The following is a 141767-nucleotide window of genomic DNA, read 5'->3' as shown; positions in this document are numbered from 1 at the left end:
ACATGGATGAGAAAATGCTCTCGTATGAAATAAAGGAAGGAGAAAAGAGCCGGCAACGACCCCTCTCTTCCCGGCTCCACCTTTCCGTGGCACATTTAACAGCTTTGTAAATGGTTTACTGGACCCCATGAGGACTTTTTACAACTCGCAGCCCACCCAGACACACACACACAGGAGCACCCACTGAAAGCATGCCGTGGAACAGATGCTGTTTGTACAGAGATAGGGGACAGTTGTCAGGCAGCTGTGGGGTGCAGAGAGGACGTCCTCCGCTCATTTTCAGGTTCACCGTTTAGTTGCTTAGCTGATTGGGTGATTGACAGAAAATTAATTGGAACGTATTTTGATATAAATTCTTGGAATCCCAACTTTTCTAATGGCAGGATTTGCTGGTTGCATCATTAATTCCTACCCCTAAATTATTTCATTTTGTGAAATTAGATACATGACATTTTATGGATTAAGTCATATATCAATTCTTGGTTGACTAATTACCAAAAAAACCTATGATGGAATCAATGCATTTTGTCCTTGCAGTCTCTCAGCCAGCATCGTTTAAAGTGAACTGTTGCTCTGTACATCTTCAGTTGCCTCGTGTGTTGAGGGAATGTTTATTGTTTGAATTAGGATCACCAACTAAACGCAAGCATGTTAACCATCTCTATTTTGAGTCACCAAAGCTTTTGTCTGTTTGATTTAGACCAAATTGTAACGCTTGTAGCAGATGCTTTGTGATGACCGAGGTTTCTTGAACGCGCCACGAGTCCGTTCTACATCAGGACCCCAGCGGAACGGCTCTTGATAGGATCGAGCCATTCGATTTGTGAACCTGGAGCCTCTGGTTTTCATCTCTGCTTGGAGCAGCTGCTCTGTGAAGTATTGACGGACACACACCGTACATAAGCTGCTGCTGCACTATTGAAGTGATAAACTGACACACACACACATGAAGGAGGCGTGCCAAGACCACTCTTCTGTGCGCCAGTGTGTGTTCTGATGGTGCCAAGTGCATCTTGCAGGCTCTTGTGTGGAGTGGAATTAATTTACTCTCACCAATGCCTGCACAAATCTCTCAGAAGAGCGGAGCAGGAGAGAGAGCGAGAGAGGAGGCGGAGGACGAGATGAGGAAACGAGCGTTATAGAAAGGTGAAGTTGTGATGAGAAGAAAGAGTAGCAGAGGAATGGCTCGGTGGAAAGAAAAGTAAAGCCTGAGGCCGACGATGGAAAGAGATCAGTGGAAAAGATGAATGAAAATGAATTACCGGTAGGTAGTTAGTAAAGAAACAGACACAGAATCCAGTCAGGGATGTTTCAAAGTTAAGTGCACGTATAAATACATTAAAACCCGTAGTTCCCAACCTTGGGTTGTGTCGCCCTGCAGGGTGTCGCACAAGCTGTGTTAGCCTTGATGACGAGATGTTTTACAAGCTGAGGGAAATAAAAGATATATGAGAAGTACAAAGGGTTAGCATGGTGGCGCAGTGGTAGTGCTGCTGCCTCACAACAAAAGGTTCTGGGCCTTTCTGTGAGGAGTTTGCATGTTCTTCCCGTGTCTGTGTAGGTTCTCCGGGTTCTCCACCAACAACAACAGCATGCAACTCAATGATTGTCTGCCTGTGTGTGGCCCTGCAATGAACTGGCGGCTTGTCCAGGGTGTACCCCGCCTCTCACCTGTAGACTGCTGGGATAGGCTCCAGCACGACCCGGTAACGGACAAAGCAGTTCAGATGAAGGAATGTGGGAAAAAATGGCTCTTAGACATAGAGGTCCCCAATGCAAAATAACAACGCATACATGGATGAAGGAAAGCGTCATCTTGGTGATTTCTCTTTGTGGATCAACACATTTTAGTGGAGTCCTTCCAAAATTAAGAAGAAATTAGGGAAGTTATGCAGAAAATTTAATCCTTGGAACGGTGTTCCATTGGTTGGTTATTCCTCATTAACATAATCTGTCGTAAATCCTCTAAGATTATCGACTGCATGTGTAGTTGTATGGTTATTCGCTTGAACAGCAGCACCACCTGCTGGTGTAACCTAGTAATGACCGCTTGTAACCATACTGACGTGATTGTGTTCGTGTTTTTGCTGCTGCTGATCTGAGGATCCACTCTTGATGCTGCTGTTTTTGTGGTGGGTTTTTTGTATCCACATTTAGCATTTTTATTATCTGTCGTAATTTATATTTCATCCTGAACGATTGCACCGAGAGGAAAAAAATCCTAGTTTGCGAATCTTTTCACTGACGATGGCGAATAAATCGATTCTGATTCTCTTCCAGCCCTGACCTCTGTCCTCTGACCTCACAGTGAAAACCACAAAATCAAACGTCTCAGCAGAAAGGCCATGAAAAAAGCATCTCATATCTTTTTCATTTCCTGACACAGGCCCAAAAGAATGAGAGGGAGTCGATCAGGCAGAAGTTGGCCCTGGGCAGTTTCTTCGACGATGGGCCCGGCATCTACACCAGCTGCAGTAAGAGCGGCAAACCCAGCCTGTCCTCACGGTGAGATCTCTGACCTCCATCACGCTTCTTCGTCTTTAAACTTCTGTTCTTCTATTAATCCAAGGGCTGGCACAGTTTTTTTTTATCAATAAATGTGAAAGGCTAAGTCCTTGCATTTCTTCATTCATGGATTGTTGGGACATTATTCTGACGGCTGCTGTCTCGTGAGGGATCACCACAGCAAATCAACGTTCTCCACTTCTCGCTCTCCTTTGTTATTCTGACTAGTTGCTGGAGAAGTCCGTTTGTAGTTCCAGTGAAGTAGAGGTCGAGAGGGTCGTGGCAGGGGCTCGCTTGATGCTGCTAAAAAAAAAAACATTGATTTCTCAGTTTCTGTTTTAGTCGTGACTGATTTGATCTGCGCCACGTGGCCAATCAGCTCTCTGAACCGAGCAGGTTATTGATCCACGCTGGAGTGGTTTTGAGCTTCATGATGCTCTGCTCATCCGTGGCACAACCCCCCCCCGCCCCCCCCACCAGTCAGGGGCAGATTGGATCAGCCCTTCCAGAGGCATCCTGGATCAATCCTTGTAGAAGATCAGAGGGGAGGATGATTAGAATTTCAGGCCCTCATTAATTCTGCTTTATTTTTCTTTTTTTTCTTTTGATATTTCTTGCACTTTTTGAGTCAATAAAACACATGGAGTAATTCAGCCAGTACACTGTGTGTACTCGCAGTACTCTAGAAACTTTATCGAGCACAAGTACTTGTGTTGGCAGCAGTGCCGTTGACGTTCTTGCTCTGAGACGGGACCTCCAGCCAACCTGATCCATTCTTGACTCGTCTCCTTCTCTGCTTCTTCCTGCAGGCTGCAGAGCGGGATGAACCTTCAGATATGTTTTGTTAACGACAGCGGCAGCGACAAGGACAGCGACGCAGATGACAGCAAGACAGAAACCAGCCTGGACACGCCCGTGTCCCCCATGGTACTCGCCCATGCCCCCATTCTAAACCCATCTTATCTCCTGCTTCTTTCAAACGTCATGAAAGCCCTGACGCGAAACCGCGGAGGGCTGATTGTGTCAAAGCGAGACTGAGACAGAATATGAGTGACAGCTGTGAAACACGGGAGGTTTTAATTATAAGCCAGAGAGGGCTGATATTTTAGTCGCTCCGTGAATGTGTTTATGGACCTTTTCTCATGCAGCAAACGATAGCTGAATTGGAATATGCTCGCCACGGCCACGGATGACTGGTCACATTAACCTGTCAGTCTGAGACGCACTGAACAGAAGAAGAGGGGATAAGAGAGAATCATCTCCTCTTTGCATGTTCATCCTTGCTCTCTGCACATCCCATTACGTGCACAATGACATTCCTGTCAGCGTGGAAAATCTACGCAGCAAAATACCAGGAACGCTATGCATCCTTCGCCCCACTATTCTGCTCACTGCCTGCTTCCTCCTTCCTGCAGTCCAAGCAAAGCTCATCCTACTCGGACAGGGACACCACAGAGGATGACTCTGAGTCTCTGGAGGACATGGACTTCCTGAGCCGACAGAAGAAGCTGCAGGCAGAGGCGAAGATGGCCTTGGCGATGGCCAAGCCCATGGCCAAGATGCAGGTGGAGGTGGAGAAACAGAACCGCAAGAAGTCGCCAGTGGCTGATCTGGTCAGTAATGAACAGTGTCACAAAGTTTTATCTGTCATTATCATTTAGAGGAAAGGACCCTGTCCAGGACTTGTGTAGGTGTGTGCAGGTGAGGGTAGCTAGGTCCGAGACTGAAGAGCATCTTGATGCCGCCGTGTGTGGGGGGGGGGGGGGGCTTATGGGCTGAGGTGGTCGAGGCGGGGAGGGGTTAAATTCAAACACGGGTGTAATACAAATACGTTTATCTGAATAATTCCTTGTGACAAATAAAGGCTCTTGGCGTTGGCCTCTGTGACTGTAACTGAAATAGTCGCTATTGTCTAGCAGCAACAAGGAAGAAAAGCTCCACGGCTTGTAATGAAGACAAACCATAATGTGACTTTTCTCCTTGTCATCCTTCAAATAAATGTCCCCTATCAGCTCCATTAGTCAAAGAAGTAGAGGACAAATAGCAGGGTTGTGTTTCAGTAATATATGAATGTCATTTGGAGACAGACTGGGTTATTTATATTATTTTATTTGGCCTTTATTTAACCCTTTAAAGCCCGCACCATGAAGTCATTGTCGGAACACTCTAATTTTTGTAAAAGTAGAAGTCTTAAAATCCTGAAAGGCCATAATAATAAAGGGTTAACTGGGTTTGGCACAGTGCTGTCAATGAGCTCTTTTAGAAGGGAGGCCAAGAAGAGCAACAACTTTGACATTAACTTCGCTAAACTTTGACATTCTAGATCAATCTAAACATTGTTCAAAGTAGTCGGTGCAAAAAGGTTAAAGGTCGTCGTACCCAGAGCCCTGAAACTTTAAAAGTCCTCAGAACGGATTGTAAAAACCTTTGACGACCGCTTTCTCAGACAGTCTCGTGATATCGTGAAAACCGTACGTTTAGTTTTGTCTGAACTGAGCGGGCCGATGTATCATGAAAGTCTTGGGAAGCGTCTCCCCCCATCCCACCCGCCCCTGTTCTGTCTCTTCTTCTGCCCCCATTCAGAGGAAGGAAGGTGATGACGACCCTGCTTATAATTATTTCATCCGTTTGCTTCTGCCTCGCTGCCTCTTCAGGAACGCACGCAAGAACGTGCACACGTAGCCCCAGTATTTTTCCACCAGGGCTTGCGGGCACAGTTGCTTTACTTATTCAGAGAAGAGGAGGGCGGCTTGGCCTGCCTTCATCTATCATTCATATTCCGGAAAGCATTGACTTCAGCGTTTAGGGATGTAGCGGTGCACACCAGTCTGAAGCCATCACTGTCATGTTCGCACCAAACACGGTGAATAATATAATGAGTTAAAGTTAAGAGCTTCCGGCCAACTCCTCGGCAGCAGAGCTGCTAAACGCTAGGCTAGAACAGGGATTAGTAGCCAGGGAGAATGACTCGGGTACACGGAAGGATTGTGGATGGATGGATTATCTAGTAAAATAGAAATGAATAAAGGGTTGGATTAAAATGACCAATAAACTGCTAAAATATTAAATATTAGGAGTAATGGATAAGTATTAAATAATGGAAATATTTACCAAAACTTGAATGAAGAGGCGAGGGTGAAACCTCCTTGGAAAATAAAGTAATTATGGGTAAACAGAAAATTTAGAACAGATATATATTGTTACAGTGAGGTTAAAATATTAGTCATATTTTTGGATGGAAATGAAATTTATACTCACAATTTCATTGTAGAGCAAAATGTTTCTAACAATATAATTTGTGGTGTATTTCTTAAAATCCAAGTTACAAGGAATTAAAAATGTTTTTTATTTTTTTATTTCGATAAACAAACGGGTTGTTTCAGTGACGGTTTGCTTGAGACCAAAACGACTGAGTGAAACTCAACTGCGAGTACACGGGATTGTCTGGCTTGTCAAGGATGACTAATAATCAATCAGCCAGCAGATCAAGCCTCTGTCCAAACGTCTGTCTGTGTAAGGGAAGTGTGTGTGGGGTCGTCCCTAAATCGGTCCAAGGAAGAGTCAGTGAGAGGGAAAAAAAGGGGGGGGGGGGGGTTGAGAGACTCTAGTGAAAACACTCATCTCTCTCTCGAAGAAGAAGAACGAGGGTTGCAGTTCCTCTATCTGATAGCAAGTCAGTCACCAGTTTGTCCCTTGGCCATCTGACCAGCGCCCCACAGAGACTCGCACCACGGTCACTCGCTTTGTGTTTCTCTCTCTGTCACCCTGAACTCACCGCCTCGAGTGCACCGAGTCACTCGCCACTGAAACCAACACGTGGAAGTACCGTTGTGAAAGTGAAAGAGGGGGCAAGAAGCAAACAGGAACAGCTGGACAGATGCAAAAAGAAGCACCTGTAGCATCTCGCCTTTTCATGTGAAAGAGGTCGAAAATTAACGTTCTTGGTATTTGATTTTGAAATGATTCAAAACAGAATCAAAGTTGTCTTTGATTGTATATTCCGACCGTTTAACATTTCAACAGCCCCCCCCCCCCCCCCCCCCCCCCCCCCAGGTGGATCAAGCAAAAAGTCTGATGCACTTTTCTGTGTCTGTGCTTTTTCAGCTGCCTCATATGCCTCACATCAATGAGTGTCTAATGAAGAGAAGCCTAAAGCCCACCGACCTAAGAGACATGACGCTGGGACAGCTCCAGGTTATAGTCAATGACCTGCACTCCCAGATTGAAAGTGAGTTCAGCACACACACACACACGAACCTTTGTCACAGTGGGTGGGTGTGTGTGTGTGTCTCATATTGTCATGCAACAACATCAGACACGCATTATTCCAGCACAATCGGTGTAGTGTGTTACACTATGAGCACCTGTCAAACACAATATATTATCATTTAGAATTCATCATAATGAAATGTGCTGTTGGTCATTATGACATGAATAAATTGATGCTTTAGCTGTAGTCGTTCTAACCTTACGTTATGCACTCTTCTTCTTATCTCCCTCTCCAGGCCTGAATGAGGAGCTTGTACAGTTGCTGCTGATTCGGGATGAGCTACACATGGAGCAAGACGCCATGCTGGTTGACATAGAGGACCTCACCAGGTGACGGAGCGCTTAGTCAGCACCTTCTTTGCTGCCTTCACCGTCATATTTTAATTCACTTTGTGTTTTAAAGAAGAAAGCATGGTAAAGTCTCGGAAAATAAGGAAGCGCTAAACGAGAGGGCATCTTCCATTTTTTTCCTCTTCATTTTCTAGACATGAACAAGGGAATAGACGCGGTTCAGATACGCAGACGCTTGTTCTTACGGTCAATTTATTGTTGGTTTAGTCTTTTCCTGTGATTTGTTCCCAGATTTGTCATTCACATTTGTCTTCTTCTCTCTGTGTAGGCATGCTGAGAGCCAGCAAAAACACTTGGCTGAGAAGACCCTATCAAAATAAAATGCCCACCCTACTCCTCCTGTCTCCCCTCTACCACGCAAATCCTTCTCCCCTTTGTCTCAAGTACTTTGCTCCTCACTGCTCCCTTCGTCTAACTTCCTGTCCGACCCACTGAGCGGTAGCAGCCCACACAGAAGGAGACCACCCTCTCACATTTGCTTCTGTGGTTTTCTCCCAGCACTGAGGATGGACGAGCAATTCCTGCTTCCTGATAGAAGAGGAAATTGTATGTTGTCATGGATTCTGTCCCCCAGCTTCCTGTGCAGTGATCGGCCTTGCTTTGCAATTGTTTCTTTTTAAGCTTTCTACATCTGCCACTAAATTATAACTGTCAAATGCAAAAGAAATTGTGGGATTTAAAAAAACATTCTAGTGAAAAGTTCAGTAGAAAGTAAGTCACAAGAAGAAAAAAAAATGAAACAACATTGTATAAAAAGAAAAAACGGATGGATACTAACTTCAGACCATTTTAAGTTGGACAGTAATTTAAAGTATTTCAAAGTCAACCTTTTTTAATTCTGCACAAATGGTAGTTTTCAACTGAGAAATGTTTATTTGAAGGTGCTAAAAGAGTGTAAAGGAAACATGCCTGCCTTGTAGTGGAGTCGTAGCTTTTTGGTAATTCGTTCACTCTAATTGCTCTTCAACATTTTGTGAATGTTGATTTTCCTGACACGAGTCATTTTAAATGAGTAATTGTGTTAATATTGTTTTCATCTTACTGTAATGAAAAACTTTATTTGACAGAAGAAATGTTTATGTACAGATCTGTAAAGAAAAAAAAATCAAGAATAAACTTTGTTTCATATATGCGGGTCTGTCGCGCCTCATATTTCGGCTTTGTTGCGGTGCGGTCAGCTCAATGAACCTGATGCTCTTTGACATGAGGAAGTGGAGCAGTTGTGATCTCTGGTGGCGACCGCAGCTCACACACAGTGACTCAATCCCTCGGTCTCGGTCTGACGTCATTGCTGCACCGCTCTCATGCCGGGCGTTGATGCTCTGCTCTGGAGGGAAGTTTCAATTAGAAAATCACCACTGGAGACAAAATTATGAAAAGGGAATGGCTTCAGGTGATTCAGGCATAAACATGCAGAAATCAATATTGGGGAAAAAAAAACACCTTTAAGATAAGATGTCTTTTAATATGACACATGAATAACTGAGAGTCTCATACCCTGATCACTGGGTGGAGGTGGTGGGTAAGTTTCACTATTTTTACTGTTCTGCAGTGAAGCCCCTGAAAGGCCAGGAAACTCCTGTCCACTTCCCAAGTTTCACTGAGTGTTAAGCGTAATCAATAGATCGTAGCTTTAGACTGAAAGGTTTCTGGGGCAGATGAAGACCTGCTCTCATGCAGTGTTATTTTCATTATGAGCCTTGTGCTCTTCACCAGCTACTAATTCATTTTAAACATACAGGCCTATGTTTACTAACTTACTAACCCTAACCCAAAAGAAGGAAACAATTACAAGGCCCCTTAGAAGCAACTTTATTCACTGGAAAGGAGTACTTTGCTGTATCAGGACATCAGTCCACTGTTGTTGTTGTTTTAATGTATTCCTGAAAGTAGACGAACTGAACTGCTAATTAATATCTCTCTGAACCAGGTCAAGCACTTGTAGATTTAGATCCATAGTGTTTGAATATCGATTATTAATTCGCTCGGCTTGTAGAGGTGGAATCTCTTCCGCTGCTGTTTGTCGTGTGTAGTGCTATTGTTTGTTGTGTTCTGCAGATGTTGTCTTTAGAGTCCAGATTGAATAGAGGCTACAGCTCCCTTTACAATGCAGCAGCATGCAAAAGGCTGCTCGATGCAGGTGAGAGAGACTACGCAGTTGCTTTTCATTGTTTTTCACCCCTGATCTTGGTTTTGGATTTTTTTTTTTATGTCCTTATGCAAACTCATACCTAAAGTTATTATTCGCCCGTGTGGGCTTTGGAGGCATTATGAGGAAAGGCATCCCAGCCTACACACAGAAACAAGAAAAACTTCCCGTTTTTCATTCCAACAAGGACATTGTATTCTTCTCCGCACCTGCAGGCTGCGTGAGGGAATCCCCAAGAAAGAGCCTGCATATAAATCCATGCGACTCAGTGCTAATGATCATTAACGACTCGGTCTGTCGGATCAGAAAGATGGCGATCCGGAATCTCTGTAAGTCAGAACCCCGACACTCTCCTGTCCATGCGGTTCTCCTGCGTGGGGAATTTGTGGGATTAAGTAGATCCTTAAACAACACGTGTTGTTGTTTTTTATCATCTTGCTGTGCAGACTTCACCAGTTGCGCGCTGCTGCTCCTTGCGCTGCTGCTGACCTTGAGTTTGCGAGCATCCACAGGATCCCCGGTGCGCACTTTGCGCGCAGAGAAGCGCCAGAGCTGCTCGTTGCTCTTCCCAAGTCTCCTGCTGAATGTGAAAGAGCTTCTGAAAAATGTGAGTACGGTTCACTGAGACATGCTGATGTCTTGTTACTGTGTGTGATATTTTCGTATCTCATTCTCCTCCTAAGTTTGTTAAACATGAATCCACGTTGTGTGTGTGGGGGGTGTTTTTACAGGATGTTTTCTGTTTTGGCATCACCTCCTCTAACGCGGTGCTGAGGAGTAAAGCTGAGACTGCGCTGACCTGCGCGCCCTCTCTGACTCAGGTCAATTTAGCACCAACATTAATAAGAATCATTCACATTTTATTCATGGTAAAGATCAGTTCTACTTTTGTGCTTAATTGTACATTTTCCAACGTGTTTTTGGATGGAAACAGCCTCTCACACCGGTGCTAACCGTGCTATTATATTTTTGCAGTAAATATTGACTTCAGTCATTGCCTAAAGATGCCAGTTAGAAACTTATGTGACAAGTAAAAAAAAAATTCAAATATTTTCTTCACCACAGGAATCGGGTTGCACGGCGCAAAGAAACTCTTCCTTCAGTGAAGTATGATTCAGTTACTGTTTACTTACTTACTTCAGCATTACCTACATGCTGCGTTTTACCTGCAATTATGCATCCTCAAATTTACTTCAACAATCTTATTTCTCATAATGCAGACTGATGACTGATGGGTAATTTTTCTCTGTATCGCAGACAGAATGTCTGAGAAACATCATGGAGGACTTGGCCCACTATGCTGCTGCTTTCCAAGCCTACCTCAGCTCCCCACTCAGAAGTCCTGTGGAGGAAGTTGCACTTCTAAACCCAACTCTGGGAATAATCCAGCGCCTAAGGGAGGTGAGTTTGTTATGCATGTGTGGGATAGGTGAAGAAGCGTGAGGGAAAATCTCCTGGGAAATAACGTTTGAAACCTGCCTAACCAAACCTTCCTTGGGTTATTTCAGAACTGCTTTCTGGTGCAGAATGGAGAGGAGGATTCTTCAGAGGTATTTTTCTTTTGTTTGTTCCCCATTTACTCCTCCTTCAGTCCGTTGGGTGAAAACAACCGATACAAAACACATCAAGGTATTTTTTTATTATTAGTCATGCTCTTTCCTCTTTGTGCTGTCTTCCAGGAGGATGTCACCAAGATGTGGAAGGAGGACACTTTCAGTAACAGGCAGGAGATGTGTAAGATGATGAGAGGCTTCTACCCCCGAAGCATCACCATCAACCGGGCCATGGCCTACATCTCCTCAGGAGACCACAGGAAGTAAACCATCGTCACCATCATTCCAAACCGACACCATGTCTTTGCCTGCTGACCAAGTAGGGCTTTCCACTGCACACGCTAGTTCATAAGCTAACAGCCCGGCGGCAGCCTCTGCACTCACCCAACTGTTGCTGAGGTTTGCAGTGGAGTCCATGGTGGCTCATGTAAAGTTACTTTAATGCAACCAAGTATTTATAGGAATTTATTTATTTATTTGGTACCTATTATATATTTTTGTTTATTTGATGCCTCGAGATGCTATTTATTGTTTTTATATTAAACTATTTTTGGTAAGTGCTAATGTGGAAGTTATTTTTAACTAATATGGGGGGAATTGACAACAATTGAGACACATTCTGGAGACGTTTCCTCAGTTTATTTACTATATGCATGATAGACGAGTGCAGAAAGTACAGATCTGATAAATCTGAGTACACTGTTTGTAGCTCAGTGGGTTGAGATTTGGGTTGGTATACATATATAAAATAAAGAGTTTCTTTAATAAACATGACTGCAAAATATAATCAGACCTTAAAAGGCACCACTTCTGCAGCTTTCTGAAATAGTGTTGAAGTCTGGAGACAGTTTAGTTTGAGAACAGATACCAAGCTGTGTAGGGGTAACTATCGGTAGAATTTTACATTTAACTGTAAAATAATTCCACATGCAGTTTACAGTTTATTTACAAAGTGTTCTAAACTCTACAGCCATGACATAATCTGTAAAAACATGATACAGAAAGATTAATGTGGCTCTGCTGTAGCTGCACAGGTACTGAGTTTTATCCCTGAATCCAAATATTAGTGATTTACCTTTTCTCCCCACAGCCTATGCATAAGTACAACACAGAAATACATTTACAAACAAACAAACATGTGTGTTTCAGCCACAGGAGAAAATGTACATATTTAAAAAAACAAAATAAACTATTATTCTGCTCAATTCAGTTTGTTTAGAGATGACCGTTTAAAAAAGAAATAGTTCAAGTTTCAAAGTTTGGAAAAAATCAGATATTTACAATGTGTACAAATATAAAAACATAATTCAGTCTAATGTTTTGGACAATCGCATGCATATGCGTGTTATGTCCGACTTAATTCTTTTATAAAAACAAACAAAAAAATCCCGAAAAGATAACATTAAAAAATGAAACACGATATCAAGGTTGGACTTGTCCATTTTTGCAGTTTCAACACTGCAGCACCTCCATTCGCTACCAGCTACATAATTAGCTACTAAAAATCTACATGACTTCTAATAGTCATTTTTTAAAACTGATACTGTTGAGCATTACATTCTGGCTACAAAAGGTACAGTTTATCTATTCTGTATTCATTACAAAATGGAATTACTATAGTGAAGTTAGAGGGAAAATGCTATTGAAAATGTGAATTTTCAAAAAATTTGAAATCTAAGGAGTTAGATTATAAACAGTTTGTGTCCACAAACTATTGAAAGGAAGATGCAAAGATCTTTTCCTCGTCGACTCTCCGTCATGACGTTCCTGAGGTTGATTTTTCTCTCATGATGGATGCAACAGTCAACTGAAATTAAAGCTCTTCTGTTTAGCTGCTCAACTGTCCATCATGTCTGAAAAAAAGACACCAAAACAAAACAACTTAGATTAGTTTTGTCGTAGCTATGATGAGCATAACCTGTTTTGTTTTGATCTGCAAAAAAATAATTTGTTATAAAGACACAAACATATTAAAAAGTGACACAAGTGACGACATCAAGGTATCGGAGAGCCTTGATCCTGGACAGGACACTAAGTGAGCATTGCAGCCCCATATCTGCTGAACTTGAAGCACTCTGCTGCAGGGCGGCGGCAAAATGTTACCCAGCACCATCTTTAATTCTACTTGGTTGACATGATCTTATATGGATCCCGTGAGATTCCATTTGAGCAGTATTCTGATGTGCAACATGCAGAATACTATTTACACCTGGACATAATACATTTTGAGAGCGATCCGGATACCCATTTGGATACAAAAAAATAAAATCCTGATTTTCCCATTTATTTTTAATGGAGGCTTTTTCAATCGTGTAAAATATGCATTCAATTCAATCACCAAAAATCACAGTCATAAAGGGGTCCGATGCAAAATGTCTTCTAGATCTGATCCAGAATGAGATCAGGAATAAATATTACATTTTACCATTGAAAACTCCATTTATGGATTCAGTATTCCTTTACACACTGGTGTCTTGTTTTGACCGAACCTGCAAACGGCTTTCTGATCGCGCTCTTAATGTCTTCCAACTTGGTTTCTGCCATGATATATTTTGCGCTGGTGTTTTTCTACATTGAAATCTATTATGTTTCGTGAATATGCACAGTAACTTGATTACCTCGTAGAGTCTGATATACTTCATGAGGCAAGTCATCCAGATCCTCCACACTTTTCAAAAGGTGGTGCGCTGTGGCCTCCCCCGGCCGCCTTCTGCTCTTCCACTCCACCAGCATCTTCAGCTTCTGAATGGCCACGTCTTTCTCCGTCGCCTGGATTTCATCCAGCTCCCGGGAGTTCAAGTCGAGATAGATGGCCACCTGCTTCCACTCCTTCCCAAGCCGCTTGGCCACCTGCAGTAGCTGCTTCTCCGACATGTCCCGTCCCCGAGCGTTCCCAGGTTTCCTTCCATCTGGAAGACACACACCTTTCATTGTGTTTCTAGACAGACTGATGGATCTGGAAATAAATCAGCTGTGGACTGGTTTCTGTTTGGGTTGGGAAAATCAGAGCAGTTAGTGGGTGTGAAAAGTCACCAAACTCGTCCTGAATCCGGGGCCTTTTGCAGGTCGTTTCGTCCTCTGAGGGGCTGCGGCTGCTCTGCGTGCCTGCGAGACAGGGAGCTACGTTGCAGATCATTTGTCGAAGCTGAGATCATGTGATGGACGAAAGCAGAAAGATCAAGAAACTCACAATAGGTCCTTTTCTTCGGCTTCTTTTCTGTGTTATCCACACAGTCACCTAAAAACAAAAAGAGTCAAACCCTCGTGCATAAAGCAAACAAAAACAACAACAACCTCCAGAGCAGTTCAGATTTTCTTTTGTAAATTGAACAAAATCAAGAGAGACTCATCTTAGCGTCAGCACCTCAACATTTTATTTCATGCTCAGCGGGACAAAAGACACCGGTACCTTCTCTTATGGTAGCCGACCACACCGTCTCCTCCGTTTTCCTGTCCATCAGAGACAATTTAAAGGGAGGCGGCTGCTCGAAAAAAACCTCAAAGTAGCCTTTCATTTTAGTCACTGACAAAGTAAATTCCAAATCCTGCAGAGGCACACACAAAGATCATTTTCAATATGCGTATTGTGCAGCCAGTGCTTTACAGACAATGAAGGATTTCACACGTGCAAAGAGGACACACCTGAGGTTTGATCTCGCCCTCCGGCTCGCTCCTGAGATGATAACTCCCCTCATCCAGTTTACACGTGGGGGGCTTCTCTATCCTGATGTGGCGATTCTTGTAGCTGCGCACCTGTTTAGCAATGTCCTGGTTGATAAAGGGACAGCAGGAAGACAAGATGAGGCAGGACATGACATGTATTCTAAAGTCGGGAGTGGAAACAGTCCTCCAGACTACGATTGGTTGACTGAGCAGGAAAACACAAATTCATAATAATAAGACTTGAATCGATGCCTGTTGACAACTGGAACATTTACAGATTCAGTGATCTCATGATCTGCTACATGATTTTGCAACATGTTGATATTTTGGATGATCAGATCAGAACAAAACAGGCAGCGAGAGGGACATCCCGGAACACATGTCTAGTCAGGATAAATGCTCAACGTCACCAGCATGCAGCCGTTCACCACTGTGCACAGACTCGTTTCACTTTCTGTTTTGGTTTAACTACAGGGGAGGTTTTGCATCCAATCATCAAGCTGCTGCAGGGACTGATAAATAAGTGCTGGATGAATAAATACATGTATTTGGTACGGGGTTTTTCTTACAGCTAATCTCTGCTTATAATTTGTCTTTTCAATAGCATGACAGCATATTGTGCTATGTTGGCATTAGGATAAACTGTATGATCGGAGCTCAACGCCACATTAAGAGATTTTGTGGTGATAAAGTTTGCCGGAACTTCCGGTTAGATCGTTCCCACAAGACTTGGATTTTTTTTCTAAAGGTCTCACAACAAAGACACTTTCAAAACTCAACTAAAAACGAAAGTCCCCCTGCAACTATCGCTTTTCACAGGCAGTTCATTCAGAAATTCCTTTGGAATTTTTCTTGGGTTTCCAACACAAAGGCCATTACAAGGAAAAGTAGGGAGGCTGAGATCATGGCAATCTCATGAATGGAAGATTTCTTCTTGCTCCACACAGAGGGATCCCCCCCCCCCCATCAAATAAAAAAACACAAAATGCACTTTGAAGAGAAAAGTTAAAAAGAAAAGTGGTTAGGACATCGTTGAAACACAGACATTATAAGGAATGAAAATGCTGATGGGTTGTTTCATGCAGCTGCGTAATCAAAGAGGACAGTCCAGCTCCCTGCTGCAGTTCAGCAAACCTTTGGCCTGATCCGCTGTCTATGCAGCAGAAAAGCACCAATTCTTACCTTAATGTCAGACGAACTGTTAGTGGCCAGGTAGACGTGGAAGCTGTAGCTATTGCCGCTGTCATTGGCCAGCTGCCGGTAGACCAGGACTACCCCGTGGTGCTCTACGGATTGGCTTGTTTGAATGATGGGGCCCACGGGGGACAGGGACGTCACGTTCCACTTGACGTGGCTGCCCGAGTGGTCCGCTGTCGGCTCAATGAGCGGTCGGCTGTCCTTTATGTGCAGGACGCCGAACGCCATCTCATTTTCTGGCTCTGGATCATCAGCAAAAAAAGAAGGTTGTCTGTTCATCTAGAGCAACTTCAAGCGATAACTACAGATTTATGGCGTCAGCTGAAATGAACAAATTCATGTAAAAGCCCCAAAATGGGCCTTAATCTGAATTCATGATTAATAGTTAATAAAGTGGATGCAATTACAACTCATACAGTATTTTATAAATAGAATGAGACAGCACTGATGTCTATTCTCACCTGCAAGGCAGATGGAGTGAGGGAATTGGATGGACTTGAGGACGGAAGCGTCCTTATGGACCGTTTCTACATTAAAGATGGGTCCTGCAAATTTCCAGGAGTCCCGGAGAAATGAGCCAAATTTGGACCAGGACAGGACCGAGTATCGGACCAGCACTCGCTCCGATGCTTCAAACACCAGGCCGGTTACCGAGCACTCGTATGTGCCTTCTCCTTCAAGCTGCACCCTAGAACACAGGCGCAGTCGGTGATGCTGCACAAGCAGAGTCCACAGAAATGTGCACAGACGGCGACACTCACTGCAGCCTTCCCTTAGTGATGCGTCTGGGGGCAACAAGCTCATTACCATGGCTCTGTCGACAAACAGAAGCGTAAAACATTATCCTTCATTCGGTGTAACTTCATTCAGGAGGGGACGATGGGGACATTTAGGCAGACGAGACAAAAAATAAATCTCCACATTTTGAAACATCTGGGGTTTCATTTATGCCACAGACACGATGACAACAGAACATGAGGTGAAGTGGGACATACGGGGAGTTTTGGAATTTAAGTAAGATTGTTTAAACATTTCGTTTCACGTCATACAAATGTCAATAATAGATCGAACAGCAGCGGTATTTTTTATTTCATTTTTTTTACTGGTGCTTGTTTATATATTTAAACAAACTCAAATCTGAAATCAGTCATCGCAGCATATTCCCTCCCCTCCGAGCTGAAGAGGCGGTCAGACTCCACAGAGATTGATGAAATTATCAGCATCCATTCAGGTAAATCAAAATAGCATCAAATAGCATTGGAGAATTGCAGAGCAGAGCTCACGCTCCGTAAATATCGTCAGGTATGATTCTACTCCCAGAGAGTTTTCATGCGTTAAATCGCAGCAGTTTTCTAGATGAGTTTTTTTTTTCCTGCTTTTTTTTCCACACTCAGACTTTTAGTATGGATCCTTATAATGTTTGATAATGGACACCCATGGATGGGTTTAATGCTCACCTGTTGGATGGCTTTGCATTTTTCACAGCATATTTTGAAGTGACTGTTATCTGTCAGGGTATAAAAAAAAAACACATTAGCTACAAGACACAATGTCCACAACATGTCTTTCCATTAATCTCGTGCCTACCTTTCCCGTTTGAATCTTCCCCTCCAGGTACAGGGATGCAATCTAGAGGGCAAAACATTCTGGTATAATTACAAAGACAAATCACAAGAAGAATCCAGTGTTAAACCTTTGATATGAACCCTATAGAGACTGTGAAGTTTTTAGGGTTGGGGTTTTGGTGGTGTTGGAGAAGCTCCATTACATGTCACATTCTGTGATTTAAAAAAAAACAGCAGACGTCGTCAGTTTGTGGTTACATAGGTATGTAGCTCAAAGATGTGGTTGTGGTGGAAACCAAAAGGAAGCCGTGGACATTTTGACAAGCTGAGATGCTACTCTGGATGGAAACAAGTGTGTAAAAAGCAAACCAGTCCGGTTAAGTGTCGCACCATTTTTAGACTCCTGTGCATTAGCCTCTTCATTGCCTGCAAGGAAAATGGAGGAGGAAAATGTTTTGGTTAAAACATTGGTCCCTTTTTATTTGTCACAAATGTGAATTACAAAGATCTTCTAGGACTGACAACAATTACCTTCGTCGCCATCCTTCCCAGCGGCGACCCCTGATGAAAGTCACGATATGAGACAGAAGGAATTTTAATTTCTTGCAGCATTGGCGTAGACCAGCAGCTAGTTAGCTTAGCATAAAGTCTAGAATCACTGGCTGCAGCTTCATACGATATTCATCTTCTACTATAAATGTGTGAACTGTGCTCCAACAGAACAAAACTGTCTCTCACCAAAATCCTCTTCCTCCTCCTGCTCCTCCTGCTCCTCCTCCTCCTCCGAGCTGTCCTCTGTGGATGCTCCTGTATTCTCTGTTGCAAAATGGTGAGTGAGAAGGGTAAAAACTTTATGCTGAATTTCCAAAGAATGGCAAACAAGCAAAAAAGAAACCACCCCCAATGAAAGGATTCTGTGCAGATGTAGATGCTTTCCATGATAGAAGCGGGGGATGGGCTTCTTACCAGCACCACTGCCGTCACTTTCTGTCAGAGTACCTGAAACAAATCCGGCATTGTGTTAGCGGGTGACCTTTGGAATACTCCTTCAATATTGGTAACACCAAAGTAAATGTTTGTGTATATTTCCATTTAATTATTATTATAATAATTTGAACCTATATGAAATGAAAATTGCACGCATTTGGGGGGGGGGGCATCTTTGAGTGCAATTTGGTGCAGATCAAAGATTTAAAAAGGTTTCCATAGAGGTCCTCTTTATTTATTTAGATACAGTTATTGGGCCGTGGGCTTGATTTTGGATGAAGCGTGATTCAGTTCCAGTAACCCTGTTATCACACGAACAGACAAACAGACAAACGCTGGAGCCGTGTTCTCCGCCGTCTCCACCTGCACCGTTTCAAGCGTTCCTTGATGAAGGAACGGATGAAGCATGTCATTTAGCCTTCTGTCACTTAAAACCTTCCCTTCCCAATGAAAGAAATCCACTTTTACTTCACTTCCTTTGTGCCCCCGAGTTTTATTAATCATTAAAAAGCCTTGCACTTGTCCGACTTGTGCTGCCAGCTTTTACACATCCACCGTTCCCCCAGCAGGCGGGCTGGGCCACCCTGTGAGGAAGCCTGTGATAACTGCCACGCATTGACATTCTGGCACATTTACACACATGGGTCCCGAGGAGCTGCTCCTCCCCTCTGCCGCCGGGCGACGTGCCGGGCCATCTAATGGATGGAGCCCATCCACAGAGTTTCATTTGAGACCAACAAGCAGATGCTGCCATTGCCACCTCCCTCACCCATCGCTCTCATCCACTCAGCTCGATCTGTCTGCACTTCCTTTTTCTCCCCCCTTGTCCTCGTATGCCTCCCGTGTTCAGTCTCTATTTTATTTTTGCTGCTGCTGCTGGTTCATGTGAGCCAGCAGGCGTCCCTCTTCCACCTGCCATGGCTGCTTTCACTCATCAGACTGACAAACAAGGTGAAGAGCAAAGACCCACACTCAAACACGCACTCGTTCACAGCTTAAACGATTCGGGTAGTGTCGCCTGCCATCTGCTGGCGCAGCAACACCAAGGGCATAAAAAAAGGTTGGATGCAGGTCTACTTATTACTGCCCGGTCAAATACACAACGCGTTTTTGCCATTCATTTTGAATATTTAGCAAGACTGAAAAAAAAAAAATCAACTGGGACAGAAATGAGCCGTTTACCTTTGTTTTCAGGCGCAGGGACATCTCCGTCTCTGTGGAGCAGAGGAGACAGCATTCAGAAAGATTTTAACTCTCACATTTTACCAAGAGTCACGTCGGAGGCCTTTGTTATTCACGGAAGGAGTTAGCGGTCGGAAGTAAGGGCTCGGTTAATCGTGCCACCGCGGGCTCTCTTCGCTGCATCGCTTCTGCTCTCAAAAGGGAAGAGCTGCGATGGAGTGAATCAGAGAAACAGGAAGTGCGTGCATCGCACTGGCTCACACCTTTGACACCAACCCATCCTGTCAAATGATTACCGGTACCTCCCCAGTCAGCGCAGGAAACCCGCCATGGGAGGATGGATGCTGGTGAGACTTCTAATAGTATAATATTGATGTGATAAAACTTATATGGTGTTATTATTTTTTACTAAACTCTCTCTATTGATCCCACACACGCTGTCAATAGATGCAACATCAAAGCGTGGAATACACTCCGTGTGCACGGCAGGCGCCCGTCTGTATTTGGAGCGATGCATCCAAATCGCCCAGCCCTGTAAAACAAGCATCACTATTAGTTCTGTCTATTTATCTTTCTCGCCCGACTGCTCGTCTAACCAGAACCGTATTTAATTAAAGAGGCAAAACAAAGAGTCGAGTCACAGAGTAATAACAGATCAGCGTTGCGTCTGACTGGAGCAACCTGTCTGCGTTTCAACAAGCGGCGACACGCTTTGAGATCAGCCGAGAGCAACACCGTCAGGTATGAAGGAGGAGGTCACATCCCTCGACCTGCACGTTCCCAGAAGGTTGCATCAAATCGTACAACCTAATCCAGGATAGGCCTCCTGAGGAGGAGGCGTTTCCCTTTCTCTCAAGTATCAGCCCAGGAAACACTTTCCTTCTCCTCAAGGTCAGAATTTCCCGCTTCACACCACGACAACACGGAGCCTCGCTATCTGGTAGCACGCAGCCTCGCTCACCTACCGGTACTCTGCCTGGCATGGAGACAAACTCCCCAGTGCGGGCGTTGGCCCGTATCTGGCTGAGAGATAAAGAACACAGCATTTGCATGCTTCCTGCAACATTTCCATAAACACATCGGAGAGGGAGGACGTGTGTGCGTGCGTGTGTGTGTGTGTGTGTGTGCGTGTGGATCAGCAACTGACAATCAGCCTGCACTGAATACACGGGAAACTAAACTGCTCATGTTATTCATTGTTACTGCGTTCACTGTTTAGAGTCAATTAGGTATATTTTGCTAAATGTACTCTCAGCTGTTTGTCAGAAAACAAAGAGAAAACATTTTACGGAGCTCAGTGTGACCGGTGGACTTCTGCGTTGTGTAATTTCGTGCAGCGTGTGATGCAGGAAGGAGCCACGGGATACATCGGGAACTTTTGGAGGCACTCTCCGTTTAATCTGGTTGACATATAAAATAAAAGAACATCGATATGCGTCGCTAGCACACAGTCCGGCCCAAACTAAAGGGGGAGAAGACATGCAACAGTTAGCATCTCCCCACACTTACTTCACACACACAAAGTATTGGGGATGACTGACCTCTTCCGCGATCAGATACGAAAAGGGAAGAGGCAGCGGGAGAACTCAGTATTTATAACAGACGCACAGACACACGAAGTAATAAAACCATAGAAGAAGTAGTTGGAGGACCTGAAGTCTGCACAGCGTATGACACACCAGGTATAAACGAAACAGAACACACGGACAATTTTGTGTAATTATATTAACACTTATTAATGAACCGGTTACATGAGTCACATTCGTTCGGACTAAAGTTCACATTTACTGCTCCGGCCCCTCGTCACCAGGTGAAGGATGCCCTGGAAACAATACACCTGTGTCTGAAGAGGATCACCTCACCTGATCATATGGGATTACTGTTAAAGCGACATTTTTATATCGTCCCTCAATAAAAGATATATAAATGAATTGGGGGGGAAATACACGATTCATTCACAAATACAACAAGCAGGGAGCACTATGAGGAGGAATAGAATTACACATGAAGTTTGATTTTATTTTGCATTTTTATACCGACTTTTGTGTAAAGTCTACAGATATTACACGTTTTTATCAATAACTTTTTTTAAATAAACCACGTGGACCTTCATGTCACCGAAGCACCGCGCTTTACTTAAACAACACAGAACCGGATTATTCCCCGTTTCTCGCTTCTCTTTGTTTGTATCTCCGTTGCGTCTATTTCCGGACAGGAAGCACCGGCTGCAGATGCGCGTCGTTTCAATCGGACGCGCGAGGAGAACAAAAGGCAACGCTTCCCGTGTTTGCGCCAAACGACAGGCGAGCCCGAAAAACACCCCAGACATGATACCTCTTTACCCCCAAAACATTCTTACCCATCCTCCAGGCGACAAGCCGCACGGCAGCTCGCCATCGCCACCACCATCCTCCCTCTGGGAGCGAGTCACGTCACGATGTGTGTTGGAGCTGCGCGTAAAAGCACCTGGAGACGATCCAATCATCGGCTGTTTGGTTGAAGCATTCATCCAAAACATCGGGAAAACAAATCCACGCGTCGCTTCCAAAACAAAAGCCGAAACGCACGCACTCTGCAGCTCATGCGCAGACGTGTTGTTTCCTCTTGTGATGCATTGTCTTCGTGCGCGCGTAACAAACGCAAACCGATCTTCACATTGTGTTGCAAAAATGTTGCGCCGCTCTGGAATCAAAAGAGACTTTTGGGTGTCCGCTCCGCTGCGCAAATCGTGAACGCGCAACACTAAGCAGCATGTGGGCGGGGTTTAGCATCCCGCCATCAGGGGGGGGGGGGCTTTGAACACGGAAGTAGATAATTTACAACCCCAAATTAACAACGAGGAGACGAGCCGGAGACGCTGGCTGCGCCCGAAAAGGATAGAAATCTGCTGCGTATCTGGCGCTGCCGTTTGCGCATTAACGCAGGCGAATACATTTACACTTTAAAGCTCTGTAAAGTGCAGCTGCGTTGGAGCCGAAATGCGCCTCCTGCACACAGCCCAAAACCGCAGGAAAACATCCACGTTAGACTGCGGAGCTGCAACACCAGCAAGACACCGCCAGAGGGCGCAGCACACAAAGCCAGTCCGACAACATTTTTATTTATCTGCGGAGGCACGAAGTTACACGTAAAAACATTACAAAGATCCAGGTCTATCAGGATAATCCTAAACTATTGATGATAACCATACCTTTATACACTTTAACCTTTAGGAGTCGGGTTCCAGGGTCAAGGAATTAGGCAAACTTAAGTAAAGTGGCCTCATTATGGGTACTCCATAACAGTGAGCGTGCGTTATAATCTTTCTGCAATTATCCCACAATAGATCTCTTAAAGGTGATGCAGAACAGGCCACAGTGAGAGTCACCTGGTTCAACATGGAGTGAAGCGGTCCGGTCCGGTCCCGTCCACGCCGCCCAAGTCACGCCTCAGGCCCCGCTACCCCTGCTCTACTGCCGGAGTGAGTGAGATTTGAACCCATCACCTGTTTGTAACACAAATTAACTGTACATTTTTGAGGTGGACGTCATGACGGTGTTTGTAGAATTACTTGGTTGTACAGAAAGAAATGCTAATAAATATTATTGGGTAAACTAGTAATAATATTATTCACTATAATCTAATTATAACTATCACTAAAACCATCCATTCCCAAAAAGCAAAAAGAAGGGAGTGATTTAAAAAAGAAACAAATTACTGTACGACGAGTTTATTATGTCGGACGTCCGTCTATGCAACACATGGATACAGCCACTAGATGGCAATAAAGGCAAAAAAGCATGACGATAATAAAGGAGTCTGTGATACTATACGAATAAAAGGCAGGTGCAGCGATATATTCAGCGGTGGTGCTGTGTGCGTTATGGACACAAAGGTTCTCTTTCTTTTCGCGTCTTTTTCTTTAATTTCTTCTTCATCTTGTCGTAACTGTCGTGTCTTCCTTAGATAATACGGTCAACACTGCCCCTAGCGGTCTTCTATAGTACTGCGCCTTCATTTTATTTTATGTCGCTGCACGATGTTTTATCTCGTGATAAATCTGGGTGTCACAGACAGACGTTCTACCTGTCGGTTTTAAACCGAATCCTAACTTGTAAATGTAATTATATTAACTACCTTAACAATTAACACTTCGGTTTCAAACAACTGGTCTTAAATGTGTCAACCATTGTAGTTCGTAAATTGAAATGACTTTTTTTTGGACTAACTCACCAGGTTACGCAGTGAAAGAGTGAAACAGCAGAAACTCTGCGGTGTAACTAGGTCATATAAAGCGTTAGACTGCGGAGCTGCAACAGCAGCAAGACGCCACCAGATGTCCCCTCAGACAGTAAAACCAGTCCGTTACTACGCAGCAGCAAGACATGCCTCAGCAAGAAGAAAATCATTGAACCAGAAGATACACTCGAAATAGATTCAAGCATTTTGACATGAGTTTGTACACAAATGAATTGTGTCAGTAATCAAAGTATCCATCTGTGACACAAACTAACTGTATCACAGAGCTAGAACGGTAGGGCGTGAGCGTCTGGGACATCCAGTGGGAGGAATGAAGGATGGGTTCCTGGGCTTTCCTATTGATCTTCCACTCTGATCTTTTTCTTTCCTCATCTCTCTATCCAACCAGTCATGGATGCATCTGCAGTTTGCAGATGAGAGGAGAGAGAGAGAGAGAGCTGTCACAGAACACCAGACTATTCTGAGCTTTGTATTCTAAAGGGAGAGATCAGCTCCCTGATGCAGGAAGAGACAGCATCAGACTCAGAGGTGAGACAGTATCCTGAGGAAACTAGAGGAGATAAATCCAGAGAATTGGTGAAGAGGGGGGCAAAAGAAGAGAGGACAAGCAAGGTCAGGAGGAGAGGGAGAAATGATTATCTCAAAGGAGAGGAGAAAAATAGGGGAAAGCAGCATATGAAACTATTGGAACTGCAGACCGGAGACTTGGGCCGGGGGTTAGGTTCACAGGGATATTATTAGTTTTCCAGGCATTATGAGAAATGTAAATTTTGACCTTGAGAGTTGCTGGACCATCAGGCCGCACGCGATTAATCTTGAGGAGAATGCGGAGAGCTGTGAATATTGATTTGTCATTAGTCACTGACTTGGTGTCAACTCTGACCTGCTGGTGCATTACGGGAAAGGAAACTTCAGGCAATTACAAAAGTCTGAATTCATCCTCTGAGGATCATGAATGCATGCACAAAATAGTCTGAATCAATCCCGCCCAAACAGTGAACAATGATGTTGTTCTCTTCTTCACACTCTACATTAAAAAGTTGAACTGAGATAGATTAACAACTGACAGTGTCAACCCCCCCCCCCCCCCCCCCCCGGCTAAGTTAAACAGTCTTTCTTTGTGTGTACTATTTGTGTGCACATACACGTGTATATTTGTGTTGTGACAGGTTGTTTTTTTTTTTTTTAACCGGATCAACCAACCTGCTTGGAAATGATGATGTCACACACCCTGGAGGGTTAATGTGAGCCTTCAACATCTCATAGACGCCCCCCCCCACACACACACACACACACTCAAGAGGGCAGAGGAAAGCAGTCACAGGCTGCAGGAGGTCCCGCTGCTCTCGCTTTAAAACACACATGCACAGATGTAATCGGTGCCTTCTCACTTTGGAGATGAGGAATCCTTTCGATATCACTGGAGCACTTTGACATTCGTGCTGAGTTATCGCTGGAAAAATCCTTTGGAACAAAAGGCTAATCTCTGCTGCAGCCTTAAAGAAGCTGGAACGAAGTGGACAGGGACAAAGAGCAACACCTTTGCATGGAAAAACTGGGAGGCCAGCGCTTTCGGGAGCTATACAACAGTATAATGTTTTAACCATGGGCCTTTGAGTTGTTAATTTCTGTGCAATTTGTAGGATAATCTAACCATATGAAAGCACAACCGCACCAAAACAGGCTGGTGAGGGGCTTTGGATTAAAACGGGGATTTATTTCTGTTCATATAAATCAGTTTTATCACAGATGCCTTTAAATTACTTGTGACTGAAATGTTATTATGTAGCTTTTGTCTTTAATTGCAAATTAATTATCCAATACGTATATTTGTTCTTTATAATGGTTTTATTTTGTTGTATTTCCGTTCCTTTAAATGTTTTATGAGTCCTTTGGGATTTTTTTCATCTCACCCTAAAAGTTTCCACCTCTGTTGTTCTGTATTTTCAGTGAGTTAGGGTGGAAAAAATAAATCTCTGGTATCTGTCAAGCTGGTTGACATTAAACTGTTGATGGAAATTTGATTTTAGAGATAAGTTTTTTAAAATTCAGCAGCTTTGTGAGGCCATAATAAGGCAAAATCATACTGCTCCATAACAGTAGTAGTTTTCATGCTGACAAAATAAAAGTTTACTGGAGTACATTTTTCAATTTTACTCCAAAGTAAATAGATTCATCCTCTGGTAATCATGAATTCATGGGTGGATCCAGGGGCGGAGTCAGAGAGGTATCAGTCTCAGGTGAAATCTGATTGGCCCCAGAAGTACCGCAGCTGAATTTTGTAGCATTCTATTGGATATCTGTGTTATCTATTGAAATCTTGCAAACCGGCAGCAACCATAATTCAAATATGCTATAAGGACATAAATGTGTGTGTGAGAGTAACTGGAAATTCACCAATATCCGGTGATTAATTAATTGAAATCAACAGAAACTCAGATTTAAGAGGACGGTCTGTTATTTTGGAACAAATTTCAAGGATATCTGATGACCCTATTATTGGCAGAACCACAGATACTTTTCTGAAAATGTTCTGCTGGGGTTTTTTTTCGGTGCTTAAGTTTGAAATTTTTCTGTTATAAACTGTTGTAATATTATACATGACCTGTCTTAAAATATTTTGTTAGATTATTTTGTCTTTTGTGTTTTGTTTTTAGGCAAAAAAAATCTATAATATTAAAGATTTTTAACTATTATTAAATTAAAATTCTTTGCATCTTTGCTCAACAAACAATAAGCAGGACTTATGGCTTATCGTTTGTGAGAATCACCTTTAGTGTGTGTTCGGGAGTACATCCACAGATTCTACTGCTGAACGGAAAACTACATTGGAATTTGAATGTTTATCTGTACTAAGCCTGAACTATTTGATATCTTTGACATGAACAACAAAGGCTTGTACATTTGAGCAACCGATCCTTGCTAAACATATATATATATATATATATATATATGAAATATTTGGTTGGTGTTTATGCAGCTTTTTATGCATTTGCCATGAAAAAGAGAAACATTTTGTACCATGTGTAAACTGTGTTTTCTTGCAGGTCAGGCAAATCTGTCCTTGATGTTGTCAGTGTTTGGATTTGGCACCCACGCAGTTTTTCTCAAAGTTTCTTGGGAATCTTTCATTGTTCCCCCCTCTCACTAGAGGGGATTGGCTTTAATTGTTGGGCAGTTTCACATATTAACAGATTTCCGGTCTCTGGTCATCCATAAAACAGGATGAAGGGAAGAAACAGAGGAAGGGAGACCATAATTTAGCCAATGGGGATAAAGAGCGGTTAGTGACTGTATGGTCTCTGGGGAAGTCTCTTTCTTCACTCACATTAGTTTACACATTCCCATCTCCCACACAAACCCTCCACTTGCTCTGTATTTATGTGTAATGTCTGTTTTGCCGTGCTTTCTCTCTCTTTTTTCTTTTTCATCTTTCATGCTTTCTCTCTGTGTTGTTAAGTCCATATTTCAGAGCCCTTAGGACACTATGCATTCAAGGGGCCAGAGACGGACGAGTCCTGGGACATACAGTGGGCGTTTGGTTGGAGGGACGTGACAAAAGGCAATAGTTTAGTCGCCTTCTGAGATGCAGACCACCCCCTCATTTATGAGTGACTCAGCGCAGTGCCGAGGCAGGGGGTCAAAAATACCCTGCCCTCCTCCTCCACTCAAAACACGTGGGAAAGGGAAAACTTTATCCTATATTTAACCTCCAGGTGTCTGTCTGGTTCTTGTCTTCCAGAATCAGTCATCAGCAGCTGCCTGATGTAGATGGGTTATCTTACAGGGGGAAATGAGGTTGCCTTGTTATTGAGGATCTGTTGGGTGAGTCTAGGAAAAAAAAAAAGCTTGCATGTTCCAAACTCCTCTCCATCTGATGAGACATTTCCCATCACATCTGTCCGACGTCTGGAGGCCTATTTTAGATTTTTACGTGAAATGTAGAAAAGTCATCTCTGAGAAAAGAAGCATATTAATCCGATATGTTTTTGCATGAGTTGGTTCAGGGCACTAAAAAAAGGGGAAAGTGTATAGTAGGGAATGTAGGCGTGACATTTTGCTCCGGGGGAAGGAAAACTCAAGTAATTGATGGATTATTCTAGGGCCACACATAAGGCTACGGTCGTGTTAGCATTGCACTGGAGCAACTCAGTTTTGACTTATTTTGCCTTAATGTGGCACAAAAGGGAATTTTTCAGGGCTAGAGAAACAAAGGAAAAATTCAAACTTTTAAAATCAGATTTCCGTCACTTTCATTTGTGGCTCCCTCTTGAATATATATCCTGTTCCTCACCATGATGCAACGTGACTATATCAGAATCCATGTGGCTTTTTTTTTTTTTTTACATACGTGTTCAGCAGCGCTGTCGTCGCCAAGAAGCGGCCGTGTGGTCAATCAAAGTGACCAGGGAGGAGACGTGATGGCAACGCCGCAAAACGGTGGCGTTTCACAGCACACACTGTGAACCATGTGTCGTACATTTGGCTTGGGCTGATTTTCTGCCTTATTTTGAAGGTTCCTTCCCTGTCCCCTGCCTTCGGTTCTGATTGGCTCCACCTGTGTCTCATTGCCTGCTCTTCCCTTTGCTTCATGTGTGATTGCCTGCTCCTCCCTGATTGCTTGCACCTGTGCCTGGTTAGCCCTCCATCTCGTGTGTGTGTGTAGTCTGGGTGCGTTTGCTTTCCTTTGTCAGTATTTTGAGCGGCCTGCTGACCTCCTCCTTTTGTTTTCACCACTCGCCCCTTGGTTTTTGGACCATTCTCTTTAACTTTGTTCCTTTGCTTTGACACTATATGAACACCGTCTGCCTGAATGTAGGTCCAAACACTGACTTTCACACAACACTGTCGAGATAATCAAATCTGATCTCAGCAGCTAATGTGCTGTAATTTCGCTGCACCCTGGCTCATTTGAAAGACTCCGTTATGCTAACTGTAGCAGAACCCTGGTTTATATGATTCATTGTTGTGTTCACTGCAAGCCCCACCCACCCTGTAGTGTCTGCTATATTTTATTGCAAAGTATATACAAAAGTTAATCTTAAATACTTGTTGGGTGAAACCTCAATTCTGACCCAGAGAGTAATAATAGTCCGGTTCAAGATGTTGGTTGGTTCTGCCTTTAACAGGAGGAGTATTTTTTTTTTAAAGGAAATGGTTGACCTCGACCTTCCTTTTCCTGTCATCAACTTCTAGCAGCAATGCTGTCCTATCACTCCCTGCTACAACCCATCTAACGTTTCTAAATGAACGAGGTGCATTACGGCCTACGGTCGCCACATGAGCAAATTTATACAGTTACAGTCAAAGTCAAGAAGCCCAGCCGAGCCTCCCAACTCATCGGATGTATTCTTTTCTGTCTATTGAGTCGCGGGAGAGATTTTACCTCCCTCTCTCTTTTTTTTCTGTGAAGGAGCCTTTTTTTTTTGGCTCTCAGAGCAGGTTTTCTCCTCAAAGGAAGTCAAGACTGATTCTTCTCCGGGCCAAAAGCTACACAGCACTGGAAGAATAAGCCGCACAGAGGTTGCACACTTTCTTTCAAACATATTTGCTAGAAGTGGTCACATCCACTCACTCCTTCAGTCGAGTTCAGAGGAACAAGCACTGTTTATAGCAGGTAGTGTGACCGGTGCCACGAGGTAGTCCTTCCTGCTTCGGATGATGATCCTGTTGGCCTCATGCTGTCGCCTAACATTAAAAAAAAGGCTGTTTCTAACATTTAAGAAAACTAATATGTAGGTGCTCCATTTGAATGACACACACAATTCTGTCTGTTTAAAGACATCTGTGCTTGTCAGGGTGATAAGATTAGAGGAAGAACGTGGGTGTGAAATAGCTGTGGTTTGGGACTTTTTGGATTCACAGAGTCCACAATGACTGTAGACACAGATATTTTCAAAAGAGTTCAAGCTGATGGGTATTTCACAAACGCCAAGGATACACATATCCTCTATCTCTGATACACTATTTGCACGCTCTGTCCTCGCATATAGTAAGCGTGGAAGCTGCAGAGGCTGAAGCTGGTCTCGGGGCGGTAAACCCCGAGGTTGTGACTTCTGCTCAAAATGAATCCCAGAACTGTCAGTGGTGCCATTAATAAAGCCCGAGGCCTGACAGGGCTTCCTTTGTTTGGTGATTCATGCAGACGTGATAACCGTGACGTTGAGAGCTGGGCAGTCTGCGCATCAGCATCTCTGACATATGAAAATGAACGCTGCCATTCATCATGACTCGGGGCTAATGGAGCCCATAACACTGAATTATTAAGCACAACAGAAGATACCTTTGTGCCAGATTAATGGGAGCATGCAGCAAAGCACATCTATTACAGGGGGGTGCTGTAGCCAGTGTGTTATCCTGTTAAATGTTAGTCATACGCGCGGCTGCGGCCTCGTTTTATTGTGCCAGTTAATGCAACGGGAGGGAAACTGCATTTGCGTTTGCTATTGTCAAGACATTTGTTGTGCATGTTCTTAGGTTCAATGTCATCCCCTCCTTTTTCCTTCCAGCAGCTTCTGCTTTGCTGCCTGCGTGTGCATCGCAGACTCACGCCTCATCACGTGTGATAGAGCATGTAAACTTCTTGCTTTCTGTAAACATGCAGAACGCTTGTCCTGGTCTGTTCCCCGCGGGATGCGGTTGGTCTCCAGCTGGATTGATGCATTTGACGAAAGCTGCTCGATGAACGCAGAACAACAACAACAACAAAAAAAGAGGCTCTGGACATAAAAAGAGAATTATTCAATCAGTCTCACTCCTGCAAGAACAGCAGTTTGTGGTGGGACGAGGTTAAAAAAAGAGGCTGGATGCGGGATAGAAACAGACTAGAGGATATATAATATGCTACCACCGAATCCTTGTGATCATCAAAGTGACGCTTGACGCTAATTAGTGTGACCTATGATTTCTACTTTTTTTTACTTTTCTTATTTCCATGAATGCCTCCATGGATTTTTGTGGGTGCGATTGAAAAGCTGAGTCTTTTTCCTGCAGCATTTTTCTCCTTTCCAGTGAATAAAAGCTGCCATCGAAATAGCACCCCCCCCCCCCCAAACATGTCACTAAGTGCCCACCGAGTAGCAGAACATCAAAAGTGCTGGGAAAGCCCTCGAAACGAAGGAGCTCTTAGAGTCCCTGTCCGGGTTATTGATTGTGTATTTGTTTATTCCGTTAGGCTGGAGCCCTGCGATCACGTTTCACTACTCGAAATAGATTACAGAAAGAAATACGATGCCACATAATTTAGGCCTCTTGACGTTACCCTTCTATTGAATTTCATATCGTAATGCTGCCGTAATTAGATTTTGTGTATTGTGCATTAGGCCTTATTTATCAAAGATACCAAATAGCGATTACTGACAAAAAAAAAAGTATCAGGAAGGCAGGAGAGTTGAAATGTTGATTTCAATTTGCACCATGTGGACTTGACAGAAGAAAAGCCTCGCCAGTAGACTGGTTTAAATCATCCGTTAGTATTCAGTACTTACTGAGCTGCCTGTCATTCTTGGATGTTTTCCAAAGGCACATCTATAGTGTAAATTAACGCGCCAGGGCGAGGAGTCTGTTGTTTAAACTGGAGATTCAGTTTTATGGTGATGTTCTTCGTCGCAGCAGAAGCACAGTCCTCCAAGGGCGATGCTGGACTAATGTAAATCCAGACACGGGGACCATTAAAACCCACATTGCAAGAACTATTCATTTTTTATGAGGGGGGGGGGGGGGGGTGAGATCTGTTGGCGCCTTGCACCAGGGGGGCATTAACCCTTCCTGCTGACATCTGTCAGCGAGTCCATGCAGGAGTCGTGGCCGTGAACTCAATTTATGCTGCTTCACCCCTTCAAGGGTGATGGATCATCAGGTGTAGATTTGGAGACCTCCAGGGATCTTTCAGAGGGTTATTTAATAGAGTACTGAAATGGATTGTACTTAAACTTTACACAACTATTTCCATTTTAGGCTCATTCATCCTCCCATTTGCTGCTTAGTTGAGGTGGATAAACTCTTTTCTCTGCTCCACATTTGTGTCAGCTTTAATTATTACATACTGTCCCACATTCACGCCCACATGTAAATGGGGGTTAAATGCATGAAAAGGTAATCTGTGCCAAAGCGAGTCAGAAGTTGCGTGATCGATGCTCGTCTATGTATGGCATCATAAAGAAATGTTTCTGTGGATTTCCAATGCATTTTGTGCAAATAGGCGTTCCCTGCAGAGGGAATTGATTCGATTTTGATGCTTGTAGGGCAGATGAGGTGATTCCAGGATTTCTTTCACGGATCAATATTTGCCACAGGGTTCGTGCAGTTGGACGGGGTGGGGTGGGGGGGGTGCTGATCGGACGTGGTTTGGGGTCACACGTCTTTTGAGGAGGGCAGGTGGAATTTCACAGTGTCATGTGATGAGGAGCTTCGTGGGTTTCACAGGATTCAGGGAATTCTAGGGAAATGCGTGCGCCTTATAATGACGTCATAACATTCATAATGTCCTGTTCCGCTTCCTGCAGCCACTGAAGTCACATCGCCCATTCTATAGCTGGCAGGTGTGTGCGTGCGTGCGTGCGCGTGAGTGTCTACGTGTTGCGGGGTGGGCAGCTGCAGTGGCGATGTGAGAGGATGATTAGTGCACAGCTGGACAGACAGAAGGACAGACCTGTAACACCTGAAAGGACTTTTCTTTTCTCTTTACGCGTGAGACGCGCAACATTTACTTTGAGTCCCGGGAGATCCGGAAATGATCCCGCGTGTGCGGGGCGGCGGCACGACGTGCGGGACCACCGGCGCGCTTTTGTCGGTGTGTCTGCTCTGCGTCTGTGAAGCCCTCCGGAGCTGCGGGAAACTCCAGTGCGGCGACGGGCAGCAGTGCTGCCCGCCCATCGCCACCGGGAACGGCAGCGCCGGCTCCGCGGTGCGCTGCTGCAAACTCCCCATTCACATTTTCTTCGACAACGTCGGCTGGTTTACGCGGAAGCTGTCGGGCATCCTGATCCTTCTGCTCCTCTTCGCCATGGGCTACTTCATCCAGCGCATCATCTGCCCGCGGCCGCGCCGGCACCCGCACGACGACCGCAGCGAGGAGCCCTCCCTCTTTCACGGCCACGCGTCGCAGTCCCAGGACTCCCTGCTGGACCGCCACCCCCCCGAGCACAGTCTCGGGGGCTTCGCCTCTCCGAGCCTGCCAGCCTACGATGAGGTGAAATATTTGCCCACGTACGAGGAAAGCATGCAGGAGATGCACAGAGAGCGCTCCGATGATAACTTGCTGCTGGAGCCCGGGGGCAGGGGGGGCGCGGGGGGGACAGCGGGACACCAGAGACGGGGTGTCCTGGACGCGTCAGGACATCACAGTCCGAGGACTTCTCGGAACTCTGTCTGACGCGGGACGGACAAAGCTGCAGATTTATTTATCAGGGTAAATGAATTATTTTGCAGAGATATAAACTCAAGTGCAATTATAATCCTGAATATTGAATGTGGAGTTAAAAAAAAAGGGGGGGGGGGGGGGGGCTGTGCGCATTTTGTAGATAGGGGATTGATCGCTTCTGTATGCAAATGACGCTTGGGTTAAAAAATTAAATTAAAAAGATCCAAGGGATGATAAGGACAACTAATCTGGTTCCGGTACAATCGCATTAAGTTTCAATCCAGTGCTACAATTTGAAGTGTCACCATGACACCGTTTTAATTCTGACAGATTATTGTCCTTTCTTAGTCTTTATTCGAAATGTTCTGCTGGACAATCATTAGGCCATCATTTGCATAGAAAAGGTTTTATTTTTCTCAAAAGCCTGAAATGTGGGTTGAAAGTGAGCGTGAGTGGTGTACTGTATATCAATATTTTAATACTGTGATCTGATGCAGGTTTTATCAGCATGAAAGCAATACTAACAGTGCGTCTCTGAAAGCCTTGCTTCTCATGTAGCAGCCAGATTTGGAAGCCGAGAAGAAGAAGAAAGAAAAACAATGGAGGAGATTACGCCTTGGCGTCCTGACAGGATGTCAGAGGCCAAGAAACAAAGGTGAATCTGATGACTGTGTGTAAGACGAGATCAAAAGCGCTGCCTTCAGCAGATCTCCAACTGTCCCAGCTCAGGGGGACATCAGAGGAAACAGAGACGGGAGCCGGACATTTATTCAGGGTCTGAAGACACAAACTGGAAAAAGCAAGTTCACATCATTATAACTGTCCCCTGCTGCTATACTAATAATTCAAGAAGGGCCCTTTTTTTGTTACTGCAAACTTCAGAAACCAGCTGACACATGCCTCATTACATCAGGCTTAACGTTTATCTGGATTAGAGCTGGAAGTATATTTGCCATCAATTTTCCATTAACGTCCACCACTAAGTAATTAAATAGACTTTTCTGTGACATTTGCTGGGCATGTGGGAAACGGCCTCAATTGCATTACTGGTATATACTTTATTATAAGCTCAAATGAAGAATGTTAGCATAGCATCCATTCCAAAAACCAAATAAGGATAAAATAGAGATTCTCCACCAGGGCTGCAAGTATCGATTCATTTCAATAGAGAATAATCTGTCATTTAAGATTTAAGAGAACAAATAACAGTTATGAGGATGAAAGTTGTCACCCCCCAATCTTTATTTAAAATAAGTCAAACATTCTAACCTGCATTTAAAGATACAAATGTCCGCTCAGGACAAAAAGACAACATTTATTTACCTGTCCTGAATGGTAGATGATAAATAATGTGTGAAATGTGACGCTACTTTATCCTTCTTAAATTCTTTATTCATTGGGAAGAAGCAGACATCCAGTGAGGCGCTACCTATAAATCAATGAGTGATTTATCTGAAAATGTCCAGTCATTATATGCCAACATTAAGTCCAACTCATATTTATGGAGTCGCTGCTGCTAAAGCCCAGAATCTAAACATTCAGAGACCTTGAGCTCTCTGAATGCTCCTGACACCAAGAGTCCGACTGTGGTTCTGTGTAATCCAATAAGAAAGGACGATGGCTTCCCTTTCCAGAGGGAACCTTTGAAAGTGGTTGTTGTTTGCTCTTAAGAAGCAGTGAATCTAAGCCAAGGTGAAGAAGGTGGAGCATGCGACCCCAAGATGACACCGCATCTAAGTGCCACTCAAACCACAGGCTGTGAGCAACGCTTGAATGCCGTGTTATACTCTCTCCTTCATGGTCTTGCAGCTAATTATGAACCAGCTCCCATATCTGAGCAGAGGCCCTGACCAGACTTCTGCATGAAACTTTAATCAGATCCTGCACAGCCTGGACATTCCTCTGCCAGCGGGCGTAACAGCGATATGGCCGATTGGCTGCTTCCCAGGTGAATGCGTTAAAAAAACACAAACTTATAGAGTGAAAATGGACAAAAAACATTGACACAGATCAAAACAACACACACACTTACACAAATGGATTTAGTGTTTAATATAAACCTGTTTTTTCCACCACTCGTCTGACAGAGCATAAATGTTAAAAGGTCAAACCAATTAGATTCGTGCTTCTCATGAATTCTACATGACAGCCAGGAAGTGTATATTTGTGGGAGCTGCATGATTTGGCTGCCAGGCTGCTTGTCATCGATAAAGTCTATGCATTAATAGAAATGAAAAACATTTTAGTTAAAAAATTGAAATCTTATGGTCTGAAGGTTAAATCAATGGGCAAGTCTAAATGTGGCTTTTCAATTCCTAAGATCACAAAGTATAGAACCTTTAAAAAATGGGCACAGTACCCTTTTAATGGTTTAAGAGGAAGTGCATAGTTAATTCCTGTTCTATTTTTCACTGCGTGTGGCGGCTCTCTGTGGTAATGCATGGGAAACCCGACTCCTCGCTGATAAGTCTTTTCATAGATTCATGGTGTTGGCTCTGGATGGCTACGGTTTGTCCCACAGTGAGTATTGCTTCGAAGGAAAGCAGATGGAGGCAGTCATATAAGAGAAAGACGGTGAGTCATACAGAGACTTTAGGCTCGCTGCAGCTAAAAGTGCTGAGGAAGGGAAAAAAAAGCTCCGGCAAAAGAGAATGAACCCATTGATGGATTTTCCTACATCTACCGTTTTCTCTGATGTGCCAGCATCTGCAGGAAGTCACAGCTTTGGGGATTATGCTGATCACTTTCTATCGTATCTGTCTATAAAAATATATAAAGAAAAATCAGTCATCAATCTCTGATAAAAAAATAAATTAAAAAAAGTTGTATAGTTTATTTTATTTAGATAAATAGAAAAAGATAATCTGCCAGGCTGATATGACAGAAAGGCAAGATGGGATTGTTGCTGAGAAACACAAACACTTTGTATGAAAAGTCAAGTCATCCATCCACAGTAACCGAAAGCCACATGAAATACGACACAACTGGGTTACATTAGGCAGAATATGAAACAGGACTGCAGAGTAAGAGTCAAAGTCAAGTGTCATATTCTTCACGGACCGCTAATGGACTACACATCTCCAAATGTTCCCCTTTTGATTTCACTTGAAGTTAATGTACTTGGAACTAATGGTGGACGTTATACCTCAAGTACAGCACATTTGTATTACTTTGAGGCCGAGCCAACCCGCTTAATATTAACCAAATGTTAAAAAACACATGGAAGTCAGTTTCTGCAAAGCTGGCATGTCAGAGCAACGCTCCCCTGAGCATTAACGGCGTGAGACCGTGCTAGTCCTCACAGAAGCATTAGCGGCATTCTCCCTCTCTTTAGTCATCTCCATTTCTATCTTGGCCTGGATTTTCTCCCAGTCCACCTCAACCTGAAGGGATGGACAGATGAGAAAAGAGGAGAGTAAATAAGGTACCAATCCCATGCATTGATCGGTATGGGATTGATCGTGCTAAAACGATACAGAATTAATGTGATCCAGCAGCAGACAGTCTTTAACGTACCGCGTCAGCGTACTGCAGAAACCTCTTACTGGTCTCCTCCCTGCCGAATGTCTTCAGGTACTTTGTTCTGTAGGCCAGGACGGTGTCGACATGGGTCTTGTGTTTGACCGCCAGCTCCAGCGCTCTGGACACAAGATGACAAGGTGTAGATATACATCTGTACTGTATGGAAGAACAGCCGTCACTGTAACTCGCAAACAAAACCCCATTTAGGATCTGCTCTTTAAAATACCCTTCATGAGGCTGGGAAAATGGCTAATCCTGCATGTCTCTGTCCAGATTCAGAAAAACACTGTTTACCTCTCCCAGTTGAAAAGGTCCATGTTGACCTTTATGGCCTGGTAAAGGAGACCAGCCTGAAGCAGAGCAGCCTCAGCCTCCTGGACCTGACCACTGAACAGCAGAATGTGGCCCAGGGATGACGCCTTAGACGGCTGCTCCTTTATGAAGTTGATGTACTTTACTTTTTGAAACTAAAAGAGGAGGGGAGAATAAAACAGATCATGAACGAGATACATTCTCAATGTTTTTTTAAGATACTTTATGTTTCCCACGGGGGGAAATTTATGCTCTGGATTGACTCATTCCTTAGGTGCAGCGGGCTGGGAAAAAAACGAATTCTTTCACTTTAATTCAGTCAGTCACTAAAGTTTGAATGAACTTAGTTGAGAAACAGCTAAAAAAAAAAAGGCAGAGAGCTGAGAAACTGATTTAACTGTCAAGAGTAAGAAATGTGTATCAGATGCTGCTTGCTGTTTCTCATATAAAATATCTTTTTTTTTAGAGATATAACTAGAGGTCGACTGAGGAGAAGATACATGGCCGTAGCGAGGGAGGACATGAGACTGGCTGGTGTTGGGACAATGCAAAGGACAGGGTGAAGTGGAGAGCGTTGATTTGCTGTGGGTGACGCCTCACGGGACAAGCCCAAAGTACAGCAGTAGTAGATTTTACAGCTGAAATAAGGTGCCATATTGTTTTCTATTTCAAATTAGATCAAACTGTCAAACGAGGCGGTGCTGATCAAAAGTGAGTCAAGATCCCGTCACAAAAGGAAATGTCTGGTCAGCTTGGCTCCAGTTTCAACCATTTTTGTATCACCCTGCTCTACATCCCAGCTTTAATATAGGACTAGGGCTCCTCCTCTTACCTCTCCAATGGCAGCATAAGCCATCTCTGCTGTTGTCAGCTCTCGGTTTGCCATGGCCATACCAGCCAGACATGCCCACAGAGACTGGTCCTACAGGGAAACCAGAGGCAGTGAGAACATTCAAATAATGACCTGAGCCTGTTTTTGAATGCGCGTTCAAACGTTCCATTTGATATCATATTCTTTCTTTTCCCACGTGTAAATATTTTCAGCGCAACTTCCATTTGACCTTGTTGTAAAAGCTTTATTTGAAAAAGCAAACGTGGCCCTAGCTAGCAGTGAGTTGAACAAAGGATGGCACGGTGTGTGTGTGTGTGTGTGCGCATGTGTAGGTGTGTGTGTGTGTAGGGACAGGGTATGATGGCATCTTTATAGTCCTCCTTACATCCTGCTCACATCCTGGAAGACCTTGTGGTCAATAAGGTTCAAACCATTAAGAAAATATGCACAATACAAACAAACACACACACACACACACACATTTACCGTACGCAACATTAATGAACGTAAACAAATGTGTCACTGCTTTATTTTGTGCAGCTGCATTCATTAAACTGCCAACTGGCTGACAGATGAACAAACTTCACAGCGGAGTCACTCCCTCACCCTAAAATCAGCGTTCATTACTCGGACAAACGGCTATAATCGGAAACCCCTCCCGGAACAAACAAGTCACGCTTTCAACCGCAGCCCGAGGGTAGAAGCGTGACTAAATAATGATCAGAACTTGTGACAAAAGCCTGCGGTCGAGCCCCTGCATCGTTTCCACCATTGTCAGACGTTTGTGAGAACGGCTCTGAACCATCAGGTGAACGCTTAATGAAAACACGGAGTGTGATTCTTGGAAAAGCTGCACTGCCACCAAACTCTTACCAGAAGTCGAGGAGGGGGAGGTGTAGAAGAAAAGGCTCTTAAAACCAGTGTCTCTCTCTCTCTCTCTCTCTCTCTCTCTCCATCCCGTCTGTCCCACCCTCTTCTTGCTACTGGCTGTCCATTTCTCCAGGGTTGTGGTTATTGCATCATCGCCCAAGTAAAGATGCAGGCTAACGCTGCACTCCGTGTGTGTGTATGCATGTAGAGTGTTTATAAAGGGGGGAGGTCTATGAAGGCTAAATCCGGTAATGGTGTCACAGGACTAATTGGAGGTTAATTAAATCCTTCTGGTCTGCTCCCATAAAACTGTCCACTACTAGATTGCGTCTTCTTCTCTTTCGTACACACATCGTCACGTATCCAGGCCGGCACGCAAAAAGAAATAAGAAGGTACCTTACCTTGGCAAAGCGGCAGAGGCGCAGAGTGTCTTCCCAGCGTGCAGAGCTGCTGTATTCATGCAGGAGCGCTGGGTAGGGGGGTACATTGCTGTACATCAGCGAGCCGTCACCTTGGCGTAACGCCACCGTGTTGCCAACAAACCTGAGAATGTGGGACGTATGGCTGAACTCACTATGAAAGGGGCAAATAGACACAAAAATCATAGCTGGAACAAATACAGGTGAGCACACGACTTTAACTTTCGTTTGAGATCCAATTGGTTAATACATTAAGCCTGTTCAAATGTGAAGGGACGAGTCTGTGACTGCATCTGCACAAAAGCACACACGGAAAGCGCTGACAGTGCATGAATCCCGAAGAGGAAACCAATGGGTGACAGGTCGGGACTGCAGGTGGGACAGTTTCAGACTGGGACACTTGTTGAAATATGCACAACCGCCCCTGAAATAAACATTGTCTACTCGGCACCAATGCACAGCTCCCCCCCCACACACACCATAGGTGCTGTTCTCGGTTTAATTCCAGAGTTTCAACTGTCAACTGGATGCAGCGACGCGTCTCGTTCACAGACGGTGGTTTCTGGGACTGTTTGAGTCCATGCAGGGACGTCCGCTGCAGAACCCCGCCTGTTTTCAATGCGGCATCATCTGAGGTGCAGATGGGTCTGCCATCCCGGTCTTAGTTTCCTGCCTTGTCCGTTGCTTCCAGAAATGTCCTTAAGAGTCTCTGAATCTTTTAATGACGTTGTGACCGCAGACGATGAAATTCCCAAATTCTGTGTAATTCTACATTGAGAAATGTTTTTTGTTTTTTTTATTGTTGCTCTATTTACCTGCGCAGTCCTTCAGAGTGCTGAACCCCTTCCCCATATTTATTTAATCATCCTCACTGGACGCTCATTTTAACCCAATGATGACCATCCGGTTGCCAATTAACAAAGGTAAATTTGCATCAGCAGTTTTCTTGGAACATTTCTCAACTTTTCCAGTCTGTTTTTTTTTTTTTTTGCCACTGTTTCAACATTTTTGAAAAATGTTTATTGGCATCAATTTAAAAATGGGCCTAAAAGTGTCACAACGTGCTTGGAAACGGGATTGTACGAAGCCCGAAGAAAAAATAGAATTAAGTAAAGTAGTATAAAGAGTAAGCTATAAAACGCTTACATGTTCAGAAAGTAAGGGAAAGCACAGAATGTACAATATAATAGCATATTAAGACTGAATCATTTTAGCAGAGACATGCAAAAGTAGTCCAGGATCTATATAGAGTGATGGCACTCAGCCTTAGCACCTCCTGTAGCAGCCGAAGCCAAGGACTTTCTGACAGCAAGCGTTGTACATTCTGACAGCTTCTGGCAAAGCAGGGAGCCTCAAGCACCGTGTGGGGAATCAGCTGGAAGGGCCGAGAGCCTGCTTCCATCTCTCATCTTAACATTCTTCCAACCACCTCTCCTCCATGACTGTTAAGCTCACGTACAACAAAGCTTCGGCAAGGTGAGAACCAAGGACTGTACTTGTTTACCTGCCATCCTTTATGTGCTGTGTTTTTGGCAGCAGGTCCTTATCGGTGAAGACAACACTCGGGTAGTGCCACAGATTTAGCTGCTTGTCTTGGACTCCACAAAGTATATTGGCAGCATCGTTCCAGGCTAGATTGTGAACCATGCTGCCTACAGGACAGACCACACATACAACAGTCACTTTAGATGCATTTGAGTCTCAACGCGGCTTTTCCGAGTGAGTTCCCTCCTCCCATCTCACCAGCTTTGCAGATTTTGGGTTCTCGTCCAAGATGGTGCACAGAGGTCACGTAAAGGTCTCGGTTCTTGTCTATCAGGGCGATCTTCCTTTCAGTGGATGGGCCACACTGGTCCAGAGCTACCTCCACTACCTCGAGCTACACGGAAATAATGGCGCACGCAAGTAAGTAGGTGAGAGGGAAGGAAGGTGATGTGATGGAGAGACGACAAAATATCAGTGACATAATGTGAAAGAGGAAGAAGCGTCAGCATGACACAACAGTCCAACTGTGTGCGTGCGTGTGTGTGTGTGTGTGTGAGAACGAGGGGGAATAGAGGGTGTGTCTGAACCAGTGTGTGAGTGATTGCTTGTGTTTTTGGCCACACCCAGCTTCAGTGCAGACTCCAAAGGCCTTCACTCCTTCTTGCCAGTCCCTCATGGATATGGGATAGTACATCTTTTACCAGGCAGACACGCTGAAGGCTACGCACCTCACATTCAGCACGTCCATTTACAAGAGATTTGCAAGCGTAGAAGACATTGATGCCAAAAACACACTACATACGCGGAATCATTTTCAGTTGCAATTGTTTCATTTGTATTATTATTTCGTCTTGAGAAAGCTCGTGCTTTTTTTAAATGGCCTTCTTTATAACTGATCAGTGTTTGAAGAGGTCTGTATGTGATACACAGACAGATACACACACTGCAAGTATGGACAGCAACATGGCATAGTATAAACTCTATTTAGCGAGTATTACTTGTAAGGTTTGGTCCCACGACAGTAAAAAATTAAATCAAATAGTAATATCGAAATCAGCATGATTGGAGACATCACTAGCAGAGTTGAAGTTACTGAGCTTTTAAGTCAAGTTTGACACTAATTTATACACAAATGACACATTTGATGACATTCTGACCCCAAAGTTTACATTTAAATTAGTTTACACTTTAAATTGCCCATGAAGGTTATATAGTCCTCTGCTAGTTTTGCAAGAAAGAAAGCAAACCAGTTTCCCTGTTCTAATTTCTGGTGTAGTCAGGAACTAACACTATGATAAAATGCCGCGACTATATTATGGATTGGAAAAAGAAAAAGCATCAGCAATTCTTTGTTATTGCAACGCATAAGGTCAGTACTCACCTTGTGTATTAAGGGTTTCCCATCACGAAGGGCTTTCCCAGTAAGGGCCTCAAAAAGAAAAATGGCTGATGAGGAGAAAGATGAACATAAAATAATAAAAACATGGACAATCCTATTTAAAGAGTTATCATGGGACCAGAGCTCTGCCCACCTTTTTCATCCGTCTTGTCCCGGATCGCAACGGTGTCATTACTAAGTGAGATGCTCTGCGCATTCAGGATGGTGGCTCTCATACCAGGGAACTTAGGTGAAGAAATAAACCGACCCTCATAGGAGAAAATATATAATCCAGCTCCATCCACCAGCAGAACAAGCCTGGATAGAGGAGAAAAGAAGATGCAATGGATGAGAGTCAAGGGTAATGTATATGTGACATGTAGAATGGAGGTGAACAAGAAGAGAGATGATATTAAATGATAGAGAACAAAAGGAGTTTATCATCTGACATTTGCAGCCCATATAAGCGTGTAATGCACATTAACGAAGCACCGACTCACTCTGTAGGACTCATCAAAGTCATCTGTGATTTCAGGATGGCCAGTAATCTATTTAACTCTATACTGAGTGTCAGGGTCACTGCAGTGGAGGTTTGCACAAGCACTACTCCATATTGATCTAGTTACCCCCCCAGTGGTTTCACTCACACTCTCATTACATGACAAGGTCTGGATGATACAGACGCGCATTTTCCCAACCACAGAGCAAAAGCACAAAGGCTTTCCTTTGGTTTTGTGCAGTTTTCTGACCTGTGGCCCGAAAAAAATAATCCAATGTGTAATTAATGTGTAATTCATAAAAAAAGAAAGTATAAAAAAAAAAAAAGTGGAAACTGTCATACCCCAAAAAAACAAAAACAAATCCCCCCCCTGACAACAAATCACCAATCATTCGCCAGGAATGGTGTGGAGTATTTTATTAATTTTATAAATCAACACAACTGACAAGTGCTAGTGTTGCAAACCTGCCAGAGAAAGACTTTCCACTGATGGCACAGGAGCAGCGAGCAGAGATCAGGGAAGATCTCACTTTAAAATTGCACTTCAAGACATGGGCTTTGGATTGGTTATACCCCCAGATAAAACTTGATTGGCTCCTGAAGTGCCGCAGGCCTGTCATTTGTCTTTTTTATATACATGATTTCTTTGGTGAAGCCTCAAACATGTCCTGTAACTACAGAAATGTTGCGATTACTTCAAGTGGTGGGGAAAAAGGCTTAAATGGGAAGGAGTTCCAAGTTTGTGACTTTTGATAAGACTTGATGCCAATGAGAGGAGGAGAGAGCTGGTTCATCATCATCGTCTCTCCGTTGTGATCTGAAGGCTGGAGAATTAGGACACCTGATAATCTCATAATAATCTTGCTGAATCGCTTGTGCTTCTGTCCGCCATAGGGAGTTACGATTGCCCACATTAGTTTGTGTTAACATTTAAAAATTGTTAATAGTTGCTATCAGGTTGGTGAACATTTCAGTTTGTTGTGATCACTGGTTCTCAGACAGTTTAAAGCCTTCACACTCTTTCTGAAACACACTGAAACTGGTCAGGTTGAGTACAGAGGTGTACGGTTTGGAACATGGCACTAAATTACTGTGTGTGGGTGCGTGTACGTGTGTGTGTGTGCGCGCGCGCTTGCTTGTTTGCCTGTTTGAAGAGGTCAGCGCAAAGTAATAGCGCTTGAGAGAAAGACTCACTTTCCTGCTTGCAAGATGAGACTCACTGTTCCTTCCTTCAGCTCAAAGATGATGGGAGTGTTCCAGTTTCTTGTACTGGCATGAATAAATAGAAAAATATGTGAAAACACAGGAAACTAATGACACAAGTGTTACAGCTGGTCTAACAAAGCACAGAAATACTAAATGGTTTCATAAAAATGAAAGACAACAAATCCAGAAATAGCAACGAAACCAGACAGATACTGAGCAAGGAAAAAAACAGACACATTGGACATTTTGAACAAACCTTTTGCTCATTCCTGTATACTGTTTTTGCCATTGTAAAACTGTGATAAATGTCAAACAATTCCTTGGCCTGGAGTTGTGTCTGGTACACAACGCATGATGTTTGATGAATTGGCAAAGAGGAAGGGTGAAAAATAGAGTGGGGAATAAAATTAGATGGGGAAGAGGAGTGCTTTTGGGTTCATGTGTACCCCAAGTGCACTAGCCATGAAGATCTTCGGCTTAGGGGTGCTGCATTAAATCGGCCATGTCCAGGATGTTCAAAAATAAAAATCAGGTGCCAAATTAACATACAGTTTTCCTGGAATCTGCATTTGAGCTGAATAGAGATCAGGCCCAAATAATAAAAATAAAACCCACGCTGATGTTTTTAAGGCCAGTGTGAATAAAGGAGGACCAGAAACAGGAGAAGACAAGCGAGGGAGCGGAATACTAACTTGTATATATAGCACTGGAGGGATGTGGCAACCACGAGGTGACCGTATGCCAGGGATGCTTTGATGACTCGATCCCTAAATTCCAATATGTCCACTGCATTGTTCGTCACGTTCCTCACCTGACAAAAAAGAAAGGGAGAGAGCTAAGAGAAGAAGGCCTCTTTCCCTCTAAGAGTTAAAAAGGAAAAGAAAAGCAGATGTGAATTTGGTTCAAATTATTGAACAGTCGTAAAATTCATTCTACTGTGCAAATACTTCTGAATATACACAGGAAACAGTACAATATGCCCAAGAATATGTAGGGCAACTGTGGTCGGAGAAAGGAGAGCCGCTTTACCGTTTTAAGTGTGCATGCAGTGGTTGCTATTCATTTTTTCACCTGCGTAGATAAATACCCTCCAGCTCTCTCTGAGAATGAATGAAAAGGCCTTTCGCAGCACCAGGTGAGAGGTGGGGTTATTTTCACAGCTTTACAAATCTTCCTCCTCTGCTCCCCCTGGCAAGCCAAATTTACATGCAACACAACCAGAAAAAAAAAAAAAAACATTCGACCGCAAGGTGGTAAATTTAGCGGGCTGATTCGCAAACCACTGGCAGATGTGCACTTTTAAAAAGCACTGTGAGGCGGAGAGGAGGAGGAGGGAGACAGAAAAACGCCTGCAAGGCTGAAAATAAATTGTTGATGACCTGACCGTTTAGTTTACACAAACTGCACTTGTTAAAAGATGTCTATGGCAAAGTAATGCATGCCTGTTGGCCCGCATACATGTTATTTCTTCTGCAAGTGTGCCTGTATGCGCACCCTTCTGAAAGTATACACGCGTGTGTATGTATATTTGGGTGTGTTAACCGCTTGTAAATGCTACCTTGTGGTTAGAAAGAGTTTAAACAGTAGAGGATGGTGGAGCGAGAAAGGCAACTTAGACAGGCTGCTCATTGTCACAGCAAAGCTGCACACTGGGAGAGTCCAACTTTAATACATGGATACAACCAGCGGCCATATAGTGAAGGCCCTGAAGCATTCGCTTTGGCACGTACCAAGCGAGCAACTGGTGCTTGATAATGCGCGTTGATTGACCACAATTCAATGAAATTATGAGAACAAAATTAATTGTGTGGAACAAACGTCAGTGCTCCAGTGTTCGTCACTGGAGTTTTGTTTAGTTGAGTGTACTGTTTACATTTTTTTTTTGGAGAAGGTTGGTTTGCTGTGGCGACCCCTCACAAGACAAGCCGAAAGTACATTAGTAGTATTACTGCTGTACTATTAACACTAGTACTATTACAACACCACTATTACTACTACAACTACTGCTATGAGTACTACTAATACTACTACCACTGCTATTACTACTACTTTTATGAGCACAACTACTACTACCGTTACAGAAACTACTACTACAATCTGCTGCTGCTATTACTACTACGAGTACTAGCATTGTCACTACTACCATTACTACTTCGCCTATTGCTACTAATGACTTACATGAGGCGTCGGGGTGCGAATAGTACTGTAGTATTAATTTGTACTGCTATACGACTGTAACTCTGGCTGGTTCTGTGAAAAATGGCTTTCTGTAAGGCTGCATAGGAGCAGCAACAGTGATGTCTGTGTGTCTCTCCATCTACCTGCATGGTCCTCCTCTTGGTAAGGGTGACCTCAAAGTTCTTCCATTCCCAGTGCTGCTCCACCACATGGGCAAAGATCACATGCCCGTTGCCACAGGCCCCCGCCAGCTGGGTGCCGTCTGCAGACCAGGCCAGGCTGAATATGCTACCTGTTTTGGGCTTCTCCAACGCATGGGACCACTGGGAATAGAGAAAGCAGTGGAGTTAAAGGCTGCGGAGACTTCTCTACAACCTTAAACCAATTAGCTCGGGAGCAGTTGAAGAACTAGAAACAATGAGCTGAGAGAAGTGATCCGAGGCACGAGTCGTGTACATGAGCGTGTGTGCACATCGTGTAACTGTACTAAGAAGACAAGGAGGGAGGGGGCAGTCAGTCAGTCTTTGAGCTGTGATGAACTGTGAGACACTGAAGTAGCGCTCAGCCCTGCCAAGTCCAGCACTCGTGCTCGTAAACATGCACTCTGCTATCCTCATCTATTAACGCAGGGGGGGCAGGGGGCAGGGGTACAGGGAGGAAACGGGAGGTTTTATATAGGAGGCCCCGGGACCAAGCCAAACGCTTATTAACAAGACTTCTCCCTTCTTTTTATAAGAAAAAATAAAACGACTCCAAAGGAAGCTCTGTCCAGAGATAAACAGATGTAAAGTCAGGGAACGTGTGCTGCAGACGGTCAGTCGTGGCGAGCTCAAAGATGTACAGCCGTTGAAGACAAGGGTACCATCTTCCACCATTTCCCTCAGGTTTCTCCTCTCTATATCTAGTCTTTGTTTTCCCCATTCTGACCCCCCCCCCCCCCCCCCCCCCCCGCTTACTGTCTTTTCACACTCCTCTCCCTTATGTGTTCTACAATGTTCACAAAAACAACAATGAACGCTCTTTGAATCGGTTCAGTGGAGTTGATAGAGTGTGAACACACCAGCTGTTAAACATTGTTCCAATTTGTTTCCCACTCTAATCTGCTCCTGAAGTAAGACAAGTACAAATGTTGGCTTTGCGCTGCCTGTAACGGAGAGGGTGAGTGGTGAAGTTCGGAGAAAAGGTCTCAGTGTTTTTGTTGCCTCATTCTCGTACAGCATCGCCGGGATGTGAGATGTGGCCAACAGGCTGCAGGTTGAATTATACTCCCTCTCTTGTTCCCTTTGCACATAGCTCAGCTGGTTTGGGTCAGCACCATCCATGCAAGTGTCAAATCAAGATCAAAATAGTGATGGGGGAAGAAAATATCAATGTGGACATGAAAAGATCTACTCAACTGGGATCAGCTACTTTGTAACTTCTTTTCCTTCCTTTCACCTTCGTTTTAAACCACTTCATGCTTCCTAGCTTATAAATTAGCCTTTATTCATAGACATGCCTCCTCTTAAACGGCATTAACAATCTTTAGTCTATAAATGGGCAAGGCAGCCGGGTCAAGTCTGGACAACAATAAGAGAGCACGGCCGTTCTTCTGTTAAAATCTGTAGATGGCCCACCCTGCAATAAAGCATCCCAAAAAGGAAAAAGCAGAGGGGTGGGATGGAGGAAGGAGGGAGGGATGGATGGATGTATGGAGGGTCAGAGATGCAGATCAATGTATACACCAGACCGTAATGAAGCAGGACACATGATATCAGGCCAAGAAGCACTGCTGGATCCATGCTTACCTAATGCTTTTAACACATTGAACCATTTGAATCCCTTTTAGCCTGCCAGAAGGCCAGCAAGCAAGAATGAGGGCGTGCATGTGGGAAGCAGGGGTTGTCTTTATGTGCATGAAGAACTTGTAACCATACATGTCTATGTGCATGCAGGTTGTCTTTGTGCGAGCGACAGATACTGTAGATGCAATAAAGAAAATGTACACGATGGCATGCTGATGATAGAAGTAGACGGGGCATTTCCTTCCTTTCCTTTGTGTTCAGTGTCTATTTTATGTGTGTGTGTGTGAGAGAGACACACACACACACACATAGAAACATTTCCTATAGATGTCCTCAGATGAAAGAACTAGGAGAAACCTAAAATGTCCATGTTTATTTTTCCAGAATCCCTGCATCTCTCACTCTCTGAGCCAACTTTCATCCATTCCAAGACTCTTTCTTGGTGACAGTTTAAGATGTTCTAATGAGAAACCTCAAGAAAATGGTCAGGAAAGCCAGATAAAGTGTCAACAACAAAAAAGAACTGAAACCTATCTTCCATAAAGCGTGTCCATGGGGATGCCTATCAAAATCTTGAGTTAGGTACCACCTAGTCCAGCCCATGCAATTTGAGAATATAATCCAACATTTAATTGTGAGTCTTAATAAATACACAAAAAATAAAAATGGTGCGTCTTTCGGAATGAAGAGGTGGAGCAGAAGAGGAGTGAGGTCGGAAGCGAAGAAGAAATGGAGGAGATGGTAAAAGCAGATAAAAGTTGAGGGAGGTGAAAGTAGATTTGACAACTGCTTTTATTGCAGCCAAAAGTAGGGTCAAGGTAAAGAAAACTGAACTGGATATCATGCAGGAAAATGGAGAGGTCAGAAAAGATGCAGAAACAGTGCATGAAGTCCAAAATGAAGATTTAGGATTAACAGGTTGGATGTCGAAGGTGGGTGTGGACCTTCATCTCCTGTAGCAGGAGTCCACTCTCTGGTCACCGAACCCCCGTCTGTCCACAATGGGCAGCTTTGTGGCCAGAGAGAAGGTGGCAGACATGACGTATAGTTCTCAGCTGAGCTCTGGGGGAGAGACTGAGGGGGGCAGGGGGGCTCTCAAATGCACAATGAGCGTATACACACAGCTATGTACATACAGCAGCGATGCATGGCTGTGCGTGTCAGGCTAGGTAGACACTACAGTGCAGGTAGAAACACGCATGACTACACACGTTACTCGTGTCAAAGACGTGGCAGGAGAACGAGGCCGGCAGCCAGTCGCGATGATCACTTTGAGAATCAAGCTAAACATCCCACACACATGCATCCTGTGTGTGATGACGTGTGTGTGTTAATATGACTCAGATACACAGACGTTAGTTGCACGCAGGTGACAAACCAGCAGAGTGTGACACTAGAATAAAATGACCTGATGGGATGCCGTGGTGCCGTGCTGAATAACTTGAAGATACTGGTCTGCCATCCATCCCCATATTTAGAAAGAGAGTGTTCCCAACGGGATCTCTTCTTGTTTCAGGTTCGGAACAATCGTGCGATGATCCACAGACCACAACACGCGCCCGAACACACCCCATACCTACAGTCCTGCATATGACAAAGTTGCAGACTCACAACTAATCACAACTGCAAAAAAAAGTAACTAGTAATCTGAGTGCAAAGCCTCTTTCGAGTGTCTGGAAGGAGTGTACTTGCTCTCCTCCTCCTTCTTCTCCTCCTCCCTTCCTCCACTCTCCAGTTCTCGACATATGTTTACCATTACGACTGGCAGGTGTTGTGGGCCTACCCCTTCTCTATATTGTTGCCCTATAGCTGCAGCCAACATGAGGAGGCCTGCGAAGAGGTTATGTTAGCGCAAAGGCAAGAACGTCCTTAGTCTGAGAAGCCTTAAAATACTGCAGTACAACGCAGCCTCTGCCACAATGTGCTCCTCTCTACAGATACGTCAAACGCTGCCTTTTGTCTGACCTTAATTTACCAAATAATTACAAAATATACTCTACATGTGCCTGAATTCTTTATGGATGATAATGCCTAAGTGGTGTGGGAAGCGGTCAACCATGAAAAATGATCACCGTCCATCGTGAGAGAGAGGATGCGGATCACCGATGATCCCGTGCACCTTGAAAGCCGAGGTGGTGTGAGCATAAAGTTGAGATGGATCTTTATCGAAGCCGAGGAAGAATAATGCGACGCCTGAAACAGCTCCCTGACCGTCATGCCGCAGGCTGAGGGGGGTGGTTTGAGGGCGGAGGTGGAGCTTGAGCCAGTGAAAGGGTTAAAGACACATGTCTGGACTAATGGCTCCCAGCGGAGCTATCTGCCGATTCAGCACCATTACTTCACAAGCATTAAATATGTCTGCCATGACTGCTGCCCCCCCCCCCCCCCCGAGCCCTAACCCAAGTCAACATCATGCGAATCAGAGAGGGTATTCTAAGTGTTTCTAGCCCCTGATACTCCTGTCACACTGTATTATTGGCTCAACCTTCCTGATGACGATACTGCTCAAATCATTCGGTTAATGCTGCTGCTCCAACAAATCTATTAATTGCCAAAGTATCGTTGCCTTTGCTGTTGTGTATTTGCTTGTTGGCACATTTTTAATGTTTCGATGCTTCAGAAAAAGCCTTCGTTGCTGTGGCAACAGCACCGGTGCGTCTCATTGTTACATATCAGTTCGTCACTGTCCTACTGGGATCCAGTCGAGTGCAGGGTTAACAGTCTTACATAAATCAGAACAGATGGCAGACTTTGCGAAGCCAGCTGGCTTCAGTTTGCCTGTATGTCTGCGCAGGACAGGACCTGGCAGCGCAGGTACAGAGTGTAAATCCCTGCGCGTAATAAACACAACACACATGTTTGAGTGTAACGGACACTTGACACACAGGCAAGTATCTGGCTGTAAACAGACAAAGGGCTGTGCAGGTATGAAAATGCTGACGCGAATATATTCTTCAAAACAAGATCCATTCAGGGAGATGAAAAATTGAGGGTGAAGCTGTGAAAAGTGAGAGTGAAACTAAAAGCAAAAACCTTTGTTTAGAGAGAGGAGGAGGAGGGATTCTGGATGAGAGTTCGGTAATCTCTCTACTGATTAGGAGGCCTTGTAAATGTCAATCTGCACTGACCTATCCATGGGAGATGTGGTTGACAACTGGGATGAAGCAAACCGGACCCACGTACGTCAATGTGCGGTCGAGGGCTGGTTTCTAGGAGAGAAATGATCTGAATCTCCACAGACATTCGAGATGCGACGTAAAGCAAACCACCTGTAAATGCACGTTTAATTATCAAGTGCAAGTTTACACAATGAGCCGTGTTTGATGTCCTACACTGGGACAGTTAACTCTATGTTTTCATTTATGTAATTTGCTGTGATATGTATGTACCAATTATATACTAGGTACTAGGCTTTATAACATTGAGATGATTTTCTTTCCCTGGTCTGCTGTCCAACAAACTATTTGAGGTCCACTTACTCCACACCAAAACACTAAAGATTTAGTTAAAACACAAGCCCATTTCTAAACATAGGTCAGTTAAAGGAGCATTCCTGCTCTCCGTATTGAAATACCACTTCGCTTGGATAAAGAAATATCGACATTGGGCCAGGGCGCATGGAGAGTGGCACCGGTTGGAGATTTGGCAGTGTGGGGGGAAACGGAGAGGTGCGGGGGAGTGAGGGGGGGGGGGGCACGACAAACTGGAAGATAGCAAGAGGGAGAAGGAAAAGGGGGGAGAGGGAGAGAGTAATGATCCACACATGGTTTCATGCTGGAACCTCAGCATGGTAACTATAGACATATGCTGGGGCCTCCTGGGACTCATCAGCAGGACACAGCTGTGAGCTGGGCAGCAGAATTCTATTAGCACAAACTATGCACACACACATGCACGTACACACATATATATTTGAAATTTGATTGTGTATTGGCATGCTGCAAACAGCACAACACATGAGCCCCCCAATGGAGCTAATTTTACGTTGATGGCTGTTCTACTGGCTTCCACGCAGGTTGAAGGACTTGAAAAAAGGTTTGCCAATAAGCTGTCGACTTTCTCCGGGATCCCAGGAGACAAAGAGTTTATTCAATGACAATGGCGAGCAGGACTCTAAACAGCTCCTCAATGTGCTATATAATACCTTAAATTTTATAATTCATTCATAATGGGAAAATCACATGACTGGTTGCATCCTAGACGCACCGGTACAAACATACAAGTGGAAATAAGTGCTTGGATTGGCATATTCAATAACAAATCCATCACTTCATTGTTGAGGAAAAACGTGTGACAAATTATACTAAAAGAAGCCAGTCAATAAATTAGGCGACGTCATTGCGAAGCTTCATTATGATCTCTGTGAACGCCAGCAGAAAAGAGGGAGGAACCCTGCGGCACAGCCAAAATGAAAGCCTTTCAAATCATCCTTTTGGAGACTTTGGTCCAGCGCCACCAGGCCAGCCCTGGACCTCAACAACAGCTGTTAATGAACTCTGGGTTGGCAGTAAAGTCATATCCCAGCTACACACACACACACATGCTTTTGCTTATTTGTGTGCATCACTAAAGTTCTTTATTTGCTCCTTTCATCAGTTTGCCGCATCCTCACGCCTACTTCAAGTTCATCCCACTTTTTTCTGCGCTACGGTGACATGTTTGTATAGCGAGTGGAGATAGTGATTTAGTGCTGCTAAGAATGATGACTCTGCCAGAAGGGCTGGCGAGGCACCGTCTTACTGTCAGACACTTACTCCAAGCCTCTGGGGAAGAGAAGGATGGAGGGGTGGAGAGGTAAAGAGGAAAAAAAAGGGAGAGCGAAGGGAGCTGACAGAGAGGGAGAACGTTGAGGGAAAGGGAAACCGCTATCTTTTATGGAGACTAATCCTCAAAGCCTTACTAGGCCAACTTTACAGGATATATTGGAGAGTTCCACGTGGCTCCGCCCCATACCCCTCCAACTGTTCTGTTTTCAGCTTTTTTCGTGCTCCACTCCTTTCTGGTTTCCAACAAGACGAGCCTTTAGGCGAACTCAAGAGGGGTGTAAAAGTATTACCTTTTACTCTGGCCAAACTTTACTTACCCAGGCGGCGGGTCACATACGCACACTCGTTTACACAACCTCTAAAAAATTGGGATCAATCATCATAGGACGGACTTTAGTGTATGTCGTGTCAGAAGCCAGTAAAAAAATATTTTATCCTCACATTGTGGGAGGGAAAACTTCAAGTAACTACTTCATCTTTACATGCGCTGGAACGGACTCAGCAACATTATTCCTATGAAAACACGAGCGAAAATGGTGGAGCAGAGCTCTGAAGGACATTAGAGACCCCAGCTGCCCTTTTAAGTCTCTTTCTAGCAGTTCACAGTGTGCAGAGGGAGCAAACGCACAACAGCCAAAGTGGAAGAGTGCAGAAAGCAAAAAATAGCTTGCAAACGCACAGATTTGTAAGGGGAGGGAGGCTTAAAGTAAGAGCGAGGAAGGGGTGGGAGGGAGAGCGAAAGGCAGAGAGAGAGGGGGGAGAGCGAGCGAGAGAGACCCTCCCCAGTTGCCTTGGGAGAAAACTGCTCTAGTGCTGACTCAGGAGTCTCTTTGTTAGATAATGCCTCTCTCCCTCTCCCTCTCTCGCTCTGTGACCCAACCACAGTTTAACGTTCTCTTTTCTCAAACAGTTTTCAAACCTTTTCTCATCTGAACACACTCATCCTTTGTCCGATTTATGCCAATCATTTCACGTCAACCTAATCTTAGTCTCTCCTGTGCACCCCCTGCTGTATTTTTCCACAATTTATCCTCTCAGCTATAGTGTGTGTGTGTGTATCTCTCCTACGCCTGCAGCCTTATGAACTACACCCCAGTTAAACTTCCCTGTTTATGTGTTGAAAGTAGATAAAGGCGTGAAGTCTAATAAATCCTGTGTTGTTACTTTTGTTTTGTTTTCATGTTCCACTGCCAAGGGTTGGTGATCAGAACCAAAACTGTGGGTCGTTTTATTCTCTTTGCAATATTCAAATGGAGGCTGGCCAGTGATTGGCAGCAAACTGCCAGTGCTGGCTCAGGTACACAGTCTGTCTTCCCAGTGACAGAGGGGTAAAACTATTGGTGGGGCTCATTGAAATGACAGGGAGGCTTGAGGTCTGGCAAGTAGGAAGAAGGTGGCAAGCTGTAGTGTAAAGAATGAGAGTCCACAACTAAGAATAGAATTAAAAAAAAACAGCACAAGAACACTGGCAGGCCAACCGTCAAGGGTGCTAGCCTCTCAGAGAAAACAATGGTTGGCATCTATAAGGATAGTAGACAAAGATCCTACAGAGAATGAGGCAGCACATTAAAGAGGCAAGGGAGGAGAAAGAAATAGGAATAGAGAAAGGAGCCATGGTGAATCCAGTTGGACATGGACCCATTCCCAGTGTGGTGATGCTGATCAAGGACCCCCCCCCCCCCCCGAAGTCTCCAAGAAAAAAGGGATGTAAAAAAAAAAAAAAACATTTAGGAGGAGTGTCTAACCAGCAGGAAAGAAGAAAGACATTTAAACTTAAAAATGTGAGAATTCCCTCTTTACAAAGACGTTTTTCTTGTATCTTGCAGGATGGAAAATAACAGTTCAATCTCCACCTTGGGTTATTTTTCAATTGCTGTGTCTGAAAGAAGAGGTATCATCTTGAAGTAGATAACAACGTTGTTAAACGTTTACAGAAGAAATGAGCCATGATTTGTGGTACAAATCACATATATTAATCTCATCATGCGTCTGTGGCAAAGTATCGCCTACAAAAGGGAGAACAGGAGGAAGGTAAGTGGAGAGGAGCGTGAAATAGATGGAGATGTACACCGACTGAACCAGGAACCTCAGTCACATCTTCAGAAAGACTTGGTTCAAACTAACCAGAAGGAGGGAGGAGTACATTAAGTCCTGGGTCCGAGTCTACTTCCTGATCAACGCTGCTGCTCAGCCAGTAAAATGCATCTTATCAAGAGAGATAATGGTGCTACTTTAGTGCGCTATCCCCGTCCTAGAAATCCGAGGCACTTAAAGGAGAAATCAGAAAGCCTTTATTATCTCGTGGCTAATGCATCTGTAAAAACTTACTTTGGCATTTTAGCAATTAAGGCTTTCATTCCATCTTTACAGAAGAGGCTTTACATACCTCCATACTGACTAGTCAGTAGGACCAGGCAGACAGCTTCCATCCTCACTGCTCGATAACATTCCAGTAAGTCAGCTCCAATTAAAAAAGACTCCCACAAAGAAAACTGGGCTGGATGTATACACCGAAAAGTTCACTAATACTCCATCCTTGAATCAGTAGCACCACTTTGCTCCTTTTTCAATACCTGAATTTTAGTTTGGCAAATTATCTTTAGATGACCATTGTTTGGAATTTTGCATGACCACACAGAACTAGAATTATAAGGTGTTTTAAGATGTGTAAAATCTGAGTTTTGTTTTTTTTATTCTATTTGATGAACATGATCAGTAATAATGTGAATATTGCAGCCATTTTGTACTTGTGCTTTCATGGTTGAGTTTTTACTGATACATGGTTAGGAGATAAAGTCCTTGCAACCCACTTGCTTCAGACTTGTTCACCATTGGTGCTCATTCATTTGAAATACGGCCAGACTAGTAAATGTTGACCTGGGTCAAATTTTGCCACGGTGCAATCTGAAATAATCTGGCACGGTGCTGCCTTATTATTTATTGTTTTAACCGACTTCTATTTGACTATGAATGCCTGCTAAGGTTTCAATGAGCACAAAGCCAAAAATAAAAGGCTAAATAATGAAATCTGGCTTCGAAGCAAAGTTAAAGTCCTCCCGATTCTAAGATCCGGCCCTGCTTATGCGACAGTAATCAAAACGCCGAACCTCTAAAAAGCGTCTCCAGACAATATCCTACAGTTTAGAATATTTTCTCTTCATTAGACAAATCTGCTCAGAGAAAACTGAATACTGTGCAGGAATTACATTAGCTAAACCAAGCATCTATTATATTTATTTATGTCAGCATGGGTGTACAGTGAATAGAGAGGGGGGAAAAGCACAGCGACGGCAAAGGGGGGGTGGCAGAGAAACTGAAGTGAGCGGGTGCTTGCCTGGCACAATGAGTCCTACTTGTTAGCCAGTGACGGTGTCAGGGATCGTGACAGGGTCCAGACGCTAGACACCAGCTGCAGCGCCTCGTAAATAGACTGCTGTCTCGCAGGCACATTTGCACGGCAATGGATGCACACACACAGACACGCAGGCATGTGGGCACATGCATATTATGGCAGGCACACAGACAGACACTGACTTATTGTCTCTCCCAAATCTTGTAAAAAAGGGACAGTGAACCTCTTTGTGTGTCGCGTCCTGTTAATGTTCCTGTGTGGAGAAAATGTACTCGACACAAAAACTCGGAAGACAGGAAAATTGTAACTAATATAACCAAATGTTTTAATAACAACATAATCTGTTCATTAACAATAATATGTTGATGTTCAGTGGAAAGGCCGACCTTTATTTTCAGCTTATGTCTGGGGTCTGTTGGAACTGCGTGCTCTCCCAACACTTTGGCCTTGATGCACATTTAGTATGCGTCTCAGTGTCTCGACAGTACGTCTCCCTACTCCCTCCACAGGGATGGAGGACAGTGACAAACAAAATGTACCCCGGTGGAGGAAAAAGGAAAAGAGTTGGAGAGAGTTGAGAGTTCAGGTTGAGAGGCGATCCAAGCTGGACGGGGGGAGTGGAAGGGGTTAAATGTGCGGGGCGGATCCTGCTGAGCCAGCAGCAATATGTTGGAGTGCAAGGTTTCATTGTAGCAGATACAGAATGAAACCCCTTCCCATTAGTCACGCTAGTAACCCAAAAGACTTGTAGTGCGGTTTAACCCTTACTATGCTGCTCCCAAAGCGAAATGTGACTGTGTCATGAGGGCAGAGATGTTTATCCTCTGATTTAATGCATGAAAAGAACACGTGTAAATTCACATGACACGAATCAAATGGAGGGACTTTTTGTTTTGTTTTTCTGAGCTCCCCCCCCCGCCCCCCCTATCCTCTTTTTCAGAAAGCCTCCTACACCATACAGCACAAACTGTCTCTGAGGGCTGAGGGAGGAGAAGGCAAGCATATGCTTCCTTCAGCTTCAGCAAGGCAGAACCATAATCATCATAATTATCATCATCATCATCATCATCATCATCACACTGCCTTTACCAAGACATCACACCAGAGCTAAGTAAGTCGCGCAAAGAGATTTTCCCAGATTGCCTCTCTTTTGTTTAAAATTCATAAATTGTGTTAATGTACCCTCCCTGAAATGCACAACACCCTCCTTATTCCTTTTAGAGAATACATATGTGTTGGTACAGTCCTCCCTCCGGTCCATTTGTTTTAGTGCTACAGAAAGCCATTTGATTCTAATGAAATCAAAATGGAGCATGAAATGTCCGATGATTGCCTGTCTGAAACAATAATACACTGACATCTCTCGGTAAACTCAAAGAGGACCGGGAAACAAGTAATATTGTTGCTGGCCTGACATTCATCAGAATACGTGCTTTTATTTATTTATTACCAATGTCCTTCTTTTATTTCCCCTCATCGCAATTCCTTCTACCGTCAGCTCCAGGTAACAAGGACGAGTGGCATGTAGCCAAACGCGGCCTAGAGATAATTAATATACAGGGGGTCGTCGACTTACGACCTATGCCACTCGCGACTTTACGACCGCACTTGCCTGTTGTTGTTTTGTTTGTTTGACGAGGTGTTTTTACGACATACCGGAAAGTGAGTGAGCAGATCGAGTGTGCGACCGTTTCTGCGGTCTCACCCACAATGTCGACCAAAAGGAAATTGTCTCTTTCTACGCCAATATTTTTCGACGCAGCATAATATACTTACCGGTATAGTCATTTAACATGGGCCGACTTACGACCGAGTCGGCATAAGACAAAACCCTCGGAACCAATTGTTGTTGCAAGTCGACGACCCCCTGAATAGACTAGAAAATCAGTCAGAGAGCGCAGACCTCCACCAAGCAGCTCATTCCCCTGTAGTTAGATTTACACCATCCACATCAGGCAGAATGTTAACGATATTTTTATTTGGATATGGGTAAACTCCTACTAAGATATTCCTTTGGACGTACATGTACACGTATTTTATATCATCAGAAAGGGGGGAGAAGAAATATTGTGCATATTTTCAGACTTCCATATAAAAGATATTCACACTCTCACCTCTGCTCAGTTAGCCAATCACAGCATGAAGAAAATGTGAATTTCAAACTGTAAAAAGAAATTTCACAACATAACTGCTCCTCTCATGTGGCCCTAAAAGGTGTGGGGGGAGGTGGGGGGTTCCAAAATTAAGCTATCAGACGTGCTATATTTTGTCAGGTTTATGCTCAAGCGCCCTGCCGTTTGTCCTTCCTGCTCTGACACTGGCTTCACTTGCTGACATCCCATTCTAGTGGTTATTTCACATTCTGCTGGAGGAGTCATGACAGAACACAACAAATACAAAAATGATGATGTTTTTTCTTACTCCGGTCTTGTCGCACAGTCGCAAGCTGTTGAAGGAGCCCACGGAGAACACTTCTCCATCCGGAGCCCAGGACAGAGAGGTAATCGGGTAGTCGCACAGAGATGACGAGGAAAGCAGATGGCCGAAGCCGTTCCATACCTGTTAAGGCAACACATGATCTGAAACATAACACACCCTCAAATGTGTGAAATGATAATAAAACACAACTCACCTTATATTTGCAGTCTTCTGCACCTGACAGTATGAGGTCATTGACCGAATTCCAGTCCACCCTCAGAATAATTCCATCATGAGCCTTCCACTAGAGAGAGACAGAGGAAAGAGAGCAGGCTATGGATCCAACCCAAGACTTACAATCTCTGTAACGGGAGTTGCTGGAGCCTATCCTAGCTTGCCACGGGCAAAGGCAGGGCACACCCCGACTAAAACGTAGGCAAAGCCTTCAAGTGATGCAGATATTCTTTGTGTGTCTCTCTGTGGTGATTAATTTGTGCGTAAACAACCGGCTTTAGACAAGAATGCCACAGAGAGTACGCTGGGTGCATCCTTCTATTGACGAACAGGAACTCTTTCTGTCTTTCATGGTGCAAAATAGCCAAAGAGAACGCTGGGCCAGAAAAACACGTTCAGACCAGCTAGCCACTCTGCAAAGTTCAGCTCGTTCGTCGACACCTCTACCTTCGAAAGACGAGTCTTGGCCTTGGCTTTGCTATCTGATTTAAGTTAAATCAAAGTCAAGAGGCGATTTAAGGAAACACTTTTTCGCTTAAAAACTCCAAAAACCAACCCCCTCCAGCCTTGCTAATGAGTGTCAATACAAGATAGCTGACAAACACGAACAGACAAATTTGTAGAGGTGAGGCTGAACTGGACTAACGGCTTCCCTGGCAGGCTGACAGACATCATGTGACTACGCAGCCTCAATGTGACTGGATACTCATTCCATTATTATTTATTTATTTATTTTTGCAAAGGGATGCCAAGTTGACCTGCTCTAGGATGTGACGGTCTACAGTGAGAGTGGAGAGGCGCTGTTTTACTCATCAAAAAATAATCAGTAAGTAATGGGGAAGAGATATGAAGCAAGGGGGTTACAGTATACGCTGACCATTGAGACTATTGCTGCACTGGCCTCAAGCAGGTTCTACTTGATGACGCTGGATGTGTGTGTGTGTGTGTGTGTGAGTGTGTGGTAATAGTCAAGAGAGAGCAAAGTGTTGAAAAGACACACATTAAACCCTCCACTGTTTATGCAAGGGACCTAAGCTCTATTTGGCCTCAAGAAGAATAATAAACAAATGTATACATGGGCAAGAAAAATAATCAAGCTGCTCAGCGCTGCAATTCCTTAATGGAAGAACACTCGAAGACATAGAGAGAGATCTACTGCATATTTATTCCTTTTGCTTAACCTTTGTCCAGGAACACAAATCGTGAACTTCTAAGAAATACACATTTATTAAAAGAATAAGGGCCTCGTGCTCAGAATCTTCAAGCAAGCTTAAATAATATTGTACAACATATTGACAACGGACAAGAAAATCTCCATCAGACACTCCAGAGGCAGCAAAGCACATAATCAAAGCAGCTGGAAAAATAGAAAATGATCATAAAAGAAGTTAAAACACCAATATAAACATAAGGTTTATTATTCCACATCACGATATGTACTCATATTATTGGAATAAGACTTTCCTTCTTCGTCACACAACTGGACCACCAATTTTTTTCTTTACGCATTCATTTTCTCCATTAAAAAAATGAATGAGTTTCTTTTTTTGGCTTGTTTTGCATTATTGCCATCAACATTTTTGTAGCCATCGTTCAACGAAGGAGTGGAGTCGGGAAAGATATTCTACACCTCTATCCTGAATGAGAATCAAAGGACATGCTCTAAAGCTTAACCTGCTTTATTGCCTATTTTTCTCTAAATGGGAGCATAATTTACAAAAGGATTGGAAAGCGGTTTCCAAAAAGAAATCCTGAAGGTATCTGTTAAACTGATATTTTAGGCTACATTGAGACGAAGCATTCTTCAAAGTAGACTACAGAAAATAAAGTTACTACGGCCTGCTATGGAATGTAATCGCCCGATTTCAAGCTCCATATATATGACTCGGCACAAAAACTGGTTTAAGATACAATGCCACTATTCAGGAGAGAACAGATGACGATAAGTAATGAGGGTACCTAAGAGTTTAGAAAATATGAATCACATGCAACATTTAGTTATATAGCATTATCTGCATGTCATCCATCAATGCTACCTCTGAATCGCTGCGAAAGAGTGAGTTGCCGGGTGATGATGTTATTTTTATATTAGATAATAAATTAATATTTGTACACAAGATAGGGCACTTGTAAATTGGGCGTACCTGTATGACTTTGGCGCTAGGTTGCAGCGGCTTGATGACAAGCTGTCTTCCTGACGTGTAGAGGATTCTGTCCGAGTCTGGACCCCAGGCCACAGAATAGACAGCAGACCCTTGAAGATATGCACAAACATAGGAATCTAACTTTGACAGGATTCAGTACTGAAAAGATGCAAATTAAACTTGAGCATGAATGGATATGTGTGAGCGCTTATGTGTATGGATAAGGGAAACCGTTCATCTGCGGCTACATGGAGGGTAATGGGCCTGACATTTAACCCCAATGCGGTCGCATGTGTTTCCAAACAATTGCAAATTGATCAAATTATCTAAACCTTAAAAAAAAGTGACGACAGGTTTGGGGGTAAATTGCTCTCTCTTCCCTCTCGCTCACTCGCCTCCAATCTCATCCGCGGTTTTCTTAAAATGGATCATAGTATACAGGAAGAACAGCCTGCTGCCATTGGGTATTTATGGGATTGTGGGCTCTGAAGAGAAACAAGGCCTGCACTCAAATGAGCGGCACGTGTAGGATCGTGCGTTGCACGACTATTACATGCAGGTGTTCAATAAATCTGAGGGTCTGCTGAGCAGCCCACCAACCAGACGCTCGTACTTAAACAGTCAGCTTAAAAAAAAACTTTCCCCTAATGCTGGATCTGAACTGCTGTTCCTACACCAGGTTTTCCACAACATCTGTTATTCAGCCATCCATTTCCCCAGAGGCAAACTTTCTGTCACGTTACTAAAATGAAATGTTTAGGACATAACGGCACAATGAATTACTTAATGAGTAACAGATCAGTAATAATAAAACGCCACATAGACAAAGCGTTGAAACAAAGGCGGTTTAAGAACACATAGAACTGATTCATGGTTGTACAATTACACAATAGACCAAACATATACAAAGAAGAAACACAGGCTCGAACAATTTGTCATGGAGAGAGAAAAAAAAAAAAAAAAACACATTCAGCATTGACTGTCATTGAAAATTATCTAGCATTAACAGCAAATATAGATTGAAAGTTGAAATGCATGTAGGTACAAGCCTTCTTTTTAAGATGAATGCTTTAACACCAAGCACCTTGCATGTGCAGTTCTAAATCTTACTCTTACAGTGAAACCACAGTGAGGGTTAGTTAGGCTTATTACCAGCTTGCCTTAATATACAGGCCTGGTCATACGTTTCCTTACCATGATGGAATAGTTGATAAGCTTCTATGTGTACGTAAAATACAGATTTTTCATGCTAAAAAGTTGATTTAGGACATAGAGGCTTTAATGTGGTAAGTTAGAAGGAGGATCTGTTTACTTGTGTGAGTGAAAACAGTCTTAAAGAGAGACAACATTCTGTGGTCTTCTCTAAAATTAGCTACAGTCGCTATCTCAGATATCAAAATGATAGGGCGTTGTTTTTCTTTCTACAGGAAATCATATCTGACCAACTGTGCATAACTCACTGGCATGCAGAGAATACACTAAAGTGATTCAATAGGAAAATGTTCCATTATGTAAACTCCCTGAATTATAATGTTCCTTAGATAAAGCCGATTACATTTTCTAGCTACAACGTTCCTTTCAGTGAATTAAATCCTGAACTGATCCTAACCTTTCACCTCCACGATTAAAAATCAGCACCTTTTATTATGACAACACATGTTTGTCTAAAAGACAAGCGCTGCTTTCATGTTTGATTCTGTGATCGCAAAGGAAATGTTTGGTTGAGCTGTAATATAAAATTATTGATTGGAGTTCCACAAATACATCAGACATTTACATAGCTTGCATTCAAACAAAGAAAGGGCCTTTAGCTTTACCTTGGCTGGCTAGCGTTGAACGTAGCATCCCACTTTTTGACCAGATCTTGATTTGTCCATCTTCTCCAGCTGAGTGATTAGAAATAAATATTAAAAAAAAAATAAATAAAAATCAAACTTTTGAAAAAGAAAAATCATATTAGGTTGCTTAAGCAACTTTGTGTAAAAAGATGTCAATGAAAATGTGTATGTCTTTGTAATTTTTACCTGTAACAAGAGCAGTCCCATCATGGTTCCATCTGCCAGCTAAAACAGCTCCTTTGTGTGCTTCAACACTCTTCTCAATGCGGCCCAGCTTCGAGACAAGGTGGAACTTTCCTGTGATTAGTAACAATCGTTTTGTTTTTTCTGTTATTTCTGGTAGCTTTAAAATGTCTGTTTTTGATTGTTCCAAAATGATGCTACAGCAGATAATTGTTCTAAGACATACAGCCGAAATGAATGATTCGCCCAAAAAAACATTTGAATACAATATTTGTATTATATATGTACTCAATCAAAAAGTCCATATTTAGCAGGGTGCATGAAATTCCTTCGTGTACCGATATGTTTTGTTTTTTGCAGGTATCAATATGTTATCATGACGAGAGGTGGCAAATGATATACATTCTATACTCAAGTAGAAGCACAGGTGAAAGCAGGAGCATTTAATCAACTTTTCACAAGTAAATTAAAGAAACAGCCTCTGAAATGAACATGAAGTAAAAGCATAAAACAGTAGCCGCTTGAAAGACATTGAAATTGTTCACTTTCTGCTCACCAGAGAAAATCGTTGCTTCATTCTGTGGGTATTTTTGTGCAAGGCTATGCTACAATTAGGATTATGACCAAACAAAATCCATTATCTTAAAGGACCCAATTAAGACAAGTGCAAAGACAGACAGCGACAGTGAATTGTGATAATTATTATTTCTAATTATTTTTAGAGCAAGTACAGTTTGACTGCATAAATGTCAAACTGGTGAAGAAGCTAGTTCTCCTTTAAAACAAAAACGCCCAAGCTGTCGCCTTATGCTTTTATTGATCCAGCAGGATCCTATCATGGCACTCACTATGAAAAAATGGGCTGAGGAAAAAACAAGCAGTCCAGAAAGGAAAAAGATACATCGTTATCAGTTTTTAGTTTTAGTTCATATGAATTGAGTTTACCAATGGATATTACTGTCCTACATCAACATAAGGAATCGTATCTCATTTTATTTTCAATAACTGTAAAGATGTACTGATCTATTTCCTCTTTGGGTGAATTTAAGAGGCAGAGCCCTGTAACCCACTGACCAAATTACAGAATAAGAATAAATAACTTGCCATCAGTGCTCGTAAGAACAAAGATCTCATTCTGGTTCTGGTTCTTGCCACCAATGGTTTTGGGGAAAAAATGTAGGTCAATGGGGTAAATGTCTTCTGGCAATTTGATAACTGGCGTTGTCTCGGTAGTCAGCAGGTTCCATTTGAGGATCTGGTGATCCTCACTGCAAGAGAACAACTCATCTGCCGTGGTCCACCAGACACAGCTTACAAGTTCGTTATGTGCTGAATTATTAAGGACAACTATCAAAGCAAGTAATTGAAGCAGCTGATTCTATATACGGCACAGACAATGTGTTATTAGGTCATCAACATAAATAAAGATATGTTTGGGTTCCTGCAGCAGCGAGGTTTTCAGTCTCATGATGAAGGATTACGCCGATTATTCCTGAAAGACCAAGAAACACACACTTATTTCTCAGCGACCGTCATATTAAAGCGTCTCACAACACGTAAATAACAAAGCAACACGTAACATTAAACAATGCAAGGAGGCACAACTATTAATCCTACCTCTGCCCAGTAAACAAGACGAGACAGCGGGCATGCTCCGGTCACTGCAAGGAAGAAAGCAACAACTGATTACAGTTGCTAAGTTACCTGCCACGTTACATTAGGTAACGTGAATCCTTCGCATTCCCTCGAGTCGCGCCTGTGTCGTGCTAACAATATCTTTGTTTTCTGGTTAAAGCAGACAATCGTCCTGTCGTTTTAGAATACATCATGGCCAAAACACCAACGTGTGCTTGTTATTGCACAGCAAAGAATACCGGAATAGCCGCAAACGTTACAGAACAACCCTATCCACTTCTCATACGTTCGTCGCTAACTTTATCAATGCTACTTTATTTATGGTAGCCATTTAATTCGGGTAATCGCTGACGTCACGTCACTTGAAACCCCAGCTATCGCGAGAGTTGCAAGCTTCCTTGACGGATATTTCGAATTAACACATTAAATATTAGGCTTTGGATTTGACTGTAATATGAAATAATTAATAATATGAGGAATTATTTCTACTTAATTTATTTGATCACATTTTTTGTTTTACGAGTAGGGTTTGTTTTAGAGCGAGGTGGGGTTGGCTTCGTCCCCTTTTTTGAATTTCTTTTTTTTTTCCTTGCCCTTTGAACGTTCCATGGTGCTTTGCGTCAGTTTGTAACGAATTTGGTTCGACAGCACAGTTTAGGCGCCATTTACAAGTTAGAGTTTTCAAACTGGAGAGGTGCTGGGAATGCCACGGAGATCAATTTTGTGGATTATATTTGCCAAACATTGGATTAAGGAATACTTTTTATTATAATTTTTTTCCCCCCGAAATCTTGATTTGTGTCAGAAAGGACGACTCTTGACCGATCGATCCCATATTGTGGAGGATACTTCGAAACGCTATCTGAGGGTAAAGACTGGGTTCCGTCTATTTGCTGAGTGCATAACGTTCACGTTAGTTGTGTACTGGGCTTAACATTAGTCTCGGTTTAAATATTAGCTACCGACCGACGTTAAAATGTTTATAGAAGATAAATTAGACTGATCGTTTTTGAATTCTATCGCTTTTATGGAAAATTAGACTTTTCCTAGACACACGCCCCGGACAGTAGCATACAATATGTCTGCTTATACTATTATTGAGGTTAGTGATGCAGATGATTCATTAATTGAAACTGCAATACCTTTGTCGGCTTCACGTTTTTTTTTTTTTATTTTTTTTTTTAGCTGACGTGTAAAGTCAAAGGCGCCACAGCTTCGTGTACAAATACGCGTTACAACGCCGCGTAAACGGAACGGGTCTACTACGACGTTTGATGAGTCGCTTCGCCATTGGTGTTAGCTTTAGCTTAGTTGCGCTATTTTTTTATCTGCTCGTTAGCTCCAGCGGCTAATTCGCCATTAGCAAAATGGGGGGGGGGGAATAGCGCATTAACGTGGAAAAGGTTAACGCGAATGCGCTTTAATCTCAAATACCACCCTTATTGTTTGCTTGATGAAGATTTCTGACAAACGTGCGTGTAATGGAGTATATTTGTATCCGCGTTACTGTTCTACTCGGGCTTTGAGTACGCTTTCCGAGGGGCTAAGCGTCGGACTCCCCGCCCCCACCATGGAAGTTGAGGGGATTAAAGTTAACTCTGTCACTGTGAGACATCAATAACTTTTAGCGCGTTGTGTCGTTCTGGCGCTAAGAGAGTCATTTTATAATAACGGAATAGCCTAAAACCCATAAAGATTTTATTTTTATTTTTTTTACTTTAGGCATTATAACAGAACCTGTTCCCAGGTTTGACGTGACGTTTACCTTCTGTTCCTACAAAGCTGAATAATAAACCGTCCAACTTTCCGCAAATCAAATGGACCCACCTTTGTGCTAAAAAAACATTTCTGTCTTTGGAGTTTTTAGTGTTAGAAAAGTATCTAGATCGCAATAAGAAACAGGCATATAATCTACTTTTGTAATCTCGGATCAAGAACCTTTTTTTTAACAACTGTAAAACATCCTTTTTTATATTCGGTGTTATTTTCGCTATAAAATCGAGAAAAATCGAAACGGAACGGATCGGCCAGATCTGACTGATAACGATGTAACTTTGACACCAGCAGCGACATATGACGACTAAAGAGCATTCTGGAGATTGACAGACACGAAAATCAATCATGGATATTATTTTTTTTAATTTTTTTTAGACCCTTCGGATTTCAAATCATGCCAACTAAAACTGCAAAGAGTTCAACCGCCTCTGCTAAGCCAAGAGGGAAAGGGTCGCAGCCCCGGGATGACTCCGAAGACGAGCTGGATGCGCCCCCCCCCAAGAAAGCAACTCCAATGGCCCCGGAGGAGGCACCGCCGACAACTGGCGAGTAACAAAAGGCTGTTTGGGTGTCTGTGAATCTAAATAAGTTGCGCTCGTTCCATGGCGCTGCGCGTAGTGCTGCATCGGCGCGTTTGTGACTCTTTTCCTTTCTTTTCTTTCACTGTTCTTGAGGCTGCTTTGAGTCATGAATGAATGTCAGAAGTATTTTTTTATTTTTTTATTTAGTATGATTTTGTTATCGTCGAGCACTCAGATCTTCTCGGCAGACGAGGTAAATTTATTTTTGTCTAATGGAAAAAAAAAAAGAATAGTGTTGTCGAATTAGTGTTTTGCATTAGTGATTTAAATTCGCAAATTGTCATTTTTGATGATAACGCACTTTCGATACGTTAAAAGGTGTGCGCAGGCATACAGTGAACGTCTGCTTCTCTGGAATATGTTGGGATGTCTTCGGGGACTCGACCCCTCAGCTTGTGTGTGAGCACAATAGGTTTTTGGGCAGGTCGTTGTGATGGCAACATCGTGTGTTTTAACGCTAAACATTATTTGTGACGCAACAGCGTTTTCCCTTGCTGCGCTCTGAACGAGCAAAAAGGTGACGCCGGTGATTTTGGTTTATTTTTAATGAACGCGGCGCGTCTCGTCTCACGTAGCAACGCATCGGAAGCGGCCAGAGTCGCTCTTTTTGGGGGGGGGGGGGGGGGGGGGGTTGGCGCTTGTTTTCTGAACAAAGGAGAAAAAAAATTGCGCCTGTCAACTTTCTATGGGTGTTTTGTTTGTTTGTTCCCCCTCCTCTACCCCCCCCCCCCCCCACCGCCCTAAACGACTTGGGCAGAGGGAATAAAAGCTCTAACGCTTTCTGTGCCACAGATCCATCTCCCGGGGAAGCTGCTGAGGCGGTTGATATTCGGAGTTTGGAGGAGCTTCTCGGGAGCATCCCCCCGCCCCCGCCCCCCGCAATGACCAATGAACCAGGCGCTCCTCGCCTGATGATAACGCATTTGGTTAATCGCAATTTTAAATCGTATGCTGGCGAGCAGATTCTGGGGCCTTTTCACAAGGTACGAGCAAACAATGTTTGCAAACGTTAACTCTGTGTTGGAAATGCTTTATGTGTCGTATTAATTTGACAGATTCGCCATAAAAAAAAAATTATTTCTTTTTTTTTTATTTACTTAAGTTTAATATTATATTGATGTAAACATGTAAAATGTAATGATTGAGGTTTTAAAAAAAAAAGTACAAAAGTGTTTTTATTTAAAGCAAAAAATAATAGTGGAAAATTCTCACTCCATTTTGATTTTGTGACTGTATTATGGTAATTATCTAGTGATGTGCTGACATCTACCGTAAATTATGACTTTCTTTATAATTCAGGCTTTTCTTGTTCTTTTTGAAACGAATATACGGATTTATTAAAATAAGTCTTAACTACACCTACTTGGAACACATTCACTCTAACAGCTTTCAAAGGTTAAATATTTTTATATAGCTTATCTCATTAAAACGTGTTACTTATTTGTTTATGGACGCAGTGTATTTTTATATAATTAAGTTGTATGCATTTTTTTCCTCCTCAGCGCTTTTCATGCATCATTGGTCCAAATGGAAGTGGGAAGTCCAATGTGATAGATTCAATGCTGTTTGTGTTCGGATACAGAGCTCAAAAGATCAGATCGAAAAAGCTCTCGGTTCTGATTCACAGTTCTGATGAACACAAAGATGTGGAAAGCTGTACTGTGGAAGTACATTTCCAAAAGATTGTTGATAAGGTATATCTTTTCATATATCTCTGTCACACAGATACACCCCACACGATCTCTGGACTTTCCTAAATTAATCCATATATGGCATCGATTGAAAGGGGGTGTCCGACAGTATTTCCAGTGAAAAGGCTTTCTTTTCTTGAATTTTTAATGAATTTATTTTTTCATCAATTCTAGTGAGATGATATTGGTAAAAAAAATATTTTTTTTGCCACACCGAGGATAAAGCACTGATTCAAATCAGTCTTAAAAGTTACAGCTATCATTCCCACACACAATAGTCAATTCATAATGTGCCCAAATTAATTCATCTATTTTTGAATAATTTTTAACTGTCATTTAGTGACAAGAGTGTACTTAAGGGATTGTTCTGTGAAAGGCTATAATGTTACTATTAACAGACATTTTGATAGTACAGTCGATTTGGAAAAATTACTGTAATTTAAAGAATAAGTTCTAAACATGTTTTTATGTTTGAGCTGCCTCAGAGGGTGTGGGTTTTTGCCTTGCACATTATTTACATGTGCTGTTAATTTAATCAGTTCACAGTAAATTAAATCAAGTTATTAAACTAATAGCATAGTTGTGTGAAGTCTGCCAGCTCTACAGTTTACCATTTCTGAAACTTGAACAGATTTTTAAGAGGTGGTGTAAGCAAATTAATTTATTAACCATGTTTCTCTATATTTCTAAAATTACTATTTTAGGCAAACAGCCTTCCCACCTCAAAATGCATTTATAATCTCATCGTTTTATTTAGCATAATTTAAATGTAACAATAGAATATTTGCCAGTGCTGATGGTGCTTATTTGCATGTAGTGTTGCTATCTTAGGTTTGCTGTATGCTTTTAAAACGGGCATTTTTTTTAACAACCAACTTGTTTTTAACTTGGGGTATTTATCAGTAAACACCCTGTGGATTTGTGTCAGTGTTGTGAGTATTTAGCACCTGATGTGTAAAACTGTGAGTGTCTTCTGAGCTGTTCTGCGCTCCTCTGTGTCCTCTGCCCCTCCCCCCCCCCTGAGCCAGGAAGGAGATGACTACGAAGTCATCCCCAACAGCAAGTTCTGTGTTTCCAGGACTGCCAACAAAGACAATTCTGCAGCCTACTATATCGATGGCAAGAAAGCCACGTTCAAAGAAGTGGGGGCTTTACTCCGAAGTCATGGCATTGACTTGGACCACAACAGATTTCTGATCTTACAGGTAATTGCGTCTTTATTTGATTTCCTCCTCCACTTCTAACTGCTTTTTAAAGAAAGTTATTTTATATATTTGCTGTGACCATGCAATTGGAAGCCAAGCTATTTCCTGTTCTTCATTTTCTACTCATTTTCCCCAATCCAGTTTGAGTCAAACGTTTCATTGCTACCTGGCTGTCGGATTAACCTGTTGCCACATATTTGTAAAGGGGAGGACATGTCCTCTGCCAGTCCCTTAGACTGCTATAGCAGCGCATCATGGTTTGAAACAATGTGGAAAAGGTGCGAACCATTATTTGCTGCTTTAGAGTTTTAAGGAAAAAATGCAGTTTTACACACGGACGTGGATTTGAGCAGCTGTAGTTGGACCTGTTCAGACTGAGTATTTGGGTTGACCTGTCACAGGAGACAGGTTGGACCTACCTTACTTCCGATGTACCTGCTACGCTTTAGCAGCACGTAAATATTGGCGTGTGAGAACAGACCCCAACCCCAATATTAGCAGTGCTGCTTCACTGTGGCCGGATAAAGCACTCTCCACTGCAATGGCATTAATGCTGACTGGTTCAACCATTTTTATTTTTTTCCCTGAATGAAATTGATTTTTTTTTCTGCCTGCATTCTGAATGTAAGTCATTCCTCTCCATGTAAAAAATATTTTCTTTGTTATACTTGACTTATTTAAATTTTGTTTGCCAATGTCTTGCACTTATTGGGTACCCCCTCAGCTCTTGTTGTTTTATAATGCGTTATCTCCGCCTGATTACCTCATTAAGCCCCACGGGGAGGAAAGCGAGGTTAAAATAGAAGAACATGATTTATTGAATCCTCATTTTCTTAGTGTTTATTATTATTTTTAGCATGTGATCGTTTCAGGGGGACACTTGGTGTCTACCCTCCACTGTGGTTTTGTGGCTAGTTGTTTGATTATATGTGTCCTGCTCAACGTTTTTGTGTGTGTGTACCCATTCTCACTGTGTTTGTGACACGGTTACATTACTGTGGGAAGAGGCTTTAGCTTGTTCTCCAAGGTCACCTTTCCAGGCTTCTGGCAAAGGGGAAGTTGTCTATTTTGTGCACTAGTCAGAGTAGACGATGAGCAATCGCTCCACCCCCACACTGCTGGCTTCTCTTTTCTTTCATACGTCCAAGTAATATGTAAGTTTTTCTTCTTTTTTCTTCATTAAAACGAAACGTATTTTGCGCCGTTCTTTTTCCTGTATCTGGCTCTAACTTTTGTTTAACTTGAAATTAATTATGTAACAGTATTGTTATTCTAAGCCAGCTTCTCACACAAAATAAATATGAACACATGTTCTGGAAAATATAATTACGTGTGAGTGTGGTTAAGCATGTACAATATTATTGAAATTCAACTGAGGTGCATCAGCAATGAGCCAGAATTTACGTGCTACCAAGTTGATTGTGTTTATTCTGTACAATACAATTGTATCAAATGTTCTGCTTTTGGTTGTAATTGTTGTTGGGCTCAGGGGAAAGTGTTCCATAGCCTGCTTACTGTCTCTAACAGTTCACTCTACAACTATCGGTTGTTCTGGAAGTATTTAATTTCCTGTTTGGTTTGTTTTTAATTGATAACTAAATGTTTTTCTTTCTATGAGACAGAAAAGCCATTTGTTCTGTAGTAATTAATTGTGAGTAGTCTGTATATGTGTTTACCAGATTGTATGTATAGCAGACCAGCCTTATTGCTTATTCTCAACATGTCTTATTAGAGTGGACATTTTTTATTTTAATACTGTACTTCAAATCACAAGATTTGCAGTTTTAGTTGAGCTTTCTCAGTCAGTGACAGCGTGTGTGTCTCTGTCCATCGTGTGTTGTTGTTGTGGGACGGTGTAGGGCGAGGTGGAGCAGATTGCCATGATGAAACCAAAAGGACAGACGGTACATGACGAGGGCATGCTGGAGTACCTGGAGGACATTATTGGCTCCTGCCGCCTCAAGGAGCCCATTCACACCCTCTCCCGTCGGATTGAGCTCCTCAACGAGCAGAGGGGAGAGAAGGTGACAATATATTCTGAAGCTAAGCAACTTTGCTTCCTGTGACCTTTGTTTTTGTACATTTACACATCACATTTCAGCTTTTGAAGAAACAATCTTCTGTCTGTATGAATGTTTGGATAATTTTATGGCATAATAAATAAATATTTCTTATTATACAGTCACATGTAAGTAATTAGATACGAGACTGACCAGAAGCAAATTCATGTTATTATAGCTTGAATGGAAATATTACTATGACTCAGAACCTTTAAAATAGCCTACTTTTAATAAGAATTTGGTGACTATGACTTATTCATCAGAATTTTAAATAGTGATTGTGTCACCTAATATCAAGTAGTGAAATATATTCACTTTTCTAGCTAAACCGAGTGAAACTGGTGGAAAGGGAGAAGAATGCTTTGGAAGGAGAAAAGAACAAAGCTGTGGAGTTCCTCACTCTGGAGAATGACATCTTCAAACACAAGAGTCAGCTGTGCCAGTATCATGTGTGAGTGCACGCCGCTGTTCCTCTGCACAAGACGAATGAAATGATCTTAAACTGTAAAAGCACTCAGGGCACAGACCTCCGCCAAGCAGCTCATTCCCCTCATAGTTAGATTTACACCGTCCCCATGGTGATCTGGATCATCATCAAAAGGTTCTTAAATTGTTCTTGTCTTTATTCACCAACCATGAAAAGTAAAAGTGATTTGGAGTTTATGTGTGTTTTTAACTGATTTATGAATCCATAAATTGGGTTTTCAATGTTACAGAAAATTTCAAAGTGATCCATAATCCGGGATCTCTTCTGGTTCATCATCAAAATGTAACCATCTGTGCCTAGAAACATTCCCAACATTACCTGAAAATTTCATCAAGGTCCATTTGTAACATTTTGAGTTATCTTGCTAATAGACAAACAAACCAACGCCGGTGATTACATAAGCCCCGCCTTGGTGGAGGTAAAACATTTTATTTTATTTTAAGTCTTATCAATTTAAAAAAGGCACTGTAACCCTCCTATGGTGTTGGATAACATTTTCATTGTTTCTTGTGTAAATAATTACATTTTACTTCTCATTCTTTTTTTCTCCTAATATGTGTTGGTCAATAGTCACAATCTGTGGAAACGGGTAGCAGATAAAGAGCAGGAAAAGCAGAAGATCTTGGAGGACACCAAGGAACTCAGTGAGAAAAATGCAAAGATATCACAGGAGACTGAGAAAATGAACCAGGAGCTAACAAATGTGGAGAAGTAAGGCATTTACTCTCCTTCTGTTGTCAGATGGACATATTTAGAGTAACACGAACCTTTTACTAATTCAATAATTATGGGGTTGTTTTCAGGGCTTTTCTTTCCCTGTGTATTTTTCTTTAGAGTCAAAATTCCACTTCAGTTTTTGAAGAAAAAAAAATGGGGACAATATGTAAATCCCAAAATCGTATTGTTTGATCAGTTGACATAATAAATGTTTGGTTTTTTGGGTCAAAATAAATTTTTTTATCTAATAAAACATCCCACATTTAAATAATGTGGGAGCTGAAAACTTGCCAATCCTTTAGCCAGGTCTATTATTATTTGTTAATGCATAAATGTGTTTCAATTCCCATTTACCGGTAGCCAAAGTTTCAGTTAAAAAAAAAGTTTTTTTTCTCTATGATGGATTTGACTGTTAAAATGCTGTTTCTCCATCAGGAAACAAAGTAAGCTGAAGAAATACATTGAGACCCAGAAGGAGAAATTCACCCAGCTGGATCTGCAAGATGTTGAAGTTCGTGAGAAGATTAAACATTCCAAGAGCAAGAACAAGAAAATGCAGAAACAGCTGGAAAAAGATAAAGAAAAGGTGAGTTGGCTTTTACAATATGCTCCATAATTGCACATGTTGCTTTAATTTCTACCTGACAGTACTGTGGTGGGCATCTCCAGTATTCCTGAGATAGAATCTGTCAGGGGGGAAATAATTGCAACACTTATCCATTAACTAAGACAGTGTTTGCACTGCACGAGACAAGCCAGCACTAGCAGTGTGACACTCCTGTGTTACTGTGTTTGTTTCATCCTGTGGGCACAGAAGGTACAATTTCTGTTTCTTGCATGTAACAGAAAAGTATCTGTATCTGTTTAACATTTTGCTTTTTGTTTATGCTTTATATTTTGGCACTCAAATTTACAAGAATCATTTGTTGAAGCAGTGTATTAGTATATTTTTTTCTAAAGCGTCACTGTTTAAAAGTGTGTGGGTGCGAGTTTTTTTTGTGTCTGTTTTTTCTAAATACTTTAACTCTTATGTACATAAGGTATTCAGAATAATTGACATGGATTCGACTATCCTGGAGAGAGGGAGGGAAAACATGTTTGGGTCCTGCATTGTCTTGTGAAAAGTAAGAATTCTTTTGGTGTGGATTTTTTAATAAATATTAGAGGTAGGTAATGTAGTTTTTTTTTAAAGACACAATTACTGCTGGTAAAGATATTTCTTGATTTGCAACTCTGCATAGAAATACAAGGTAAATGGGAGTTGTAATCCAGTGCAATAAATATGAATACTGCTGCTGGAACCTAAAAACAAGTGTTCAGGGACCACACTTAATTTTTTTTTGCTTTTATAAATTTGTTAATTTTTGCCTTGTGTAAAGAGAAATCTTTTAAATTATAACATTATCCAAAGAAAAAATAAAACCTGCTGAGACTAATCTGCTTTCCATACCAGGAAGGACTGTCTTCCCCAAACCTGCCACCAGGGGGCTGTAAAGTAAATCACAAGTGAATGGTTGAAGTGCGCATGTTGATGGCTTTATCCCTGTCCTGTCGAGTTTAGACAAATGTTTTCTAACTCGTCCGCTGACTGAATCTCTTCGGGTTGAATATGTTCTACATATACTCTCTGTCTCTGCTCTGAAAACATATCTGTTCCTCCTGCACTGGCTTTGTTCTGGAAGCGTCTCGGTTAGAGGCCGGCATCTGGGGAGGCGTGTTCTGCAGTGTGCTAATCAACGATGGGCTGGCTCGTGTAGCGCTCCCTGCAGCCACATTCATGATTCACCCACAGTTAACCCGACAAAACAAAGACTGCGCGCACGCACACGCACACACACACACACACACACACACACACACACACACACTAGTCTTAACCAGGGTTTGCCCAGTGTCAAATCATGTTTATAGTTGATTACAGTTGTGTGCTTTGACCTGCTTCCATTTTCAATGAATACACTTCTCTTGTCTTAAGTCTATGCAAATGGCTTCATGTTATTTGTTTTAACAGCCAATAAGACGATTAACATTCCCTCCAAGTTGATTGCAGACACTTGTGTAAAAGCAAATCTCCTGTCTGGCTCAACTTCTAGCTGGAGGAGGTGCGTGGCGTACCGGCCAGCAGCGAAAAGGCCATAGCAGAAGCTACAGCCCGCAAGGAAGAGCTGGAGGAGCAGAAGGGGAAGGAAGAGGACAAGCTGAAGGAGGTGATGGAGAGCTTGAAGGAGGAGACCAGCGGCATACAACAGGACAAAGAGGTACACTCCTGTAGACGTCTTGATGTTTGCTTGTTGCAGTTCCTGTGTGAGTGTGAGAAACGTTTGATCTCCAAGTCCGCGTCTCCTCCAGGCCAAAGAGAAAGAGCTGATGGGGCTCAGCAAGGCCGTAAACGAGACCCGGTCTCGAGTGGACCTGGCTCAGTCCGAACTCGACATCTACCTTAGTCGCCACAACACAGCCGTGACGCAGCTCAACGCGGCCAAGCAGACACTTCAGACGACGACTGACACGCTGCGTGAGCGGCGTGCTGCCATCAAGGACTTGGGAGTGAAAGTACCACAGAAAGAACAGGAGCTCAAGAAGGTCAGACTGTCTGTTCAGGCTTAAGGCAACTTTCACAAGTCGCCGTCTCGTTTGAAGACGTTCGGCGTAAACCTTCTGTTTCCGGTGCTCCTCTTCCTGCAGGATGAGGAGGAGCTGACGCAACTGATGAAAGTGAATAACGAGACCCGGGAAGGCGTGAGGGAATTGAGACAGAAGGTGGACGAAGTCAAGAGCTCCCTTTCCTCCAACCACAGTCGAGGGAAGGTCTTGAACGCTCTCATGCAACAGAAGAAAAGTGGCAGAATCCCTGGCATCTATGGAAGACTGGTAAATAGCTGTGTTCACGTATGAATGTGCGGATCTGGTTTAAAGTCGTTAAAAGAGATTGATAATTATAATTTGTGTGCTTGCAGGGCGACCTCGGCGCCATAGAAGAAAAGTACGATGTGGCGATCTCCTCCAGCTGTGGGGCTCTGGACAATATTGTGGTGGACACCATTGACACGGCTCAGAAATGTGTCCTGTTCCTCAAAGAACAGAACGTTGGGGTCGCCACCTTCATTGGACTCGACAAGGTAAACCTCATCAGAGAGCGTAAAACACAAACGTCCTGTTCCTCGCCGGCGTTCCGTGAACGCGGCACGGTTCTTTTGTGTTTAGCTAATCACTGCGTTTGATCCAGATGACCGCGTGGGGGAGGAACACGGCTCCCATCCGTACTCCAGAGGACAGCCCCCGTCTCTTTGACATGGTGCAAATCCCGGACGAGAGCGTGCGACCAGCTTTCTACTTCGCCCTGAGGGACACCCTGGTGGCGCAGGACATGGAGCAAGCCACGAGGATGGCCTTCCAGAAGGACAGGCGCTGGAGGGTGGTCACCCTGAAGGGGCAGATCATCGAGATGGCAGGTTCGGCGGCTTCCTTTCCTTTCGTCCATCCGACCTGCGCGGTCCTCCCAGTGAAGACTTCACGGCCGTGTGCTTTACAGGAACCATGACTGGAGGAGGAAGAGTTCTGAAAGGCAGGATGGGCTCCTCGGTCGGCTCGGACTTCTCCCAGGAGGAGGTGAGGGGCACGTCTTGGAGTAGGAAATCTGTCCAATATTCCATTTCTATGCATATTTTTTTTTTGCTGAAGTAAACTCCTGGATGATCAAAAATATGTTTTACATTTGACTTAAAGTAACAGTTTTGTAAGTAATTCTGGCTGCTTTTACTTAATTGCTCTCCAGAAAACGGAACATTTTTCCCACAATGTTGTAATTTTCTGTTTATTTTAACTCAAGAAAACAGAATAAAGTTTCAAGTTTAGAATGGTCCATCGCCACCGGCGGACCTTCGGCGAACGGGACGTGATGATGATGATCTTGTGCTTTCTGCAGCTCGAACGTATGGAAAGGAAGTTGAATGAGAAAATGTCGAAGCTGCAGGGCTGCCAAGAGAGAAAGCTGCAGCTGGAAGAGAACGTCCAGCGCTTGCAACCGCAGCTCCGAGACATGAAGAACACGCTGGAGAAATACGCCAACAGCATGACGGTACAGCAAATACCCCCCCCCCCCCCCCCCCTTCTCATTCACTGAACTATATTCTTAATCTGAACAAAAGCTGCTTTGATTTAAAGTGGGAAGTTGTGAACTGATAGCCGGGTTGTTGTTGTTTTGTGACGGTAGTTTCCTTCCTTCTTTCCGTCAGAGTCTCGCTGACCAGGAGACTCACTTGAAGCTTCAGATGAAGGAGCTCGAGGCCAACGTGCTGGCAGCTGCCCCAGACAAGAGCAAACAGAAACAGATGGAGAAGAGCCTGCAGGCCTTCAGGAAAGGTAGCGAGACAATGTTTCGCTAATATGTTAAGATAATAAGTTGTGGAAATAAAGCCACTGTACACGTTCATACCCTGCATTTGTATATCATAAATGTAATGTCTACCTTTCACACAGCGTTTTCACCCCCCCCCCCTCCCCGCCCCTTTCTCTTTCAGACTACGAGGCAGCATCCAGTAAGGCTGGGAAGGTGGAAAATGAGGTGAAAAGGCTCCACGGTCTAATTGTTGACATAAATAGTAACAAGCTAAAGGCTCAGCACGACAAGCTTGCCGTGCTCAACAAGGAGCTGGACGCCTGCTCCTCCACCATAACCAAGGCCCAGGTCGCCATAAAGACGGCTGGCCGGTGAGGATCCATGTTTCACCACCGCACTGTTCAGATAATGCACCGTTTAGTTTCATTACTCTGAAGGGGAATCTGAAAGACGTACTTGACATTAGCCGTAAGCTAGCAGGTACCAAAGGTGTGTGTGTGTGTGTGTGTCTCTTTGGAATCCCTTCACACAGCCCGAACTCGACTCCCACAGAGACCGCGTTTCCCTTCTCATTCCTCTGTCATTACAGTCAGAGCGTCAGCAACACGCTCGCTACAGACTGGTCGATAAGCAAAAGTCCAGATAAATCCACCCGATTGATCCCAAACGTTCCAAAGGGAATCAGAATCTGAGACTGCAGGTGTTCCTGGAGCCGAGCAGGACCGGCCTCCATTCCTCTTGGCTCCTCTGTGCAAACATCTTTACATTAACTGTGTGATGCAATACTGTTTGACTCGAAATAGTTCTCACTAACGGTTCTAATCCCGACCTCTGTCGTTATCTCTCTTTAGTCAAAAGGAACAAATACGATCCTTTTGTAATCGGTCCGCTCTGCCGTTTCCCTTCAGCACCGTTTGGTTGTGAACCAGCTGCAAGCGGCGGTTTTCCTGCTCGCGCACGCTGTGCATGAACCGCTCTGACTCTGTCTCCTCTGCAGCAACCTGAAGAAGTGCGAGGACGGCGTGACTCGAGTGCAGGGTGAGCTCGAGGAGAACGAGAAGACGATGGGTGAGCTCACCGACAAACTGAAGGAGCTGGAGGACGAGGCCGGAGAGATCATGAAGGCGTGTCAGGAGGCCGAGGTTAATGTTTATCCACACATTGTGCCCAAACGTCGCCGCTTCGGGCTCCAATCGGGAGGTTTAGCGTCTCAACAGCTACGTTTAAACCTCTTGTAGTTTCAAAGATAAATGTGGCTGATAACGAATCCCAAAAAGGAATACGGTGGGCCCTCATTTATCTCGGGGGTTACGTTCTACAAATAACCCCCAATCGGCGAAATCCGTGAAGTAGTCAGCTTTATTTGTTTTAAATTATTATACATGTTTTAAGGCTGTAAACCTTTTTACCACACACGTTAAAGCCAAAAGGACTTCCACCCCTGCGCCCTCTAATTGGCTCTCTCATAATCGCTCGGAACGTTTCTGGTCCCTTTCTTGAATGCTATTGGACACGTGAGCTGTCAGTCAAAAACCATCAACCCGTCCGTCACGAAGTTTGTGTGAGAGGACAGATGTTTGGTCAGCTAGCGAACACGAAATGAGCCCCAAATATCTAAAGACACGCAGCTGTTCTCTTTATTCAGCCTGTTCTGTTCTGTGCGTATCAATAATAAGTCCATTCTCTCCTGATTGGATGTGGCTGTGCTACAGCAGAACACGACGACGCGCTTTCAAGCGCTGTAAAAAAAAAACATGCGTTAAAAAAATCAGCGAAAGAGGAACCGTGTTATCGACGGACAACTGTACACGATATCTTTATAATCAAAGAAAATATTGGATATTTATTTCGTATTTATTTTTGACCGCGTCTTTTTTATAAAGTAGGCAAGCAGTTTCTACAGGATGTGGATACGTGATTATATTCATTCATTCATTCATTCATTCGAGACTTTCCCAAAAGGAGGGGAATTACAATATGATGACGATTTGACCGATTTGAGCGCCGCTGTGTTTTTTCATGCTCATTAGGCTGCGCTCCCTGAGGTGCAGGAGCAGTATCAGGGGGTGCTGGAGGAGATCAGGGTCCTCCAGCAGCAGGAGCACGCCCTGCAGGAGGAGTCCCTCAGTGTCCGGCTCCGCATCGAGCAGATAGAGACCACCGCCAGCGAACACAGAAACAAGATCAAGCACTGGCAGAAAGAGGCCAGTGAAGCGATAAGCGAGTGTGAGCAACGGATCCGGACTTCAGCACACGTCAGAATGGAGTTCACTGGTTTCTGTTCCTCAGGCCACCAAGCTGGCCCTCCATGACGTGGAGGACAAGCCAGCGGAGGAACTTCCTGTCCTTACTCCTGCTGAACTGGAAGACATCTCCGACTCCAACACCGTCGTCAACCAGATTGTCACGTTGGAGACTCGGCGCGCTCAGATGAAGCCCAACCTCGGGGCCATTGCCGACTATAAGAAGAAGGTGCGTAGAACCTGAGCGGGAGACCGGGCCGCCGTTAGCGACGCTCCGGCTCGCTTTCACTCGGCCCGTCGTCGCGTTTCAGGAGGAGCTGTACTTGCAGCGCGTGACGCAACTCGACGACATCACCACAGAGCGAGACAGATTCAAGCGCGCCTACGAGGAGCTGCGCAAACGGCGCCTCAACGAGTTCATGACGGGCTTCAACATGATCACGAACAAGCTGAAGGAGAACTACCAGATGCTGACTTTGGGCGGCGACGCAGAGCTGGAGCTGGTGGACAGTTTGGATCCGTTTTCTGAGGGCATCATGTTCAGGTAAGAGACGGGCGGGTCAAAGGCCCGGCGGACGCGCCGATCGTCCCTCTAAGTCTGAGCTCTGATTCTTCTTCACTCCAGCGTCCGTCCTCCGAAGAAGAGCTGGAAAAAGATCTTCAACCTGTCCGGAGGAGAAAAGACGCTCAGCTCCTTGGCGCTGGTGTTCGCTCTGCACCACTATAAGCCCACGCCGCTTTACTTCATGGACGAAATCGACGCCGCGCTGGATTTCAAGAACGTCTCGATTGTCGCCTGTTACATTTACGTGAGTTTGCCGCAGCGATTTAGCTTCACGGTGAGATGCTAGAGTTGGTTTCAGGACTTCCCTGAAAGTCCGCGACGTTTCCAGTAGCAACAGATTCTAGGTTTTATTTCACTGTCGCTTTAAACACGGTTTCCCCCCCCCCCCCCCTATCTGTGCAGGAGCAAACACGAAATGCTCAGTTCATCATCATCTCCCTGAGAAACAACATGTTTGAGATTGCTGATCGCCTCATCGGCATTTACAAAACCCACAACACCACCAAGAGCGTGGGAATCAACCCCAAGACCATCGCGTTCAAGGAGCACGGCGACGCCATCACGGCGTAGAGACGATGGATTCATGGTTTTATCTGTTCTCCTCCTACATCCCGTGTAAATATTGTTGATTCCTTCACAGTGGAGGTGCTGCTATTATTAATAAATGTTTTGTTAAGATCTTTTGTTCACGTCCACATTTTGGATAAGCTATTTAAAACTTTAGTACGATGTTGTTGAAATGTGTTGAGAGTAACAGGACGAACACAAATGTCCTATTAGACGTTCTTTGTCCTCATTACGTCCAACAGAGTAAAAACATGCCCAACCGAAGCCTTCACGTTTTAAAATAAACAGTTTGATGCACCTTTTTAGTAAAAATTGGTCAGCTCGAATGAACGGCCAGAGAGCCACTCGGCGCCGCGGATCCCTGCAACGTGATCTGTGGCCTCCTCAAATCGGGTCGGCTGCGTCTGGCTCCACTCGCCAGTCCCCAAAGTTCATAAACAGTCCTGTGTCACGAGATACAAGAGCATCTGCTGCTCTGAGCTCCGACAAAGGGAAAGCTACTGAGACGTCCAATGCATGCTGGGAAAGTCCAAACTTAAATGTGCAAAATATGTTTTATTTGTTAGTTGGGTGGGATGGAAACAGAATAAAACACTCCAAAGAAGCAACAGCAAATAAAAAAAAGGGGTAACACTACAAACACCAGTTTACAGGTACATAAACCTTTGATTCGTTATGGGACCATTGCCGTGTTTCCTCAGCGTTAACGCAAATACAGGAATGTAAAGTCGTAAATACCTACATCACCATAACAGCTGTTTAAATGTGATTTTTAAGGTGGACATTCTTTCCCCACTTTTACTACGAGAGCAGTAGAACTAGATTTCCTCGGATTGGCTCCACTTTGGACTCATTCACTGGAATGTCAGAGTTTGAAATATGGCGGTCATCTGCTGGAGGGCCTCTTCCTGGGCTGAGGAGAGGTGGCCGCTCCATTTCTCGAGAGCGGACTCCATCATTGCGTACGCCGTCCACGCCGTGTCGCCGACAGACGCCGTCAGTTCACGGCTCAGGCCAAGGACCGACTGGCTGAACCGGGACACCAGAGAGAATCCGACCGGATTGGCCCACAGCAGCAGCAGCAGCAGCAGCCCCACAACGACCGCCGAAGCGGTCGGACGCAGGTCGGACCACCGGTCCTGCACCCGGCCGCAGGGCTGAGCCGCCTCCACGCAGCCACATCTGGAACAGCAGCACATCTTTGGGACGGGCGCGTTCTCCAGGCTCCCAATGGTCACCGCCGGCCAGTGCTGCCGGAGGTACTCTGCCGCCCGCGGCGTGACTGAGAGGCTTATCGCCGAGGGCAGGGGGGTGCCGATGAACTCCTCCAACCGGTCTCTGAACAGATGCACCTTCTCCAGGAAGACCAGCGGCGAGTCCTCCTGCTCCAGCGACGAGCCCAGGGACGCCAGGTCCATCTGTTCCTCCTGCATCCGATAAAACCATCAGCGAATTTGAAATGAAATAATTTGGTGCTACTGTAGCTCACGCAGCGTCTCACGCTCAGAGACACTTGTGTGTCATTTCTCGGGGAAGCCGCAAGAAAGCGGACGGATGGATCGGGGCTATGTTACCCAGGGACCGGGTGTGAATGACACGCACCTGCAGCTCCTTGACTCTGCGGATGAGCGGGTCGTAGGCCCGGGACGCCTCCGCCTGAGCTTCATCCAGGGCCTCCAGGTAGGCCTGCCTCTTCCTCGCCAGCAGCGCCTCCAAGCTTTGAAAGTAGTGACTGATCTCCTGTCGGTCCCGCCTCACCAGACCCTCGCATCGGGCCTTCTCCTCCTCCAGCTGCCGCTCCAGCTCACACACCTGGCAGAGGAAGACGAGGGGCAGGGCAGCAACAAGCTTTTAGAGCAGTGGTCCCCAAACTACGGCCCGCCTCCACATTTGGCCCTGCCCCCTGAACAATCCCAGATAAAAAAAAAAAACTATATATATATATATATATATATATATTTTATTTCATGATTATTTTCCTTTCCATACAACGTGAGTAGCCGGTGGGGGGTCAATAATGGAATGGGGTGCATTGAAGAGGGGTCATTAATTCAATCTTGTGTTTCCCAATTATTATTTATTTCCTGACTTTTTTTTTTTGCACCCCTGCCATCGTCACACTTTTCCTGTACAGACTGACCCCGGCCCCCCATCAGAGAAGGAAGACGTTATGTGGCCCCCCCCTTACAGGAAAACATTTGGGGACCCCTGCTTTAGAGGTTATCCCACCAACTCCGGCCGTTCGAACGGGACGCCCCACCTCCGCCGTGCTGTCGGACAGCCTGGCCAGCAGAAGCGATGGGCTGTGCTTTTCCTTGATGAACGCCGCCTGCAGGTCGTCTATGGGGTGGCCCCGGTGCTCCCCAACGGTCAGGCACAGACCGCAGATCAGCTGCCGGTCCTGGATGCAGTACATGTTCAGAGGCTGCCTGCGGTGGTCCGGACAGGAAGGAGGCTCCGGCTCGTTGTCGCTTCGGTACTGAGAACGGGACGGAACAAATGAACCGACGGCGGATGTTTCAGAGCCGTTCGATCCGCTCCTACTTTCTCAATGATGGCCCGCAGAGACACGTTGGAGGGCAGAGCGTCGACGCCCGCCGGCGGCAGCTCCACCACGCCGCGACAGTTGGGGCATTTCAGCGGCAGGCGGAGAGGACGCCAGACGGAGTAGTTGGAGGACAGCAGCAGCAGGCTGTCCAGGCAGCTCTTACAGAAGGTGTGCGAGCACGGCAGGACTCGGGGGTCGGAGAACAGAGAGTAGCACACGGAGCAGGTCAGATCCTCCTCCAGGTTGTGCATCGCGGAGGCTCCGGTCCGGCCTGAGAACACACAAACTCCACACAGGCCGCAAGTCGGATTAGAACCTGCGACCTTCTTGCTGTGAGGCTGCCACATCTGGATATGTAAATGTTATATTGTAATTATTGGGAATATATTATGGCCTGTAAATGTAACGCTAACCATCCTCCAACTTAGTTCTAGTAGGAAGCATTTTTTCTAGAGGAAATGGATGCTAAGAACAACGTACAATTTGTTTCCATAGTTATTATAAAATGAATTAATTTACTGGCTGAGGTTAGAACTGCTGATGAAAACGATCAAGTGATGAATTTTCTATTTTCAAAACGCAACAGCTGGAGTCTGACAGATCACACATCAAACAGATGTGGAAAAAGGGTTTACTTTATATCATGCCAGCTTTATTACTGCGTAACAGAAACTTCTGCACTACCATTAAAATGTTATTTTACGTATACATCAATCGTCTACACTTGTTTTTATTCCTATTCGTTACATTTTCGAACTTCTCTACCTTTGCTATACACGCTACTTGGTGTCTGGCGCTGCCGTTTTAAGGCGCCCAATTTCAAAAGCGTAGCGGAAATCCCGGCTAATCTTAATTTATTGTAAACTTGTAAAGTTATTGAAAAGCGTTACGTAAAACACTTCAAACCATTTAGTTTTCACAGCTGCAGGGACACGCCCCCCCCCCTCTCCCCCTCTAATGTCGTATTTTTAATTAGAGTAACCCACAGCCGGCCGTGTGGAATGTCGACCCCTAAACGTCGCATCGATTCGGCCACGTCGGTTACATTAGAGTCCAGCTGTGGGTTTGAATCCAGAACCCGCTACATAGTTTAACTAAAAAAAAGTTAAAAGGACCGAACTATGTACAGAATGCGAATAGTTCTTTAGGAGTAACTCACCATCGGCTCGGGGGAGGGCACTAACTAGTACTTCCGGGGCAAGCACTTCCTGTTCTCATTGGTGCCGCATTCAAGGCCCTCGGTTTATTTTATTTTTTTAAAGGCACCGAACACCTTTTAAATTTTGATTCGAAATTAAGAACATTGCGTTTCAATCACATCCGTGGTTTGAACCGGATTTTTCTCCCCGCTTCGGCGCCTATGTGCGTACCGTCACTGTTCAATAAACACTACTTTCTGATAAACTTGAACGCATCATTTAAAAATATGCACGCGACCGTTGTCAGATGAGCCGTCTAACCAGCCAATCAGAACCCGCCATTTCTCAATTTGAAATCAAGATCGCCCGTTCGTAATTTTTTTTTTGAAACAGCTAAAATAATACTTATTCACAACAAAGCACACACACACACACGCATCCGCCAGACTTGGGTTTCACTATTTATTTTCCTAGAAGACCATCTATCCCCTAGCCTATCACCCAAAGAGACTTTGGGCGAACCACCTTTATTCCGTCCATAAGTTTAGATTTGAAACCACATGTTTGCTAACAAGGAATGCTGCCAAAAAAAAAAATAAAAATAAAAATAAAAGTTCAACAGAAGGTGTTTGAGCACAACATGTAATCATTTACTACAGCGTGTGAAGGCAACACAAAAATGGTCAAGCAGGGGTAAAGCTTGTACACAATTAAGTCGCCTGGGGGGCTAAGGACTCCGCAAAGGTACAGCAAACGTGCTCGCGGGGTTAATTATTCAGGAGAACCCACTTAGGACAGCGCTGGTCTGACACCTGGGACACTCCTTGACCTTAAGAACGTGAAGGTTACATCTCCCTAGTCTATCTGAGATATGTTAGCAGGTATACTCATTACTGCTGCTCCTGAAATAGTCATTTTAGATTGCGGTTGATGCATATTGTAGATTGTTGGCAGGTCGAAACCTATGAAACCGACCAACACACCTTCGATAGACTTTCAGGCCACACTTTGAAGCACGTGTGCAAAAACCATCGATTATTTAGCAAATCGGACACTAAGGGAGGGGAAACATGTAACATTTAAGCAGTTTTACTTAAAATGAAAATCACACTGTAGCCACAGTCTAAGGAAACTAAAAAATACCCTAAAAATAACTGTGCTATAGTTTGGTACATGCAAAGGTTATGAGTCACAATCCTACACAAAATGGCCATTGTTCTTATCTCCCTTGGCGACAAGTCAAAGCTATTGCAGCAACGCAGTGTTGCTGCTGCAAGTTGAAAGTAAAAATAAAGTGTCACAAGAGGAACAGATAATGTTGATTATAGTGATGGCGTCAGTTTCACAGCATCAAGCCCGTGCTTGGTGCGTAGGCCAGGGGTCTGGCGTGAGGGTGGTACACGATCTGCGTCAATCACCTTTACAGAAGCAACAGAACTAAAAGTGGAAAATAAAAAAATGAAATAAAAGGTAATATACTGGAGGGGGCAAAAAAAAAAAAAAAAAAAAAAGCACAAAAGCCACCAAATGCATCGCAATACAATGCACTGCTGCTCTACACCTGCCAATAACATCGTCCAGTGTCAATTAATACGAACTTAAAATAATATAAACCATGGTGACGATTTTTCTCATATCCAAAGTTCTTTCTTGCGGGGAGTCGAGGATCAGCCTCTTTTCCTCCGCAGCATTTCCTTTCCTGAAATCGTTGTTGCTTTATCTTCAGGTGTTTTTTTAGTATTCCCCTCCTCTTGCATGCGTCCTCACCCGGTCTTGCATACTCCCCCAGTCACGCACGCAGCAAAGCACACACAACTCATCCGCCCATTCTCTCGCACTGTCGGATTCCTGGCCACGCCCACCAGGGGGGAGAGGATGGCGCCCCGTTGGAGGCGTTCCGGTGGAGGAGATGAACCTGGCTCCTGAGCACTGAGTCCAGACACTCGTACACAATGGGTCCATTCACACACATGTCTGATAGCATGGCCGAATGTTAGAGGGGCGCTTCGGGGGGGTGGCGCCCTCTTTTGTCGGAGGACCGCAGAATTGTGATGGTTTGTGGTTCATCTCAGTTCATAATTGAAGTTCTTCCCATGTCGGCATTTTCTTGTTTTGTGATATTTCTTGATCTTTGCTATTATTTTTTGGGGATGTCCTCGGTTCTCCGTAGGATGACATCGGGTTTTGTTGTTGTCATCTGTTGTCGTTTTGTGAAGACGGCCGCTCCAATAACACAGAAGTTATGTCGGCGTGCCTCTCGACCGTTCGATGTAGATGTTTTTGCTTTTTTGTTTTTGCAACATGTAGCCACTCATTCTCACTCGCACCCACTCACCACCTCGAACTCCATTTGGGCTCTTTCCTCTGGAATGCCAAATGAAATCCACACACTTCTCTCAGATAAGATGCAGCCATGGATCCCACGAGCCAAGCACAATGGATCAAATTCACACTCTCGCTCTCTCTCGCGCTAATTTTTTTTATGTTGAACAGAGGTGCTGCATCGGGAACAAAACTCCAGAATACTCCAGATGCAGTCTAGAACTGGAATCCCTCGGCTGGCACGTTGGTCGAATTAAAGCCGTACGTTCCGCCCTGGATGGTTTCCGGGACCAGGCTCGTGTCTTCATCGATCTGAAAGAAAAGACGAGGCGAAGTTTGTGAACGAGCCCTGGAGCGGAACGTCGGCCTGAAATGTTCAACTTTACACACAACGTACGTCATCAGATGAGAAGAACTGATCAATAATTTCATACGCCAACTTGTAGATATCTTCATTTTCATGATTCTGCAGATGCTCCACTTTTTCCAAACCTGAGGGAGCAGAAAACAAGAAATGTTGTACAATTCCACCGAATATACACGCTTAATGTAATTAAACAGAAACACGGGGAAACGTTCGGGGTCCGGGTCAAACGTACCTCCACATTCCTCAATGAGGTTAGCGATAGTCTCAGCCTCATCGTCTGCCATCTTCAGGATATTGCTGAGGCCATCGAGAACCACCTGAACAACCTGGGCGTCCTTCACCATCAGCAGATTGCAGAATGGAGGGATCACCTGATTCTTAATCAGGTGTGCGACCTGCGGCCAGACAGAGAAATCAAGGCTCAGTCGGTAAACAGTTCAGATTGTGTTGAAGATAATATCCAGACACACACGGCCCACTGAAAGCGAGGGAAGACAGATTCTCACCTGATCTTTTCTCCCGCTTATTGTCAGGTTACTGATGGCCCAGGCTGCTTCCTTCTGAGTTCCAAAGTCACCCTAAAAAAACACACACGTGCATCGAAGGCGAGGAACGCAGACGAACCCGAAACACTCGGGAAGAGGCGGCGCGCACCTTATCAAGCAGGTGAATGATCATGGGGACCAGCATGGCGTCAATCACAGCCTGCACCTGCTGCTGGTTGCCTGCTGTGATGTTGGACAGGAACCACACTGCCTCCTGTTGGATACCATGGACAAATGCAAGTCATAGGGGGGGAGGGGGAGGGAGGGAGGGGGGTTACTTGGTAAGTTTTATTCACAAAGAGGTCCAGTAATTTTACCGTCTCCAATCAAAGAGATAAAACAGTTCTGCTAGACTTTGCTTTTGAATCAAACATGACTCATTTTTGTGTCTGAACTGGATCAGAATCTAGAGGCCCAGCCGAAGGGCGTGACCTCTAGTTGAGACGGAGCATGTGGGGGGGGCACGGGGGTGTTTGAGGCTATAATCATCGCCCGAGTCGCTCGTAAGTGACTGGTCTCAGATGCACTTCGATGTCAGCAGCAGCCCAAGGCTGTCAGCACCCTCTGGCCACCAACCCACGGTATCACACTCAAATCACATGCACACAGGTAACCCCCCCCCCAAACCACTGCTCTAGTCTGCATCTAACCAGCCTTGGAGGTCCTCTTCGTCGTCGTCGCCTTCATCCTCGTGTACGTCGCAAGGAATAACTTATCTGTCCCATCTATTTATCTTTCACACAACTTTCACGCCAGCCCATAGTCTCTGATTTCATCACTTCCAGACAACACAGTAATGTGAGCTAAGGAAGAGGACGCATCGTTACCTTGTTGATCTTCTCCTTCAGGTGTGTGAGGAGTGCAGGGAAGTGGCTCAGGGCGTCACAGTTCAGCACGACCTGGGTCTGCTCGTCCGTGCCAGTGACGATGTTCCCGACAGCCCTCAGCGCAGCAGTCTGGACGCAGAGGAGAACGGTAAGAAAGACAACAGACGTCTCAACCTCAAAGAAGCGTCACGCCTCTTCATACCTGAACTTTGACCTCCTGGTGACTGAGCAGAGGCACCAGATGCGGGACGATGCCAGAGTCTATGACCATTTGGATTTGCTCATTCCCAGCATCCGTCAGATAGGACAGAGCCCACACGGTGTCGACCAAGATCTGGAGGCAGCGAAGGAGAAAACAAACAAACAAATGCGTTTTCTTCGTTGGTACAACTTCACAAGACGGTTCTAATAATTAGAAGCCAACGTCATAGATTGATTTTTCAGGAATATACAGTTACATGAGGTCCAGGAACTTTAAAAAAAACGGCTACTCACGCTGACATCGGTGTGGTGGATCAGCACACAGAGAGCCGGCAGGATCTGAGAAGAGACGGTTATTATTAGCTGGGACACGAGTGGGATCAACGGCACACAATGCAGACCCGCTTCCAGTGAGAAGTCGGTTTCCCTTCAGAACTGAGCAAAAGCACCCGTTTCACCAAGCAACGCCACCCTCGCTCCGCCCCTCTACACACATACACACCTCCTGAATGGTCTCCATAGGGGGCGGGGGGTCCTTGTGGCGGCACAGGTTGACCATAACCCAAGTGACGTTGCGGAGGAAGGTGATGGGGATGGAGGGACTGATGAAGGTGAGCAAGGGCTTGACGACGCCCAGGTTGATCACGTAGTCTCTGCACTGAGGCCCGTCGCCTGGAGGGAACACCGACGCCAGTATATGTACGCGTTGCTCCCAGTCCTACGTTCGTTTACGCGTTCACAGCAACAACACCAACAACTAACCTATGATGTTTCCCAGCGCCCAGACGGCCTGCTCACGCACGTTATGGTGAGGAGAGCGAAGCAGCTTCAGGAACAGCGGCACAGCATCTACAAAGGAAACACGCCAGGACAAATCAGATCTAAGGAAAACGTGTCAAAGGACACAAATGTTGTCACTATTGAAAGCAACTTGATTTGTGCTGTGGACTGACTAAAATCTGCAACCAATCAGAATAATACTGAAATAAAATAATATTTCAACGAGCGCAAATGTGCCTAAAACGCAAGAATCAAGCAGAAGCTTTTCAAAAGGACATTATTTTTACAAAATAGTAATTGCAAACTGGCACTTACCGGACTGGACCACCGCTTGGGTCTGCTCCGAGGTACCAGATGCTATGTTGGTCAGAGCCCAGGCTGACTCAAACTGGAGAGATGGACTGTGGAGGGGAGAGAGAGAAGGATGAAGGTGGCTGGAAAAGTGACTGTGAAAGAGCAGGAGCGCTAAACAGTGAAGCATGCAGATTAGACATTTGTAATTCTCCAAACTGGAACACCTTTGCGTAACGGCAAAACCATTTAGAGGTTTGCTGGGTGAAACCATGAGCCTCTGCATAGCTCTGAAGTGTGGATAAACCCATGACTATTAGACGGACCGACTTTCAGCTCGTTGTCACGGATGAAAAAGAAGGACTCATTCATCTACATGCAAACAAACAGATAATCTGCCTGCTCACTTGTCATCTCTGTCCAGGCAGTGAACCAAAATTGGAAGGATTCCAGATTTAATGAGGTCATCGATGGGCGGGTTACGGTCACTGGACAACAGCTTCCTGAAAACACGAGAACAAACAAAAGACATTCATGCAACATTTCCAACTCATAGAAACAGATTAAGAGTAAACAGTCAAGAATTATAATCTGCATATGGCCCAGAAGCCACATTAAACAACGGTAGGCACAGGCAGAGGATGTAACCAGGGGCGCCGTACAAATGCAAGGTAGACTTTGATGACAGAAAAATGAGCCATTGGAGATGGTTCCATGAAATACTTTAGTTGGAAATTACGCAAATCACTCATCAGAACAGGCTGACTGGTAAACACTGCTGCGCAGTGAAGCTACAAAACAGTGAAGCCTCTAAACTGGAGAAGCCTCTCGTCCTGCTCTGGTGATCCAAATCCAGTTCTAAATCCAGGTTTGAATGAACCAACCCCATCTTATTGACAGTTCTCAAATGTGTCAGGAGAAATACTCAAGGACCACTTATCTAAATGTAGCATCCAAAGTAACAATATAATGCTATATAAATATAAGTACACAATCTACCTTCTGTAGTATGGACACACTCTTTAAGCATTTTTCATCACTGAACTAGTAATAAAGTGTAAAATGCTAAATAAAAGCAAGATAACTTGTTTTCTTTCTCTGTGGAAATCACTGTCTCTAAAGGATCACGTGACAACAGGCATCAACACACAGTAAATATTTATGTACACGTTTATGTACAGTAACGGTGTCTATGCACCGTCCAATGTGATATCAAATGATCTTATATAGACAATATATAGTTGAGCTGCTGTAAACATGAAGACGTCAGGTTTGTGTTCCCACCTGGCAGCCTGAACAGCACTCAGCTGGACGCCCTGGTTATCACTGGTGGCATTCTGAAACCAGTCAAACAACATTTACAATCACAAACAAGAAAAATCGACAGGCTGTTGACACTTAAAAATACGATTGAGCTCATTTGATTCACTACAGAGTAGTGAACACAGGATTTATTTTGAAGGATTCAGAGCCACAACATGTTGCATGATATACACACTACACAGAAATGGAATAAATGAAAAGCAAAGCGGAATACTCACGAGTACTATTGCTTCAAGGGAGGTGTTTTGCTGAAAGAGAAGGTTTTGGGGAAGGTCACGTACGTAACAAAGTATGTCATCTGAAAATGTAGATTTACAGGTTCATAGTGAATTTGTGGGTAGTCAAGAACAAACCAATCTCCTGGGGATGCAGTTTTATGCTGTCGTATGAGCACGAGCAGAAAATGGCTGGCTTCTCGCATGATATCAAATTTATAAACTTTTTCTGAAGTTGACCAAGCCTGAAGGAAAGTCACCAGAGAACCACTGAGAAGTCTTAAGGAAAAATATAGTAGCAACAATTCTCACTTGGAACATTGTAGTGCTGTTGGGTAACAATCAGCAGGTTGGATGTGCAAGCTAGCATTTAACAAAATGATCTGCAAACTGACAGAAGCACCCGATGCCTTCCACAGGGAGTGTAGAGGCCTAGCGTAGACAATCCAGCAGGAACACCAACAAAGTTATCAGGTAGTTCCTGTAGCAGTTGTTTAAAATCCATCAATCCAAGTTTAAGCACAGTAAGAAAAGTTAGCTTGTTTATCACAACCCCTCTAAAGAGTAAATTAATGTACACTACCCTGTCAAATGTATTTGTGTGTACCGTTTTTCTATTGTGCATAGTTACAATTGTTCTTTAGGATAGCAAAGCACGTCTCAGCTGATTTCTGTATTACCCAGATTTAATCGAAAATGCTAAAAATGAATAGCGGAATCCCTTCACCTCAGACTTGTACTATCGCTCGTCATGTTTCACTCATAAGACGCACAACCATACCGATCTGAAATCTCCATCGACATCAGAGTCTTCACAGATGTCCTCATGGGGCACATTCCTCCTCTTCAGAAGGTGTTCGTCTCTTTTGTTCTGCAGTGAAGGAGGGGAAAAGATATTGTGTCACATATGTAAAAGAAATCCGGCACGAGGAAAACATCTTTCAGATCTTAACTGTAATGAGAAATTGCAGATAGTAGGCAACGTTCTGAAAGTTCTAATTAAAATGTATTTACCTTTCTGAGTTCCACCACTACCTCAGTCCTCTGCCTTCTCATAGTCTGTGGATGAAACAACAGCAACATATTTAGGAACTTTAATTTCAACCTGTTTTTGGCCGATATATTACGGTAAATGCGAGTAAAGTGTGACGCCATGGTCCAGTTTGTGAATTGTGATGATCAACAACATCTGCCATGCTTGGAGCATTAACTTGACATATACAGCGCCATGGAAACACACTTAAGAGGCTGAGCATCTGACTCGGCATAAGTTAGTGTAAAGAATTTGTATGCCATAGCAAGACAGCTACCCCCATACATTCAGTGATATTTACCATTCTTTGTGCTTTCCGATACAAAACATTGAACATCTGACAGACCGACTAGAGTCAATCAACACCAATTCCTCCTTGCAATAAATCATATTTTCAAAGAGGTTTATTTTAATTTTGAAAAGGCTCGGGAAAGATGTCAACTCAATAACGAGAAGACTCGGTTTTATTCAAATGTGTTTAATAAACGTGTCGCTGATTAGAAGGTTTCTTTCATATTTTTTTATGACTAGAGGTCTTTCGGTGATGCTGTTTTCACCACTGACTAGACCTCCAACATGAAGATAACAAGTTGCGTTGCGAAACAAGTACCGGATCGACAGAGGAACTGCTTGTTGGAGGAACGCGAGAACATCCTGGCCACAGGCCACAATATAACCCCATAATATAACATTAATGAAGCAAAGCAAAGCAAAGCAGTCAACTGTTAACCTGTGGACGACATTCAGCGTTAATCTATTTGTTACGTGATGAAGTTATAATAAGATGACTGTGATAGCATACGTTTAAGTATGTGCAACCTTGGTGAGCTATGGAATATATATATATATGTATATATACACGTTTTTAAGACTCGAGTAACTTGGTCGGCTAAGAGGCTAATCGGTTTCCGCCATTGTTTTTGGTGATGAAGACGGGGGATGGGTGGAACCGCAGCCACAAACACCACCAAGCCCCAGTTGATGGCAACTTAGCTAGCAAGCATGCTAGCACGCTGGTTAGCTAACCGCAGTAGCAAACTAACGATAATCTACTGCTGCGCTGGCTTATCGGTCAAGCTAATACGCCCCTAGGCCAACGTTGGTGTACATTCTATACACTTTCAGGTATACAGTGAACGCTAGCGGAACGCGTGAAATGCTACCGCTGAGCTAGCATGTCCCCATTGGGCCCGAGCTCATCCGGCGGAGGCGATGAACTCCGACCGGGTTTTGCGGCATGTTTTATAACCAACGCGGCCTCGTGGTGTGGCGAGCCCCGTGGGCCGCGAAGGTTAGCAGCCCCGTCACGACCGATATTCTAAAAGTGGCGAACTATTAAGGCCTTTGCCGAGGGTTTGCGAACGAAGCTAGCGACGGTGGAAATTAGAAACGACGTCACAAGGAAGCCAGTGGGCGAAGCTAGTCGTGAACGGAGCAGCGGCGCCGCGGAAAGGGACTCGATGCCAATACGCACAACTTTTACCTCCAGATCGCGGCCTTTATTCTTGAAATTCTTCAGCCGCTGGTTGTCCAGTTTCTCGTTGTCAGCCATGTTAGCAGTTCAGGTTCACGTTATATACAGTTTAGCTCGTGGATTCCGCTCGTCGCTGCCGTTTCTTGTTCCCTTTTTCTCAACCTTTCGTTCAGCGACTATTTTTTGCAGCTCTACGCGCGGTGCATACTGGGAAATGCCGGTGGAGGAGGGCAGCCTCGCGCTGGCGTAGAGGAAGGGTGGGGAAATCCCTCCACTCTCATTGGCTCTCTGCAGGCGCGCGTTATAAAACACGCACACGCCTGGTTTGTCGCTCTGCTCTACTAATAAAGTTTAGCCGTCAAATCCGTCTGTTTTATGCACCAAAGGTTAGTGTACTCGAGTTAAACACTTATTGTAGATATTGATTATTAACGTAAGTATTTGTATTTTATGACATTACTCAACACAGATATGTATTTTTTTTTAATGAACCACATTCAGTCTTAAATATTTTACAAAATGCATTAAAAATATAACAGATAAAACAGATAACTGGGGAACATCAGCTCTTTACAAAATGAGTGTTCGCCCTTTCCCTATGAGCCATCCCCTGCTTGGTTCAAAATACTTTGCCATCATCGGGACTGAGCGAAAGTTCACGACAGAGACAAAAAGTGTGATCATGTCATTCCTTTTTGTCATCGCCTCTTCTCATTTGACCCAGCTCCAGTGAAGGGTTACACAAGCAGACGAGAAGGAATCCTACACATGAATGGAATCTTTAAAATGTTCATCTGCCTCAGCAAAGCAAGATCTTTTTCAGAGCTGTGAGACTGAAGCCCTGAGACCTTATCTTCATCTTAATGTCTTCTTGAGTCTGTTTCAATGGAGTCTTCATCAGATAGATTATCCTCCTGAAGCCTTCCTCCAGTCCAAAGCCAGTGGTGGCTGAGCAGGGCTGGATGAACCAGGGCCTGCCCTCACACACCGTTCTCAAGTCCAGCTTCAGGCAAAGCGCTTCAGGGCTTAGAGCTCCCTGAAGGTCCTGCTTGTTGGCAAGGACAACAAGAGGAACTCCTTTCAGACTTTCGTACCTCATGAGCTAAAAAGTTGAGAAAACAATAGAAATAGAAAGCCTTTATTGTCATTGCATAGTGGATATACAAGGAGATTACGAGATAAACAAGTAATACCAATGACAACAGATGTTTTTAGAATAAATGTGTTCATTACTTTATTCCTTTCTAGCCATAAGTAGTACATTTTGTATTAATCATAGTAAACCTGTTGATAAATTATTTGCACGGGCGCACACATCATTGTTTAATACAGCGTGCTATAGTGTGCTGTATTCCCTTTATTAAAGGTTCCCTCTTGACATGTTTCAAGACATGTGACATCAGTCATATTTCAACAAAATATTAATTAAACTGGAGAAAACTGTTAAAATCCTATTTTGTCCCTCCTTAACAACCATCACTTCATAATAGGCAAATGTTTTTCATTGTAAACTGCTGGACACAAACTTCACTAAAATGTTCTTGCTTGATGCTTGCACAGTGGAGGATTCACAGCACTGTTTGTTAGTTCCACATTATGCCATGATTGGTCTCCCTAATTGTTGTGATGATATTAGATCATAATTGTCTGTCGACGTATGAAACTCAGATTAAAGTTGAGAACTGTGGAGCTTCTCTCCTTTAGTAGATGAGTGTCAAACAATCCCTATGCATCATTATCTGATTGATGGAACAACAAGAAATGCACATTTTTATTTCATATAAAAGCTAAATAAAAATATTCATAAAATGCTGCTCGAGCCAAGAATCAAGTATTCTCTTAATAATTACCCGATGCAGTTCCTTGCGGGCCTCATCCAGCCGTTTTTGGTCCCAGCTGTCGACCACAAACATCAAACCGGCTGTGTCCGTGTAGTGATGTCTCCAATGGGGCCTCATTTTCTTCTGGCCCCCAATGTCCCACACTGTCAGGCCCGGGCTGCTTCTGTTGGTCTTCAGTGGTTCCACATTGAATCCCACAGTCGGCACGGTTACCACGCTGTCATTATACTTTAGTTTGTAAAGCAATGTGGTCTTTCCAGATCCATCCAGACCCAACATCAGGACCTGCGTGTGTTTCGGAATCTTGGATCCTTGCACACCCATGTCCTTAAAGTGCACCGTCGATACCAAAAAGCTTATATATAACTGTGTGTGCAGCCAGTGGTCTCTCTGTATCACTTTATCTGTAGGCTTTGGTTGTTTGGTCCCTTCTGGAGACCGTCTGCAATGTAAGTGCTTTATTTATTCACAGACAGAATAATCTCCACCCCCTCTGGTACAGACGATGGGATTTCGTCTGTACCAGCGTAGCTTTCAGTAAAGCTATTTATATCTAAAGTGACAGTGCAACTAAGTTCTCCAGTTACCAAACCACAGCTAGGGGCCACATCACACCTGCCCACAATGGTCACGCACACCAGCAGCCAGGAAGCCCGTGTTTGGTTCGATATCGTGTTTCTTCCTAGATATACGTCTCACAGCAATGACATCACAGGTACATTTTAGTGGGTTGCTCATCCTGAATTGCAGCTAAAGGTTATCAAAAAAGTCCCGTTTAAAGGGTTTACCAATTTTTAGTTTACCTCAAATGAATATGCAACTGTATTTTTTCATGATGGTGGTAATAATGTAAGTATGACCTTTAAATAGGACTTCTTGACTCATTTCATTGTGTCGAGTTGTACGTTCTGATAAAACCTGAATGATCAGGAATTAAGTTCCTTGATTACAGGAATCTGAAATATCAGGAGAAAAATAAGTGTATTCACGTGATCACACATGGACATGTTTCAATCATTCGGCATAGATGGACACAAGCCAAGCTTTATCTTTATTGATCATTATCATTGACGCTCATGTCATGTGAGGGAGTTTTTTTCTCGCACTGCATTTTCTCACCTTAAACCAGTGGAATAAAAGACAACTGTGGTAGACAAGTGGTAAACTAACTTCTCATGAGGGGAAAATGTCGACATGCATGACTTTCTCAGAATGCATCTTCATTATTGTCACTGATTTGCTTTTAATAAAGTAAATGCAATTCCAAGAAAGCACACTGTGTATAATTTACTTTTTATGGATTTTGCTTCAAAGAGCAAAAGGCACGAGATAACGACAAGATCATTTATCATTTTAATGTGATCTTTTTGATTTAAACTTTAACAATTCTTTTTCAAGTTAAAGTCAACATAAACAGGTACAAATGCCACATAAACATACTGTCATGTTCATTATCAAGCAAGAAGGTAAAATGAAAAAGCACAAGCATTTTTAACAGTTATACATACATATGGGGTTAAACCATTCAGAAACTGGAGCACCACTTTCTTCATTGCTCTCGAACCGGTGGATGTGTCCTAAACATAAAGACATTTTGTACAATCTTCTCAGAATGTCCAGCATCTCAGACATTTTATTAAAATGGTGTTATCTTACAGAGTAATGAGTTTTGCAGTGAGCTTGTTATGATTCATTACATCACATCAAAAACTGAGAATCATTTTTGACACCTACCGGTAGTTCAGTTGAACAGTACAAGGACATTAAAATGGCGTCATTGATTTTTTTTTTGGTGAATGTAAGGTTAGTCTGAATTTCATGCCAGCAACACATCTCCAAAAAGTTAGTGAAATGGCAACAAAAGACTTGGAAAGTTGTTTAACGCTAAAAATATAACCCCCCCCAACAAAAAACAGATTGATCCATTCTGCAGACGTGAAGGTTCAAGAATACTTCAAGAATAACCTTTAACACTATGAGCTTTCTTGGGATTTGAGGATTTCACCATTTACAGTCCGTAATACAATCAAAAGATGCAGGGAAGCTGGAACAACCTTTGCACAAAACCGGCAAGGATAAAAGCCAACAGCACTGCATAACCCCCCCCCCCCACACACACACACACACATACATGATTTTATGAAGCATAACACAGTACTGGAACACTTATAAAAACCATTGTCAGTCATTGTTCATCGCTGCATCTACAAATGCAATTTCAGATTTTATCAAACGAAGCATAAACCTTTTATCATTATCCAGAAATACTGTCAAGTGTCAACGTCTCTGGGCGAACGGTCATCTCAGATGGACTGAGGCAAAGTAGAAAAGCACAAAAGAGGAAAAGAAACTTCTGTTGAGAAAAGACAAGATGATTGTGACAACTTTTTTTTTTTACATTTGTTGCAGGCATCAAAATCAGAATGATTATTATCTTTTACACGTATATACAAATTTGATCAGTTTTACCATTATATTCCTGTCAAACCTTTTTAATTGCATTCAGCGTAAAAAGCAAATCATCAATATCTGTTTCATTGTTTTACTTAAGGTTCCAACTTGTTTTTGAATTTGGGATTTTCCTTGAACAACAGACTTCAACAGGAAAATGAAGAGTTAAAAGATGAGGCAACAATAACACATTTCATTCAAAGGCCGATTACACTTCATCACAGTTCAGGAATATTTGATATGCTGCATCAGAATGAAGTCTCCTTTAGTGAATGCGATGTTAACAGACGGCAAAGTAGCAGTAACGCGTCCATTATTAGATCTCATGTAGAAAATGAAAACACTGTATAAGAACAGTCTGACAAAAAATACATACACATACATCAATATGTAAAATATAAGCCTGTTAAGTCTTAATCTTTAATGCTAATTCAAAATAAAATATCTGCCCATAATAATTTCAACAAGTATGGGATCATCAATTATTAAGTTTTAATGAACTGTTAATGTTTTTGCATAATTAGAGAACTCATGAAGTTTAGCGCAATGCTTATGTTAATAATTAGCAGTTAAGAGTGTTACAACATTATCACGACATTATCTGAGAGGATATTGCTTTAAAAACTTGTACTTCATTTTAAACACACTTAAAAGTGAAGCCCATTGGCAATCGACTGCGTTTTCAATCAGTTGTTACTTGATGCCGGGGATTTATGTGGAGTTAGTAGAGACTCCTTAAAGAACCAACCACGTAGCAACAACCAGATCAGAGACTGAAAATACAAATGGTTTTGCATAAACTAAAAAACGTTGATAGCTAGACTCATAATAATTCCCCACGTTGAGCAAGTGCAGCATTTTCATCAGTTCTCCTGCTGCACAATGAGATTGGTACTTGAACAAGCATATGCAAATGATCATTTGTGTTGTTCACGTTTAAAGGGGATCAAGTCAGATTGATGGTTTCAAACAGAGACGTGTGTACGATCCAGCACCATCGATGCAACAATGTGACGCAGACAACGAGTTAAAGACATCAGGCTTCAAATAATGTTGACGGGAAACTGCATGCTTATCTCATATACTTGTCGTGATTTGCTAAACAATGAACTGACTGTTAATGTAACGATATTATACATGTTTATCGCACAGACAGACACACACAAACAAAAGTGTGCGTTGCTGCAGAAAAGCTAAATCTCTTAATTTGCATAACGGTGACCCAGTTCACATTATGACATCTGACTGACACGGCTAAGCCGAACGAAAGACATTATCTTACACGAGTTTCGTTTTCCACAATAAAAGCAGAGGAGGCTCGACGGCAGACGGTTCGACTGGAGGATAAACTTCTGTAAATATCTTTGATAGAAATAGATCTTGCTCAAAATGTTGTGGGTTCAGTTTGTAAATCTTTTATCTTCAGGGCAATTTATTTGACCCATATTCAAACACACTAGACACCGCGTGATCGACTGGTGGTTTACTGCTCACTGGCCTTGCTTTTGAACTTGACCACCATGACGGTGATGTTGTCAGGGCAACCGCGATAGAAGGACTGGAGCACGATGCTCTTGGCACCAAAATGAGGCTCATCCAGCCGCTCCCTGATGAAGCGAACGGCCTCCTCATTGCTGAATGTGTCCCAGAGGCCATCTGAGGCCAGGATCATGAACTCTGGCTGCAGCTTGTCCAGGTCAAACGACAAGATGTCAGGATCAGGAATCACCACGTTGAGGTTCTTCAAGGGGTAATCGCCGAGGGAACGGGACATGGCCAGGATGCCCTGGACGCGCCATGACCCATTGAAGCTGATGAATCCTCCTGAGGATGAAGACAGAAGGGAAAGGGTTGGCAAAAGATAAAAACAAGTGGCAAGTGAAATCTTGATTTCTTTTACGAGTCAGCATTCCTTTCTGTATACCGTCAGTACATTGTGGAGGTTGCAAAGTTAGGTATGAAACTGACAATGCAAGAAACAGACAGAATTTGGTACTTGAGTCACGGTAAAAACCATCACGGCTGTAATGGCTGGAAATAAAGTACTACATCCACAAAGACAGTTTAAGAATTCATGATATGATACCGAGAACGTATCATAAGATCCGTAGAATGCAACACAAGAAGGGAAAGATAAAACACTGGTTGGGCAAAGTATTTCATGATAAACTTACAACAAAACCAAAGCAGGAAAAAAAATCAGAAGCACGAAAGAATAGCAAAGCATCGAGGAAAAGTTGATTCCAAACAGCTGCAACTGCATTAAGATACAGCAGAAATAGAGTAAATTACCTTCGGAGAAACAAGAAGTCTGACATTTTATATTTACTAGCCCTAGTAAATTGATTTTCCAATCACTTCAACGCGTCACGCTGGCAGAGTGACTTTTCTTCTTCTCTTTCTTCAGTGCATAAAAAGGACTTAATTTAGTAGCTAAAATCTAATCAGATCACCGGCTCAACCCTGTGGAGCCTGTGCAGCAGGCAGTGATTATTCCACTGAGAGGAAAACAACAACAAAACAAGAACATGGCACCCCCCCCCCAACCCCACCAGACTATTCTAAAGGCAGTTTCTATTAGTATCGTAGTGGTTCCAGTTTCTGTGAATTTATTAATACGAATCGCTCACTCAAGGTCACTAAAACTGTAGGACATCTCAGCAGCTTCAGCACCGGTATCGCATCACACCTGACCAAGCACATTAGATCCGTATGTCTTTCCAGTACCCAATTAGACCATTAGATGGAGATGGCGGGCTGTCCTTAAGGTAAATGAATGACTCATCTGGCGACCCACCACCAATCTCTCTTCAGTACAGAGGGTATGCAGACCGGGTGGGCAGGACTTTATGACGACAATCACACCTCGACTCCTGCGCACTGTCTGGCTGCAACTGATAACAGACCGATTTTTTTTGGTGTTATCAGTCACCGGGGTTTAATGTCAACCTAGAGACACGTCACATTAAAAAGAAAACGTAAAGGTGCACCTTTGAACACTTGACATGGTTTTTTTTGCTGTCATAACAACAATCGGAGTTCAGAGTCAGACATACTCTGAGGTTTTAAGTCAAGTCATTTTCCCCACAATTCATATTCATTGGAGAAACGTCCGCCGGTCTGGACAGCAGCTGTTTTCTCACCGGCCTTCTTGATCCGCTTGCGTTCTTTGAGCTGGTAAGGTTTGTGGTCGTGCGAGAGAGGAATGGCATTGCCATGTTTGTCGCAGAGAACCCCACGCGAGTCTCCGACGTTGGCCACCGTCAGCTCCTTATCAGACAGCAGGGCCACCAGACACGTAGTGCCTGAAACAGACGGAGAGAGAGAGGGAAGCAGAGGGATGAACATGAGTCGGAGCAGGAAGGAGTCAGGGAAACAGAAGCTGCAGTATGTCCAATCGTCTGGTGAATGAAGGAAAAAAAAAACTATTTATAGATCAAGCAGCCAGACCAGAATGTGTTGGGCTAATCAAGCACATCAATGTTTATGGTAATTGTATACTGTACGTATGCATATACCACACTTCATCACAATGAAATGTAGCATCTTAAAAACAAGAATCAGACCATAAAGCACAAACAACCAAAATGTACAAAAATGTTTTACAGATTCATCCAATCATAATTTATTTAAATTCATGACTGATATGGACCACATTTCATCCATCTATGTACTAGTTGTTGAGAAATTTCACTCAAAAAGCTGAATGGCAACCTTTTATTTTATTTTTTATTTTTTTTCTCGATGAAAAATCCAGGATTGCCAAATACATTTGGATATATCCTCAGGAGACCTTGAATGTCTGTAAAAAAAACAAACCACCTTCAGGGTAATTCATCAAATAATTGTTGAGATATTTCAGTCCAGACCAAAAAGGTCAACAAAACAAGAGAGTGACATTGTCAACTATTGCTCCAACAATCCATAACATCCGCATAGCCTGTGAACCTGACAAGCTCACATCAAGTCTCATTTACATCACCCACCATAAGCCGCAGCATCCTGAATGAAGTTCACTATGATTCCAGTATGCACACTTCCCCCACTGCACTGATGGAAGAGGCATGGAGCTCTTTAAAGAGATCTCTCCTATGTTCTATGCTGAAAACGCTTTCATTTAAGCATTCATGTCCTCCTCCTCCTCCTCTATGGTAAACTTCCCAGCCATGCAGAAGAGAATCTGTTGTGTGAGATCCAACATCCTGTAGAGAAAAAAACATATCTGCCTGCTTGGCCATCTGCTCACTGGAGAGATGGGAAAACAGAAGAGGGCAAATGAGAAAGTAGGGGGTCCTACTGGGCCTGGAACACCTGGAGAGAGGGGGGGGGGGGGGGTATAGGGAGAGATGGAGAAAATGGGGCATGCAATAGGGACAATCTCAGGAGGTAGACGAAAAACGAACACAACTCGCTTATAATGTCATCATAAGAATGTGGACCAAACATTTCTTTAAGGTTTCCTCGTATCGGTGTGATGTTGACTGACACCCTACATGCCGAAGTCACAGCCGAAGAGTCGGGGATTAGAGGAGGGAGAGAAATCACATGCAAGGCAATGATTTAGGATGGGTGGAAAGCTGGTAGACGGAAGAAAGAAAGAGAAATGGGATTACTTCCCATTTATAGATCGGGATGAAAGAAAAAATGCTGAATGGAATATTGAGCAAAAACGGAGAAGACAGTAATTAATCAAGTAAAAAATGAAGAAAAAACCCCCCACACCAGTATGAAGTGAGGTTAACATTGAATGAAGCAATTATTATTAATGCCACTTAACTGTAAATGACTTTCATACTAAAAAAATCGAATATCTAGTAGTTTTGTCATTGCATGCATCTCGAATCCTGTTGCTCTCATACCTCCGGCTGCATCAAGAGAAGCTGTCCAGCTAATTATCCTTATCTAGATCCCATGGGATTAGAGATAATGGACCCTCCCCCAATTAGCTCTGCCATGGCAAATACACTTTCAGCATTGTCTATTAAAATGGCACCACGGCCTGCATGCACCCTGTGCTCATTGTAATTATTGGCGTAGCTTGGTCAGGCACACCTTTAACACTCAAAGAAAATTAACATCTCAGTCCCAGTTAGTCTCTCGCCCAATTTGTGTCATCGCAGTGAATCACTCCAGCCGAGTCAGCAAAGACGCTGTCTGCACTCACACTCACAGCATGTTCTGAGACTAAAGAGCATTCATGCAGGACCGGAATGCATCCCGTCAATTTTTGCTCTAAAACCTGGCATCGGCTTGTCATTTAGGTGAAATCTGTGAGGGATCGTTACTGCTACCATTCAACTTCCCCATGTCGCTTCCTTAAAAAGAAAAAGCACATTAGCATTGTGCCATCAGCCCTCACACAACGTCTGGTTCTCCGACAGCTGCCATCCCGTCTTGTTTGGCCTCCGTGGCGTGGAAGAGGCAGAACAAATATTTGGTTGAAGCAATTAATGATGCAATGGGGTGGGCATTCCTAAACCCTGTCAGTGAAACGAGGCTCAGTAGCGGTTGATGGCTGAGCAGCCTTCACCAGTTCAACCGGTCCAAAAGTAATGGCTCAAATAAATGCACTTGTTTATTTGTATTTATTCGAACTTTAACTTTTACGGATTGGAGGGTGACCTGCTCAAAACCTGTGCAGAGGCAGACCATCGTATGAGCGTGTACTGGTGGCTGGAGAGGCGTTCGACTCCTGCGGACTGCAGAGGTGCCTTTGAGCAAGGCGCCAAACACTCCCAAGCGACTGATTTCACTTTATTACTACAAATTCTGTGTAAGCCCCGTGTCTGTGTGTGCTCCTACATGCAGGCCTAAATAATTGTGAAATAAAAAGTGTGAAGAGAAGTTTCCCTCGTGCGGATAAGTAAACGATTCTTCTGTAACTAAGTATAAGAGTCAATATTGGCCAATGAATTGTCTGTGTGCCTTTTCCTGCCCTGAACTGTTGTCATTATGCGCCTTTGGACATCCACTAACTGCTGACCTCTAATTTCTAGTGGTGCTGTTCCTATTTGAGCATTTTGCACTTAACACGTTTCTATAACACCTTGAATATGCATGCCACATCACTTCTCAGAACACTAAATCTTTTTCATTGCACTCTGACTCAGGGACAGTCGGAGCACTATTAAAATCCACCATCAAACTTGCAAAGACTTGAAACTTGTTCTAGATGATGGATAATTAATCACAATGAAAAACTCCCCATCTTAGATATCTAATGATCCTACAGTCAGCAAGAAGCGCTTTGAAGCGAGTTCAGAAAGCTCATGCATACGAAACCTAAAGCCAGCTGCCCAAACCACTGCAGTTATATAACGGGAAGTGTCATATCTCAGATGTCTGAGTCTTTATCAAATGTTTAATCAATATGATGCCGTCACTTTACCTAAGCCACGCGTTTTCCAGTGCCCTTTAATCCATAACAGTCGAAAATCTTTATTATGGAATATCATTTTAAGCCTCAATCTCCTTTATATTTAATTCAACTTGATTTAAAAATGCTTTTTCTTTTTATGTCCTGCAAAATCAGATGTTTTCTATACTGCATACAGCCTAAGTCTTTTTTTTAGCAAAGCCTACAGTATGGTATGTATGATATATTATACTATGTGTGATCAATGATACGCTTCTGGACATTCCATCAAAGTCCCATCTCTTATCTTTTGGTCACCGATAAACAACACAGGGAAGGACGAACAGGGGGATAAATCTGATATGCTGTTGTCCTGGGGACAGGGAGCTTTGCAGAGAAATGGATCTCTCTCTCTGCTTCCCCTCTCTCTTCTTTTACTGCCAGCTTAATTTAGACTCTGATGAAAGTAGGGAGCGTTGCACAAGAAATGATAAATGGTGTAATTGTCGAGATGGTTAAAAGGAACAAGAATGCACAACAACAACAATCACTTGATCAGCAAACTCATCTGAGAGGCAAACTAGAAAGAATTCTGCAGCAAATGCAATCCCTTTGGACTCCAAACCACAGAGACCTTTCCTTTGTAATGGAGCTCTATTTTTAACATCAGTGTGTCCCCTTCGTCCTATACTGTCCAAATACAAGATGAAAGAAATATAAAGAGGAAGATATGGACAGATCTTTGGAGTCCGGATGCAGCAGGTCACGTACAGCTTAAGTGATCTCAAGCGGGGATTTAACCGGTGGCCGTTTGGGGAGCAAGACGGATCAGGGAGCCGGAGTTTTATCTGAGCAGCTGGGGAAGCGGTGGAGGAGGGCAAGGATAAAAGAGAAGGAAGGGGTTTGGAGCAGGCGAGCAGAATCAAAGTTGGTGGATATCAATCAATAATTTCTGCTATATATATATATATATATCAGGAGTAACTTGCAGATCATTGCCTGCAAACCAGATCCGTTTCTTTGGAATCAGTGCATCCATCCTATGACCCTTTATTCTCTGGAGGAAGAGAAGCCCACTCATAGGGCCTTCCACACCAATGACCTCCTCGTCAACTCACATGCGAGTCACATGGTAACTGTCTGTGCAGACCTTCATTTACACGACACGCCCCTCGACTTCCAATATTCTCAACCTACCCCAGGAATTCCAATGTAAAACAATGTGGGACTTTATCCTCCTCCTCCTTTTCTTTCATGTCATCCCTCTGTTCCCATCTCCCCCCCCCCCCGAGATAATTACTACAGGCCTTGTGAGGATCAGCATGCATTCAAGCAGCTGAATAAGCAAGACCTGGGGCTGCTGACAGTCGGAATTTAACAACAGCAAAGTAAAATGGAGCATTGCATGCAGCGTTATGGGGACGTTAAGAAGGATCACCTTGGACTAGCTGTCGCTTTAATTGTGTCCCCAGCGATCCTTAAAACTAGCCATCTCTGTGTGGCCTGTCTCAAGCTGCCATACCATTAGTACACATTTAGAGTATTTTTAATCAGTGGCTACATGATAGGCAAAACTACAGCTGAAAAAACATCCACAAACTGTCATATGTAAAAGAACAGGCTTGTATTTTTGGATGAATAAACGCACCTGCTTCATTGTACATGGCAGACAGCTTGTCCAGCATCTCTCTGTCCAGAGTGAGGATCTGTTGCTCCAAGATAGAAGGGTAGGAGAGGCCCCCCCTCTCTTTTTTCTCCTCTTTCTCCTTGTCTTTTTCTCTGTCGCGCGCTTTCTCTCGCTCGTAGGCCAGCAACTGCTGACGGAGAGCATCAGGCAGGTGAGCCTTGGCAAAGTCAGCAGCGGCCTGATAATGAAGAACAAAGAGAGACAAGAGTTATTACGTGGATGCAAATAAAAAAATACAAAAGTCTGAGGGTGTAATTAATTATATTTAAAAGTGAGTTTTTCCCTTCAGAACCAGCTCGTTGACAAAGTGCTGGTCATTCGTGTGGTGCTGACTGGCAATTAAACGGATCAATTCACAAAGCAGCGGAAAATGCATGATGGTATGAAAAACGGTGAAAAAAATATTGAATGCAAAATATATACCGGTAGTTATACTAATTAATTAATATATTATAACATTAATTGAAGGCCAGACACATTCATTTTCAGTTGCTGGTAAATGGTTGTGTTTTTCCCCCCCTTAATTATTTCTGATTGATTAAGAAACGAAGGTTTCTGATTGATTAAGTTACAGCCTAACAGTAGTGTAATGTGAACAGTAAATCTGGTTTAAAATGTTTGATTCTTGAGGGAGAGGCAATAAAACCTATGAAGATATAACTGATCCAAAAGGAGAGCTCAGTGTATTTGGTGAGTGACTTGTGCTTCAGGTTACTGTAGCATTAACCTGCTTGTCCTTCCACATTGCCAAAGCAGATAAATCACAGATGAGCAAAGATAAGGAAAGAAAAATTGCATCGCTGGTCAAACCCTCACAGCCTCACAGTCCCACCCTGCTGTGGGATGGAGCCGAGCCAGAGGAACTGTAGCCTAACCTTTATCAATTTTACTTAAAGGCTGACACCACAAAAGCCTTTGTTTCTATACATCTGTGCAAAAGGCAAGGACAAGAAACCAGTCCAAGGTCACAGAACTCTAAAAGCTCCTGGTACACATGACTGAGTATATTCTGCTGACATGACACAACCATGGAGCTCACGTTTCCTACAAGTGTATAAAAAACAAAACTGCAGCTATGAAGGAACGGTGCATTTTGAAAACAGCAAGCTGGTCATGCTAGCTGTCTCTGCGGGAGACAGGAAGTTTGCAATTTCCTGACTCTCAATATAATGCTTGCAGGTCACATGACAGACACCCATATATGAGCCAATGTCTTAAGTGTGCTCTCTATCCTGTCCACACCTCCTTCTCTATCTCCAAACCTTACTTTCAAGAACGCAATAATCCGTCCTCCCGTGCTTCTTCTCCATGCGTGAAAATATTACTCTCTCTGAAGACAATCACGGTTGACATACCTTCATCCTCCGGTTACTATGCAGGGCACAGAGTCTTAAATGCAGGTCAAAGGTCATCAACTGAACAGGGAGTCTTTTGTCTGCTTTGGTTATACCGTGCTCATTACTGAGCCGCTTCATTGTCAGCCGTCAGTCCTTCCTTTTCCATTTATTCTTGTACTTAAATGCTAATTTACGGTGCGCATGCTTTACTTATTTTTGTATTTATTCATGCACTCGTTTCACAACAATTCAAAGGGAAGCAACATAATTTGGACTTCATTTCTTTTATCTGATTGTTTTAGTTACACATTTCAAATTACTTTTCCTTCCAATCATTTTAATACCTGCAGCTATTTTCAACTTTCATGTTTGCGCACACAATTGAAAGGACTTTGCAACAATTTATTTTTACAATGTGATAATATTTTGACTGATAATTCTTGTGAATATATGTACTCCAACGTCTTGGGACAGTGTGTCCTCTCTTGGGAACAAGCGAATAGACTTGACAGAATGTGAAGCAGAGGCTGAGTCGTGATTATCTGACTGCCCGACCTGATTGATAACCAGATCGACACATCCAGCTCCTGGCAGCACGCTCTGCAGCGGCTTACAGGATGAAAGGAGGGAAGGGGAGATGAGGGGGAGAGAGCGGAGATGAATTGGGATGAAAACTGTAGGACAGAGGGATGAAGACAAGGCGGAAATAAATGCATTTCAGACAGCCATACTTTTGTAGGGCTGTCTGAATATATGCAAAATATTATATATTAAATATATTAAATATTATTAAAATATTTAAAAACCAAATCAAGGAGGAGGTGCTGTATATCTATCTGTGTTTTATACTCAAATATCAATACCATTATCACCAGCAAGCATCCAGCATCAGTCAGGCGGTAATAGAAGTGGCTCACGTCGCATCACGCTTCAGCCGCTGCATGAATCATGTTCTGGCATCTCTACACACTGAACATGAGTCGGTTATTGAGTGGATGTCCCGCCTGTAGACTCTGGCAGGGGGCTCTGTGGAGGGCTGGGCTATAGGAAGCTACGAATCGACCTCCTCCTCACACTCGGTTTAGGTTTAATATGGGGTTTCACCTCCTCTAATGGACTGAGCTGCCGCAGGAAGGACACGCAGCGAAAGCTCTCTCCTTAGCCGTGTGTATTACGGCTGGCGAGACCGGCTGAGGGCACAGAATCCGTTCACTACCAGAATGTGATTCGAATGCGTAATTGTTCCCTCCACTTCTCCACATTATGAGTGAAGAGGGGCGAGATCTGTCTCTGATTGGGTGCTTGAGTTGCCAGACGGTCACCTCTGCTGTAAAATCTGCTTTATGGGTTACTGAAAGAGCCAACAACCCCCCACCCCAGTCTGTTTTCCTCTGGGGCCATGCCTGTGTGCAAGTTTGAGGGGACTTGGAATGAGATTTTTGCTGAAATGTGTGACAGATGTTCAACCAATCAGAGGCTTTGGCAGCAGTAACTATGGCTACCAGATGTTCTTATCTCACTGCCTTACACCTCTCGTTCTTTCAGTCAGGGTGGAGAGATAGCCGGGGCTGGCTCTGTGTAGCCGAGAGGCAGTGTTTCATGTCAGGCTGTCTGTGAAGGCCGAAGGCCCTGAAGTATTTCCTGCCACTTTTAACGGACCTCTATTCAACTTTCCAATTCTGATCTGCTTTTATAGCTCTACGTTCCACTTCTGAAATCCTCATCCACGCATGCACATAATTTGGCATGAGAGACAACTGATATTTTGTTTGTGCATACGTGTGTGTGTGTTGGCACATTCACTGGCCCGTAGATGATCTCTGAGCCCATCTGCGCTCGCAAAGTTTGTTGTGGATTTGGGTGAGATTCTAAATTCTGGAAGAACAAAATTGTTTTGGAATGTCTGTGCATGTTGGTGAGAGGAAGTGTTTTTAAGGTCACATAAAAACATAAAAGCGTTCAATGTGCCTCCACAGACTGACTGCAGAGGAAGCTTTTATTGAGCGGTGGGGATTGGGTTTATAATCCTGAAACAGATCAAAACACGGTATTTCATTATAGGGGCAGTACTTTAACTGAACACAATCAATAAATCAATATTAGATGATAGATTTCACTGTGAAATGAAAATGCACATATTTGTTTGTTGGCTTTTTACCTCTTTCGCTAGATGATGATGATGATGATGCTGAGTAATGATCGATTTTAAGATAATAGGGCTGCCCTATATGATGTACGGGGCTTCTACAGTTTCAACAACTGCTTTTATTCAATTGGATTCGCTTTTCAAGTTAATTAAAGGCAACAGCAATTTGTTACTTACCAGTGTCTCACGTTAAGCGCATGGCAAATTATTGTAACTGGAAAAATTCAGATAGTTTCTACAATATAGAAAATATGATATGAAAATTGAAACAGCATTTAGAAATACATGTAACGTTTTTCTCTGTCTCTCGCTTCCTCTTTCTCCCTCTTCCGTATACATACTGTACTTTAATGACGTGCTCGAGTGATGCTAATAGAGAGTTCAACTCTTCTCTTCTCTCCATCTACCTACTTGATCTGATCGAGAGGCTGCTGAAAGAGATCTTTCTACTTCGGTTATGAAAAGCCCTCCGGGTGATTCTAAAGGAAAACTCGGATGACTTTTCCTATTTCTGCCAGATGGCAGAATTTTGGATGTCTTGACTACCCACTCGACTGTTCATCTGAGTGGCTCACATTTACTAGTCTAAATGGACTCAACTCAACACAGACTGTAAACATCACAATGAGGCAAAAGCAGTGATTGAGGGGAACAAATTAAGCATGACAAGAAGCAAAAATAATTTATCAATGCATTTAGGGGAAGAAAAACAGGATGCATGAGATGGGAAACGATTGAGGGGGAAAAATAAGGATCAGGAATCACCTCTTTCTATTTCCTCGAAGTGTTGGACAGATTTAGAAATACAGTCGCACAATGGCCGTGCTTTTTTTTGTTTTTTACCTTTTCTCTTAAAACTAATTCAGACATAATAATGTCATCTTTATAAAGCAAGTGCACGCCTCGACATTATGACAGAGAACTCATGATGACACCGGATGGAGCTGTGACTGACCACGACGAGCACTGATGATAGGCTGTGGTCATCTCCAAAGGAAGAATAATCCATTCCTTTATTTCTCAAAATCAAATCCCGAGCGCTCCATTTCTAGAAGGTGAGGTAATAACGCAGTCGTGCTAGAACATGACGCTGCTGTGAGAAGGTGGCGTTTGCGTGTTGTTATCTCAGAACAGATCATTCCATCTCAGCTTCCACCTCCAGTAAGTCTATTATTACAGCAGCTCCCAGCATCCACACGAAATCCCACACATGAATGGTGATGCCAGAAAACGATAATCCTAAGCAAATATCACACATTCCAACTATTACAGAGCAAAGAAGGCTTCCCACGAAAATCCTTCTTCCAAATCTGGCAAAAAGAGCGATCTAACAATGAACAAAATAATGAATCAGATATTTTTTTTATTATTATTATAATGAATGTTGAATCTCCCCAATGTTATTAAGTAGGGGAGTAGCTATGGCCTCACAGCAAGAAGTTTCCGGGTTCAATTCCTCTCTGTGCAGGGTTTGTATGTTTCAGCTTGTGTTTTCTGATGGTCAGATTAAAAAACATTATGCATTTTTAAACAACTTGATTTTTCTTTTTTTAATGGCGATACTGCAAATGACTTTGAGCTACAGCCCTGTAGCTCTGACTCGAGTAATATTAAATATGATTCACCGAAAAGAAATAATCAATGCATTGATCTGCAATGACGATAACTGTGAATCCCTTAAAAGGTCATCCTAATGTTGACCATCTGTGGCAACCTATAAAGAAAGTCATTTTAGACTCACAGTGAGCAGCAAGAACATTGATCCTTAAGTCTACAAACCGAATCAGGGTGTTTTAGTTGAAAGTGCTGATCTAGAGCTAGAAGAACGAAGAGCAAAGAAAGGACGAGGAGACACTGATCAAATATAGATGCTTGTCTCCACGGGTTTGTCCTTTGGCATCTGTTAGAATTGCACTTGTCCTTGTCCAGACACGAACGCCTAACTCTGGTTTATTTATGCACACAGCCCTGCACAATTTCTGAGATGCGTAAGAAATATACTGCTGACATTTCATTTTAGTTGCTCTCCTTTTTGTTTTGCGGAAAATGAAAAACATAGGAAAGTTAATTTTATATTACGCCATTCAGCTGATAGAGCTCTTTGTCTCATGATGCAGTGATCAGAACAATCCCCTGAAGCTCAAAGTCAGCAAAAATACCTCCCTTACTATGTGTATAAAATTAATCTAAAGAAATAAAAAGTGGTTGCAAACAGATCAATCATTAAATATATGTCAGAGTATACACTCATCTAATGAAATTAAAGCTGCATCACATTTTCTCCATATGCACCGTGCAAAAATATCCTCCTTATCCATTTTCAGTGGAAGAGTTTAACTTAAGTTAAAACAAGGCCTGTGCAGTCTGAACTAATCAGAAAGAGTAAACAGTTTCCTCAAGAAGTTCCACCTGTGAAATTTACATCTTAATGCCGTTTGCAGCCACACTTTAAAATCACTGAATTCTTATCATAGGATAGCTCTTATAGTTTATTCCACTGTCCCTACAGGCACTCATTCCATCCACACTGTGAACAAGATGCAGGATGTAAAAAAAAAAGATGGAGGCTGAACTTTGAAGACAACGAGCAGAAGTTTCAGAAATCAAGAGGGAGCGTTCTTTTCCCTCTTTTGAATGTGGGACACAGAAAGGCTTGAGGAGAAGAGCTAAGTAAATGTCAGCAGCAACTTCCTTCTCTGTCTGGCACACACGCACATGCACACTCCTATCACAGTCTTGCACTCGCCCAATTTCTCATGTACACTGGGGCCCACACACACATACAAAAGAAAAATCCAGCCTGATTTGCCTAAAGTGTCAAGAAATCAGTAAATAATTAATTACCCCCACAGCTGAAAATACATTTATCTCAGAGCATCGCCACTGTTGGACTTTTAGTTGAATGCTGATGTCGTCAGGGAGACTTTGAATCTCCTGTGTTTGTGGGTAGGAATCTAACGAGGTGCTGATGGTGGAGAGAAGGTTCAAAACGGTCATTCCTGCATTTCTCATGTCTGCTAAAGAACATCCTTCACGGCCCACTGTTTGTGTACTTCGTCCCTCCCCCCCCCCCCCCACCACCTATGATATAGCGAGACCATTTAGTTTGACGTTGGAGAAACCTTCTTTTAGCCTCACTTTGTTCAGCCGTTATCGAAGGGGCCCTTGTGGCGCGGCCCTCAGAGATGCGAAGAGAACAACCTCTTTGTCCTCTGCACAGGCAGAAGCATTCTCTGTATGCCGGTACAATAATATATAACTGTTCCATCAAACCAATACAATGCTTTGCTAAATCGAACTCTGAGCGAGAACATCCCATAAATATGATCGCGTTTTCAAAAAACTGTTGACATAAACAAAGGCAGCATATTTCACGCAATTTTATCCATCCGATTTGCAGAGAAGATTATCTGACAGATTAGCTTCAGAGAAGAATGCAGGTTTCAGGCTTGCAGGAAATGCATGTTTGTCCACCAGCAGCAGGGCAGTTCCCCATTCAGGTCGCAGTCTCCCCGAAACGACAGCCAGATCAGCAGAAAGGTCCGCTGACTGTTAAAAGTAGCTGAGCGAGACCGAGGTCTTTAAACCTGGCTCAAACGGCACAATCAGACCTGTTCACATTCACATGATCAATTGCTTATAACAGTGTGTTTGTCGATATCTTAACAAGGAAGATGAAGCCCAGCTACAACAAGCTGATGCTCAGTGTCCTGGTGGAATAAAGTGGACTCTGGTGAACCAAGATTTTTTTAAAAAAGGCAACATGTGAGTAACATATTTTATGTTTGGTTTTTTTATGCAGCTTCATGTTGGCGCGCTGCTTGTGAATGTCACATGACATTCTGGTCTGATACAGTTCTGCTCCATGTGACCAGAAACGACAGCCTGTACAAAGGGGAGCAGCGGGCCTGATCACTTCACCCTTCATACACAAGATAAGTTAGCTTTCATCACGTGCATTAAAGAAGTCATGCATTTGGATCATGCATATGATGTATTACCTCATCTTCCTGTATGGAGCCTCCATATGAAACCAGTAATCTATGTCCCCATGTGGAGGCTGATTTAAGCAATGATTTAAACAGAGACTGAGTCAACAATGCCATTGGCATTCTGACTATCACGGCGCATCGCAGCGGCCCCCGCCAAGGGTCGTTTTCACCATCCTGAATCAACCGCTTCCTCGACTGCATTCAATGCCTTCCTGCGTCCGCCCATTCACGATCGCTCGCATCTCCATGCAGCTGGCTTCTTGGGCACATGAAGCCAACCCCCTTCCACTTACAGAGAAACAACCCGGGAGTCGGCATATGGTGCAAAGCAGCCACTCCATATTTCACAATCAGCTAATTTCCATATGCACATACAGCGTGTTGAGCAGCAGCAGGTGGCTTACCCTTAATTGGGTCGCCCATAAACACAGAACAGAGTGGCACCTAGATTTCTGTTAGATCTGTTTTGTAAAAGACGCATGCATGAATAAATTGCTGCCTTTTCATTTTAATAACTGCGCAATAGGCCGGTGTCATTTGGCTTGTGTCCTCTCTCACCTGTACGTACATCACAGCTACCTTCGTTTCTCATACTCGCTCTCTTGCTTATGATCACGCTTCCCCCGCTTTCCTTGCTTGCTTGTTTCAGTGCTTTGATCTATATCCTCCAAATATTTTTTTTGCCCTCACCCCCCCTTTTCTCTCTCGCTTGTCACATTGGAGACAGATGTTGCATTTATCACGTTAATTACAAACTGCCTGCCTCGCCAGCCACTACGTGTTTTTTTCCTTTACCAAGGCCTGTGTGGATGAAGTGTATTCACTACCAATCCTAACCTCAATCTGGTTGACGATTGTGTGCTGATAAACACACAATCAATACTCATCTTTATGAGATAAAGCTCATAAAGCTTCCTGATAAAATGGTTACGCGTGTATAGCTGTCACAAATTCATTCAATTAAATTCGATTCAACTCACTCTGATTTTTGAGGTGGATTGTAAAGTGCGTGGGGACGAGGCTTTGCCGGATGAAGCTGTGTGGTACAGAACAATAGGATGGGGAGAGAGAGAGACGAGCAAAAGTAGCTGCTTTCTGCATGCGAGTCATGACAGATAGGACAGATACAAGGGCTGATCGCGCATCACACCAGTCTTTGTGATGGGCTGGTTGGAGGCCAAGGCCATTCCGCTGAACACTGATTAGATGAAGGAGGTGCTGGATGCGGGTAACTAAAAATACAAAAAAGCCTTCATTCTGCAAAAGAAAGCACAGATGATCTAAATCGGTTGCTGTGTGGAAACAAGAAAAACAACCTTCCATTTGGCTCCGTGGCTCGGCCAATGCTCATTTCCCCTCTATTTGAATCTTAAAGTTCATGTATTCTCAGAAGGGAATTTATTCAAGTGGTAAACAGCATAATGACATGAGATGGTGTTGATGACACATGGAGCTCCACGATGGCTTCCAAACAGCCAAGTTCCCATAAAGCCTAATGTGGAGAGGATGTTCCCAAAGGCCAAACCCATTGCCCACTCTCCAAAACAAACCTGAACGTGTCCCTTATAGCTGAGAACCACACCGTGAGACTTTCAATAAGCTTTGTTTGTGTGCAGCTACTTCCAGTCAGATCCTGCTGATTAATTCAATCGAAGCTTCCATTTGAAATCGGTTTCCCATGTAGGAAAAAAAAAAAATCAGGGTGTAAAAATGCCTCATTCATTTTTTGATTTACAACCTTTTGAGAGCTTGTACATTCACTGTCATGACTGTCTGGTAGAGACGGCTGCAAGCGTGGAGGCAGAGCCAGCAGGCGTCAGGCCACTGGTCTACAAGGCGGCCCAGTTTCCACAGCAAGTGCAGCACCATCATGGAGCGGACCCGGTCCACTTTGGCCTGCTCACTATTTCCAGCCTGAGACGCCACTGCCCTCTAAGTCTAAGGCACTGCTAAGAATAGAAGAAGGACATCTCAGTAAGTGCGTCTTTTGGTAAGGATTTTCCCTTTTTTTTTCACTTTTAAAATAAAAGGCATTCATGTTTTTGCGGCCCAAAATGAAATGAAAAAAGCATTTTACGTTCTTTTTTGGGGGGGCTAAATACTAAAATTCACTGGAAATCAGAAATAAAATATTTCCATGGACGGTTGTGATTCTCTTGTTTTAAATGTCCCTTTCATGGATATCTGTTTCCCCCCTCAATCTTCTAACACCCTGAAGAAATCAAACTTGAAGAAGAAAAACTAGGAAGTGTAAAGCATGGAGAACAGGACTATCAAAATCAAACAGGAAACAGAAAACAGTGAACCTTCAAAACTCAAACCATAACACATAATTATGACATTGTGATTTGCGTGAACATTGTTGGAGTACATCTTTTAAAATTCATCTAATACATGTTCCATTAAAAAATGTCTAAAGTGTTAAAAAGTAAAGTGTCAGCACAGTTTCTGAAAGTTCACTGCTGTGCCAGGAGGACAAATCAGAGTCAGACCCAAAGTCGCAACTAATGCTCTTTTTCATAATTTATTAACCTGCTGATTGCTCTATAAATAAATCATTTATTTCTACTGGCTGCACAATGTTAGAGTGTCCTTTAAAAACTTGTTGAAATAGTTTCCAACAAACAAACAGGATGGCCTCATCTTGGAATATCCTCCTTTGAAGCATAAATGTTTGGAGTTTACAATGACTCCATGAGGTGGAGTTGCTTGTGATATAAATGAGATATTAACAAATAGGATTCAATCATTAAAATGAAATCAATTCATTTCTTGATAGTCTAATTAAAAAGACTCATTATGCCAGTCCATCTTCTTATTGAAGGACAAGCTACTGTCGAACTGGTATGTGTCCAGGTGACCAACAGCCACTCGGACATTAATTTTTTTCCTGACGATTACTGATGGTCTCATCCCCATCCCAGCTGACTGCGGGTGGAGGTTGGGGTACACCCTGGATAATTTGCCAGTAAATCACAGGACAAAATAGAAAGACAAACACCCATTCAAGCTCTCAGTCAGACCTATGGCCAATTTAAAGTGAGTAGTTCACCTATTTTGTATACGTGTTTGGTTGTGGGAGAGAACCTCAGAACCCACACAGACACAGGGAGAACAAACTCCACACAGACAGGCCCCCCCCCCTGGAATGGGCCTACCCACTGTGGCACTGCGCCGCCCCCATTCAGACATGCCAACAGTTGTTCTGACCGTGTGCGTGAACCTACAGAGGCTCTGTGTCCATCTATTCATTTGTAAGACAGACGGAAGACTAAAACAGAAAGAGTAGTTGAGTAGTTTGAGCACGAGTGCACCGCTGCAGAGTAAGTCATCTCCAGAAGGGTTTACAAATTTGGTTGTGTGTGTGTGTGTGTTTGGCCTGGAGGCAGTAGACTCTTTAATATTTCAGAGCAGTGATAAATAAATCAGACAGACTGCAGGGAGATAAGGTGACTCTGTGGGTGGGGGGGGTGAGGTGAGAGGGAGACAGAGGGAGAAGGGCGGGGGGGGGGGGGGGGAACGGATATAGCGAGGTGGAGAAAGAAGGATACAAGGCAATGGAGCAAAAGGTCAGAGAGGACATGAAGAAGGGAGTCTGGGAAACAAAGATTCTGCTACGCAGGACACCGCAGCCATATCAAGTTGCCTCCGTCAAAAAGGGAAATATGCAACATACTGCATTATGTATGTATTAAAATACAAGTGACAGTCTGTAATGCAGATCAAGAGTTGCAGGCTCAATGATCAAATCACGTTTATGTTGTGAGGAAGGAATGTCTGCCCTTCACTGGTCTCACTTCTCTCACACATTAAGAAAAACACTTATCCCCGACTTGTCCTCCCCTTCAGGGTACCGACCTGGAACCGCAGGGTCAAAAGACAGATTTTCAATTTCTGAGGACAACAGAGATTAGGGGTAAGTAGGTATAGGGGTGAAGAAAGGGGAGGAGTGGCTGAAGGAGGCAGGAGGTGAGGAGGGAAAGAAAACAGAGACTGTTACTGTAGGAAAAGGTCAGCAGAGACAGAGAGCGTGTGAGAGAGTGAAGAAAGTGGTGGGAAACGATGCCGTGCCGTTTCTCGTGAGAGTAACTCCTCACATGGCAACACACCCCTCAGACTGACACACTTATAAAACAAATGAGTTGCTTTCTCTTCGACTGCCGCTAAAGTATTTAAAGGTATTTGCAAAAAATTATAAATAAATTTCAATATCTAACCATCAAATATTTACATTTATGTATTTATTATTTTGGCTAAATTGCATAATCCAAGGTTTTGCACCCCCTAAAATGTTAGGAAACCCCTTCTTTAAGCCTTTCCTTTCCTTTTCGAGGGGTCCTGAGAGCCCCGAGCTGTTAGCATTAGCTTCCTTTGCACCACCCTATTAATTATCTTCAAGGCTCCATTCACCAGAACACTAAATGTATATATCTGACGGCTTCTAGTGTTTGCAGCAGCTTAAACTGTCACATCACCAGAGTTGACCTCATATCATTACTAATTTATGATTCTAATAACCACTTTCAAAAGAAACTGTTGTGAAGGCAAGAAAAAAATGCAAAGTCAGAGAAAATGACGTACAGAGAGAAGATAAAGCATTCTCGAATGTCAGTTTATCCACTTCTGCATTGCTATTCTCTGCCTCACGTCGCATATAGAGCAGAAATAGCTTTAAGATTTTTGCCTGCTGGATGAATAAAAAGAACACGATGATTGGTTATCATTGGTAAGAAAAAAAAAAAGTCAAAGTTATAAAAATGCATGTCAAAATGTATTAGACAAGACAGGAAGACGTGTGCAACTTCCTGCTATCCGTTTGGCAACTGTTAACTTCAGGATGGCAAACAAAAAAGGTCAGACAAATCCAGATTGCAATCTACTTGAAATCCCATTAGAAGATTAACTTTATTTATTGCTGCTGCTCTGACGTACATTACAAGCTTAGTTCTCAATCTGTTGGCAAATCATTATCAATGAGCATCTTTGCAACGCTTAGGTTTTCCATTTAGACCTGAAGTCTTTTATTAGCCCTTACACAGCGAGCGGCCTACCAGGAAGCCTCGCTATAGCATCGATTGTTCTCGCACCATCCTGCGGAATGAATTCCCCTGATAAAACGAGGGAACCGTGGGTGAAAAGGAGAGGTGGAAAAAGTTAAGGGCTATAAATCTCAGAAGGCCACAATCAGCAGTACGTGGCAATGATCCAGCAAGACCCTGGTGTACAAACAATCACACATACCAGGAAACACACACACATACACAATGCCTGCTCTTTCTCCCTATTTTAATCACGAGCACAAATTAACCACATGGAGTCAGATCCTCTTGCTTATCCTGCAAGCGTTAAAAAAAAAAAAAAAAAACCTGGCCCAGAGCAGGTTTGCTGCAGAGCGGATTTGACGGTATGTAGCGCTCACCGAATTGAAACCATGTGCAAACATCACATATTCACATCGACTGCATTCCTCTTGTCTGGGTGGATGTGCGGAGGGATGTGTAGCACATGTACATGGCAGAGCTTCTGAGGGACTTTGAGAATTTGCAAACAACAGACAGTGGCAGGCAAACAGCGACAAGGAGGCCTGTTTCCATTCACCAGGATGCACCTGCCCTACGCAGAAGGCCCATCTGGGCAGCACGAAGAGAGGTCACAACTGTGAGGTGTTACCAAAAAAGAAAATCACAAAAAGCCGCTCTATTTGCGCACAATCGCGCCAATGTCACTGACTCTGGACAGCTGCGATCCGCTGCCTTCTCTTGGCCAACATTCTCCTGCCGCCGTCGCCCACTGCCAAGGCAGCAAACAGGCAAACTCCAACTGAATCATCAATTTTCCCCCCAATAACCCCCCAAACAAACAACTGTGGAGCCGTGCAAGCGCTGGTAACGCCGACTTTTGCTCCAAGTCCGATTGCAGACTGCTGAAGAAACACGGGAAAACACACACATGCTTTCATTTGAGCATTTCATATAACACTAGCAATGATAAGAATGCCATTCAAAACAATGCAGCACGGCTCATTCTAGCCATGTGATACGATTTAGAGGCTACTAATCAGCAACATGGCAAATCCACACACACAACACTGCAGAATCTGATAGCGCTGCTTCCGACAAATATAGATCTGCTGTGGGCGAGTGTTATGCATTCAGAGCCAGACTCAACCTGCACTGCCAACAGAAGCAACAGGCTTGGCATTTATAACAGGCAACACATCATGGAGTGTAGATCTAGTGCATCCAGCATCTGAGTATATCAGTGTGGTCACCGAGGGGAGTGTGGATGCAGTGGGGGGGTAGATGCTATAATGGGGCAACAGCAGGTTGACTTGGCTCTGGTGGTGGAGCTTTTGAGGCCCATTCATTCTCTACCAACACCCCCCCTCCCCAGCCCCCAGCCCCCACAGGGAGAGAGGAGGAGACAGAACGAGGAGGAGAAAGGTATAGGTGACAGGTGACAACATCTGGGGAGGGGATGGTTTTGGGACGGATTGCATTACTAGAGGTGCGTGGGTGAACAATGACCTTGTGGCGTTCTGTGTGTGTTTGCATTTAGCCAGGATGATTTCAGCAGGCAATTGACAGCGAGGGCCTAAAAATTATTCAGCCATCGTTTCCGTCAGCGAAAAGCGGCACACTGGGGCCAGAGAATGCCCTTGGCCTTGTATGACAGTGACCGTGACAGTGAAGCAGCTTCCCTTTAGTTCAAAGGCTCTTTGGTGAGGAGAAGCTAAAATACGATGAAGCAAAACAGAATAAAAGGAGTTGGATTCATGAGTGAGCTTCACGTTTAAACATGCGTGCTGCTCGATCGCCCATTTAAAACTGCTTCTTTGCACTGGTTCCCTGTAAAATCCAGGAGAGGATATGAAAATAAGCCCCTAATGCACCAACGAACCTCAAATACCTTATTTAGCTACCTATTATTTGACTAGCCGGATTGATGACGTGATGTGATGTGAAACGTTCTGCAGCAGGTGTCTGGCCCTGATAAGCCTTTGGCATTTCAGTCCCTCGCAGTGAAGTCGTCTCTCCATGAAGACCAGATAACACCAAACTACTCTCTCATCTCTGTGTGAAGCCTCAACGTCGGCGAAGCCGTGCATCGTCTCTGTGCGTTTCAGGCTGGCGACAGATGCACATCGTAAATATGCTGCCCTTTGGCGCTCTTTAATCCTGTTACACGGACAGCGCAATCAGCCACATGCCGGGATTTCTTTTATCTATTGGGAGCATGCAGGAGGAATTCAAAACGTTACGTTTCTAAACTATTTTACTGATCCTGTGCTCCTAGAGCAAAACCCATAAATGGCAACATACCCGAGCTGTACCTCAGTCATCACTAATTCAATTGCACTGATCCTATCTGGTTTGGAATGCTGGAAATGAATAATGGAGTTGAAGGACCAGGCGTGCACCATCAGGAGAGGTAAGACAGTCAAATGTTTGGGGTAACAGCAAAAAAAAATTTATCTTGGAATGGGGACATCCAGACTGAGATTGGACGACTTTGCAATTATTTTTTTTGCAAACCCCTTTGTAAACTCCACAGAGGTTCCACACTTCTTTTCCCTGCATTCTTCCATTGCTTCCTTCACAGATAAGAGACCATTCTGAATCCCACTCAAACGAAACAGCATAAAAGAGGTGTCACAGTAAAAGAAATCAACAGGAAAAAAAACAGTGAAAAAACAGACAGAAAACAGCACCCACAGCAAAGTTAAACAGCCTCAGAGCAACTGTCTTTTCTGTTCTACACATTTATGGTAATTTTATTTGCAGTGCCTGAAGCTGCTTCCTCATAGAGGCAGGAAGGAATCGCACACCTGACTCTCACTCTAGTGAGGAACAAATGGCTGACATCGTTCTACGGATGGAGAGGATTATCATCACTTTTCACTTTTATACTTGTTATTACAACGTCAGCTAAAACGCCATAGGTTTGTGTGATTGGGTGGTATAAACCAATGACTGATATTAAACTGCTCTCCATCCTGCCCTGACGCAGAGCGCTCATCTTAAGAATCTCATGAGGCATTGGCTCCGGGGCTGCTGTTCCAACTGCTCTTCCACATTTTTGTATTTCACCGCCACAGACAAAAAGATTATAAAAATGGGATTGAGGTTGTGCTCATCAAATATGTCCTGACATTCGGGGTTTGAACTTCTTATTTCTGGGTCAAATGTGTTCCAAAGTATATGTGCACGTACAGTTTAGGCCTGTCACAATATTATCTGCATTGTGCAGGTTGACGAAACGAACATTGTAAAACTAGGTAATGCTTTTGATCAAAGAGGAAAACCATGATAGGTCTGATTTTTTTTTTTAAAAGGTGTCTTCCTAAAGTCCAGTTTTATGACAGTCCAACGGTGAAGCCAAATGCCCCAAAATGGGGCTAAAGGCTTTGAATGATAATGTAACGTCTGCTATCTTTGATGAAGGTCACGTATGATGACAGATACAGCTGCATACAGCCGTGCAAACATCTGCGTGTTCTTCAAGGCGAAGCGATCTGCTCGATGCATGCGTCGCCAATATTTGTGTCCCAATATTGTTTTCTTCATTGCGGACATAAATTAATAATTACAGCACAGAAAAAAAACAATATCCTGACACCTCACTAACTGCCACACAGCGTCCCTCTGCTTTATTCAGAGCCCTCTGGATGAAAGAAAACTCCAGATTCTCTAAACAGGGGGGGGGGGGGGGTTGTTTCTGAAGGCGGCTGTCTGGCACTCTGTTCACTCACTTCAAACGAGGGAGTGGGACTGAAAACAGGCCAACTCGCTGTTGCCCATGGACATACAGTAATAAAACAGCCACTCGCCCACATAAGAAAATCTGACGCTCCTTCTTGCTCTCACTCTCAGCACTGATGCGCTGCCAGTCAAAAAATACACCCCCTGTTCACTGATTATTTCTCCTAGGCTCTTAATCATATGTGTGGTGCACTTGGACACTCAAGTGATAATAATAATAATAAAAAAAATAAACGGAGCTCCACCGTGGGAAGCATCACGGCAGAAGAGGCCACAGGGGAAGATAATCCAATGACCGGTTATGGTCAAAAGCTGCAGCAGTAAGCACTGCAGCCTAAAATGTAATTTCCCCTAAAAGAACAGCTATGTCCTCGATGACCGCAGGTGTCTATTTTTAGTTTGCTATCATTCAGCCGGAATAAGACCACAGCAGTCAAAAAACAGCGCGACGCTCCTCTGCAAGAAATATTCCTTATTTAACATGCAGAAGTAAAATAACAGGGAGGCCCTGCCACTAAGATGTTGTGTATTATGTTTGTCTCCGTTGGATCAGATGACGCCATTGAAACGTTGCCGATGTTCAAACGTGGCATACGTGGAAAAGGTTCTGGTCTTATTGTAGCATCACCTGGCTTAGATGCTCTGTTCCTACGCTACCCAGAACCCCATGTTTGTGGGCCTTTGTTGAATTAGGTTACTCAGACATATATCGCCATTACGAGCAGCTATGACGCCATCACAGCCGCCTCTGAGGTGCACAAAGTCCTTCCTGCTGTAAATTCTGTTAACCCGCTGGGCCTTTGCTGCCTCTGGCCGAAACATGAGTTACAAGAAAGCATGAGAGGTTAGAAGATGACAAAGTACAGTATGCCAGGATGTGTGGGTGGGTGGGGGGTGGGGGGGGGCACAGGGCTCCATGTATGAACGGCTGACGACCAGTTGCCTCTGTGGAACCTTCTTGCTGAAGATCAATTGTGAGCCTGCATGGGAATATTCACCACTAATGCGCAGCACCTGATGTACAGTTTGGGGTCCTCAATGCTCAAAGGGATGGTAATCTTAATCTCCCACACTACTTTATCCCACCTCCACTCATTTATGTAATACATCAAGTTCCCTGTATTTACATTGATCACGTGACTAACAGTCCTCAGAATGGGGGGGCTGTCTAGCTGTGGCTGGACAACTTTTATCATCCATTTGCTGCTCTGAACGTAATTATACTCCATCGTCAGTGAGACAAACTGTTAAATATATATATATATATATTTGGACAGTTGTTATGAACACAGGAATAGAATATCGTCCACTTAACGCACTTTAACCTGGATACCAAACACACGCGTTTTTTTTTTTTGCGTAACGCGTGACCCCGCTGGCGCAACTCACCTCTCCGCCGTGTCCATCAAAAACCCCAAATATAGACGGGTGACTCCTGTTGACCGCGTCCGCGAGGACCTGGAACCGGTCCTCCATGTGGTCTCTCCGGCCCTGGATGGAGTACACGGCGGCGCTGCCGCTCTTCAGCTCCCAGGTCTTGGAGAACTCGGCGTCCAGGACGTCCAGCCCGCCGAAGCGCTCGTTCTGCATCATCTCCGCCACCTTCCCTTTGACCATCTTGACCGCGTCGCGGCTGGATTTGACGATGGTCTTAACTTCGTCCGTGTGGAAGAAGTAACTCCACAGAGCCAGGCTGATGCACAGCAGGAACAGGGTCTCTGGTCTGAGCAGAAAGTAGCGCATGATGCGGCCGAGCAGAGACAGCAGGGTCATTGTATCCTCTATCATTTATTGGGTTGACGCGCAAGGGGAAGGAAATCCGCGGCAGGTTGTTGCGTCGCTTCGCGTCCGACCCGCAGGTTTCAGTCCATCGTCCGTCGGCTTGAAGGCGCGGATGAAGCAAAGCGCGTTCACGCCGCGGGGGGGGGGGCGCACTTCGAGATTATGACTCAACGTGGTGCTGGTTTATTGCATTTTCTGACAGGAGGCGTTGGCGCACGTCCACGGATCGGAAGGGTAACAAACACGGGTCTCCTGGATGCCTCGACCCCCCCGCACAGGAACGCAGGAGCCCCCCCTCCCCCCTGGCTGGAGTCGCTCCTGTTCGCAGTCCTGAAAATAGCGGTGCGCGTTGAAGCCGTCACATTCTCAGCTGCCGCCGCTGCTGCCTCTCCAACAGCGGCGTTGTCTTCAGGTGCGGCTCGGAATCCCAGATTAGACTCTCTAATCAGAGGATTGTGTAAGATTATATCTTCTTTTGTTGATATGTTTTTTCCCCCCCAAGTAACAATTAATTAAAGTTTAATTGTGAACCTGATCATTATCTGGATCCAATTTGTTTTAAAGACACATCATCATCATCATTGTAGAAAATATAAGCAATAATTTGCTTCTGCGTTCTTGTATAATGCCTTGGATTCTTCGGATTAAGTGTCATTCCTATAGGATCTGCACACACTAAAAGGTTGATCCGGATCTAAATATAATCCCAGATCTGGTGAATCAGAATATTAAAATGCTATTGTCTGATAACTGCAGTATTGAAGCTGAAGTTGAGCTGATTCGGTCAGTAATTGATTTTGAACTAGCGCCTGAAGAAAACTACTGTTAGAGAAAAGTAGCTTTTCAGTAACTATCAGACTAATAATGTGAAATATTTTCATGATTGAGGATTTACATGATGAAGGTCAAACATATCATTGATGCATGGACAATAAAAAGGGGAAACTCAGCTGCCTTAGTGGAGGTTTGTTCTCTATGACAGATGTCTATATCTAAATCTCCCATCTTTAATTTTTCAATGTTCTTTTTTCATTAAATTGTAGTGTAAAATGTCACAAACTTATCCACGAATAACATAGGGCCATATTGATTGATTGGTTGACATAAATGCGCTGATATATTAAGTAGGTACACACACAGAAACAGAAATGTATAGAAAAATATAATATAATATGATGTAATAAAAAGCATACATGGTCAAATAAAATAAATCCAATAAGATCACATGCGTAGCACCCTGTACATGTATATGATACGACACTTAACCAAAACCTCCCATAAACTGGCTGCTAAGCAGATATGACTTTAGTTTGAGCAGTGGGTGCTGATTTCCAGCATCATGTAGTTGATTAATACATTCACAAAATGACACTACTATAGCTCCAAACGCGGAATCAAATACAATTCAATTAGTTAGGTTCTAGGGGAACTGATAAAAGTGTTAAGAATTTCACATGATTTTGTGGTTGCGGTAATATTTTATTCTAAGTAAACCCGTAGGTCTGTATTAAATAAAAAACATTTAAAAACAATGTCGGACAAGATTATATAGATATAGAAATCTGGAATAATTATAAGTATTGTCGCGTTTGCTGACATTGCTCGTTCAATAATCAACGCATAATAATCGATGTGCGCACGGTTTGAGACTAGTTTAACTGTTTTTGATAGCACGTGAACGCATCCAGAAAGATAACCGTATCACAGGTGCGCTCCAAGATCAAACACTTTATTGATTTATTTTACATGTTGAAACGCAGGGGTCTAATTTCAGCAATGTAATTGGCGAAATCTGATATGATAAAAAAAAAAAGTCATCTCAAAACTGAACGACGGAAAGTATAACGTCACAAATAATTAAACTTCCGTGGAACTGTACACTTGCAAGGGGGTCTGACAGGCCCTTAGCAGCAACCTGTATGGTGTCAGCAGGGGCCAGGGACCACAAGCCAATAAGAGGAACTTTGCTCAGAAATTCTTTATGTATATTTATATGTATATGTATATAAGGTCATACAAAACCTGAAAACCTGGGATCATATTCCACCACAGCAGTGCTGTGGGTGTTAGAGTTGGATTAAATTCTCATTTATAACTCTCATTTATAATGCGCAGTCTTATAGTCTGGCATCTGGTATATTGTCTTGTACAAGGATATACTTTCACATCTGAATAGGTTATAATAAATATAAGTACGCCTCACTCTCTTTCCCCCCACTTCGTTTCTTTTTATATTATTCTGTTGGAGTGCACGAAGAATAAAGTATTTTGTCAAGCTTGTTTCTTGCTTTGGTATAAGATTCTAGCATCTGTATTTATATCGTTGTTTGGTACTGAGATAATATTTAATTGGGTTTTACAAGACATTTAATCAGGCAGTCAGAGACAGCCCTGGGGTCCTTTGACTCCTGCCTGACGTCACAGAACTCCTCCTCAAGCCTCGGTGGGGAAAACGTGGGAGATTCTTGCAGGCACTGTGAAGTGGGTTTTCACTGTCAAACCAGTTCAACTAAGGTTTGTCGTAACTCGCGTGTACCAGTTTTGTTTGTTTAATACTTTTCGCTGACTTCAAAATTTAGTTTTGAGGCAAAATCCGTGAGAATTCCTCATCTAAACTAGCAACTTAGCTTCTAATGCTAACCCCATCTATCGTATCCGCTAGCAGCAGCGACCATAGAGCCTCGCCTGATTTATTCATTGTATACCAGTCTGTTAAAAAACAACAACAACAACGAAACAGGGGGGTCTGTGGTTTTACATTAATTATAATGTGTTAGAAATGCGGCTGCGCTCCAAGTTATCACTCAGAGGTCTCTGCAGCCTAACCTTTGTTAGAGTAATGTAGGTTCTCTGAGACGAAGCCTTGACTGCACAATCTGATTCTGTCCTTTTACTGTTTTCAGCGATCACTGGACATTAACTGATACACACCTGTCAAGTTGGCAGCCATGGAGTACATCCAGGCACCTGCGACAAGCAGCCAGGGCAACATGTAAGTAACTAGAGAAAATTTGGGTTCATTATTGACCAATGTTTATGGAATTTAACACAGTTATATAGGGTGGGTTCCTCTATCTTACCACCGACTGTCGTCTGGATCTGATGTGGATTGCGGATACTGTCACAATCCAAATTTTCCAATTTACTTATAATGGAGGATGTTTCCAAAAAAATCATATTCAATTCACTCACCAAAAATCTCAATCATAAAGGGGGGGAAATGAAAATAATCTGGTTTCTTTTTGCTAATGGTCAGCATTAATGCATCGGCATGGTACAAAAACCAGAGATGTAAAATGTGTGTTTTTACCGGTGCTGCTCCTCCCCTCCCAGCCTGTGCTGTACCTGCGGCGCCGCTATTCCTCCCAACCCAGCCAACATGTGTGTAGCATGTCTGCGTACTCAGGTGGACATCTCAGAGGGAATCCCCAAGCAAGTCACGGTGCACTTCTGCAAACAGTGTGAAAGGTATGTTTCAAGCACAAGTCATGCAACAAAAATCATTCTCTTTTTGTTTTCTTCTCGAAAACATTTACAGGTGTAATAAACCTTCTGTCGGGACAGAGTGCTTTGGTGTACATCTTCCTCTTCCATGCAGGTATTTGCAGCCTCCAACTACCTGGATGCAGTGTGCCCTGGAGTCCAGGGAACTGCTGGCCCTTTGCCTGAAAAAAATAAAGAGCTCGATGGCAAAAGTAGGTTTGATTCTTACTGCGCATATTGGCACGAAGAGATCAGAGTTTGTGAACGATGAGTTTTGCTTTGGTATCCAGCTGTAGCATGAAGTGTACATCCTGACAATCATAATGAAACAACACATTACGAGTACTTGTGAAGTACAGTAATACCTCGACTGTTCCGAGATACTAGCAAACTTGCGAGCAATACTTTTGCTTTGAGACACGAGCAGCGTCCAGATGCTGACGCTAAATGGCCGAGCGCTCTGAGCGCGCTTCACTCGTTCTGTTCAGGTATTCACCACCTTCCGTTCTCGTCTCCCGTGTTGCGTTTCCATTATTTAAATGACTTTGGCTGTATCTGTGAGTATTCCTTATAAGTGATGGGTCCAAAGAAAGTGAGCGGTAAGGATGGCAGTGACAAAAGAAATATGATGATGATGATGATGGAGATGAAGCATGAAATTATTGATAAACGTGACTGTGTTTTCTGCGTAAGTGATTTGGCACGGCAGTACGTGTGGAGTACATCGATATGTACAATCCTCAAACAGAAGGATGCTATCAAGAACACAAAGCCTAACTATCAACTATTATGTCTAAGTTTATGTTAGTGTACATGTAAAGGTACAATTACTTCGCTCTTCATCTCTTTGCCTCCTCCTCGCTCAGCACACCGCTGTCTTGAAGGTAAAACTCATGATGAAACCACATTTTATATTTCAGTAATCACTGAGTGTTTTTAAAAGGCCGGAACAGGTGAAATAGTTTTCTGTTATTTTACACGGGAAATATTGATTTGACATACGAGTGATTTTAGTTACGAGTTCAGTCCAGGAAGGAATTGTACTCGTATGTTGAGGTATTACTTTACTTGTTTAGTCAGGCTCCCCTGCTCTTTGGATTCAGCAACACCTCCCTCTCCATAGGTACGTCTCATTGATGCTGGCTTCCTGTGGACAGAGCCACACTCCAAGAGGATCAAGATGAAAGTGACTATTCAGAAAGAGGTGAGAAAACAAGAGTTGTGTGTTTGAAGTCAAGATTACAACACGTAAAAGCGATCCTGTCATGTTGACACATTCAGGAACTGAATTCTTTAAGATAATCATATACGCAACAGACTTCAGGGTTAACTCTTACGACGGAGTTGTTTTGTTCTTGCCTGAGTTATGTACATTTGAGAGAGGAGACTGTGGCCAGAGGCCGTCATCTCGTCTCTTTGACCTTTAGCGCGAACCTGAGGTCGCGCTAAAGGTCCAGGTCTTGTGTTCATGCTAGTCGAGGGTCTGCCCGACACCGGCTCCTGGTTACGATAGTCAGAAATGCCTAAATGGCAACTTGAAAGCATGTTTAGTTTGTGAACAACCTTAATGAATGCACTATTCTTGTCCTTGTTTGTCATGCAGTTTGACATTTCAGTGTAACTTGTCTCTGCCTCTCCAGGTGATGAATGGCGCCATCCTGCAGCAGGTGTTTGTGGTGGAGTTTGTCATCCAGTACCAGATGTGTGACGACTGCCACCGCGTGGAAGCCAAGGACTTCTGGAAAGCTGTTGTTCAAGTACGGCAGAAGGTAGGACGCCGCTGTTCTTCTAATCGCTTGGGTTTCCTACTTAAATAAATGTGGCAGGAGGCTGGACCAGCCACTCGATCGCTGAATGTCCCTGGTGATGCTGATTTGTCTTTATTTGTTTATTTTTCCAAAACAGACTGTCCATAAGAAGACATTCTACTATCTGGAGCAGCTGATTCTCAAGCATAAACTGCACCAGAATGCTCTCAACATCAAAGAAATCCACGGTAGGTTATCCAGATCTTTAAAGGAGAGAGTCGGCTCGTTTCCTCCAGGCCGCCGCACAATTTAATCCTGGAGGGGGGACTTGTCTCCTTTGTCATCAGCGTAGCTAACATTGATGAGCACTTTGCGGAACATAATGATGTAGCGAGCGATCATCACCTCTCCCTGCGGCAGACGGCACGCCGTGCATGTTTATCACTCGCGCCAGTCATTTCACACGTCTGTCCTCGTGTGGGCCTCATAGCGGCAGGAGTCGACATCTAATCAGTGTACTGTAATCAGAACCGACGTCCCGCACCGGATCGGTGCGCTGCACACGCCCCATTTAGAGACGCTGCCCTGCTGCATCCACACACAGGCCTGCGCGGACGGCTCCACGGCTCAAACAAAGTACGCACAAACAAAGGCGTGGCACTTTGTTTGTGTGTTGGAATGACTTCTGCTACCAGAGCAATCTGACCGTACTCCCTTCTAATCAAAGCAAACATGTCGAGTGTGAAATGGTTGTTTTCACACGCTTAAATAGTGTCATCAGCTGCTCCCCTTCTGCTCTGCAGCCCAGGTGGCGAGCGCTGAGGCGAGAGGCGTAATCTGGGGGCTCGTAGCATACTGCGCTTTGACATACTTCTTAGTTTGAATGTACTCGTTCTGTGTTTCTACGCACGTTGTCTACAATGGTGTCGACCCATGAAGTTGTTGTGTTGCTGTTCTCTCTTAGATGGGGTTGACTTCTACTTTGGCTCCAAGCAGCACGCTCAGAAGATGGTCGACTTCCTCCAGTGCACCGTACCCTGCAGGTAGCGACGCCTCAGCCGGTGCAGAAATGCACCCTAATGAGGCTCAGTACAGAATGACATTCCTCTTTTTACTCAAACACTGATACCGCAAGAGAATTCATCCTGACGACTCGCATCACATTAAGGCTGCGTTGTTGTCAGGACGGTGTGAAATCTGCTCTCTCTCTTTGCTGTTTATGATGGCAGCGGTGGTAATTATAATATATTTATCATCTTTTTTCCATTTTAAAGGTCAAAGACATCCCAGCGGCTCATCTCTCATGATATCCATTCTAACACGTACAACTACAAGAGCACCTTCTCTATGGAGATTGTACCCGTCTGCAAGGTACACTTTGACTTCCAGCGCACCCATGTCTGTTCACTACCTCTCACTTTAGCTAGAATATTGTGTTAGAATTAAAAAAGAAGCTGGCATTGTAAATGCAGACGCATGTTTAAGTGCAAACTAGATTGACAGCAATCATACGGGATATTTTCATTGATAAAAGCTGGAATCAGATTTTTGCTCCGTCGAGAGTTTTCGTTATGGAATCCTAAATCAAGGTGAAAGTCCTTCTGCGTTCCTTCTGCCCTGGTTTTTGACCTCATGCTGTCTTTCCTGGTTTGCCAGGATAATGTAGTGTGTCTGTCACCGCGACTGGCGCAGAGTCTGGGAAACATGGGTCAGGTGTGTGTGTGCGTCCGCGTCACCAGTACCATCCACCTCATCGATCCCAACACCCTGCAGGGTGAGTGTCTGGTGCCACAGACCGCTTTAACTGCCGTGTCCCTCAGTCTGCTCTTCATCACCCGAATTACAAGTTCGATTCCGACACTCGATAATGTACATTGATTTAAACGGTCACAAATGAATCGCATCAAAAGTGATGCATCTAATTTAACGTATAATAAACGGGTACGTCTCTTACTTGATAGTTGCTGAGGTGGATGGGAGCACATACTGGCGCAACCCCTTCAACGGTCTCTGCAGCCCACGGCAAATGGAGGAGTTCCTTGTAATGGACATCGACATCATCAGAAACCAGAAGCTGGGTGCTGGAGCTGGCATGAGGTCCAATAAGGTGTGTGTGTGTGTGTGTGTGTGTGTGTGTGTCTGTTGTAGTTGTTGCATTGTGAGAGAACATTGCTTTTCCTTTGGAAGACAAATGAACAGCGAGCCATTATGTTATCCCTGAACCTGCGTGCGTGATTCAAGCCAGAGCAGCAAAAACACAGAATGACGTCTGCAGGAGCAGTGTTCACTCACTCTCTTTTCTCGGCCTGCATGTTTCACTAGTATTGATGCAACTGTCTGAGAGTCTGGAGAAGGAAGAACAAATGTAGTTTTGTTTAAGTGCCTTAAAAATCCATTTATGTCCCATCTGTATGTGTGCTGCTGCAGCATACCCTGGCCGAGGTGTGGGTTCAGAAAACATCCGAGATGGACACGAGCCAGCAGTATCACTGCCGTACGTTCCTGGGCCACCTGCTGAACATCGGAGACCTGGTGCTGGGGTGAGTCCGGGGCTGGCGGGGAAGGCTGGATGGCAGGTTGGGAGCGTTACTTGAATGCCACGCTTTCCTCTCGCCCTGCAGGTACGACTTTGCCAATTCTAACATCAATGACGAGTATCTGAATAAGATGAACCCACACCATCTTCCTGATGTGGTAAGAATCATCTTCACTTCAGTAAAGATCCTCAGACAATGAATCTGGGCCTGAGAAACACTGACCTCTAGTGGTGAGACAAAATACTGCCTGATTTTTTCACGTTAGAAGATGAAATGCCTGTTGTAGTGTTTAAACTTCTACGACGCCGGATGTGGGCTTTCCCAGGTATTGATCAAGAAGAGTTACGACCGCAGCAGGAGGGTGAAGCGCAGGAACTGGAAACTGCAGGAGATGGACAGAGAACGGGAGAGCATGGACACGGACGATGAGAGGTAGGAAAGTAACGAAGTAACGCGTTGAGGGTTAGTTTACTCGCGTCTATTGCGTTCTAAAGTGCTTGCTGGTTTTTAATCATATTTCATAAAAATGATCGCAAGTGTTACCGTTTAGATTTTTTGTTTTTTGAAAAGACAAGTATCTAAAAGAACAACTCTCTTCCATTCAGCCAGTCCGCAGCACTCGAAACATTCCTTTTTAGTTACACACCAAGGTAATTACAAAAACAGAGTCCTGGAGTTTTTAGCAGACGATACTCAAATGTGAGTAACAGTTATTCATATTTCAGATATTTATAGCAGCAGCTCTCGTGTGTGTTGGAAAGACTCGTACTAAAGAGGTCATGTTCACCATGATGGGGAAAAACACAAATGTCCCAGTGCAACATGGTGATTTCATGTCCGTTAATTTATTCACTCTATTTGAAGGGGATGAGCTTCATCAGGCTGTGGCTCCACTGTATGATCCATTCGTGTTGTGTTAATGAGGGATGTGTGAACATGAAGGCAAATACACTTCATCCAAAATGTGCTTGAAAGACCTTCAAGTAGCAAGAAGTATCTTTTAAAAGTATTTTATTTTCTTCTCATTAAATATGACTATTTATGTGCATGCATTTAGAGATCTTATTCTTTTGTAAATGCCTCTCTGAATAAATAAAGTTTTCAAATTTAAACCTCAACGGCCTTTCTGCACAACTGCGGTACAGAACATCCGACAAAACAAAGATGCATTAATAAATCTTCTGAAAGTGAATCATGGAAAATTTCTCCATATCATGTTGTATAATGTTTTTTTTTTTTTTACTTGTTATTTTGTCTTCAGACATTACCAGGACTTCCTGGAGGACCTGGAGGAGGACGAGACACTGAGGAAGAATATTAACATCTACAGAGGTGAGCAGCTGGACAGACTTCACTGCACCAGTATCCTGAGAGATTTCCTCCCTGCTTATGAGATGATTGATTCCACTGTTAGTTTAAGAGTCATGGTTTAAGCTACTAGTGGAATTTATTTATCAACGATATATTGGATAGTTGAATAGATATTGATTTTTGGATTTCAGATGCATCAAAGGTCCCCGTAGAGAGCGACACGGATGACGATGGAGCGCCTCGTATCTCCTTGGTGGAGATGCTGGAGGAGCTCAGCCTAACTGATGCCACAGGAGGAGAGGGCGCTGACATGATGGACTAGCGGGTCGCCGCTCTGTCTCCACGACACTGACAGCAGTGACGCAATCAGAGCTGAAGCCTCAGATTTTAAAGTGCCGTGAGGACTGGTTGAACCATTGGGAAGCTTTTCCACAGTTTAAGCCATTAACTGTGGGTTATAATGAGATTTTCAACTAAGGTGTTTCTGTTAAGAGACTCTGTCCTCTGTGGATTTCTGTGTCCGCCCTGGTCCCACAGAATTAACACATTCAGCAGTTTCTAAAGTATTATTGCCCTTTTCAATTAAAATGCTGACATTGTCTGGAAATTGTGCATATGGCTCATATCTAAATATTAAACTATTACTTTCTGTGGAGGAAAGCAAGTCCCAGAGGAGGAAATGTTTCCTATTGAGAGACATTTAAAATAATTAGTGGCTCTGAAAATGATTGGAAAACAAAAATATGCACTAAGTCTATCAGGAAATGACCTTTTTGTGGTTTTTGCATCACTGAGTTATGGATTTGGGAGACGGCTCTTGTGCTTTGATGTGCTTTGCTTCTCGTATCCACCAGAGGGTGCTCACATCTGCTGGGCCAAACCAAGTGTGTGTCATTTTATTGGCAGCATAGGGGGAGCGTTTTACTATTGCCTGTCTGCTGCACCTATTCAGCCAGTGAGAGCTGATTGTGCTCTGATACGGGCTGAGGTTAGATGTACAATTAGGCATTACTGCAGTTCTCAATATCAGCCATGGATCATGTAATCCGCTCCCAGCGTGCATCAATACAACCTTCATCAGTGCTCGGTTCAGGTTTTATGCTTAAATGACGAATGAAATAACATTACGTTTGCGTATGTTACACTCGGCGTAGCTTTAATTAGATGAAAGAGATGTCGTGCAGAATTGTCTCATGCCAATGATGTGGTTAAAAGGGAGCGATTCTGTAAGTTTGGCAACAAATTGTGATGGCAAAATAAAATCAAGCCTTGAAAGTCCTGCATGGTTTTTTTGTTCTGTATGTCTTGACTGTACCTTAAAGTATCTTAAACTGCAGAATTATCGCTCTTCGTATCAAACTCTCTTCAGTATCAACCCCTAAATTGTAATCAGGATTGTTCCGTATAGGTGCCTCCTCCTGATGCATGAATCTTGATGTAAGAAAAGATGCGAGGAATGCCTGCATCGCACGTCTCTGTGATGGGGGAGGCAGGGGGGGGAGAGGCCATGTCCTGTTTTTCACAAACCTGAGCTGGTTAACGGTAACCAGATCTACTTGGGAAAGTGTTGGCGCTGAATCCCCTCTGGTGGTTTGTCATGAGGGTTATGGGGGCAACAGCAATGTTTTTTTTTAAATCACCCCTCTTTGACCTTATTTTCCTCTTTATCTCTACAGATAAGAAGATTTCTGAGTTAAGAAGACCATTTGACATGTGAGAGCAAAACACTTGAGCTCTGTGTGGACGGGCTCAGATGTGAATTCTTGCTTCCCGAGTGTTTCATCAGTCTTCTTCTGTGTGACGCTTTGCTAAAACGCATTCTGTCCCTGCCTGAGCGGCGCCACGACGTTGCCCATGTTTACACATCAATAATGCACAGTGTTGTCAAGTGCGAGAACTAAGCAGGTCAGCAGCACCTGCATGTGTTTTAACAGAGATAAGACTTTCCAGCTGAATGTCTGGCTGCACAAATACGAAAGGTGAAACTCCTCAGCTCATACTGGAGTATTTTGGGACTGGGAAACGGTCATCTCTACTGGTTTAGGGAGAAAGGAAAAGTCATTTGTTTCCTAAATGTACATTTTGTAAGTGAATATGTGTGACTTTAGCTATTATAGCAAAGCAGCATGTGAGTTAATGCTTGTATTTGTTTTAGTTTTATTTTTAGTCCAGATTCACCATGACTCCAGTCTGGAAAATGACTTTGAAGATTCTGGTCCTGTAAATGCTTCAAGTATTCTAATGAAAGAAGGTCCAGCTCGACTGACTGGGAGATTCCGTCAGCCTAACGTCATCATCTTGATTTGGATTTTACAGATTTGGTTTTCATGTATAAAGAAATAAAAGCATCTAAAAACCTGCCAAACTATATTCAGACTACATTCAGACTTTTTAAGAGAAAACAAGCGGTCAGATTTGACGTCTTATTGATTCATAATGTAAAAATAACTTTCAATTTCATATATAAGAGCTTTCCTCTCACGATTTTATTATGTTCGCATAATGATAATAAAGTATATTGAATCTTTCTGTGAAGCGTCCTCTTGTGGAATTATCTTACACTACTTGACAATAACACCCAGCATGCATATAACATATATATATATATATATAACAGAATACTTTATTAATCCCAGAGGGAAATCCCATCTGCAACATTGCTCCACTGAACAAAACTCAGAAATGATAAATTGACAGTACATAGATATAAAAGAATAATAAATATGAAAGCAAAGAAAAGAAAAAGCAATAGAGGGTTACAATATAACCATATTTTAATTACCACAGATGTCAATTGAGGGGGGCTGGTCTCAGTCTCATTGTCCGAGCGCTCCCCTTGTGCCAGGGGGGGGGGGGCTGTCCAGGATGCTCCGTAGCTTCTGAAGCATCCTTCTCCCCATCACTGTCTCTAAAGAGTCGATGTATCACAGCAACACACATAGATTGAGAGCTTGATTACAAGTAACAAATCCAAATGTGTGTGTGTGAGGGGGCTGCCGTGCGTCACCGAGGCGCTGCCGCCTGCGTCGGGCTGCAGCCTCTTGGGCCGGACGCGGCACGGACCGAAGAAAGTTCGGAGACGCGTCACGAAGCGACGAACTTCACACGCGTGATCGGTGAGCCAGGTGAGCCGCGAGTGGAGTGGGTGTGGTGTCCTCGTCGTCTGCACATGTGGTGTCCTCGACCCACTGCACATTCAGCCAGTGGCAAACTCGTGAGACAGCTATTGGTTTACTCCGAGCACCGGAGCAGCACCGGAGCAGGACCGGAGCAGCACCGGATCAGCACCGGAGCAGCGCCGGATCAGCACCGGATCAGCACCGGAGCAGGACCGGAGCAGCACCGGCGCAGCACCGGAGCACCACCGGAGCAGCACCGGAGCACCACCGGAGCAGGACCGGAGCAGCACCGGCGCAGCACCGGAGCACCACCGGAGCAGCACCGGAGCACCACCGGCGCAGCACCGGAGCAGGACCGGAGCAGCACCGGCGCAGCACCGGAGCACCACCGGAGCAGCACCGGAGCACCACCGGAGCAGGACCGGAGCAGCACCGGCGCAGCACCGGAGCACCACCGGAGCAGCACCGGAGCACCACCGGCGCAGCACCGGAGCACCACCGGAGCAGCACCGGAGCAGCACCGGATCAGCACCGGATCAGCACCGGAGCAGGACCGGAGCAGGACCGGAGCAGGACCGGAGCAGCACCGGAGCAGCACCGGAGCAGCACCGGGACGCGGGCCGCCGGCAGCACCTCGTTGTCCAGAGACGCTCCGGCTGCCACGGTGAGTCACACAAAGCGCTTGGCCGGATTGTTGCGCTCTAATGCTGCAATATGTCATATAACGCACAACGTGAACCTGAACCTGAACGTGAACGAGATTCCATCTGGAATCAATTCAGATCAACTTTTATTCATCAAATGTTCAGATTCGTGAGTCAAATGTAAAAATTGAGGTTTTTAATCGACATTCTGGTTAATCCTAATCCAGGAAGAATGATGGTGTCAGAAAGCTGCATATTCTCCCTGTTTACAGTACATTCTAGAACGCAAGGTGGGGTGCACCTGCTGGCCACGCCCCCGTTGAACTTCTCACACTCCACAGCAAACAGGAGCTGTGCGTGGACCATGTTTGATTTGAAACATTATTGAAAGCAGTACTTAGTTGTAAGCAAAATGCACTCAAATTCTGTAAATAAATATGTCAGAGCACTTTTTTTTTAAACCTCATATTTATTTTTCCATGAAAAATATTGTGCATTTTCACCTCACATTTATTTGATTACTTAATCCACTAGTTAATCTGAAGATGAAGGATTTCCACGCAAGTATAAATATCAGGATTTAAAGATGAGTGTTTCCTCGGGTAAACATGAAATTTACTTTGGTAGCAATAAAACTATTTCCTTATGTACACAATACATTTGTAAATACTTCATATTGCACTTTTACTACTTTGAATGTGGGATATGTGTATATGGGACACTCTAATGTCTTGTAATCGATCTCTTCCCCCCCCCCCCCCCCCCCCCACCCCCCCCCCCTCACCCTTTGTTTTTCCACCATCACTAAGCTCCACCTCCTTCTCCCTTGAATCTCAAACACCTCCGCCTCCGTTCCCCCTCCTTCCAGCCTGCAGGATGAACTTCAAGAACTTGAAGGAGTACCTGGCCTGGTTGTACTACCAGTACCTGCTGCTCACCGGAATCTACGTCCTGGAGCCCTGGGAAAAGTCCATCTTCAACTCCATCCTCTTCTCCGTCGTTGCGATGGTGATCTACACGTCGTACGTGTTCGTGCCCATACACGTGCACCTGGCGCTGCAGTTCTTCTCTGGGGTCGTAGGCGGCCAGCCTGAAAGCGCCATGGCTCTCATGAACTAAAGGAGGCAAGTGGCTGCAGGGAGGAGTAGCATGGCTCCTGAAATCATTTCCGATAACTCGACTCCTCCAGCTCCCAAAGTAAAGTAACTCTTTCACACCTCCTTCATCCCAAACAAGTCGTCCAGACTGACAAGCACAAAGGTTACAGTGGAATGCTGCAGGAATCAGAGCCTGAAAGCAGGCTGTCTCTTTCTTTCTTACTAATTGTAACTGTATTTTTTATTTTTTTAAGTCTTTTTGCTATAATCGTTACCAGGTAAAAAAAAACAAAAAAACATTCAAGATGAAACTGCACTGAAGATCAGCTTTGGGTCATTTTCTACTGGATTGCGTCTGAAATCCCTTTTATGCTACGTTTAGCAGCCTCTATGGGGGTTATGCCAATTGAACAAAAACAACAACAACAACCAGTGTCAAACTTTACTTTCAGCATTAAATACAGCCGTGCAGAGGCGTGAACATTACCGCTGTGTGATGCTACAGCTGTCAGCAATGATGCAAAAGGGTCGCGATTTAAAGCGTCTCTCTCAGCTCACCACAGAGCGAAATATTTAGTGATCATCATTTGCAGTGCGGCGGCCCAGTGGCGCAGTGGTAAGCGCTGTTGCTTCGCAGCAAGGAGGTTGCTGGTTCGAATCCAACTTGTGGCCTTTCTGTGAGGAGTTTGCATGTTCTCCCCGTGTCTGCGTGGGTTCTCTTCGGGTTCTCCGGCTTCCTCCCACCACAAAAGACACTAAATTGCCAATGTGTGTGTGTGTGTGGCTGATTGTCTGTCTCTGTGTTGCCCTGTGATGAACTGGTGTCTTGTCCAGGGTGTACCCCGCCTCTGAGAGAGGCTCCAGCTTGGACAAAGCAGTCGGAGAATGAATCGGTGAACGAGGGTGTTGTTTTCAGAGCCGCTGCAGGATTCCTCTTTGTTCCCACTTTGTTCACTGGTTGATGTCTGTTGGCCTTTTTCTTTTTGTAAGCGTTTTCTGTGTTAATCTTCTCGCCACTGATCAGGAGCTGTTCTGTGACCCATCCCAGCATTTTGCCGTGTGTTCAATGCAACTGGCTGATCAGCGGTTTAGTATCAGAACCTTTACTGCATGGTTGCCTTTATGCTCTGATGTAATAATCACCCAGCACATTTCAAGTCACTGCGTTTGCTGAAGCTTAAGCTACGCAAAGAATATAAAAGCCACCGAGGAATGTTTGGCCCACATTCACCAATTCCCTGGTCAAAGTGAGAAATAAAAGGAAATAATGGCATTCACCTCTCTCTCTCTCTCTCTCTCTCTCTCTCTCTCTCTCCTGTCTTGTGTCAGCGAGGCGTGTTCAGCACTCGGAATGAGTAAATATTGTCTCAGCACACCTTTGTGTTTTAGGCTTGCGTCGTGCATGACGTTGCTTTTTCAGTAGCCGCTGATCCCAAAGCTGTCACACCAACAACATCAAGAGCAGCAGAGTCAGTCACAACTGAACTGTGTGGAAGCCTGACACAAAAAAAACCATCTTCCTCACCAAGAGTTGATGTCAGAGTTTCTGGTCGTGGTGGCCATCGAGCAGTTTAGCGGTCTGTCCGTCATTATTGATTAGTTGTGCTTTTGGTCAAGGGCTTGCTGATTACATTTTAAATCACTATTTCAAAGTTAACGTTAAAACAGAGTTTTATATTTATAGAGACAGGTAAATGCTTGGCTGGTTACAATGTCAATTACCAATCTGATTATCGATTAGTTATACATCTTTGCTCTCTTGTTGGCTACACGTGTTTGTACACCACAGCAGTTGATCGCTGCGATATTCAGAAAATAAACACTTTAAAATCCTCTAAGCATGTTTGGGTCAGTCTTCTTTTTCCCTCTCTCTCTCCTCCTGCTCTGGCTTCTTGGTATTAATGTCTGCAAACACTAGAGCGTTCAAGTCGGTTTCCCAGTGAAACAATGCATTCCTGACAAGCGGTTCGACCACATAATGCGAAATCAAAGAATTGGAGCACCAAACCAGCCCCCCCCCCCCCCCCCCCCACGAGACAGTGCGAGAATGAATACCCTGCGGCTTTGCTTTTCCTGATGCCTGCCTGTCAGACATATTTCGATAACATGTCAGAACCTAAAGTTCACAGGATCACCATGAAATTGTTCTACAACAAGCCACTTTCATTCCGTATGTTCAACACAGACAATGGATGAGGCAGCAGGAAGTACTGTGTCCCTTGAAGGGCACGGTCAGAGGTTATCTCCAATTGGACGAGGTGTAAACACACCTAGCTGCAGGCTCAAACACGGGGGGGGGGGGGGGGGGGGGGCATTTCTGCTGCATTTAAATTGGCTTGCAAACATAATTAGGGAGACCCAACTTCACAAGCAGACAGAGGCATGTGACAACATTACAACTTTACAAGGAAAAGTCAGAGCGTATTAAAATGCTAACATCACTGCTAAAGTTCAATCACACACACATTCATTCATTATGGATGATGTGGAAACACCAGGAAACAGACTTCAGTGTTCTATTTGAGACACTAACCCTAACCCTAAGCCTAACCCTATTACAGAATAATTTAACGGGCCGGGTTTGAGAGAACTTTGTTTGCACATCAGGGTGTGTTTGTATGTGTGTTTGTATGTGTGTGTGTGTGTGCTTGCGTCTGTCTGTCTGTTATTCTACAGTGTTTTGGGTGGGGGCTTGGTTAACCAAACTAAGGGTCATTCCTCAAAACGTATTTATTCATAGAAACAGTGTGTTTGTTTAGATTTTTACTAGAAATGCATGAATACTTCATGTACTTGTACATTTTCCCCAGTTTCTATTTTGATCTAAACTTGACTCTTTGTACATAAACATGAAGGCTCTTATCTCACTGTTACAAATCATCCATTGAGCAAACAACAGGCACAGATTAGATTAGACACAACAGTTGCAGTATTAACGTGATGCTTGGCTATACTGCAGGTATATCAGTATATGTCATAGTTTGGGTATAAATGGATTCATTTTCAGTATTCATTACCGTATTACTCTTTGTCCAGCCTGATTGCAGCGTAATCAGTCAAGGCCTGCTCTATGCATGTTTTGAATGATTGTGCAATTATTGCCGGTCTTTGTGGATCAGGGATGGAGAAGGAATTTGCCATATGAGACGGCTTTCAGCTCAGCAGTCTATCTGCGTTATGAATCAGTCAACATGGGTTGAATCGATAACTGGAGCCAAGCCCTGGTGTTGTTAGTGGACTTTTCATGACAAAAGACATCTTGTGCTGCACGTTAATGGCTGATAAAGAGCAGAGGAGCCAAACAAACATACATTTGTGAGTTAAATCGTCATTACCATGTGTTTGTTATTATGGTACAAACTCTAAGACACATCGTGTTTTTCAGAAGACTATGAATTAAAGATTACTTTGAAACAAAAACATAATATCTATACTAGTATTTGGGTTCAAACAGATGGGCCAACAATCAAACTACATAATTCCAAGTTCACTGTGGGGAAACCTGAAACACAAGTCTGCAACCAAGTGGTCACAAAGAGGAATTATCTTTATGAATTAACAATTCTCTTCCACTTCAGACCGTCTGGTTTATAGTTTGTCGTGCTTCAGATCATGCTGCCTCATCTTTGTCCGAGCTGCGTCTAAGGAATGTCTTGCTGAAATACACCAGGAAGGAAACAAGATCAAGTTTTGTCACTTTGCATGTAACCTATTGGAGCTACGTAAGTTCAGAGAAAGTATTTTCTTTTTACGGGATGTTTTGTTGGGAGGTGTGGGAGGTGCTGTGGAGCAGGTAGAAGGAATGAAGAAGGGGGGGGGGGGGGTAACATGATGACAAATGTAATGTAAGACAGACTGTGTACTAACGTAGAGTGTTGTTATAACTATAGCTATACTCTAAGGGATTTATTCTATTCTATTATCTATCACCATGAGGAAATCGCCACTTATTATATAAATTGCACCTGCGTCGCTGCACACACTCTCCTTGCTTGGATTTGCCTCCTGCCACATCAGGTGAGATCTCATTGCCCACTGAGCCATGAAACCTGCCCAAGCATTCAGCACCATGTGTTTATCAGCAATACTTTATGAGCTATGA

At 43.7% G+C, this 141767-nt stretch overlaps 11 protein-coding genes across 12 annotated transcripts in view; 6 read left to right on the top strand and 5 right to left on the bottom strand.

Annotated features, from left to right (window-relative positions):
* Positions 1-8248, top strand: part of schip1 (schwannomin interacting protein 1) — a 28482-nt gene extending 20234 nt beyond the window's left edge. Inside the window, exons 3-8 of the mRNA XM_068745180.1 lie at positions 2387-2505; positions 3315-3432; positions 3921-4118; positions 6610-6733; positions 7011-7104; positions 7394-8248. Coding sequence (XP_068601281.1) covers positions 2387-2505; positions 3315-3432; positions 3921-4118; positions 6610-6733; positions 7011-7104; positions 7394-7445 — 705 coding nt within the window. The 3' untranslated portion in view covers positions 7446-8248. The remainder of the gene's footprint in view (positions 1-2386; positions 2506-3314; positions 3433-3920; positions 4119-6609; positions 6734-7010; positions 7105-7393) is intronic.
* Positions 8249-9584: 1336 nt separating this feature from the next.
* Positions 9585-11102, top strand: il12a (interleukin 12a). The gene is made up of 7 exons (XM_068745755.1): positions 9585-9603; positions 9721-9881; positions 10006-10095; positions 10340-10381; positions 10532-10675; positions 10783-10824; positions 10954-11102. The coding sequence occupies exons 1-7, from the start codon at positions 9585-9587 to the stop codon at positions 11092-11094; spliced, it is 639 nt and encodes a 212-aa protein (XP_068601856.1). The 3' UTR covers positions 11095-11102.
* Positions 11103-32391: 21289 nt separating this feature from the next.
* LOC137901867 (uncharacterized membrane protein C3orf80 homolog) lies at positions 32392-33033 on the top strand. Its single transcript, XM_068745912.1, has one exon. The coding sequence runs from the start codon at positions 32392-32394 to the stop codon at positions 33031-33033; it is 642 nt and encodes a 213-aa protein (XP_068602013.1).
* A 2031-nt stretch (positions 33034-35064) lies between these two features.
* On the bottom strand, positions 35065-63910 carry ift80 (intraflagellar transport 80 homolog (Chlamydomonas)). Its single transcript, XM_068745421.1, has 19 exons — positions 63874-63910; positions 63547-63768; positions 62446-62556; positions 62239-62307; positions 60422-60531; positions 58258-58347; positions 58047-58184; positions 45867-46046; positions 44238-44356; positions 43534-43608; positions 41995-42158; positions 41844-41908; positions 40721-40856; positions 40482-40629; positions 38960-39131; positions 37688-37777; positions 36838-37010; positions 36538-36661; positions 35065-36404 (listed from the first exon to the last, which is right to left on the bottom strand). The coding sequence occupies exons 1-19, from the start codon at positions 63908-63910 to the stop codon at positions 36294-36296; spliced, it is 2334 nt and encodes a 777-aa protein (XP_068601522.1). The 3' UTR covers positions 35065-36293.
* Positions 63911-66235: 2325 nt separating this feature from the next.
* Positions 66236-80350, top strand: smc4 (structural maintenance of chromosomes 4). Of its 2 annotated transcripts, none has more exons than XM_068745379.1 (23): positions 66236-66398; positions 67227-67417; positions 67937-68128; positions 69154-69330; positions 71190-71354; positions 71714-71841; positions 72448-72588; positions 73030-73180; positions 74688-74852; positions 74944-75177; positions 75280-75465; positions 75552-75713; positions 75821-76046; positions 76127-76203; positions 76520-76672; positions 76830-76956; positions 77115-77304; positions 77931-78075; positions 78964-79137; positions 79223-79405; positions 79488-79720; positions 79802-79985; positions 80144-80350. In XM_068745379.1, the coding sequence occupies exons 1-23, from the start codon at positions 66248-66250 to the stop codon at positions 80309-80311; spliced, it is 3903 nt and encodes a 1300-aa protein (XP_068601480.1). In that variant the 5' UTR covers positions 66236-66247; the 3' UTR covers positions 80312-80350. The 2 variants fall into 2 exon arrangements, with proteins under 2 accessions (XP_068601480.1, XP_068601479.1); XM_068745378.1 differs by having other exon boundaries at positions 66248-66358; positions 67220-67417.
* A 534-nt stretch (positions 80351-80884) lies between these two features.
* trim59 (tripartite motif containing 59) lies at positions 80885-83107 on the bottom strand. The gene is made up of 4 exons (XM_068745380.1): positions 82853-83107; positions 82569-82787; positions 81911-82120; positions 80885-81735 (listed from the first exon to the last, which is right to left on the bottom strand). Exons 1-4 carry the CDS (start codon positions 83105-83107, stop codon positions 81163-81165), a joined length of 1257 nt encoding a protein of 418 aa, XP_068601481.1. The 3' UTR covers positions 80885-81162.
* Positions 83108-84433: 1326 nt separating this feature from the next.
* kpna4 (karyopherin alpha 4 (importin alpha 3)) lies at positions 84434-93471 on the bottom strand. Its single transcript, XM_068745561.1, has 17 exons — positions 93383-93471; positions 91881-91925; positions 91648-91737; positions 90870-90899; positions 90613-90665; positions 89736-89831; positions 89353-89438; positions 89020-89106; positions 88760-88929; positions 88552-88596; positions 88259-88390; positions 88057-88185; positions 87339-87443; positions 87191-87262; positions 86917-87079; positions 86715-86809; positions 84434-86629 (listed from the first exon to the last, which is right to left on the bottom strand). Exons 1-17 carry the CDS (start codon positions 93449-93451, stop codon positions 86534-86536), a joined length of 1563 nt encoding a protein of 520 aa, XP_068601662.1. The 5' UTR covers positions 93452-93471; the 3' UTR covers positions 84434-86533.
* Positions 93472-93985: 514 nt separating this feature from the next.
* Positions 93986-95556, bottom strand: LOC137901852 (ADP-ribosylation factor 1-like). The gene is made up of 2 exons (XM_068745897.1): positions 95224-95556; positions 93986-94475 (listed from the first exon to the last, which is right to left on the bottom strand). Exons 1-2 carry the CDS (start codon positions 95536-95538, stop codon positions 94173-94175), a joined length of 618 nt encoding a protein of 205 aa, XP_068601998.1. The 5' UTR covers positions 95539-95556; the 3' UTR covers positions 93986-94172.
* Positions 95557-99148: 3592 nt separating this feature from the next.
* Positions 99149-124823, bottom strand: ppm1lb (protein phosphatase, Mg2+/Mn2+ dependent, 1Lb). The gene is made up of 4 exons (XM_068745896.1): positions 123334-124823; positions 105669-105885; positions 100809-100970; positions 99149-99489 (listed from the first exon to the last, which is right to left on the bottom strand). The coding sequence occupies exons 1-4, from the start codon at positions 123730-123732 to the stop codon at positions 99149-99151; spliced, it is 1119 nt and encodes a 372-aa protein (XP_068601997.1). The 5' UTR covers positions 123733-124823.
* Positions 124824-126160: 1337 nt separating this feature from the next.
* On the top strand, positions 126161-134077 carry nmd3 (NMD3 ribosome export adaptor). Its single transcript, XM_068745446.1, has 16 exons — positions 126161-126240; positions 126630-126718; positions 127060-127194; positions 127325-127421; positions 128333-128413; positions 128850-128978; positions 129115-129205; positions 129922-130000; positions 130232-130328; positions 130614-130731; positions 130919-131064; positions 131385-131497; positions 131579-131651; positions 131820-131926; positions 132756-132826; positions 132997-134077. The coding sequence occupies exons 2-16, from the start codon at positions 126675-126677 to the stop codon at positions 133125-133127; spliced, it is 1512 nt and encodes a 503-aa protein (XP_068601547.1). The 5' UTR covers positions 126161-126240; positions 126630-126674; the 3' UTR covers positions 133128-134077.
* Positions 134078-137444: 3367 nt separating this feature from the next.
* Positions 137445-137687, top strand: sptssb (serine palmitoyltransferase, small subunit B). Its single transcript, XM_068745631.1, has one exon. The coding sequence runs from the start codon at positions 137445-137447 to the stop codon at positions 137685-137687; it is 243 nt and encodes an 80-aa protein (XP_068601732.1).
* Positions 137688-141767: the final 4080 nt, after the last annotated feature.

This window comes from Brachionichthys hirsutus, chromosome 11, assembly GCF_040956055.1.
Source record: "Brachionichthys hirsutus isolate HB-005 chromosome 11, CSIRO-AGI_Bhir_v1, whole genome shotgun sequence".
NCBI classification, from domain to species: domain Eukaryota; kingdom Metazoa; phylum Chordata; class Actinopteri; order Lophiiformes; family Brachionichthyidae; genus Brachionichthys; species Brachionichthys hirsutus.
The sequence above is the reverse complement of the archived record's forward strand: the minus strand, read 5'-3'. Positions and strand labels throughout refer to the sequence as shown.

Coding starts and splice junctions, on each gene's coding strand:
- trim59 (XM_068745380.1), bottom strand. CDS start 83,107: ATGCACAACCTGGAGGAGGATCTGACCTGCTCCGTGTGCTACTCTCTG. Junction 82,121..82,568: donor TGTCCGACAGCACGGCGGAG/GTGGGGCGTCCC, acceptor TTCCTCTGCCAG/GTGTGTGAGCTGGAGCGGCA. Junction 81,736..81,910: donor GCAGAGTCAAGGAGCTGCAG/GTGCGTGTCATT, acceptor TATCGGATGCAG/GAGGAACAGATGGACCTGGC.
- sptssb (XM_068745631.1), top strand. CDS start 137,445: ATGAACTTCAAGAACTTGAAGGAGTACCTGGCCTGGTTGTACTACCAG.
- il12a (XM_068745755.1), top strand. Junction 9,882..10,005: donor TGAAAGAGCTTCTGAAAAAT/GTGAGTACGGTT, acceptor GTGTTTTTACAG/GATGTTTTCTGTTTTGGCAT. Junction 10,676..10,782: donor TAATCCAGCGCCTAAGGGAG/GTGAGTTTGTTA, acceptor GGGTTATTTCAG/AACTGCTTTCTGGTGCAGAA.
- LOC137901852 (XM_068745897.1), bottom strand. CDS start 95,538: ATGGGTGTGCAAGGATCCAAGATTCCGAAACACACGCAGGTCCTGATG. Junction 94,476..95,223: donor CCCGCAAGGAACTGCATCGG/GTAATTATTAAG, acceptor TCAACTTTTTAG/CTCATGAGGTACGAAAGTCT.
- nmd3 (XM_068745446.1), top strand. CDS start 126,675: ATGGAGTACATCCAGGCACCTGCGACAAGCAGCCAGGGCAACAT. Junction 130,329..130,613: donor AGATTGTACCCGTCTGCAAG/GTACACTTTGAC, acceptor CTGGTTTGCCAG/GATAATGTAGTGTGTCTGTC. Junction 131,927..132,755: donor ATGGACACGGACGATGAGAG/GTAGGAAAGTAA, acceptor TTTTGTCTTCAG/ACATTACCAGGACTTCCTGG.
- ppm1lb (XM_068745896.1), bottom strand. CDS start 123,732: ATGATAGAGGATACAATGACCCTGCTGTCTCTGCTCGGCCGCATCATG. Junction 105,886..123,333: donor TTGATGGACACGGCGGAGAG/GTGAGTTGCGCC, acceptor CTTCATTATCAG/GCCGCTGCTGACTTTGCCAA. Junction 99,490..100,808: donor CAAGCGGATCAAGAAGGCCG/GTGAGAAAACAG, acceptor CTTCATCCTCAG/GAGGATTCATCAGCTTCAAT.
- smc4 (XM_068745379.1), top strand. CDS start 66,248: ATGCCAACTAAAACTGCAAAGAGTTCAACCGCCTCTGCTAAGCCAAGA. Junction 67,418..67,936: donor TTCTGGGGCCTTTTCACAAG/GTACGAGCAAAC, acceptor TTTCCTCCTCAG/CGCTTTTCATGCATCATTGG. Junction 76,957..77,114: donor CCTGCAGGCCTTCAGGAAAG/GTAGCGAGACAA, acceptor TTTCTCTTTCAG/ACTACGAGGCAGCATCCAGT.
- LOC137901867 (XM_068745912.1), top strand. CDS start 32,392: ATGATCCCGCGTGTGCGGGGCGGCGGCACGACGTGCGGGACCACCGGC.
- ift80 (XM_068745421.1), bottom strand. CDS start 63,910: ATGAGACTGAAAACCTCGCTGCTGCAGGAACCCAAAC. Junction 44,357..45,866: donor CCAAGAGGAGGACCATGCAG/GTAGATGGAGAG, acceptor CTTTTTTGTCAG/GTGAGGAACGTGACGAACAA. Junction 42,159..43,533: donor CTCATCTTGCAAGCAGGAAA/GTGAGTCTTTCT, acceptor TCCTCTATCCAG/GCTTGTTCTGCTGGTGGATG.
- kpna4 (XM_068745561.1), bottom strand. CDS start 93,451: ATGGCTGACAACGAGAAACTGGACAACCAGCGGCTGAAGAATTTCAAG. Junction 87,444..88,056: donor TGAAGGAGAAGATCAACAAG/GTAACGATGCGT, acceptor GGTATCCAACAG/GAGGCAGTGTGGTTCCTGTC. Junction 86,630..86,714: donor AGTTCTTCTCATCTGATGAC/GTACGTTGTGTG, acceptor CTTTTCTTTCAG/ATCGATGAAGACACGAGCCT.